A 104,466-nucleotide genomic window follows, 5' to 3' on the forward strand; every position below is an offset into this window, starting at 1 on the left:
ATATATATATATATATATCTCTCTCTCTCTCTCTCAAAGGAATCAGATTTTAGAGTTTGTGGACCTGTGGTCATGAACGTGAAGTGTTGTGTTGTGAGAATATGCAAATACAGAGAGCTTTGTGTCGCTCTTTAAGTCGAGAATCTCTATGATATTTTCATGTACAAATCACAAAAAAAGAAAAGTTCGAGGTGAATCGCATCTGATATTTTTCTTTGCATTGACAGAAGGTGTATTTGACTTCGCTGCCTATAAAGGAATATGTGCTTTATTTGAGACATCACATGTGCCTCTTTAAAAACAATATATATTTTATTTGACAATGCCTTGTCATATACGGTAACAGATGAAAAATGATTGCTTTTTATTTTTATTTTTTACGAATCAATTTTTTCAATGGGATTTACGAACAAACAAGTGACACGGGTTTCATGCTCTTTAGTATCTTGTTGAAATTCGGTGGAGAGAGATTCAAGAGCTACATCTTAGGCACTGAATACTTCAAGCAGGAATGGTTTGAATTTGATGAACCAAAAATATGCTCATCGTTTCATTTCAACGGTAGAAAACAAAAACGACTTTTTGTGTTTCATTTCATTGAACCACGTTATCAAGATTAATCTTTTATTCTTGGGTTTGGTTGGTCCGAGAATTGTTATGTGCACATATATTCAAAGAATTATTCGACTTGAATATACTTTTCATGTTACTTTGTCAAATGATCTGGATAAAAATAAGAGATATCTGTATATTTTGCTCACTTTTTTTGTATGACTTTAGTCCCAACGAAATCTAAATGGCTGATGTTGGAACAATTCCTTCTGAATAATTTGGACATTGTCACTGAATTTTATGTGCCTTATTTTGTTGACCTTGGGAGTCAATTCAGGAGGGGCGTACTCTTAACTTTTGAAAATTATAAATTTCATCATAAATATTTTATAGTTTTTTTTTATAATTTTAACCTAAAATTATTATAAAAAAATTCATATATGATCCTCATGATTTTTTTTTTCAAATTTAACCCGCTCTAGCTACAATTTCTGGCTCCGCTATTGCTCTTCAGACTTGAATTCTTCATTCTGCTCACCACATTTTACTAGGGCTGAAACTGGATTGGTTTGATTTGGTTTTTGTCATTTATATCCGAATCCGAGTTTTCGGTTTTATTGTACTATGTTATCGTAATAAATTGCTTTTCACTGGAAAAAAGGCCTCCCGGACGTAGGGACGACTTGCCAAACTGGATAGCCAATTCGTGTGTTCATTTATTATTCTGCACTTAATCCGTTCTCATTGATATCTCGTAATATTTAGTACCTGTCGTATTAATTGTTGCAACAGTTTCTGAGATAGTTGTACTGATAGCAATCTCTCTCTAATTATAATAATATTTCTGGAAGCTTCATGCTATTTTCAAAAAATTATATCTTTGTTTTAGCAAAGACATGGCCACATATCTCTAACATACTATAAAAGAGCAGATGTTACAATGTTTATAGAGAGCCACGTGGCGTTTTTACTTAATCTTTAACAAGGGCTTTAATAAAAAGGTTTTGTAACGTTTAGATCACTCGTGACATCTACTAAGGGTATGATAATTGTCCTAGTATAGCATAAAATTCTTTGTTGCCAATCGCTGAGATTCTTATCCGTTTGTTTATGGTCATGTGTGGCCTTAGTTCTGATTCAATGTGGGTTTAAATTGTTGTAACGCCCAACGAAATAGCATCTGAGAATTTCAAACAGGCTCATACGACATAGATCATAATGATTATATCATGCAATTATCTTTCATCTACTGATATATTAATTCCATATCGTTCTGCTGATATTTTGTGCATGTGGAGAGTGGAGTCATAATTATAAAATAACACATGGGATAAGTTATCCCATGGGATAACTAGTTGGAGCTCAAAGGCCTTGCCTTGTTGATAAATGTTGATGCACAAGATAAGATATGAAATACATCCCAATCACATATTTGAAAATTATAAATATAAAGTGTAATAATAATTCACAATTTTTTTACACCATTTGATTGGAACTGTGTATAACTCCTCACTCAAAGAAGGTCAATCAATAAGTGCATACTAGGGTCCCATGACTCTCATTCATTTCATATGATGACAGAATAATTAATATTTTGTCTTTTTTATTATAAAGAAAATAATTCAAATATTTGAATGATTACCCTCAATTAAAACTATACAAAAATAGTAAAAATTTAGTTTAGCTCGTAATTATTCTATAACGTGACACATATTATTGTGTTATAGTTGGATTATATATTCTCATAATTATTTAATATAAGAGGTTTAAAAATAAACTTATCCCTGACAAGAGGGTTAACTCAGTTGGTAAACACTAAACACCCGCCCTCAACTGAAGAGAAGGATTTGCTAAAAAAAAAAAAAAAAACTATCCCTAAAAGTATGGTATCTTTGGATATTGGTTATTAAATGATAAACACGAAAAGACTATTGGGAATTTATTTAGATTCTGTGTGTACGCTTTGTGGACTGAAAAAGCCATCAATCTTGCATGTGGTTTTGCCTGCAATCAAGTGCATGCACGATATTGTTGGTGAATCTATCAAAATTATTCGTCGTGACTTTCTTTTGTTTCAAATAATGTGAACCCAAATTTATTTTTAATGATTTAATTTAAAATGGATTGCTTTAAATTTATCACCACACTTTAGGTATTACTTGTGTCTAAAGTTGTCGTTTTATTGAGGAAAGATTGACTCGTAATAATTTTGATAGGGAGTGATTGTCCTTCTGCTGATTTGGTTTTACTATTCTTTGATATATTGTTGTTGTCATTTTTTTTTTTTTTGGTGATTGATTAAATTAAAGTACTAATCAGGCCTATATTCGCAAGATCAAAAGATCGACAGAATTTACTCTTTTGATCATTTTTGGTATCAACAAAAGGTGATTTTAATTCAAACTTTTTACCGAAAATACAATAAGGAGAATATAGCTTTTACCAAAGTTATGGGACTATTCGCTACATTGTATACTCAAATTAACATCATCAATCATACCGAATACACTAGTATGTTTCAAAAATAAAATATTTGGAATATATTTCTTCGTTAATATTTTTTTTTGTAATGATTCATTTAAGGTTTTATCGTCTCACAAAACGTCTACTTCGATGCCTAGTAGATATGCAATGAAATTTACTTAAAAAAGAAAAAGAAAAAAAAAGGATATGCAATGAAATGATGTGATGTAGTGCAAGTTGTTGGGTTTTGTTGAAAGAACAAATTTGTCCCAATATAGGAGCTGACTCTTAGTCTTATGCCCCTTCGTAATCTTGGCTACAACCTTTTAGGTCTTACTTGAAGTTGATTTATCACGTCAAGAGGTTTCTTTTTCCAACAACTCCAATCAACCCAGCCGAAATTGAGTTTGCGCCTTCGTCAACGGTTGGATAAACGCGAAATTTGGACAAAATGTTCGTGACAATATGATGTACTTTTTGAACGGTGGGATTAGATTTTTGAGCTTTTGAAATCTTTCTGTCGGATGAACCGTAGAGCTGCAAATTGTTTGTGCAATTTTATTTCACATTGGGTATTTTGGTTGTTCTTTGGTTGCAAGTTGTTTCAATCTCGAGTGTATAATTTGGTGCTGTTTAGCTATTTGTAGATTTTGAATTAGGGTTTTTGGCTTTATGATAATAGGTATTTGATAATTTTATATTGCATATTTTGTAGTATGTGTTTGGTTAGTTTGTAGTGGATATTTAAATTTGTGGGTACTTTGCATTGGATAATTGTGTATTTGGTTTATTTTGAGTGTTTATTTGGAGATCAATTGGATACTATACATTGGTTGATTAGGTGTTTATTTGATGATTTTACATTGGATGTTTGGTTGCTTTAGAAAATTCACATTGGTCATTTGGGGATCTCGCATTAGTTGCTTGGTTGTTTTTGGAGATTCACATTGGTCGTTTGTTGATCTTGCATTGGTTGTTTGGTTGGTTTTGGAGATTCACATCGGTTGTCTGAGAATTTCGCATTAGTTTTGGAGATTTCCCGCATTAATTGCTTGGAGATTTTGCATTGGTTTTGGAGATTCATATTGGTTGTTGGTGATTTCCCGCATTGATTGCTTGAAAATTTTACATTGGTTTTGGAGATTCATTTGAAGATTTCACAAAGACTCACTCACTCCACTTTGCGCTTCCGTTCATTTTTCATCTTGTTTGACAAACTCTCGATGTTTATCATTGTAGTATCGTGAGTTTGCGGGGGATGTTTGCATAGTTATTATTATTATGATGTAAGAGTAGTTTAGTCTTTCGCAAAGTTATCAAATCTATTAATATTTTTTTTCCAATTTAAATTTAAATTAAAAATTATAGCACCCTACATCTTAATTAGAGGGACATTTTTTTAGGTAGAATTTTATGCCACATTTTAAATTTGTCACTAAATTATTACTGTAATGTAATATGCAATTTTACATATACGTGTGGGCATTAATATAAACAAACCGTAGAAAAGAAATGAAAGCCAATCAATGTAAAAAAAAAAAAAAAAAAAAAAAAAAAAAAAAAACCCTAAGCCAAATTTACCTATACGTACGACTGTGTAAACTCTAAGTGTTGTCTGGTTGTAATTAATTTTTTGTTACATGCGTATTTTTTGTTAAATATCATGAGATCAAAATGAAAGAGAGATTATGAATTCTATGTTATTTTGAGCTCGCATTGAATAAGTTGGGAGGTTTTAAACTAATTAATTCGAAACTCTACCGAAATTTCGGCAGAGTTTCCCCTATTATACTGACAAACCAAAAACCTGCAAAATTATTTAAAAACATACACAAACCATCCAGAACTATCCTATAAATTAGCTCAGCCCTAAACCGAACCTCCGTGGTTCGATCACAACATTTATAAATGAAAAATCGAAATAAACAAAATATCACAAACTATCAAAGCATGTCACAAAACTATTTTTCTTATTTAAATTACAATTTAATTACATGTTAAATCAACTACGCAAACTTATCACAAATTAATTAACTACTTATAAACTAAGCAACATAAATGTAATTATTAAACTAATTACAATTTCTAGGTAATAATTTACTTACAATTAATCTAAATTAATTAAAAGCAAAAAATTTAAAAATGTCACAAACTATATTTCAAAACATGTCAAAAAACAACTAAAACTTAATTTTAACCTAATATAAACTAATCACATTATTAAACTTAATTATCAAAATCAAACTTATTTTAACCATATATCATATTAATACTAACTAATTTACAATCAATTATCAAAATTAATTATCAAATTACTAAACATGTTAAATTAATTATCAAATTAATACTAATTAAGTTACACATTATTATTAACTTACATATTTCACATTAATTAACTAACCTAACATATTATATATATACACTAACCTAACATATTATATATATACACTAACCTAACTAACTAATATATACACTAATATATATATACACTAACCTAACTAACCTAACATATTACTGATATTATAATACTATCAGATGCGACTAGTCGCATCTGATGAGTTATCAGGTGCGACTAGTCGCACCTGATTATAAAAATAAAAAATAAAAATTTCATTCGCCACGTCAGACTAATGAAATAAAAGAGGGGGAGATGAGGCCCGCTCAAAATTTTCAAACTATCTGATGCGACATAGTCGCACCTGAAAATTTCACCATATTTTCAGGTGCGACTAGTCGCATCGGATTGTCAAAATCAAAAGACAATTTGAGCGAATTTTTTCGGCTTCTGAAAGACTATCAGATGCGACTAGTCGCACCTGAAAGTCATTTAGATGCGACTTTTAGGTGCGACTAGTCGCATCGGATAGTCTTGCGCATCAGAAAATCAATTTTGTAGTAGTGATCGGCAACGGAAAAATAATTCACGACCTCATAAACATTGTCAATTCCCTTTGTTTTTTAATATAAGATTATGAACAAATATCAGTAAAGCGGAATTAGTTAGAAACACCAAAATACTTAGCTTGAGTAGAACCAACAAAAAACTGAGCACCGCACTGATAAATCTCACTGATTGTGGTGGTAATATAATACGGCCCAACGTTGAATATCTCCAAAATATTTCCATCTCCGTCGATCTTTATGGCTACGCTTGGCACCAGGGCGGGTTCGCCCGGTTGTCTATTGAAGTTAAAGGTCACCCAAAAATGATCTTCCGAAGGAGTATTTTTAATAATATCAGGTCTTCCGTCAAAGTTGAGCACAACTTGACTCGTCAAAGCTCGATGGCCTCTCAGCCACAGCTTAGTAATTCTTCTTCCGATTCCTTCAGCGACAAGGATGAATGAGCGATTAGAGCTAATTGCCACACCGTTTGCCCCAAAGAGTCCGTGTAGAAGAACTCTCACTTTTCTCGTGTTTGAGTCGTATTTCAACAATCTTCCCGTATTGTCGTTGTTTCTTAATGCTTCCCCGAATTGACTGGAAAAAAATACACTCCATATCAAAAAAATATCGTCGCTAATTATCTTTGCCGCCAAACTTTAGAAGTTTTGGCACCAAATAATTAGCGACGATAAATTCGTCGCTAAAAGGGTGATTAGCGACGATTAAGTCGTCGCTAATACTTCCATAGCTAAATGTCATATTTCTAGTAGTGCATTTCCTCCATTACTAGCCTTAGGCTTGAGAGAAATTTGAAGGAAAATAAGATAATATAATATATTTTTTTAAAAAAAATCCAATCTAGGAAGAAAAATAAAAATACCATGACTTTCACGTGGAAATAAATCATAACATAAATGTACATGTTACTTTCCGTATAAAAAGAGTTTTATAAAAGACTCAATGAAATTTTTTTAATGTGACAAAAATACATAATATAGACTATTAGTTTGTAGTATAATTAATTTTTGGGTTCGCCTCAAGCGAAAAAAATCGCATTAAGTGTAAATAGCCATAAAGTGTTGACTTGTGCAAAAGAGATGGGTAAGTAAATAAATCAAGAGATTGATTACGTAGTAGTCAAGTTACTCTATTGTGAATTTGGAACTAAAATCGGTGAAATAAACATCTCCGGTGAACTGATCAACGCTAACACCATTTGTGAATCGGAAAGGCACTCCCTCGGCTGAGGTTGCAAGCTGCCTTGCAACCTCCGGTTGAGCCAACAACGAGAAACCCTCGATACGCATCTGCGATGAACAATTTATTCTCCGAATCATAGAACTCGATCCCTAATGGCCTCCCACAAATAGGACTTAGATTATTATATCCCTCACACTCTACTTTCGACCTACGAATCACAATTATACAATTAATAAAGATGTAGATTGCAGAGATGTGCAATATTAATATGATGCTTGGTTAATAATTTATTATTTATAAATAAGCTTTAATTATAACTTATTAATATTCATAGAAGTTGTGCTTTAGTAAAAAAATAAAATTTATTAGGTATGTAACTTCATTACTATTTAATAGGGAGAGCTATTCATTCCAAAGATACGACAACAAATCTCATGAAAATATTATTCAGTGACGAATATATAATGAATTTTTTTTAATGACAATCATGATCATAAAAGTGGAATCAAACCTTCTTAATGGATGATGGAAAAAAGTCTACCGACTAGTCATATTTTGAAATAAACCCAATATAAGTTACGTACCTATTAGGTTGCGTGAAAGAAAATTCCTCAAAGCTATTGGAACGGTAATTAAATCTGATAATTGTTCCATCAGAGATGCTCGTATATGGTCCTCTTCCAAAGGCATCGAAGCTGATAGATTCAGGACCGTTTGTATTGTTTGGCTAGTAAAGCTTTCGAAAACTCGATATTTTTAAATGCCCTAAAACAATTGAGGGTAAAGATAGGACAATGATGAAGACCGAAAGCATGGTCACGAATTAGGATATCAATATGATTATTATTTTCTTGGATTGAATCACGACGATGCATGTATTTATAGAAATCTCCAAGCGACTTGACATTCGCTGGGATATCACATTCATGTCACGTATATAACGTAGACTCCATAAATTCAAAATTTTGCCAATTATTGAAAAAATATTGAGTAACGAAAGCTTCTTCTCTTTTCAACCTTTTGAAAGAGTTCATTGTATTAGTTAATAAATATGGAGAAACAGTTATATACTACGCATGAAAATTAGGTCATCATTCATATCGAAATAATTTTCTCAGTCTAGATTTTCTCATGTGTCAAACTCGTTGAAATCTTTGCATGAATGTCAAACTTTTCAAGGATGAATATGTTGGATTCAATAAGAAATAACTTATTTAATTTGTGAAAATAGTAGCCATAAGCTATATATATATATATATATATATATATATATATATATATATATATATATATATATATATATATACTGCTTGCCGCCATTATATTTGCATGGATCATGTTGAAATTATGCAACTGAAAAAAAAAAAAAAATCATAAATCGAATTGGACCATCAAATTTTTAAATCGTTAAATTTTTGTAATATGGTCATATGGAAAAGTCCGATTTCTTTTTTATATCGCGTTAGGTTGCCAGTTCAATTCACGTTTACAGTTTTTGTAATGATTTTGCTCCTACGGAATCGGATAACTGCAATATTTTCCTCCCTTTGTTGTCGTTATAAAGTTTTGGAATCCATGAGAGGGTGTTTCCATTTATTTGATACATTATAATAATTTGAGTATATGTACAAGAAATGTATTAAACTACGCAACATCCTTTTCAAGAAATTCCTTAATCGACACGACAAGTTGAGGGCAACTTCACACCGCCTCAGCATAATCAATTAGCCTCTCTATATATAGAAACCCAATAATCATAATAATAATATAAAAAAAAAAAAAAAAATTATTAGAATAGATTGAGTGGGTGAATAATTAGGGACGGGTCGGCCTTAAAGTTTAAACATTGGGAAGCCTACAGCGAAAGTTTTAAATATGACTTTTTTCATTATAGATAAAAATAAAACACAAAATAAATTTCAAATAATAATAATAATAATAATGATACATAAACCAATAATAAAATAATTTAGCATTCCAAACAAACTTTTTTTTTCTTCTTCTGAATGTCTAAACAAGTATTATTGACAATAACCCAAACTTGCTTGAGGTAGGTGGTAATATCACTTCTCCTCTTGCGGGCAAGACAGGCAGCATTACCCATATTTATTTAATTATGAGGTGTATTTGTGTGATAGCATAATTAATAGATTTGTATATTTGTCCACCCCTATATTTTTATAATTATGCTATTGTATCATTGGCTGATAATGTCTTCTCTGGAAAAATATATATATATATATATATATATATATATATATATATAATTGACAATATACAACAATTATAAGCATTCATTGCCCAAACGTAGTCGTCAAGGGTCAAGTTAAAAGTGGGCCGAGGCTGACGGGGCCGGGCGAGGATAGACATGCCACCAAACGAGCCATTGCTCGAAAAACGGGAAAACGAACATTGACATATGGGCCAATGGACGAGCGTGGACGAGTGCAAACGTGTTCGGATGAGAACTGTTTACTTCGTCTCGATCTTTTTTGTCTAAATCAAGCATCGTTTTTTTCTCTTTCTTATGTTGTTCAATATTTTATTAGACTTTAGGGCTAAAGTCTTTTAATGATTTTTAGGCAAAAGTTTCAACTGCTTTATATTGCAGAGACCCGTAAAATTACGTATATTTTTTACGGTCTTTGTTGGTATTATAATTTAATTCCTGCGATGGGATAAAAAAAAAAATTCTGTACAGGGTGTTCTCGAAAAATACTATTTACGAGTTTATTATTGAATGAGTAAATTAATTTTGTGTCCCGAGAGCATCACCGTAATTTTTTTTTCCCGAAACAATGCCAATTTGAATGAGCGCTAATTTAACACCTTCGTTCCCTCAGAGATCACCTCCTTTTCCATTCTCTACAAACCTCAAAAGGCTCAAATGCATTTTGTGTTCAAAATATACTTTATTGTGATATTCGTCAAATTCACCGTTAAACTCGGATCTATTGCTTCAGAAAAAAAAAAAAAAAAAAAAAGAAGATAAATACTTGAACAAAGTGCAACTCTACTAAATTAGGTCATTATTATTCCTGAGGTTGCTGAAATAAAACCTCTTGCTGAAATGGAATCTCCATTTGAGATGGAACACCTCTGAGAGAGCCAAAGCAAGATCTGTAAATGGAATCTCCATTTGAGATGGAAACACTAACTGTGGAAGATTTTGTACGTTTGCCTCTCAAGATCATGGACGATTTTTGCTGCAGAGACTAGGAAATGAAAAAAAAACACTATGGTCTCGTAAGTTGTATTATCAATTCATTCCTACGATGGACCTGGGGTCATACATTTTTCCCTCTGTGGGGTTCTTGAGAAATGCTATTTTTGAGAAATTATTATTTTTGTCCGGATAGTAACAACGCTGGTTCGATTGAGAGCTAATTTAGCGCTCTATTTCATTCCGAGAGCACTTCCTTTTGTGGTTATAATATACTTTCTTGTGATCTACGGCATGTCGTATTGGCTGTCAAGCTCGGATGTATTGCTTCATAATTTGTGAATTTATCAGGGTTGATGATTAAATAACTACGCTTTTAACTATTTGAAGACAATGAAAATTGAATGTCACGAATCACGACATAAAAAATTGCTCCAAAAGTTGCAGGAGTTACAATGCAGCCTCATATTTAACCTTTAATAAACCGAACACTCTTCAAGTCAGAGTGATTAACAAGATTGTGAGGTTTGTCAAAAGACAAATACTAGACCATTTCAAGAGATAATGGCTTTTAGTGCATCTTTAACAAATGGGTATTTGAAGGAGAAACCCAACTCTTTGGCCTTGGCCGGAATCACCTTTTGTCCTTCAAGAACCTGTTTAACCAAAAAAAAAAAATGGTTGAACCGGTTATCGTTTATCTCAAAAGCCCACCTCAATTCACAAGTAAAATTCCATTTTACAAAAAAAAAAAAAAAAGTTACCACAGCAGCGCCTTCACCGAGAACAGCCTTGATCGCAAAGTCGGGAACGGGAAGCCACGAAGGCCTTCCCATCACGCTCCCGAGGTGATTGCACATCTCAGCCAATCTCACCGGATTCGGTGCCGTCCCGTTTATCACTCCTGACCAACACACACACACAATACTCACTTTCAACCATTGCCTTGTTCTAATTCCAAACAGCATTTCAAGCTCAAGTGAAGTGAAGTTCGTACCCTTATAAGATGGATTGGACAGAGCTTCGTATAACAAGCTCACTATGTCATCGATATGAATCCATGAAAACCTGTAACCAAAAAAAAAAAAAAAAGACTCGGTTTTCTCAGTGGCTTGGAACAATCTAAACCGACGGTAACTAACAAAAGTGGGAATAATACCATTGGTTTCCTGTGCCCAAAGGTCCGCCGGCAAACATCGAGAAGAGAGGGACCATTTTTGCTGCAGAGAGTTTACACTTAATTATGATCGTTGCGTATTATCATCCGTTCGTAAATGGATATGCAATCAAACTCTTCTTTTACTTTTCATGATCTTTTAGAATTCTGTTTTTACGTACCTAAAGCACCACCGTCTTTTCCAAGAACAACGCCGATTCGAATGAGCGCTAACCTAACATCCTTGTTCACTTTCAGAGCACTTCCTTCCCATTCTCTGCAAACCTGAACGAGCTTTCCATGTTTAGTAATATATACACACATATATAGATGTTTATGATACAAATACTAGGTTTTTGTTTACCTCGGCTAAGTAATCGTTTCCCGACGGACTTTGCTCATTGAATACCTGTGTCTCACTAGTGCCTGGTGATTCAATTTCAATAGCGATTAATCACGATAAATTATTATTTTACTCGATATTACTTGAGCGTATGAATTTACTTAGACCGAAATACGGACCGTAGTAACCAACAGCCGTTGCGCTGACCAACACTGCAGGACGAGTTTGTTGCGGCGAACCATTTATCAATTCCACGATCTTCGCAAACAAGTAAATCAATCAATTAGTCAGAGAAACTTTGATTCCCTGTTTTCCCTCGCTTCGTTATTTTAATACTTACTTTTGAAGTCACTCTGATCCTGCTATCCTTGATCTCCTTCTTTATCTACACAACATGTCAAGAGCTTATGAGCCGAAAGCTGATATATTTTTTTTTATTGGTTTTACGATATATTGAAATCCTCTCCTCTCTGCCCATGGTTTTCCAAGTCACGAAACTGCTATCGAACATATCAAAATAGTTTTACCGAACTCATCAGCGAGAGTCGGAAACAAGTTGTAACGAAGATTCGAAACAAAATGACCAAGTTATATTTTAGTTTCCTTCGTGAATTTATATAATTACGATATCATGTCGCACATAGTTAGTAAGACCCTGAAACTACAAGATATTACAAGCTTTCGAGAGGCTTGTTCTAACTAGGCCACATCCCAATTTTTCACTCAATAATTGCCTTTTACTCCCCTTTTTATCCATACTAAGTAATTGCTTGAACTAACTATTCATATCTAACTACGATACTACCCTTAAGGTCCTAAAACTTACCTCGGGAGACCATCTTGTACTAATGGATAATCCGGCCAAATTAACGACGCCGTTTGAGCCTTCAATACAGTCTTTCCACTCTGGTTCTTCTGCGATCCTAATCCCGGGAAAGTCCCTCACTACAAGAACCAAACAAAAAAAAGAGCACAGTGAATATCAATAACATTTACATACTATTTCTACCTTCAAGGATAATCTCGAAGAAGATAGTAAAGGAATTTCTTCTTCTCCCCAAAGTTCTCTTACAGTTGGAATCCCAAACAACTTTTAATTATTTCTATTTTAACCCACTAACTATCAACTAATTATTACAAATCTTATATTATAGAGTTCTTTACCTTCTTACCAGGAAAAATCGACTCGGCTTTAGATCTGGATCGTGTCAATACACGAACACTGTGATTATCTGCACTTACAATGTGGATTCAAGACTTTAACTTATGTGAAGTTGGAAAGAAAAAAATATATAAATAATACAAATGGAAAATCAGGATAAGAACATGAACATGAAAGAACTATGATTTATTCAAATAACTATGCGCATAGATGCATTTATATATAAAAGTCCTTATGAATTAAAATAAGGAGATTATATACCTGCTTGAAGCCTTTGAACCAATCTTTTACCGATGAAACCCGTCGCGCCAGTTATAGATACAATCATTTTATCCTACAACAGCCTGAAAATGATCAGTAAATAAATCCTCGGAGCGACCAAATAATGCTTTGATACCATAAATAGACTTGCATTCGTAGATCCGTAATATTAATGAGAAGAAGATACACTCAAACACGATCTAACTAAAAGGCTAAAATAGAGACACTCAAACTCTTGAGTCTTGACTTTAGAGAGACCTAAATTCCGTGTTTCTTTATTGAGGCTAAAACCACATTCAGGAATTTTTTTTTATTTTTTTTCATCATAATCATGAATTTCTCAAACTTTCTGAGAATGTATATTACATTAAAAAAAATTCATAGGAATTTACATTAGTAGAGCAATTTCTTTTCATTAAAAAAATGTAGAGCAATGCAGCTTGACAATTCAGAAACTTGAATATCAAATATGGGTTTTGAATAACTAACCTTGTTCTGATCATATACACACCAAACTCCGAGCCTTTTAGTCTCAGACCTCTAAACCCCCCCACAAAAGAATAAGAAGAGGATAAAATTGTTAGCCATATAAACCAGAATTCAGTAATAAAAAATTGAAAAATGGAAATTCGGGTACTTTAACCGAAAGGGTTTGTGGGATGGGAAGACTGGTAGAAATGGTGTTAGTCCATGAGAAAGCTGTGACCTTGTGGAGCTCCATTGAAGAAGAAGAAGAAGAAGAAGGAGAAGTTGTGAATACTTTGAGCGGACAAAATAAAAGTGAAATTTGATGTTTGTGTAATGTGTTTGATTTTAGGAGTCATTTCCATCACCCATTTTTCTGTGTTGCTAATTCAACTGGTTTTTCACTATTTACGTCCAACAAAAATAAACCGGACACTACTCAAAATTCTCCAACTCTTTAACTTAAGTTATAAGTAGCGATGGCAATTTGACCCGTTACCTTATTTATTCGGGTCGGGTAATACCCGTTTTTTTTTAGTAAACGGGTAATACCCGTTAAGGTTTTAACGGGTCCGGGTACGGATAACGGAATAATCTTTCTCCGGGACCCGACCCGTTAACTTTTAAATATGTAAAAAGATAATAAAGTTTTATATGTTGCAATGAAGATGACAACGTTACAATGAAGATGACCAAATTTACAATGAAGATGATCAATTCGCAATGAAGACTTCTTTTGTATTTTTTTATTTATTTATTTTGAATTTTAATGTTCTTTATATTGTAGTAGCACTTTGATATTTTTCACATAAATTTTATTATTTTTAAACTTTATATTGTTGATTGATTTTTATTTTATAAACGGGTAACGGGTCCAATATTTTTAACCCGCCGGGTGTATCCCCGTTGCCCGGCCCGTCTCAAAATCCGAGTAAACGGGTCCGAATAACAGGTAAAAAATTATAACGAATACGGATAACGGAATAAGTGTACCCGATTTTACCCGTACCCGTCGCCATCCCCAGTTATAAGCTGTAATAATAATAATAATAATAATAATAATAATTTCTAATATAAAATTGTCCAATAAAATATTCATTACGTAATTTCAATTGATTGGTTATTTAAATAATAATAATATAGATAAGCTTATTGAAAAAATAATCTCTCAACTTTAATTTACTGAATACCATTTTAATCAATTTAATTCGAAAAATTATTTAGAACTTCAGTTTCAAGTTTCTTTCGTCTGATTGTCTTCTTAGATTTGTATGGTGTCAGTCACACAGGGCTCGGTAATTTATGAAAAAGAAAAGAAAATATTCCCAAATTTTAATCAAAATGAGTAGTTTTAAGAAATTATGATAAATAAAACTAGTCATTTGGTCCTTTTTCCCTAATTTGTGATTTTGGGCTTTTTCTGGGCCCAAGAAACCAAACCGATCGATCCAGCCCAGCTTGATTCCTTTTATTTCCTGGGATCGAGTTCCTCGTTCCCAGCTTGAGAAGCAGCAACAATGGCGACTATAATGATGACGACGATGGCGAGGCAGTTCCGGCGAGCTCTGTCCACTGCGTCGGCGGGGGCGGAGGCACGGCCTCCTCAATTTTCGCTGACTTCGGCGCCGGCGCTGTGTGGGAAAGGGGACAAGAGGACGAAGCGGGGAAAGAGGTTCAAAGGATCGTACGGAAACTCAAGGCCTAAGAGAGAGAAGATGATCGAACGCCTCAAAGACAAGCTCGAGGTTCCAAGGTCCACACCATGGCCTCTTCCTTTCAAGCTCATCTAATCTAGGGTTTTCATTTTATTTTACTATTATTTGGAGCCGCTAGGTTTTATCTAGTTTCATTTTTCTTATGGAATGAGCTCTGTATATTAGAAATTTTTACAAACCCTGTGCTTCAGTGTCTCGTCAGTTCTTTATTTCTCTGGGCAAGAATTTGGATGCAGAGCTTTGTTTGGAAGTTCATGAATAACGCATCAACTCTTTTTTTTCGTTGTTTTTTTAATTCAGTTTTGTTATAGGAAAGAATCTGAAGTCGTTCTATAAAGATAAGATTTTGATGTTCAAATCCAAGCCAAGTGTTTATTCACTGATTTAAAAAAAACAAAAAAAAAAAAACCCAACACTAATTAGTGAAAGATTATGGCCTCAAATTTGGTTTGATCATTCAGTTTCAAAGAAGGGAAGTACTGTTTGCTCTGATAACACAAAAACACTGCAACATTTTGATTTTATTTTGCAGATTTGCATTGCAAGGTATTTTGGTCATCGGTGTATTTCGGTTTAATATGATCATTCTGTGTGGGTAAAGATATTAGCTTAGTGTTTGCCATTATAGCTAGAATGGTAATAACAGCAGAGAGAAAAAGTAAAAGAAAGGAAACCGAGTTCAAACAAAACTTTTACTCTCTGTGTCAAAGTCTTGTTGAGCTGCGATTCCCTTATTCTTTCTCAGAACATACTGCGCTGTGAGAGCCAGCGCTAGATCTGCGATTAGGCCTAGCCCGATTACAATATAGACCGTGCCAAAAGCCATAGTAACCACCCCGATCGGAAATATCAGCGGATAATACTTGTCATCTCTTTTCGGCTCGGTCACGAGCCTATAGCCGGTGTAAGAAGCCCAAACTAGCACGGCCATGGTTATCAAGGTCACGAAGATCCGACCAATGATCATTTGGACCGGTCTTGTCTCTCCCCCGGAACGGACGAGACCTATAGGCAACAGAAATACACTTTCACTTCATTGTTGATTAGGACTTGGAGATCTGATTTCATTCTGAATATATGTGTTTTTGCAATACCTGGGTGGACGGTTCGTTTGTCGTGTTCAAGCAATTGCTCGGACACTTTGAGGAACAGGTTCACGAGTATGGGAAAGCCGAGAGCCACAAAGAGGACTCCGAAGAGAATTGTCACCACGCCGATGTGAAATCCCCAAGTTTTGAAGCTGCTTGTTTCGGTCTCCGCTATTTCTGCAACTCCTAGACCGGATCGTACGAGCAAGAACACGAAGAGAACGGCGATGAAAGCGACGAACGCTCGTTCTGGTGTCACACGGAAGATCATTGTCTCGATGGGTTTCTTAGTCTTCGCCGCTGCTTCGTCGTCCATTGTTGAAATTATCGAAAATTGTGTGGGGAATTTTTTATAAGGAATTTCTAGGACAAATCTTGGTCCAAGTTGGTTGAAATGTGTAGTGTTTAGAGAAACTTCGTTATAATAATCAGATTCACAGCCACAGGCTTTGGCAAGGTTTTTGGTATTTGTCTTTCACTCACTCTCTCACTTTCATTGGAGAGTGACATGAACAAATATTGGAAAGGTCATCTTATTATCTATCTTTCTTCGTGACCGATACAGTTTGGAGCCTTGTTTTTCCTGTGCTTCTCTTATCTTTTTCTTGCGAAAGGTCTCCCTCTTGGTGCGTGAGCGTGACTCACTCATATTGGGTTCACAACGACACTTCCTAATTTTGTTTTGTTTTGTTTTGTTTGTGTATCTTTAACCATTTTAGGAAAATTATAATTAAGCTTTTTAAAAAAATATATATATAATCGCTTTCCGCACAGACAAACTGGAAGTGAATGGGCAATTGATATACTTGTGAATAAACTCTCTTTAATATCAATATACAAAATTTATAATCAATATTGTTCAATTATACTACATTCTAATAGCTTGGAAGAGATTTGAGTTGCACTGATATTCAAATGTTTGAGCTTGTTCCATTTAAACATGAAAATATTGTACGTGATAAACCCACAAGTAAATTTGTCACCACGCCAACGGATTATAAAAGGTCGTCGGCGTTTACAAAATTCGAATTAAGAGGTTGCTATTTTAAAAAAAATCGTACGGCAAAGGTTTTTTACATTCACACAAAAGATGGTTTTAAAAAAAAAATATTGAAATTAACACATTGAGACGAACCTGTATGTTTATTTATGATATCTTTTTTCTTCTTTCAGATGCGCTTCTTGAACTAAGCTCATAACACAATTAAAAAAACGACACTTCTTTTGCAAAAGTTCAGCAGTTATTCCACTGACACAGGAAAAAAAAATAAAGAAGCAATTTATTTAAGTTGTAAACAAAAGTAGAGCACAGAACGCTCATGACGAGTTCAAAACATATTTCATACTTTGCTTGTTGGTCGAAGGGGAAGAAAAAAAAAATCAACAGTACCAGAGACACAACAACTGAAATCTCAACAAATCATAAGAATTCAAACGCAGCACAAATCATAAGAATTGAAACATAATGAAGACAGTCCAGCTTAACCTGCATTATTAAAAATCTAAAGATGAGTAATGCTGAAAAGAGAAACTGTAATAGAAACCAGGACTTTATCTATGCATGTAATTTTCTACTTGAACAGAAATTTGGAGATATGTTGGAGCAAATTTTGAGATGGATCTTTTAAGGGACCTTAATAACTCACCTTTATTTATTTCCAATTGAGGCCTTAAAGTCTTCCGTCGTTATCTTCATTGCCGTAGTTGTACACAATCTCAATCTGCATCAAGATAACAAACAATTGATCAGAAACGCTAGCGAAATTAAAGCCCATGAAAGTGCAATATTGAGCTTAATACTTGAGAAACTGTATTAAGTTTCTTTCCCATACAATTAGTTATATCATTTAGCCATTCTCATTTCTTTTAAGGAATGAGAAAAGCGCTGCATAACTAAATACTTCAAGAGGTGCAAATTCACCAGTAGCGACAGTAATAAATAAATAAATAAAAATAAAAACTAAAAATTACCCCAGCAGGTGGAGTTGGGTTTCGAGTAAACTTGCTACCACCAGGAGCCCATGGAACTGTACAAAACAGGTAAATAAAATAAGTTTACATTATTCACAATACAAAATGAGAAATGTATTGTAAATCAACATAGGAATCTAATGGACACTCAGAACGGCGTTACGGCGCTACTCTTTTCTTTCTTTTAATTAATTACACGTTGCTCTCAGCTTGATCGCATATGCAATATTTACGAGATTGTATTGAGGAAGGATGATGAACCAATAACAACGAGCTCTTTTAGCTTTTATCAGAGATTTCTCTCCAAAACGTCTTAATTCAGAAAAAAAAATTCGTTTCTACTAAAAATAAAACGAAGATGGAAGAAATAAACTTGTTCAGAAGACCGAGAATCTTCACGGCATGTCATTGTGGGAGCTATAAACCATGACTTGGCTACAAGTATGGTCTAACTTGCGAAACGAATCAGTTTTATAAGGTCTTTACCGATATAAGGATCAGGGTGCCTCCACTTATTGTAGGCTGCTTCACCATCGGCTATCATTTTGTCGATTGTATCAAGATCTTCCTGTATATTCATTCCACAAACAAATCAAATATAACACATAACCAGATTAACAAAACATTGAAAAATAAATAAATTATATCCCACACAATGAGAAGACTAAATTTATTTCAACAAAAATTCAACATCTGAGGTCGATAATCAAAACATCGGCATTGTTCATTTACACTACCTATCCAATTGTTTCGGATATTAGGTCATATTTTGGGAGTTTATGCAAACTACCACATTGCCAAAAACTAAACAAAGTCTGAAGCTGAATTCTTTCAGACGCCTAGATAGCCAGACAGACTAATTTTGATTGAGAAGCTTGGATCAAAGCATAATCCGAAAACAAACAAGAAGCTTGAATCTGTTTTTGTGCCAGGTTCTTCATGATCTTTTCCCGCACACATTATTCAGGCGGTGAATTACTTGGTAAATTTGGTAAATACCAGTAACTCTTTACAGCAAAAACCTAAAATTATATCAAGTTTTTTTTTTTAAAAAACCTAAGATGTTCAACATCAAATATCATCATAGGAGGTGCCGAAAGATAAAAAAAAAATTAATAAAATAAATAAAACATAGCACAAGAAATCGAACCAGAGAAGTAAATAGATCAGAATAATATGATTGGGAGGCGAAAGAAAAAAAACAACGAACCACATGCGTATTGGCGTTGAATCTCTCGCGAAGGTCTGAAGCCTATAACATACATAAATAAAAAAATTAAAAAGAAAAATTGTTAATAAACACAAATGCGATACCGAGAGAGAGACTGAGATTGAAAAGGAAGAGGAAGAAGAAGATGGTACATCTTTGTAGAAGAGGTGGCGATGGACGGCCCAGTTGAGAGTGTCTTTGAGGGCTCGCCTGTAGAGGATCCGAACCCTCTCCTTCTGCGCTGCTCTTCGCGCCACATACCCCATCGTCGACGCCGCTGAGTTCATCGTGACTTCCCTTCTCTCGCTCTCTCTCCTCTTCAGGTTTCTACTTTGAGACGACGAAACGCTCTCATTTGATTGGAAGGAACTTAAATACGACGTCTCGTTTTCATCATAATAAAACGACATATCATTTACTTTAGAAGCCCAATCATTTTTAATTATTATTTATAGTCTATATAAAAAAAAATATATATTAATGTTTTTCGTTTTGTCGTCGTTTTTTGTTTTTGTTGTTTTCAACGATTTTTGTCGTTTGTCGTATACTCTTGTTCATGTCGTTAATTTGTGTTATGTCTTTTTTTCCTTTTAACTATATGGGAAATGCACTGGATTACCTCATTTTTTTAACGGTAGACATCTATTTCTCACTCTCTTTTTTGTTTCCAAATCCATGCCTCTTTTTTGTGTAAATTTTTATGTAAAAGTGAGATATTTTTAAGAGGAAAAGATGAAAGAGGCATAAAACTCTACCAATCTCAAAGTAGAGGCAATAAATGCTATTTTCTCTAAATGATTTTCACTCTTATTCATGTCATTAATTTTGTGTTTGTTGTCATTTTTTCTTTTAACGATTTATTCGTCATTTGTCTCTTGTTTATGTCGTTAGTTTGTGTCTGTTGTCGGTACTTTAAACGATTTTCGTCGTTCATCGTTTACTCTTGTTTATGTCGTTAGCTTTTGTCTAGTTGTCATTTTTTCTTTTAACGATTTTCGTCGTTTTTCGTTTACTCTTGTTCGTATCGTTAATTTTGGTATGTTGTCGTTTTTTTACCTTATTTCGCTTATGGCCAAAGAAATGCGATCGCTGGGATTTGAACACAACACCTGTTACAGGTTTGAAGTGCATGCCATTATTAGACCACACATCACACTAGTATTTTTCTTGGTTTATTAGATATATTAGATAAAAAGTAAATTTAAAAATGTATAAAATAAATAATAAATAATAAAATTATCTATATACATTGAGAAAAAAAATGTGGCAACCTAATTATCAAATAAATATAATATGTGAGACATTTTTAATTAAACTCAAATCCAAGTCTTCTACTGATTTTGTGATCATTAAAGTTTAGGAATCCGAGATAATTAAAACGAAAAATAAGTATTTTGCCTACTTATTAAAATAATACATACTATGTATAAAATATATAGATATTATAACATTTTACAAGTTTAAAATTAAAAGATATGTGTTGTATATATTTTTAATATATGATGCAACATTATTCTGTACGATTTTCTATCGGTATGGTGGTTTTTCACATGCGCATCTCAGTTACTTTTTTCTACAATTTTTTCGTGCGATTTTTCGTAAATCACAGAGTGCAAAACGACAACGAAAACAGCAATCGAAACCTAGATATCATCGTATACCACGAACCATTGGCTTCTTTATATAAGTTAAAATTAAATAATAAAAATAAACAAAAAAGTGTCTAGTTTTTCTTTTACTTTTTTTTGTATATTAAGACTTAATAAATATATAAACGTAATGAGAAATGAGGTCCGTTAAAAAAAAAATAATAAAAAAAAATAATAAAATAATAATAATAATAATAATTTTGAAGTTGAGGAAAGGAAATTTAAAGCATCTTGATCAAATTGTGATTCATGATGTGATAGAAGCTCGGGACAAACGCAATCATCGATTGTTAATAAAACTTGTTGATTCAATAGATTACAAATACTAAATTATGAGCATCAAAGAATGGATTTCAAATTAAAGGAAAATGTCTATTACAAAATGCGGAAAAAATTGTCTACAACCTATGAACAAAAGTCTTCAAATACCAAGTCCAGAACTCTAAGGGAAAAATTAGAAAAACTAGCACAAATTTACCCCAAAAAAAAACTTCAAATGGCCGAAAGTTCCCAAAACAGCATATTTTAACCCTTCGAATTATGTAGATGTCGTCAAGAGCTTCGATTGGATATAGTATAAGCTTAACTCTAACTTCCGATGTCAATGTTATTGCTTGACAAAGTTGTAACTTGAGACTACGAATGGTATAAGCATATTTTATAAGCGATTGAATTTGAGACTACGAATAATAAAGTAGGATTATTTTTGGTAAAGAAATCACTAGAGACAAGTAGACCACTTTATGGAGATTAACTTTGTATAAATTCTTACAAAATCGTGAGAATGTATGTTCATGGCAAAAATGTACATCAATAATTATGAGTGCTGAGCTTTTATAAGGTGTGAGATACGTTTTCATTTGTACAAAATGGACAAACATGTCAAAAACTGTGTGAGGTAGGAAAGTTGACATATTTTCACGTTATAAGGTTCAAATTGAGTCGAGTTTTCTATTGAAGTCGAATCAATTTCATCGACAATCTTTAGAAAATATGACTTCATGCCATATCATCTTGGCTAAACACTGCAACTATCCTTGGTGACAAACTAGGTCTTAAACATTAAAGTTCATGTGTTCAGGGAATGTACTTTTTATAAGCTAGATCTGATATACAGAATAAAACCTTTGCATAATCTTAGAATCACTACAAATTAAGACAGACCAGATAACAATGAAAAAAAAAAAAAAAAACACACACACACACACGCGTATACAGCACAAGCCAAAGACCCTAACTTGCTGTGACCAAGACTACTAATCAATCAGTTGACACCGGTTAGAGGAAACAAAATAGTAACCATAATAATGAGACATTGAACTCCCTAAACAAAAGTCAAAGTCAAAGTCAAAGTCAAAGTCAAAGTCAAAGTCAAAAGTCAACCCAGGCTAGAGAAGAAGAGAAGAGGCCTTGCTGGTTCTCCAGCCGAAGGAGGAGCGGCGTTTTGGGGCGGGAGCGAAGCTGAGGCCAAACATCTCTCTGAGAGCGCGTCCCTGGTCCGAGAACCGCACGAGCTTCGCGACTATGGCAGCGCTCTCTCTCGCGTGCCTCAGATCGCCCGAGTCGCTCCACAGCCGCTTCGCCAGCTGTAACCTCCGGCGCTTTGAGCCGAGCTCGACCCCCCATTGCTGAAACAGCCTCTTCCTCGCCTCATCCGAAAGCCGCTTCTGCATCAGCTTCCCCAAAACCTCTCTCTCCCGCCTCAGAGCCTTCATGCTGTACATACATTGGAAACTTGAGAGACGATCTCTAGCACAGGCTTTGGCTTCATTGCTATTCAAAGTACTAAACATCTTAGCATTTTTTTTTTTTTTGGGTACCTTGCAGCGACCGTGGGAATACGGCTATCTCCGGTAGCTTGATTACCGCTAGTGTAGGTTTCCTTGAGGAAAGAAAGTCTCCTGAGTTCAACCTCCATGTAGATGGAATCCGACGGGTCGCCTTTGAAGAGCAAGAAGAAGTAAGTTCGGTGGACTAGCGAGACGTGGCAGGTTTGCCAAAGTTCCAGAATCTCCCTCTGCTGTCTCTCGAATTCCATAGGCCAATCCTGAGGAGTTTCCAGAATCGTGTCGATTCCCATCTCTTTCACACTCTTTCTGTACTTCTCGCCATTCGGTCCCGTCTCTTGGACCTAATACACACACACACACACAAAATTAAAATTAGGAGATTAGAAAATATTGTGTAAGATATATAGATAAAAACGGGTTTACGAAATCTTCATACTTTGGCCATTTCTTTCAGTCCTGCGACAAAAGTGTGGAGGCTCGTGACATCCTCTTCCCCGGTCTTGGAGGCACTTCCAAAAGAAGATTCGGAATCATTTCTTGACAACTGCGTTGAATCTAAGTTCAGAGGAGGAAACTTCCTCCCAAATCCCTCTGGTCTTCCGGGAAATCCTTTCTCAAACCCGCTACTCGGGGTTCTCTCAGCTCTATTATCTGGAGAAGACAAGCCAGACATCAGATTGGCTCTGCAACTCCAGCTTCTAGCTAGACTTGAGCTCTTAGAGCCATCTGGGTATGGGCTGGCAAGACAGTCCAGTCTTTGCGCCAACACGTTGTATGCAAATCCATTCGGTGTCTCGTTGCCTGTTCTATCTCTGTTCGTCGAGTTTGCTTGACCAGTAGTAATGTCCATACTCTGAGACAATGCCAAACCTTCACTGACAACGCTTGATAATACAACGTTATCGGAATCATCGTGCCTACTTGATTCTTCCATTTCGATACACTGAACTTCCTTACAGTAGTCATCATCCGTGTCCAGCACCATGTTATCTCGATTCCGGCTAGAACGCGATTCGATGAAGTTCTTGCGGGTTGAACGAGGTGAGGACGTACCGTCGGACAGATAATCATCGTTTGGATTTTCCTGAACCTGGGACACCTCGTCGTTGTCTCTATCGCCATAGTGTGGGTTGTTGTAACTCCTGATACCAATTGAACTAGGATCAACCACACCTGATGATTCCGATAATACTGAACCATCATCTTCCCATGCATTCCCTTTAAGGGATTTCTTCTGATCTTTATCCTAAAATATGACAAGCGTGCATCAAAATTAGTATAAAAAAAATTATGATATTTTACTTGAAGCAAACAATAAGGGTACTAACCCATACTTTTCTTGAAGTTTGATCACTGCCAACCATCTGCAGTAAATCCTGCACTCGCGATTGAGCTAAATCCCTCTGCTTGGTAAGTTCTCGAATTTCCTTTGCCATCTGCGATTTCAGACATAGAGGAATATTTTTACTCTCGAGTATAAAGAAAAAAAGACTACTAACGGTAAAAGAAATAAAATTTGCGGTGATACTCTTCTTAAGCCGACCTTTTCAATCTGAAGATCTTTCTTTCTAAGTAAGGCTGCATAATCAGGAGCTGCAGAGACAGGTACAGGTGTTCTCAGTTCACTTTCCAGTCTAGCCAGCTCTTTTTGCAAATGCTTAACCAATGCCTTGTCAGACATGACTACATTGACCTGTGCTTTTGTCGTCACTTCTTTCGCACAACATGCAAACAGAAGAGTGTTTCTAGTTTGCTCAACATGGGTTCTTGCAGGGCTCAAAGTGCAAACGATGGCAGTTCTAGCATTTCCACCCAGTGAAGGCTGTAGAATTCGTGTCAGCTTGGAATCTCTGTAATTGATATGTCCGTGTCTTCCTTTACTGCATTACATCGGATAGTAGCAGAATATCAGTGAAGCTCAAGTCCTTGTATGATAATTTGGCAAAGGAGGTCAGTTAGTTCAAGAAAAAGGGTTTACCTTAGTTTGCGAATAACTGTCCCCAGAGTTAGTAGACTACGGTTTATGTGGCACCCCTCTTTTAGCCTTGTGCCAGCTGATAATGCTTGAGACGCGCGTTCACTTCCAGCTAAATCGATAAAACTCTGTAATACGGATACATAATATCAGTTATTATTAAAACTCTGAATCTGTTGAGCATAAGTATAATGCAGAAAATAACGTTCATCTTTACCACACTAGCTGCAAGTGTAGTTGAATTATCCTTGCCCAAGAATTCACGAGCAGAACTTTCAATCGACTGCAGTGAGATAATTTCAAGAGTTAGATGAAAAAAGTCGCTACAACTGTCTGCAGATAAGTATGGAGTGAAGACCATACCAATCTAATAATTTGATGTGATCTTGAGCTTTTCTCGTTCAATGAGGTCTCTCCAATCTGTCGTTGAGCTGGAATAGTACACATAATTTAGTAAAACAAACACAGCGGATAATGTAAAAGAGCAATAATTTCCAAAACTGCCTAACCTTCACAAATTGAAAGAAGCTCTGCTAAATGATTCCAGTCTCTGAGAGTTTCCTCCGTGAGTTTCTCCACAATAGTACCCCTCTGATGATAAGAAACAAAAAAATATGCTTGATTTAATCATAAAGATCTCTCACAAACTCAATCTAAAATACAAGTATGGACAGAGAGACCACCCACATCTGGATCATCGAGCAGCCTAAGAGGAGTATTATCTGTGCCAAGAAGGTCTCTGACAACTTCATTATATATCTCAATAGCCGAGAACTTGACAACAAATGCTCTCTCTTCGTGCTGTAACATTTCAATAATAATAATAGCCACGCAGTTTATGAGAAGGAAAGTTGAAACACCTATCACAGAGACATGATTAATATAAAAATTCAAATCCAACATGAGAGATGACTTCTTACCTTATGAACGTAGTCAAATATCTCTGCCGCTGTATACTCGGTTATACCATTCATGGTATATGTTTTACCACTGCTCGTTTGTCCATATGCAAAAATACTCGCTGGAAAATGATAAAGTTGTCACGAAAGCTCATATATGGGTGTTACTATGTAACCACGGAAGAAGAAAAAGAAGAAACAAGCAATAACCATAATATCATCATCATACTTACAATTGATACCATTAACAACTGAGAGAGCGATTTCTCTAGCTCCTTCTTCGTACACTTGTCGCGTAGAGCAGTCACCTCGAAATACTTTATCTATAGAACGCCAGTTTATATATTATTATCAGTATACTATATGTAAACATGCAAACAATACAACTGCAAATAGAAACCAGTTTAGATGTTTTGCGAACACTAGCTAGAATTACAGAAAATATTTGCAGTCACATTAATTGCAAATAAGGTATTCTAAAAGAAACCAGAGTCGCCTTTAGGAATTTCATTTTTTTCATTTCAGAGTATCAAGAAGATTTCCAGATATTACCAATAATACCATTACTTACCAAAACTGTAAGCACTTGGAAACGTAGAACCCTCTCTGAGGGTATTTCTGTACAGGATGGTGGTATCGTTAATGCATTCCCAGTCAGAGACTTCGTTCGAAGCGAATTCTTTCTCACTCAAAGGTCTCAATCTCACCAACACGAGAATCTTCTCCGTGGTCGCTCCTAGTCCTTGCATCTTCTCCCACTTCACAAGCTCTTCGCCGCTAATCGCTCCCATTATCGACCTCTATCCAAGTATGAAATGAATATATACTCACGGTTACTCTTGAAGATCTAATTCAGGACCGTTGAACTTGCCAAAATGAATCAAAGACATTCACTAGCATGGATGATCTGCAACAAGAGACAAATCATGGAAATTAGGCAAGGAGGCCAGAAAAAAGAAAGTGTTAATTAACGGGTCAAATCAGTAACAACAGGCTAACCACATACTTAATCTAACAACTTCCCACCCAACCTTTCCTTTTCAAAAAGACATTCCATAAATCAGCTATTCATACAAAAGCTCAAATCATTTTTGGGTATTGTTTCCTCTCCAACCACCGCCCAAAAAGATATTAATAACCTTAAAAAAATATTACTAATAATTATAACATAAGTACACGTTTGTTATAAATTTACAATTAAATGATTCAGCACTTAGCCTTAGAAACCAAGCGTCATAATATATAATTTGAAGGAAGAAAAAAAAAATTAAAAAAAAAATCTCTTTCTGCTTTTGCTTCAACTGTTACCAATTTCATCATCAGATCAGGAACAGAAAATTTCCTTAGTGGTCACCCACTACCATGCTTGACGACGAAGTAATAGAATATCATTTATTCAACAGCAAAAACATATTTTGGAGCTTTTCGGTGTGATAATCGGTCCCAACCTACTCTACCATCGCTATCTTCTCAACTCATCTTCACTCTCACACAAGAACACACATACATTATCTTCTATTTCTATTAAATAAAAACTCAGAGTCGAAACACAAAAATTACCAGCTAATCGTTTGTCATTTTCGCTGAAACCGCTATAGATGTAAGACATATTTGCAATGTATAAAAAAAAAAAAAAAAAGGGAACCCACCAGGAATTTCTTCCCAAAACGGCGTCGCTTAAACGGCGAGTCTGTCTGAAACTTTTAACTCACCTTTCTTCTTCTTCTTCTTCTTCTTCTTCTTCTTCTTCTTCTTCAGCTCTGTGCCCTGAAACGTCAAAAAAAAAGAGACATATATAGAGCTATTTTTATTAACACTTCAGATATTAAATTCAACAGCGATTCTCACGCATTTGAACGTTGCTGCTCAATGAAGGAAAAAAAAACGATTTCTCAACGGGTAATTACTCATAAAGAAACCTAGATTTTTCACAGAGAAAACGAAACACATTTATCACAGACTAATGCACATTAAATCACTTTTGATTCTTAACAAATTTCAAACAATGTACTTCATTTCAAAACTTAATTAGCTATAGTTTACTGTCACTGACAAGAAACCCTAAATAGAAACAGTAAACCATAGCTTACGAGAGAAGCAAACGAAATCCTTTAAAGCTAAAATAAAAATTAATGAAAAAAAAGGAAGAGAGAGCTTCGATGAAACAGTGAAACTCACAGACGAGACTCTCTTTCTTACCTCTCTCCAAAAAAAAAAAAAAAATTCCTCTCTTTCTCTCTCTAACGGGACGTGGAAGGAGAAGAACCAGACCAAAGAGGTCCTTTGCAAATCTGGTGGCGTCAAAATGTCGTCGAAGTTTCCGAAGAAGAAGAAGGTGAAAAACTGTATATGTGAGGTTACGATTTTACCCTCGCTTCTGTACGGAAACCCGGGACTAAGTCACGTGGAAAAAGGGCAAATAATAAATTTGGATCAGACGTGGGATACTCGATTAGGCCGCGTGGAGGTTGTGCACCTGTCGGGTAGTTCGAGAGGTTATAGCCGTTGGATTGCCGAAACGACCGTCGGATTGGACGATTAGATTAGGATCGAACGGCCCAGAGTCTGAACGTGTCTGGTTAGGTGTAGGACTTTTACCGTGGACTGCGGTCCAAGTATTAAATATACATTATTATTATTATAATGGTATTTATAATTTTCATATTAGATAATAACGATTTTTTTAATTATTTTTGTATATATGTATGCATTTGTATTTTTCTTTTTTTTTGTTTCAATACTTGCATTGCGTTGCATGTGATTCATTTCACGAATGATCATGAGAGTATCATAGATTCGTAGATAGATTAATAAGTAATATATATTACACGTAGTCAAATACACAAAATTGGAAAGGTTCTTCTTCTCTTCTATTTATTTAATTATATTTTTGTTGCAAACCACACTCTGATTAATCAAAGACAAAGGATGAGCCTTTTATAAAAAAAAAAATGTGTTTTAGATCTTCAATATACGACAAATTTCCACCCCAAAGATTTAGTTTAGGTGACAAAACCTCTTGTCTTGTGAACAAAAATGATGCGAGATGACGATGGTTCAATCTAAAAAAATGCGATATTGACGTTTGAATGATATATTTTGCATTTAAATATTTAATGCAATTGATTATATGATATATGATGTAAAATTGAATTATTAAAAAAATAAAAATAAAAAAATTTCAAGTATAAGTCAATCGTGGCATCTTGCCATAAAAATTTAAGAAGAATAAAAAAAACAATCCCATGTTTGATAATTCAATTTGTTTACCAAATAATATGTTTTTCTTTTTCATTCTTAGGAATAATACTCCGTTATTGAGCGAGCGAGTGAAAGTGGAGCATGTAAAGCAAAAAAGTAAAATAAATAAATAAAGTAAGAACTACAGGTCTTTAGTCTGTTTGTGCTTGGCAGCCTTAGAGTTTAGTCTTTTACTATAACGATTATGGTTTATTTATTTTTATGAGACTAGTCCTTTTTAATATTGAAGAAGTTGAACTTTTGTTTTAAAATTAGTTCATTAGATCCAATAAAGAAAATTAATTCAATGTCAATACATTATTGAATTTATAATAAGATCAACTCTAACTCGCATCATTTTGATGTTGGGATTTGGTGTTTTGGTTTCGGATATTGCTCTAACTCAAACCCACACAATTTTTTTATTTTTATTGTATAAAAATTACATAATTTGAAATTTTGTTTAAATTGTATTAAAAGTTTAAATTACATAATTAAAAGTTTTTTTAATAGTTAAAAATACTAACATGACAATTATCATTTATACATTATCAATTTTATCCATAATTATTCTAACGGTGTATGCTCTATAGCCAACGTTTAACAATTTTATTTTTAAAATCGCTAATTTAATTTGATAGCGATGCTTTAAAAAAGATGGCTTTCATATCCCATAATTTAAGAGTTATTTGCTATTTATTTCTCTTATTGGCTGTTCACATTCGGTTTCTAACGAGGCTCGGTCCTCATATCAAGTTTTTAGCAGAGACCTCATCTATGGATTGTTGTGGTGCAGTGCACTGATTTTATTTTCTCTGGTCGTGTTTTTTATTGATGACATCATCACATTTGGTCTCATGTGCGATCATAAAGTATGGTCCTAGATGAAGCACGTGAGATATTAAATTTTAATTGGACACGATATATATGCAAAACAAAATCTGATCTAGCACTAAAATTTATACATGTAAACCTACAAAATCTAAACTAACAAATTGATTCAAGGTTAAATCGAGTTTTAATTATAAGACCATTTACGGATTAAATTGTGTTTGTGCTATATTATATGGAATTTTCACTTCCGTTAAATTGTTTGATTAGATTTGGTAATTGCAAAATTACAAAAATTGACTTTTGAGTTTTGACAAGGTTTTGGACAAAAATAATCTTATTTTTATTTTAAATAATGAGTAGTCACCATAATACGTATTGGATTTTATTGTAACTCATGAGATATAAAATTTAAAAAATATATTTAAAGGGCAAACTCCAGAATCAATTGTTGTTACCCTTAAACACTATCAGCTAAAATTCAAGTCTAACCAATTGCCTAATATTAATATTTTAGTGGGTTATAACTTATTATATTATGTTATATAAAGTTAAGAATAAAATCCTTAATATAATTAATTTATTATTTTATTAGAGAACTGTTACTAAGTATATTAATATAGTTAGACTAAAATGACATCCTCTAATAATTTTGCATAAAATTATTATTGTGTGTCAAAAACAAAAGTACTAATCATGACCCCACAAAATCATGCCCAAAGGCCCCAAAGTACTTTAGGTATAGAGCTGATATAAAAGTCAAGTTTATCTCACTAGCTCAGTTCTTATTATTTGTGCGTTCCACGCATTTAAAACAAAAATTAAAATAAAAAAGAAAACACTTCCAAGAATAATTACTCTAGTAGTCAAGTGCAAGTAAAGTTGATAATGAAACTAAATTATTTGTATCTTTTTTAAGGTACACGAAAATTAATTTTATTGCTGCAATGAGATGCTGAAATAATATAGAGTTTAATTAAGTAACCAGCAGGGCAGCAAGTACATCTTAATTAGAAAAGCTCAAAATTTAATTTATGATCCATTTTCTCGTCAGTTACCTTATTTAACAATTCTCGTCAATTTCAATTAAGATGTATGAATTTATCTCCGTTGCAAATTTTTGTATCCATTTTTCATCAATATCATCGATAATACTATTATCAATAATACAATTCGTTCTAAAAAAAGGCGTATTTTAAAGTTACCTATTTTAATTTATATTCACACTCAATGATTATTCCTTAAAAGAAAAAAATACAACGTTAACACTACACTTGATAATGAAACTAAATTATTTGTATCTTTTTTAAGGTACACGAAAATTAATTTTATTGCTGCAATGAGATGCTGAAATAATATAGAGTTTAATTAAGTAACCAGCAGGGCAGCAAGTACATCTTAATTAGAAAAGCTCAAAATTTAATTTATGATCCATTTTCTCGTCAGTTACCTTATTTAACAATTCTCGTCAATTTCAATTAAGATGTATGAATTTATCTCCGTTGCAAATTTTTGTATCCATTTTTCATCAATATCATCGATAATACTATTATCAATAATACAATTCGTTCTAAAAAAAGGCGTATTTTAAAGTTACCTATTTTAATTTATATTCACACTCAATGATTATTCCTTAAAAGAAAAAAATACAACGTTAACACTACACAATGTATATTCATTTTATCATAGTGATTGATCTTTTCGTACTCATGCGTGGTTTAATTGTTCATTATTAAAAAAAAAATTGAAAACTTTAATACCGATAATTAATCAAATTTAAAGTTAATGAGAGTTCTGCGCATTTTTAACAAAGTTTGATAGCGATGAGTGAGAGCTTTAAAGTTTTATAAATAAACAATATCTATTATTTGTCTAAAAAATATATTGTTAGTTTGAGCAAAAGCCCTATTAATTTAAAGCGAAATTTACCCCAAACCATATAAACATATCTTCATCTTATATTAAATATTATTTCATTATCATACATCAGTAAAAAAAAATTATATTAGTCTCCTAAAAAAAGTTATATATATATATATATATGAAATACAAACAAAAGCTGTCAAAAGGAAATGAACGCATGAAAAATCATAAAAAGAAGAGAATCGATTCCAATAGAAAGCAAAAGGAAAGAATGCCAGAATAAAGAAGATCAATAAAAATTAAAAAGCAGTTGAGTTCTCTAGCTTCGGTTCTATTAAATAACTAACTAAATAATCACATTATTCTTAAAAAAAAAAAAAAAACATTGAGAATTACTTGCAAAATGTCGAGTATGCCGTCAATGTTACTATAATGTTTGATTCTCGCTCCTTTAAATTGCCAAAATTATAAATTAAAATACGTACCAAACATAAGCGAGTAATTGTAATTTATATAATATATGGTCCACACACGCATATCCGGGAAATCTAAACTTTCTTCAGATTGATTAATGTCATATGTATTTTTGTCAAATATAAATGTCCTCACAACTCAAATTCTTATTACAAAAATCGACAAACAAAAATAATTATTCAACATAATATTAAAAGAACTTATAGCTCCCATATTACTTAAAGATAAACGTGAACAAGGCAACAAGCTTATCCTCGTCTGATCTTTGGAAACCCAAATGTCTCAGTTAATTAATGGTCTATTAATAAGAATTTCAGATAGATTATCCTTTCAAGCGACGAATTTCAAGCTTTTTGTTTGAAGTCTTTGTTTTTATTTAAAGCACACGTGTACTTAATGATTCTAGCAAACCTGATTAAACCAATTTCAATAAAATAAAATTGCATCGTTTGGCATAGCTTTGTTTTTAAAAAAAATATTTTTAGGTTTAGTTTTTGAAAAAAAACTGTTTTTTTTTTTAAACCAACAGGTGTTTGGTAAACTGTTTATAAAAGTTTTTTTTTACCGACAGGTGTTTGGTAAACTGTTTATAAAACAGTTGTTGCTGGTAACAAAAACTGATTTAGCGTTTGGTAAAATAAATATATTATAGTAAAAAGACTAAAATAAACATGTTCTTAAAAACACTTTTTCCAAAAGTTTCATCCTTGTTTTTCCTTAATCTCAACAAAACGCAGTTAATATATTTAATGACCTTTTAACGTTAGAAAGAGATAAAAGTGATTTAATAATAAAAAAAAAAAAAGATAAGTAACTTATAATCTACAAAATTGCATTAAACATTTCAAAGACATTAAATAAAATAAAAATATAGTAACCAAAAAATAACATCACGATTAAACTTGGTTCTATGGGAAAGAGTGAAGTATGAACTAGTTTGGGATTTGATAAGAAAAAAAGTTTTCAACCACCTTCTCTCTCCCCTTTCCGAAACTAGGGTTTTAGAAACCCTTTCTCTTCTCAGCCGCCGCCCACTCCCCCCAGACAACGGCCATCGCCCTCGTTTAACGGCGGCAAGGCTAAGTCTTGGGGGGAGGCATGTTTAATCTCTAGCCGATTTGCTACATCTTTTCTTTTCTTTTGTTTTTTCTGCTTTCCTTCCCCACGCCCCGGTCTGCAAATCCGGCGGGGTCCTTCTCCGGCGGTTTACCTAAACTCCGAGTTGTGCCGTCTCTTCCCTTGGACGTTCGGTTTTTTGCTGTTGGTGTTGGTCTTTTCAGGTGGCGTGGTGCAGCTCGATGTCGCCCCAGCCTCAGGCGACCCTCGACGCTCCCTCAGACCCGGCCATCCCCGATCTATCACTCATCACCGACGTGGCTGCTAATCTCTGACGCTCCTCGATGAAGCGCTCCGTCAAAGCCCATCCTCGGTCTTGGCTTCAGTCCTCACAGGGTGATACCTTTTCAGATCGACGCCCCTCGTCGATCCCGGTCTTAACATCTTTATCCGGTGAGGTCGAACAAAGTCTAGATGAGCGCTACTTTTCTCTCATGTGGCCCGGCCTCGCGTCGTCGACACTGTTTTGGTTGGAGAGTGGTAGTTGTGGCTCGTCGACGTTCGCGACGCGGCCGTGCTCGCTGCAGATCTTGGGTGCGGGTGTTCGCCTTGTTTTAGTTTGCTTCAGTTTTAGTTTTTTAGTTTGTTCTTTTGATGTTGGCATGGACCTATCATTTTCTTGCTTTGCTTTGTTTTGTGTTGGACTCGGATTAGCCGTAGTTCTCTCTCCCGTAGTGGATTTCCTGTTAGGTTTTTATCTATGCAGGTTGAAGAGCCACCCTATTCGTGGTTATCGGACCAAGTTTGGTTGGATTTTTCCATCACCATTCTTTGGGTTTTTTAACGAGCCTCTTGTGTGATCTATTGGTGCTTGTAATTCTTCCCGTTGTCGGAAGTTTGCACATATCGTGCTTTTACCGGAAGTTAGTGTTAGATTCACATCGACTTAGGTCTTGGTAATCCATGTACTAAGGTGTTATTCTCCTGTATTGATGGAGTTTTTTTACCTAATTTTAATGGAAATTCCGTACTATTAAAAAAAAAACAAACTTGGTTCTATGGAATATCATGAAAATTTATTATGACTTTATAGAATCTTGGGATCAATCAAAACAAAATGTTCCGTTCTGAACACGGAATTCTAGCTAAATCGGAATAGAACACTCCAATAGATTAGTTCCAATTCTATTCATGAAGAAAAAGAACATAATAAAAATTAAAACTATAATATACTCTGATACTCATATAAAAAATTAAAATATATTTTTCCAAATTGAATATCTATTTCGAGAACAATAATGCATCAAAATTCCGGTAATGTTATTCTGGTATTTTCACAACGAATGTCTGAAGGCCCAGGTTTATTGGATGTTGATATTTTGTTTAAATTGGATTCGACTTTCGAGTGGGTAATTAGACGTACTAATCCGATTATTAGTTATCCAATCTATCACTAGTATGTGTACTTTTTTTAGTTGATATGGTAGAGTAGTTGGTCACGTGCCGCGATCGGTGGCATGATTTTCGGCTCCAAATGAAGTGGATTATTTAGCTAGACTCTAAATTGATCGAACCATATGAGAAACATAAATTAGAGAAAAAGTCTTTTGCTTTTTAGAAATTGCACGCGTGCCATGATTATTGACTCTGTTTGGCTTAATTTTGCTTAAAAAGCATATTAATGTTTGATAAATTATTCTAAAATAGTTGTAGTTATTAGCCAAAACATATTTAGTGTTTGATAAAATATATATTAATATTTGTAAGTAACAATTATTTATATAAAATATAATCAATAATAATAAGATATTTTTCAATATATAAAAAATATAATAAAGTCGATGTCTATATATTGTAAAAAATAACTTATAATTTTTTGTCATATAAAAAAAAGAAAAATTATTTGATAAAATAATATAAAAATAATTAGAATTAAAAATTAAAATAATAGAATAAATGAATTAGGAAATAAGGTAAAAGTCAAAACCAAAAACTACGTACAAAAATTTCAAAATATAAATTTTAGATTTTTAGTTAAAATATTCAAAAATATTTTTTAATTTTTGTTTTTTTTGTTTTTACCAAACACTTCAATATAATTCAACTTTTAGAAAAAGCTAAAAACAGGCTTAATAAACTATGTCAAACACAAGCAACACAATCATTATATGAGATCATGATGAATAAGACTGTCACACTTCCATTAGGTCTTTTAATAAATCAAAGCAATATATAATAACCATGGCTCACTATTTTTATTTTTATTTTTTGCTTAAATAATCATGTCTCACTGAAGTTTTAATATTTATTTGGCTTCACTTGCCAAGTTATCGAATAATTCGAATATTTATTTAAAAAATCAATCAAATGTATATTAGATATATATTCAATATAAATATTGACTTCAATTACCACGTCATCAAAATAAATAATTTTTCATTATTAATTAATTTTTTACTAAAATATAATTTGTAAGTTTCATGGTTATAATTATTACGACTAGTTTAATATAGCTTTATTGATTAGTTAATTAAATAAGCTTCTAGAAGTCTTGTAAGGGTAAAATGATTATCCTTGTTTTCAGAATTTCTATAAAATGGTTCTCACTCATTTTATAACTCAGATAAAAACTGTGAGATTAGACAATACACCAGAATTGTCCTTCCATTAATTTTTCCAATCTAAAGGCATTAGTTTCACTTACTCATGTGTTGAAACTTTGAAACAAAATTCCTTAGTCGAGTGAAAGCATCAACACATCCTTAACGTTGCACAAGCTCTTCTTTTCGAGACCAGTGTACCACTCAGGTGTTGGGGAGATTGTGTCCCACGACAATTTATTTAATTAATCGAACACCATCTCCAATTTTGCAAAATAAAACCCCTTTTGAGCTATCATAACCTCATCTCCGTGTTTTTGGATGTCTTTGTTGTGCTTCTACTCTTCATAATCACAAGACCAAATTCAATCCTAGATCTAGAGCATGTGTTTTTATGGACTATCCCGGTGCGTACAAAGGGTACAAACTTCTTGACATTGAATGTCATTCCATTCATATCACACGTAATGTTGTTTTTCATGAGAGTATTTTTTTGGCAATAACATTTCTATTTTTTTTTTTAATATTATTGTTGTTTATGTTTGTAATTGGTTTGATGTTGTGTTCATTGTATCGAATTTAAACTATATATTTAAATGAGATCGAGTGTTTTTTGGGCTTATTGATTTAATGGTTGGGTGACATAATCATGATAAATTTTCGAGTTTTTATATGGGAAAACTAAAAAAACTAATATCCTTAATTTATTAAATGTTATATAATTAATTTGAGGTTAATTTATGTTAATCGCGTTTTTGGATTAACACTAAGAACCGTGCGTGGTTCGATCTAGGGCCGGACCCTATGACCGCACGTAAGTTGAGTTTGGTGAAGTTCTTTTCTTCTCGTCGTGTTTGTGTTATTCGGATCTTCGGGTTTCCGAGTCCTTGAGTTTTCGGATCTTGGGATCTTTCGTGTTCTTCGTTGAGTTCTTGAGTCTTTGCTTCTTTGAGTCTTCAACCCTTTGAATCTTCCATGTTTTCATGTTTCTCACGTGTTCGTGTTCATCGTGTTCTTCGGATCTTCGAGTGTCCGAGTCTTCGGATCTTCGATTATTCGGGTCTTTGGATCTTCCACGTTCTTCGTCGGATCTTCGAATCCTTGCACATTCACCTAACCATGAGAAAATGCGAATCTAGATGGACGTGAGGGTTTTCCCTCGGCTCGCGCTCCGACGCTCAACATTAGTCGTGTTGTATTGTGTTTTTGGTGAACGATTTGTACTCGTCTCTATGTTTTCTAGAGAGAGAAAGAGTTGTAGTGTGATTTTTGTAGAGTTTTGACAAGTTGAGAAAAACTTACCTTGTGTTGTGAATGGATGAGGTATTTATAGGAGCCAAGAGGTTTGGTGGAGATGGCCGGGTGGTCTTGGCCGAGTGGAGACGATCGGGTGAAGACGACCGAGTGGTCTTGGCCGAGTGAACACGACCGACTGAAAACGATCGGGTGGTCTTGGCTGAGTGAAACGACCGGGTGGTCTTTGGCCAAGTGAAGATGATCGGGTGATATTGGCCGAGTGAAGATGACCGGGTGGTCTTGGCCGAGTGAAGATGACTGGGTGAACTTGGCGGGGTGGTCTTCTTTTTTGGCCGACCGGGTGGTCTTCTTTTTTGGCCGACCGGGTGGTCATTTTCTTTGGCTGACCGGGTGGTCATTTTTGTGGCTTTGTCTTGAAGATTTTTCAAGAAGTCTAATTTGAAAACATTCTTTGAGAGTCTCTTTTGAAAGACATTTTATGAGTGTTGACTCGGAGCTTGACGCGTGAATTTACTCGTGGGCTTGAGCCTTGTGTATGAGCTTGATATGTCGTTTTTTTGCTCTCGGGGTGTTATTTACACCATGTGAAAAATAACGGCATAACAATTTATATTATTTGACTTAGCTAATTTTTGCCAATTTGTTAAAAATACATTAATGGCTAGTTGGCTAGAGGACAGTTATTAATTTATTTTTTTGTTAAACTAAATGTTAATGCGATTTCTCGGATAACATTTACGGGACACGTGTCGGGGTGCGAGCTTGCGACGTGTCTCGATATTTTGTTGTCAGGGTCACGTTTCCTCGGCTCTCAAGAGGATTTGTGTTTTTTGAGGAGCGAGTAGGGTGAATGGGGGGTGTGACCGTGCTCTTCGTGAGCTGCCTACGTACCCGCTTTGCGGGATCAGGTCATGACGTAGTTCAGGGCGAGTGTGTTTGCTATGTGAGTGGATTCTTGGATTTTTGTTTTTCTTCCTCCCGTCGAGAGGTGGCTCTCGGTCTTTGTTTATGATCCGGGATAATTTTGAAGTTGGGAGAGTATTTGGCTGAGAGAATGACTTGAGAGTCGAGAGAGGATTTTGAGTCGAGAGAATGACTTGAGAGTCGAGAGAGGATTTTGAGTCGAGAGAGGATTTTGAGTCGAGAGAATGACTTGAGAGTGAATTGAGTTTTGAGTTGAGAATGAATGAACTATTTATAGGAAAAAAATCGGTGTTTGGCGCTTGTCGCTTGTCGCTTGTCGCTCGTCGCTTGTCGCTTGCGCTTGGCGCTTGTCGCTTGGCGCTTGGCGCTTGGCGCTTGTCGCTTGGCGCTTGGCGCTTGCTCTTGGTGCTTGTCGCTTGCGCTTGGTGCTTGTCGCTTGCGCTTGGTGCTTGTCGCTTGGCACTTGGCGCTTGCTCTTGGCGCTTGGCGCTTGCTCTTGGTGCTTGCGCTTGGCGCTTGTCGCTTGGCGCTTGGCGCTTGGCGCTTGCTCTTGGTGCTTGCGCTTGGCGCTTGTCACTTGCGCTTGGCGCTTGATTTTAGTCATGCGTATTTTTAGCATTTGACTAAATTGTCCTTTTATATTGTAACGTCGTTTTTGCAATTGAGGCGTCGTTTTTACCATAAGAAAAAGACGGCCTAACACTAAAAATTCTAAAAAATAAAAGACATATTATTCTTTATTTTTTTTTCTCACATTCTTTCCAGAGTTCCCGACGACGTAAAAACAAAATGAATTTTCATTTTGATACGTGCCTAAAAGCATGATATCGAAAATACACAGAAAATACATAAATACAAGTTTGTTTTGATATTCATTCTCCTTTTTTTACATTACATATTTGACTTTATATAGTCAATTATTGGAATATTTTAGTCGTAACACATTTCCTCCCAATCAAACACATCATTATAGCAGAAAGCACGAGTGGCAGTGTAAACGACAGAGCGTATGAAATGAAACGACAATAAGTGTCACTCTGTGACTGCGATGGGAATTGAGGATTTTGGACAGATTTGACATTTTTTTTAAGCTTTTATGCCACAACTTGATTGCTAACAAACTTATTCTCCAATTTAATTATAAAATTACATGTAAATGGGGTATTAATAAGAATAAAGCGTAAAGGCCTCTCTCTATAAATTAATTCCATTTAAGGGAATTGACCGTGACGAAGCTCCAATCTTACAGACTTTATTTTTATAATTATTAATAAAATAAACCTCTCTTTCAGTCTTTCTCTCTCTCTCTTCTGAATTGGACTTGTGACTGAGATCGAAAAGAGTTTGGAATTGAATGAGACAATACAACGAAGAAGAAGACGAAGAATGCGAACGCTCTGTGATGTCTGCGAGAGCGCCGCCGCGATCATCTTCTGCTCCGCCGACGAGGCCGCTCTTTGCCTCTCCTGCGACCACAAGGTCTCTCTCTCTCTCTCTCTGATTCTATTTCGTCCACTGTATATGTATGAGGACGATTTTGACTAATTTCAAAGTTTAGATTTTTTTTGGCCATAAATTAGGGAATTTATTTATTTACTGTGTGGTGTGTGATTTTTCTCTAGTTGGCAAAGTGTAAACTGTAATTTTTTTGTTTTTTGTTTTTGTCATTATAGAACTCCAATTATTTCATTTCACCACATATATACAATCACGCAATTGCAAATGTTACATAAGAAGCAGGTTTGTGATAAATAATTATTTGGTGCTGTTAAAACGAATGATTTGCAGTGAATTAACCTTTCTTTGGATTGCTTTCCATTCACCTCGTCAGCTCAAAATGCTAAATTTTCTTAACCATACCTAACATGAATTATTATTATTATTTTAATTGTTTTTTCATTTGCAATTCCAAATCTGTTGAAATTTTGACTTAAAGCACTGCTTGGTGGGGAAGGGATACATAATAGGGAACGGGATTGAAAAATAAAATGTGGTAACTTACTTACTTGTGAAAAATCCATATAACTGTTGTATGAGATCACATCTTAAAGATTTGAAGCTTATTATGGTAAACCAATATCTGCGTTCAATTTTTTGTTGGAATATGCGTAGGTTCACATGTGCAACAAACTCGCCAATAGGCACGTCCGGGTCGGGCTAGCCAACCCCAGCGACGTTCCTCGCTGCGACATTTGCGAAAACGGGCCCGGTATTTTATTTTTTTTAACCATGTTGTCCGACATTATCAACCTTGAGACTACTTTTTTTTTTATATATTTTTTTTATTATGGTATTTGTAGCCTTCTTTTACTGCGAAGTTGACGGTACTTCTCTCTGCCTGCAATGCGATATGATCATACACGTCGGTGGAAAAAGGACTCATAAGAGATATCTGGTTTTGAGGCAGAGAATTGAGGTCTATATAATGATTGATTAATTGTGAATTAATGAGCTCTTTTATTATAGCTTGATCTTGAGTCGTGTGTTCTGCTTTGCATCTGAAGTTTCTGTCGGATAAACCCGGTCATTCAGAGGATCTAGGGCTTCAAGCTCAAGTCCAAGCCCCCGATCCGAACGAAGCTCGAAGAGAGCAAATTGAACCCCCTAACAAGCTTAATCAGCAGAACGGAAGACTCTCTTCTGTGGTTCAAGCGCTGGGAAATAATGTCGGTGGCGGTGAGGATAATGTGGACAATAATATGTACATTGATCTCAATAATAGACCGCGCCGTGCTCACAGTGCAACTTCGAGTAATCAGGTAGATTTTTAGCAAGTTAACTGAAAGAAGGACTTCAGATATTTCTTGTTGCTCAAGTTACTAATTTTCATGCTTCAGGAACAAGGCAGAGATGTTCTCAGCGGCGGGAATCAGGAATCTGTGAGCGTAGTGCCCGTTGCCTTCTTTGAAAGAGACCCAGAAAAGTGACTGAAGTAACACTTTTTACGTCCTTCGCGCTTGTAAAAGTGTGGTTAGTTTCACAGTGATGAGTACATGTGGATTGTTATTTCGAAGTGATTTAATGTGGATCTAATATGTAAGTGTGTCGGGCCTTGTTAACAAATAAAATTAGTATAGGTATTTGAGGAATCAAAGATTTCACTATAGATCTTGATAAACTTTTGTTCAAAATCAAGTGGAGTAGTAGAGTTAAAGATTAGATGTGAACTTGGCTAGTTATTGAAACCTGCGTTTTAGGGGCAGAACCAAATTGTTTAAGGCACATAGTTTTCTTTAAACTTGTTAAATTCGAAGCCTAAACCCCAGGGCATTTGTTTCCGTAAATTACTGAGAATCTAAAATTGCTCAAGTTGTTTCCTGGTTTGAATTAGGTTTGTCGTTTGCAATGTTAAAGCAGGTTAATTTGTTGAAGATAGTTTCCCTCTGATTGAATACGCAGATAGACGGCAAACAGAAGAGCTGTGTAGGTTATTTTCTGTTTTCTGAAGTGTACAACTATTCAGAGTTGATCTAGGTAAAGTATTTATAAGAAGTCAGAGAGGAAAAACCTACCCATACAAGAGAGGGAAAAAAAGAAACCATTTTCCAGGCTCTATGAAAGTGGAAAAGATAACAATTACAAGGATTGTGACACTGTAATGTCGTTCAGTTTTAGCCTAGTTTTGCTCATTACCAATAAGAACTGTTTTCTCACTAACTAATCACACTTCAGGTTGTGATGTGTGTTTTGTATGTGGCTTTCCGTTTCTCTATCATTATTTTAGGATGGGCAGTTCTCTCTCTCTCTCTCTCTCTCTCTCTCTCTCTCTATATATATATATATATATATATATATATATATATATATATATATATATATATATATATATATAGCATCAAGCTGGTGCAAAAGTACTTGATAGGAAAAGTATTTCTGCATTTAGATTATAGATGAGGGTCATATCTTGGACAAGACCATCTACAACTAAAGCAAGCAAAATCAGTTTTGAACTACCTTTATTTTATTTTATTCTAAGATGACGATAATTCTGAGGACCACTCGTTGGCATGGCGTACAAATGGAGGTAAATCATGATAAAGTAAAAGATAACAAGCGCTTTGTGTTTTAAAGGCCTAGAATTGTGCATGTGTTACAGATTCATATGATATTGTAGATATACTGATATGATATGACGGCATTGTAGATATTGAGTTATCATGATTTATGTGGCACTAAATTATTTTCATTTTTTCAACCCTCAAAACATGATGTAAATTGTGAAGCATGGCCAGAAGAACAAAAATGCAAAAACTCAAGCACCGAGAAGGAGTTTGATTCATTGGTACAAAACAACACACTATAACTAAACTCATCAGCAACAAGTTTATTAAGCTGCTAAAGAAGAAGAAAAAAAAATTAACAGAACAAAAATAGTCTTTCATGGGATATAACCAAGAAAAAAAATAGCATTACAAGATTTCAGTCCATTCGATTCCATTAGTGTTTCTTGTTTTGTTTTTGTTTCCCTCTCGTTGAGTAATTTCGATCTACATAGAGCTTGGACAGTAGAGCAACAAAGTGCTTAGTAAACGTAGCCCTTGACGAACATTCCTTTCTTGGCCTCATCGGATTCTCCCTCGCCGGTGTACTTTCCGAGCTGAGCGAGCGAGTTGGCTTTGGCACGGATCATGAGCGCCTCCTGGGCCGCGGCCACGTTCTCGGGCCTGCCTCCCCATGTCTTCAAACATGTGTTCTGCAGCGCTCTCGCGTACGAGAACGACACGTGCCACGGGTTCGGCGCCTGGTTCATCGCGTTCAAGTTCAGGGTCGCCTCGACCTCAGATTGACCGCCAGACAAAAACTGCTCAAATAACGACACAAATCACCACAAAGTTTCACGGCACTAAAAATTTACCGAAGAAAACAAGTCTTGCTAGGTAGTGTTATGTTTTGAGATGGAACGTCATGACACTGAACAACAAGTTCAAATTGTTCATATTTGAGCATGATCTATAAAAGAACGGCAAACATGAAAGGGATTGGCGGATAGAGAGAGAAATTTTAGGATGACTTGCCATGATTCCGGGGACGGCCGGTGGGATTCTCCGGCGGAGGAGCTTGAGGGTGTAGTCGGCGACTTGTTCGGGGGTGGCCCTGTCCTTGCACTCGGCTCCGGGGGTGACCATGCTCGGCTTGAGGAGGATGCCCTCGAAGAAGACGTTGTTCTGAGCGAGGTAGAAGAACACCTCGGCCCACACCGCCTGAGCGACCTCAAAAGTCCTGTCGATCCCGTGCTCGCCGTCCAACATGATCTCCGGCTCCACAATCGGGACCAACCCGTTGTCCTAAGAACAAAACACAAGTTGTAGCATAAGTTACACACAAACATACATTCAAGCTAAATTTGCGTGCTTGGTTTTAGTCTTTACTTGAGAGATGGCGGCGTAGCGGGCGAGACCCCAGGCAGCTTCTTTCACCGCGAGAGCCGAAGGGCCGTTGGGAATGCTCACAACGGTACGCCTGTTTTCAACATCATGTCAAACCTTTTTTTTTTCCTTGATGTGTAAAATCTTATATATGTATATATAAAAAAAAAAGTTTACCATTTGGCGAAACGAGCTCCTTGTTGATAGTAAGCAGCGGAGCGAGAGGAGAGGCCGTCGAGACCTTGGCACCAAGACTCGTCGTTGGAACCAGCTAGGGGAACCAAACCCTACCAAAGCGCGTCACGAGTCAGTACATACCAAACTAAAAAGGTTCTATCTTTTGTGTCTTATATACCTTGTCGACTTTGATGCCGGGGACGATGTTCTGTTCCTTGAGGACGTCGACAATCTTCTTGCCATCAACGGTGGACTGGTACAGAGTTTCCTCGAAGAGGATGGCGCCGGAGATGTACTGGCCGAGCTCGGGGGCCGAGACCAAGAGGGTACGGTAGGCTTGGCGGTTGGCCTCGGTGTTCTCTAGCCCGATCGAAGCCAAACGCTTTCCACACGTTGCATTTGACTCGTCCATCGCCAAAATCCCGCGCCCCGGCGAGGCGACGGTTTTCTGTTGAACAAAAAAAAAAGAGATTGCTTTTAAAGCAAGTTTCTTTCTTTCTTTCTTTTTTAGACACGTGAAACTATCTCCCTGAAAGCGAAATTAGAGCCTATAGCCAAAAGGGTACGTGAGAAAACTAGAAAATTATGAAACATGAAAGAAAAAAATATGTGCTTTTAAACTATGCTTATTTTCTTCTTTCTATACACATTAAATTAAACCATGTCAGTGAAAGCTAACTTAGGGGCTTGAGCCAAAAGGGTACATGAGAAAACATGTAAACTATGTAAATGATGAAACATGAAGAGCGAAATTATGTGCTTTTGAAGTATGTTTCTTTTCTTCTTTCTATAGACCTGAAACGTGTCACTGAAAGCTAGAAAACATGAAGATAAGAAGAATTTAAATCTATGCTCGTAAAGTAAGTTTCTCTCCTTTCTACACGCATCAAGCAATGTCACTCAAAAACAAAATAAAAAACTTAGACGCTTAAACCAAAATGGGTACGTGAGAAAACATGAAACATATTAACATAACATACGGTTAAAGAAAGTTTCTTCCTTTTACTCTCTGTAGACATGAAATTATCTCACTCGAGTCAAATTCAAAGCCCAACGTCAAAAGGGTACGTGAGAAAACATGAATTCATAATACACTCTTAAGTCTTAAGAAAGTTTCTTCATTTCCTCTCAGTAGACATGAAACTATGTCACTCGAGGCAATTTCAGAGCCCAAGGCCAAAAGGGTTACTTGAGAAACAAGCATATTCATGGAGTTTGAGACGTACCGCGGTCTTGACGAGCTCGTCGTTGTAGGAGCCAGCGCGGACGGAGAGGGCTGCCGGAGCGGCGGGGTGGCACCGGACGGCGGCGGAGGCCGGCCGGAGAGTCTGGCCCTTGACCCACTCAGACTTGTCAAGCACCGGAGCTGACTTGAGGAGAGAAGCTGATGCTGAGGCCATGATTGATATGAGTCCTCTCTTTTTTTCTCTGCTTTCTTGCTTATCTTATCTCTCTCTCCTCTCTTCTTGACAAGCCTTATTTTTTTCTTCTTCTCTTAGAGCCTCTTTTTTCTTACCACAAGTGTAGCTCTACATCACTCTTGTGTTTTTATACTTGTTTGTTGCCTAGTGGTGGTTTGTTTCGTAAAGAGGATGGCTAATGTGAGGCTGCCCTGAGATGGCCACTCCTCTTATGACAAGTGGACGATAACTTTGCTGACTTGGTGCCTCTGTATATATGTGTGATGAACGGAGTATTTTTTTTTTTTTTTAAATATAATTTAAATTTTCATAGAATCGGGAAAATAAGAAAACTTTTTATTTATTTTGGTGCCCTCGAGTAAGTGACAATTCTGTCGCTCTTGGGCTGGCCATATGAGATGAGAGTCCAAACAAAAAGAGGTGTTTAGGGAGATTCCCTGTGGAGAGGAAAAAAAAAATGTGAGGCTATGAATAATCGCTCTTAGTCTTAGTGATAAATGGTTATGGTTTAATCATGAAATTTTGGTCATTCTCGCCAACGATTGACGATGTCCCACGTCGGCTATGGTCCACGTCACTGGGAAAGCATGACACGTCATAATGTGGGACCAATAAGTCAATGAACAGCGCTGAATAGCAAGTTGCATGGTCGTTTTTCTTTCAGTTCCAACTTGTGGTTTCTATTCAAATCTTGCTTTGTGTAGTTTCGTTCAAGTAGAGTTCATACTTCATATTAGCTTCCAAATCCCAGTCCTTTCTTTTTTTTTCCTTTTTTTGAAGGTATTATGAGGCTCAGAAGAACCAAAAATTATATACACACATCAAAACAGTGGACAGAAAGTAATCAAAAGTTAACATTGATTCAGCCTTCCAAAACATTATGAAGATTGTATAGCAGAAAGGACTTGAAAACCAGTAATAATTAAATGTCTGAAACTGTAATCGGTCAAAATCAGAAAATAAAGGAGTTATTAACACCCAACAGATGTGATAATGTACTCGTTAGATTTAATTTATTTCGGGTTTTTCTTTTTTCTATTTTCGAATACCTAAAGACTAGAATCGGATGAGCTCAAAGAGATCTTAGAGACTCGATCGATCACATCATCAATTGACACCGATCCCAGATCTTCCCTTGCCACCGACGCATCGCCTGCAAGGACGTTCTTCAACTGAACGCCGAGCTCGTTCTCCTCTGCCGGGATGTTCAAATCCCAGACCCTGAAGATCTCGTCACCATTCGGAGGCTCTGTCACATCCACCGCCGATTCCGGATCGCTTCTCAACGAAGCAACAGTCTCGGCCTCCGGCTCCGACTCCTCGCTGTAGCTCGGAAGAAACGGATTTCGATGGAAAGACAGTGGTCTCTGATCGTTCACTTCTTCCTCGTCTGGACTGAGATTCAACGGAGTTTTCGAAGGAGTGTCTTCAGACGCGGCATCCAGTTTCCTGAGCTGGTTTGGTTCTTCTACAACCATCTCCTCGGCTTCATTTTCTTCGTGAAATCCGGTCTCGGAGCTCATAGCGTTCGACAACGTGGCTTTCATCGAGTCCCACTTAGTTGCGGAGATTTCGGGTTCCTTGATGAGGCAAGAATCTATCCAAGCGACGTCTTCCGGGGAAAGATCTTCTCCTGATTTGTCGTCATGGACTTGGGAATCGGAAGAGAAAGCCGGCGGTGAAGATGCAGAGTTTACTGAGCTCACTTCATATTCCATAGCCATGATTACGCCTGCAAAACGACGATCAGACAATGAGTGTTTGTGAAACAGAAAAATGATATGGACCTGAATGAAGAAAAATCCACAACCTTTTTCTCATTCCTCTGATGAATATACTCAAACATGGTTTCTCAAGTTAAATCCGTAAGACAAATGTACATCTTGGCTAATAAAGGAACAGAAATCATTTGAAAACATCTTAGTGAAACGTAGTCAAAATAAAAGTAACTTTATTATGTTTAAAATATAATAATATAAAAATTGTTACCAAAACTTGTTGTGGTCAAAGAAGAAGTACACCAGAGGCTAAAGTAATCTGTAAGAAATCAGTTTTTGTGGCATGCTTAAAACAACTACACTGAGGGTCACTGACATCAAAATGCAAAAAAGGTATGAATTTTGAATGGGGAAGCACAGAAAGAACTTATCAGACTTTTTCAGTGCAAGTCTATTTCTTTCTTCTTCTAACAAGACATTCTCTGAGTGGCAAGTAATATTTCATAAAAATAACGTGGGACATTAAGATTGAAAGTTCAGCTGTATTTCTTTTCAATCATTTTTATCCTACTTCAACTGTCTAATTAGACTCGCCGAAGTTCAATACTTGGAAGAAAAAAAAAACGCTAAAAAGATAAAGTTCTAACATTTAGTTTGAAATATTGAACACTAATTATGTGACTAAGTGTCTCCGTGGATACACTATTACATCGAACATTGGCTTTTAACTCGTGCATAAACAATTTGGATCCTTGAGCAAAAAAAAAAAAAAAAATTATGAAAGTATGTTTCGAATCACATGGAAGTTTTTTTTACAATATTAATAATAATATTTAGAATTACATATTCATAAAAAAATAAAAATAAAAAAGTAAAGAGTTGAAAGAAAGTACAAATAGAAACTCTACCTTCGATCGTTTTGGGGGAAATTGAAAACCCTAATCAGAGAGAGAGAAAGAGAGTCACAGAACCAACAGGTGTACGAGAGCCATGTGATTTGAGTAAAAGGTAAAGCTATACTGTACCGTTAAAAAGGAAAGTAAAACAAATAATATATAGGTAAAAATATCGAAAACGCTGGGAAAGGAAATCGAAGTCAATATTTTTTTTACTTAATTCTTTTTTTCCAAGGTCAATAAAGAATAAGTAAGCGAATTTCAGAATAATCTAACAATTTTGAACTAAAAAAAAAAGTAGAATAGCTAAAATTTCACTGTCAAAACAAAAATTGGCGTCAAGATTAAAAAAATTTAACGATTATTATAAACAATGAAAAAAAAAATAATCCTAAGATCAATTTTTTTTTAATTTGATTATTTCACATTTTAATTATTATATTAATTCTAAATAAACTTTAACTATTTTGTAAATTTATTACTATTTACAGATTATTGAAAGAGAGAATAAAAAATACCCTAAAAAATAAGATAACCACATCATAAGTCCAGTACATGGAAGAAAAACACGAAGAAAAAAAAACGAAAAAAAAAAAAAAAGCAGTCGTAGTTCAAGTTTTATGACCACGCCGTATTTCGGGTATGCATATTTAGAGTCCCCAAAATTAGAGCCAAAAGAAAAGGCCCCAAAAACATAATTACAAGTCCAAAAATCCATTTATGGAAAGTCCTATATTCTAAGAAACGATTCTCAAAAATCTAGAAAGTAAACTACTTTGGGTATCAACAATCTAGGAGAAAATCCTAATTTCAAATCAGAAAATTAACAACAAACTAAAAATCCCAAATTTTGGCTTAGAGGCAAAACAAATCATGAAAAATCAATAAATACGCAGAACTTAAATTGAACACTTTAATAATTGATAGATATGTACAGATTAATTTTATTATATAATAGAGATCGATCGGATCCAAAAATAAATAAATAAAGACACGCCTCGTAAATGGATTTTTCATTTGCTATAAACCGATACAAAATAAACCACCACAACTATATACACAGCACGATAATACAAATTCCTCACACCTGGAACGAATAGCACGAACCAAAAAGCACATAAAGACGGCCAAAAAAAATTAAATAAATAAAAAATAAAGAGCATTTAAGTTGAACCAGTTAAACTTCAATTCAATGTTTAACAAACTGAAACAGAGCTTAATAAGGACAAAAAAAAGGACAATTAAAAACTGTACCTTCGTTTTTGAGCAATCGAAAACCCTAACAACAGAGAGAGAGAGAGAGTGAGAGAGAGATAAGGAGAGACTTTGCTCGTCCGCGATTCGTGTAAAGCCGTTTATTTATAGCTCGTATTGCAAATAATAATCATATTGATAAATAAATCAATAAAATAAAATTAGAATTAAAACAAATCAAAAGCGTCGCGCCGATTGGACAGCGAGAACCAGAAGAGCAAATCAAAACACACACACACACACACCAAGTGTTCGCCAAAACGACCAAACGAACTCGGATTCGCAGAGCTCAAATCAACCGAGCTCGCTCTTCAGGTCTCGCCAATACACACACATACATACACACATATATATAAGAAGAGAGGCGAGATTTACATATACGAATACAGGGCGAGAAGGACAGAAGATTCCGGCGATTGGATCGGAGAAAAGTCGTACCGAGAGCGTCTCCGATTCAGTTGATGCAAGGCGGGATCCGATTGATTGATTGATTGAAGAATGGGAGAATCGAAGAAGAAAAAGGAAATGGGTGGTCATTCGTTCAGATCCCGACCTGCACCAAGCGAATTAGAGTCGGCCGGTAAAAATCACATCGTCGCACACACAAAACGCGTAACACGTCTCTCTCTCTCTCTCTCTCTCACCCTTCAACGCACCCTTTATTCCCTCTTTTTTTCTTCTTTTGCTTTTAAGCCCAATCTGTACCCAGCCCATTAAAGGGGCCCATTATAATCTTGGGTTTTATTTCGATCCGCTAATTGAGCCAGCAGTTTGAAACTGCGTACAAGTATTACAAACTAATCACAAGAATAACTACTCTAATTTTTTGCACAAATTACTTTTTTGGAGTTACAAATGATCATTTTTATATAATTTTGGTTTAATGGCGGTAAAAATACTCAATGTTTACCAAAATGATACTTGCAAACTTTTTTTAACGATTTTATTTAGTGTTTTCTGTTGTATTAATTGTTTATTTGTCTTTATTTGTGTCAGTAAATTTGTTTCAGACGTCGGTGGAGTCGAGTCGGTTTCGTTCGCGGTGGCGAGGGTAAAACCGTAAAAGACGAGCAGAATCAACAGCATGGTCAAATCTCAAATTTTGTGTATGGATTTTGATGATGACTTTTTTTTTTCTCTTTTATTTCGCATTGAATGCAGTTGCAGTGTATATGTGGATATAATTTCCATGTTCCGCGCGAAATCTGGTTGATTTCAAATGTACTTTCTTATTTAATTCAATATCTCGTCTATTTAATGGATGGTATATAATAGTCTAATCAGGCCGATTAATATGATTTATTGGCGATTCCACAAAATAAATCAGACAATAACTAATTTTTCAAAATTAAATTTCTGATTGGGTACTCTACCACTTTGTCCAAATATTACTTTTATAATAAATTTAGTTTAAAACTATTTTTTTTAAATAATAAGTTATTTTTAGAATTTTCTAAACAGATATCAATATTATATAGTATGGTTATCTACTCAATAAAATTTTAAAAAAATCCGTATATGGAATCACTTGAAGCATTTTGCAAGAGCAGAAATATCCGCTACAATAAGACTAGTTTTTGTGTTAGAACAGTTCTTTGTCATGACGAAATTCACCACCACTTCACAACTATATTCTTTGGCGAAGCTAGGAATGATCGGGCACAATTTTTTTTTTTATAACAAAATTAAAGATACAAAATATATAATAAAATTATCCAATTCAATAAAAATATTACAAATTTTCACGACTAGTTCTCAATTTATGAAAATGTTGCATACTAACTTCATTATCAATGCAATCAAAAATTTATTTCTCAGTATATATATCTAAGCTTTCGTTCAACCACTGATCTCAAATACGATTGCACAACTTGGTCTTTACGAGATGCATTCCAAAAAAACAGTCGTTCGACGCTAGCAGTAGCAACAAGCAAAATCAATGCCAATGTCAATAATCGGTAGACTAAATTATATACCTTATCTCTTCCCATTTCAACCATTTTTTTTTGTTGCAAGATGAATAATCCCCTTAAAATCTGAAAACTATAGACTTGAGTACATATCAACAATAATGTTTTCAAGTTGATCATCAAGTGCCATTAGTTCAATTGCAGAAAAATCCTTGTCGCAAAAGACATCGAGCGGAATAAATAGACGACCCTAAGCGAACACAATACTCGGTTTTGTCTTTATTAGATTGGTTTTTGAAAAATGTCGCAATATGTTGCTTCAGATTCATCAAAGCCATACACTTATCCCAAGCATAGTTGTGAACACTATCAGGGCCACCGACATGAACTTTCAACCTCTTTTTATTCTTTTTTCAATTTGAATATCTTTTTTCCGACAAAAGAATCACCGCTCTACTTGATCCCCATTATTTTCCTTATAAAGATAACACATGAACAAAAGAGTGCATCTTTTGCTATGCTATACTCTAACCAAGTAGAATACTCTTGAAATCTTCATGGGTTGAATTTTCTAGCTTTCGTTCCAAAAAAAAGTTTTTTGAAAAATCATGATTGTGTTATTGACAAGGACCTTTTAGCATATATTTTTTACGCACATCATCTTGATCATTAACACGATAATTCATAATTGAAATCTTTAGTTCCGGATCGATAGAGAGCTCTTCTAAGTTGACCTCCAATTTTTTACTTCTTCACTTCTCAATTTGTATTGCACCAAAATTATCATAAACTATTAGATATGTCCTCTTTACGCAAAATGACCATGATTTCCGCTACCAACAGTTTCAATTCAATCGCAAAATCACGTTGACTATGTGCCTGAAATTTTCTATTTGTCTGTCAAGTTATCTAGAAGATTATAGTTCCACCATTTCAACGGGCCAAAGGATGTGAATAGAGTTGGATACATGATTTTTAATATTTCAATTAAGTGTTGCTATAAATCATTACGAAATCATATCATACATTGTTAAACATAAAATATAGAATAATCCTCATATTATGAAAGAGTAATTGGTGTGTGTGTCACACAATCTTATCATCTCCCATGTCCCATCCGTACAGAATCGTCGACATTTTTTATGCATGTAAAAAACCAGTGCACCAACCAATTGGCGTGGTGGTCTCACATTTTAAATTGAAACTTTAATTCTTCATTTTATTTTCCTTCAACTGTTTGATGGAACTCTAAAAGTAGTTTACATCTCAACCATCAATAAAAGGTCCCAAACCATTTAGTCCACACATAGACACGGGGAACAAATATCACTCGAGATTTGTTTTTTTTTTTTTTTTTTTTTTTTTTAAACTTGAAAATATATCACTCTAGATTCTGGACAGCAATCACAGCATGGCCTGTTTAGTACTATTATTTTTCCCAAAAGGAAAAATTAAACATCATGGTACGGTACGGATGGTAATATGGTGGTACACTATCTTACGAGATCTACCATAATTAATATATATATATATATATATATATATATATATATATTACACATTATACATACATACATACAAAAAGGATCTCGAAACTACTATCCATATGATCTTCTGACCATTAATCATACAAGAGTGTTCAATCTTTAAATTGATGATTTTGGCCTATTATATTTTACTTTCGTCAAAGATCTTTCTTATAGAATAACAATAATGGATGCTCTTTTGCATCGTTGAACTCTTTTGAATATAAATAAATAAAGAAATTATGAAACGTTGTTAAAAAATAATACTGTATTTCAGTCATGTCTACCAGCAGCACGAAACACCACGTAAGAAACGATTACAAAGGTTTTCAATATCGATAAAACTTACAAGGATATTTTTTTTGAAGTTCAACCATAATAAAATACTTAGTTTAGGTGATAATGGAAACATGCACTCTGAAATTTAAAGGATAAAAGTATACCAAAAATGAAAAAAAAGAGGACTCCGTGCCACTGAGCAATCACGGATTAGGATCTTCTTTAGCAAAGAAGTCACAAGTCTTTGTGAGTCAATACCCTCAAAATGTAACACTAAAAAAGAAAAAGAAAAAAGAGCCTCTTCCTTCTTGAGTCCCACCAAGACGAGAGACGTTTTCATGTGTGATATTTTTTTTTTCACCACACATACTTTCAATTAATTATTTGAAGCTATTACTATAATTTTGGCTACATAAAAAAATTTTAGCCCTATAAAATGCTTTTTGTTCACCATTTTCCTCTTTAAGGATTTGGATTGGAGGAAAAATAAGCGAGAACCCCTACGAACGGCGCGTTTATGTAGGTCGTTGGCTCCGACTTCCTAAAATCAGCACGATCGTCCTCATACACGTCACTTTCGCCGGGACCCCCAACCACGGCCCCGACCAACACATTAGGGTTAGGATTAGACGTATTGAAGTACGGCGTGCCTCCCCCGCACGGGATTGGATTCGGATGGTCCTTGATCGAGGGCAACGAGGATCCACGGTGGTGGATCCTCTTGGGGTACGAGTCCCCGTACCCGACCATGTAGGACATCCCCATCGGATTGTCGCCCAAAATGTAGTCGACCTGCTTCTTCGCCTGTTTTCTGAGCCAGTTGGGACTGGCTTCGACGTTCCCGCATTTTAGGGTTTGTGACGTGCTCTCCAAGTAATTGGCGTAGACGAGCATGAGGAAGGATATCGTGGTTGAGTGTTGCAAGTTGCTTCCTCCGGGGCGGTAGATTAGGCCTCCCGGGGTGTATTCGATGTGGGAGGACGAGGATTCGGGGACCAAAGTGCACATGAAGCTATCCGCGGAGGACTTGTAGGATTGAAGAGAGTAAGTTTTACCTTCCAAGACTTCCTATAACATCAATAACGGCTAAATATGTTATAGATGTCAAAATACAAGCACTTAAATTTTCTAGGTAAAATATTAGTACACATGTCTACTCTTTTATAGGTGTTTAATTTATCTGTCATATTTGTTTATTAGTCTCATATTTTATAGGGAATAACACATTTATACCCTGTGTTTTAGTGAAATGTCGAGTTTAACCCTCAGTTTTCAAAAATGTCGAGTTCATACCATCTGTTTAACTTAAATGACGAAATTATACCCTCTGTTTAACTAAAATGACGAAATTATACCCTGAAATGAATAACAGCGTCACAAATCTCCCTTTCATTGATATTAACTCTTATATAAGAAAAACCAAATCAAATATAAATCAGTGCCCTAACTTCCAAATTCTCAATAAAACAGAGGGTATAATTTCGTGACACTGTTGTCTATTTCAGAGTATAATTTCGTCATTTTAGTTAAACAGAGGGTATGAACTCGATATTTTTGAAAACCGAAGGTTAAACTCGACATTTCACTAAAACACAAGATATAAATGTGTTATTTTCCCTATTTTATATAAGCATTCAAATTGGAAGAAAGCTAAACTTGAATGTGGGGACTTCTTTTAGGGAAGAAAATAAAAAAGGGGAAGGAAAACCTAATGAAAATACATAAAAAAAAAAAAAAAAACTTATTAATTAGTTTATGATTTGGAAAAACAACTATGAAACTTGTATAAAAAAAATAGGACTCATAATTAAACATGGAGCCATAAAAATATGTATAATAATTTCGGATGGCCAACATGAATCCTTTCACGTATATATCAACATTTGTATGGTCTCAAAACAAACGAAATAGCTTCTTCCTGTGCATTTACCCTAGCTAACGATTGACTAAAATACATGGAAATATAACAGTGATTTCAATTTTAATAATAAAAAAGAAGGTTGATGAATAAGTATATAACTAACCTTAGAGACAAGGACATTAAGGCCAGCATGTTTATTGTCCCACCCAAATTCATTGATATTTTCCTCAGCGCCAAGAGTTTTTCCATTGTTTTGAATATAATCCAAAAATGCACCACCTTGCGTCGCTCTCCTCAGCCATGCTGCCCCCCATAATAACTCATCCTGTCCATTTTTTTATTTACAACATTTATGAAATTAAGTAAACGAATAAAAATATCATAGCAATATAACTAACCTACATGACCAATTTAATTAATTGTTTATACCACATATTAGTCAATTTATTTTTTCAATGACTTAGCAAGTTAAATAAAAAAAAAAATTAGTTGTTTATTTCGTTCTACCTCTACTAATATTTTTTATGTATACATCTTCTTAGATAAGGTTTGCCTTAAGAATTTAGAAGTCCCAAGAAAAGTATAAAATTTAAGGCTCTACAGAAAAAAAAAATATGATGCAGTTGAATTGATAGAGTTAGATTTAATTTTTTAAATGTAATAATTAAGGAATTAAGTTAATTAATATATATTGATATACATCTTGAGAAAAAGTTAGTGTAGCAACTTTGGGCCTGAGAAGTCTAAACTTGCACCTGACCCACATATAGAGTCAGGGAAGGGCCTCAATAGATAGCATATGATCCGTGAACATATTTAATATTTCTATTAAATTTTAAATAATTAGTTAAATAACTTATTGCCACAACTTATGAAACATTCAATATATTTTCAGTTACAAAATAATAAATCTAGATGCAACCAGTCCATGAACTATTACGAGAGGCATTTTATTCCTGTAATAGTTATTAGAGTAAAATTATTATTAAACTATTGATTTTGTAGCATTATAGTATTTTCATTTATTAATTTTTTTTATGAAATTCAAAGCTATCATATTCATACATATGTTCTAGCTTATTTAGCTGTTTAATTCCATTAAAAAAAATAAAGAAAATTTGTTTAACAAGAATTAAAACGAGCACAAAACTAATAATTTATAAATCAATAATAAGTTAATTAAAAGATAATGACTTGCCTGATAACCATCGAAATCACAGTAGAAAGGACAAACGCCACTCCTAATATTGGCGTTGTCGCTGTAAGCTCCTCTGTATGTGTCGGCGTACTCGAAGGCTTTAACGGCGTTTCTCAAGAGCGCGTCAGCGTACGCGCCGTCGTAGGCCCTGAACGCCATCGACGCCGCCGCAAGCGCCGCCGCGGTCTCTCCGGCGACTTCCGACGCGGGGCTCGGCGCGTCGACGGCGTACACCGTCCGGGCTGTGTCCATGTCCTCCGGCCTCTCCCAGCAGTTGTGGTCTATTATTGGGTCTCCCACCTTAATTTATTATTAAACGCATGTTACAAAAAATATATATAAGTAAATGACTAAAATACCCTTACGCCACTTGAAAAGATGATTATTATTTATTACAAATATACCCTTTAAAAGATTACATATAGGAAAAATGGTATCAAATAGTTATTTGAAACTAATTAATTAGCAAAAGAGCAAATGTTTCAAATTTTCAGTAAAATAACTAAAGTTAAATTGTCAAATATTTTTTTAACATCAAGATTAATTTTTTTGACAATTATTATAAATAATTTATAAGTTTCAAAAATATTAATCCTAAAATTAATTTTGTTTTTAAAATCTGATTATTACACATTTTGACTATTTTTCTAATTTTAATCAAATATTAACTATTTTGTAAATTCTTAACTTAAAATCGGCTATTTAGCTTACACTTGTTTATAGATGGATTTGTTAAAGGATACAAGCTTAAAATATTGATGACTAAAATACCCTATGAAAATTCAAGATTTTCCAATCTTTTTTGGATGACGTATGCAAATGGCAACGAGAGTGGATTGCTTAAAATGACCCAAAAAAATGACTACGATGTCCTTTGAGAAATGGACCACAAACTATATAGTTGAGACTTGACTTGATTGAGTTTTTTTTTTCGTTTATAGACTTTTCTTTTGTAAGTTTTCAGAAGTGACCTATTACAAACTCTCATAGACTACTAATCTAGAATGAGACTGTAGAGAATTATAGCCCAATAATTTGATAAATGAAACCCAATGAAGTAGTTTTACTTTTACTTTGACCATCTATCTACTATATAGTAATAGTAGCAGTTATTTTTAGGTTTTTTTAGCATGTGACCATGATTCAATGAATGAATAATAGACATAAAGCTTCGTTAAGAATGGAAAGCTTTGATAATTTTTTTTTTTTTTTTTTTAAATAAGTCTATACGTTTTCAACCTAATAAGGTCAATCATAATTAGTGATGAAAATAAATGCCACAAAACGTGACAAACTGATAACCAAACCCTTGAGAATCTGATCAACTTTGGAAACGGATGAGAGTTGTGAATGACAAAAAACATGGGCTGATTCTCACTTCTCGAAGCTCTTGGCATTTTCATGCATGCATTTAGTGAATTAAATATATATATATACACCACGTAAAAGGAGTTTATAGTTCCAAAAGAAAACAAAATCAAGTGTTTAGTAAATAAAATACAGTATAAAAAGAAACAGTCTTTTGATATTCGGATAAAGCTTGTGAAGAAGACAAACACTTGTTCACAGATAGCCACATTTCACAATCCCATGACTCCACCAAAATTTCACGGGTTTGGTTCAACTAAAACAAAATAATAAATAAAAAAAACATCTCTTTCTCTCACCCACTCATGCCACCTTGTACAATTCAACATTTATAAAATTTTCTACCACAACAAACAGAAATTAATAATAAAAAAATGTAATAACAATAGCAAAAGAATGGCGCTAATTAATGGATGAGTGGACAAACGAAAAATGGTTGGTTTGTTTTTTATTTATTTATTTTTATTTCTTTCAATTTTGACAACAACAAAAGAAAATGCATTTAATAATCAGTAATTAGTCAAAAGAGTTTAACTTTTTTTTTTACCTGCACAAAAATTCGGTTGGGCAGCTGAGAGACAGTCTTGAGCAGGTAATCCGTGGCCCACCGGACCGCCACGAGGGCGTTCCCGCGCTCATCGGACGGCATAGAATCCCCGAACTCGATGACGCTCCACGATAGCATCGTGGTCGTGAACGCCATCGGAAACCCGAACTTAACGTTGTCTCCGGCGTCGTAATACCCGCCCGTGAGGTCCACGTTGTAGGTCCACCCGTCCCCGAGCCCCGAGTGGTCCCGCCACGTCATCCTCTGGAATCGAGGCAGATACCCCGAGCGCTGTCCCTCGAAAAACAGTATCGCTTTGGACAGCGCGTCGGGGTAATTATGATGTCTGACGTCACTGGTGTCTGATTTTGCTCGGAGAGTTAGGATTGAGACAGTGATGACGATGATGATGAGGAGAGAATTGAAAGGCTTTTTGAGAGCCATTGTTGGAGAATAATGGGAGTGAGAAGAGAAGTGAAGTGAGTGCAATTGGTATTTGGGGTTTTTGGGAATCTATATATATGGAGTAGAGGTTATATTTATAGGCATATATATATGTATATGCGCCGACAGAGTGAAGGGTTAAACTCTTCAAGGAGAAGCAGTGTCAGGGAAATCACATGGGGTTTGCCAAAGGAAAAAAAGTGAGTGTTGTGCAATGCAAATATGTGAGTGAAGAGAAATTTTTTCTACCATGAAGAAGAGAAGAGAAAGGGTTTTGTTTTGTGGGTCTTCTCTTCTTCTTTTGTGGGTCCAGTATGTTGTTTATGGGAAGGTGATTCGAGTGGTGTTTTGTTTTTGGGTAATAGTTTTTTTTTTTTTTTTTTTTAGACAAAGAGGGAGATGAGAATGTATTAAATGGCGTTATATTACTTTTAATTGTGATAGGAATTTGACAGTTTATGAGAGTTGTCAATTTGTAATTACCATTTAGTACTTTCTTTTTAACGTTACAGCCAGCTAGTCGTCGTCATCTAGTTATAATTACACAAAAAACTAGTGCATAGAGAAGTTTACCATTTCTCAACTTTAAGGCCTCGCCTTGAATATAAAATACTTAGACAATACACTGTAGCTAATAAAATTATGATTTTAAAAAAATAAATCAGAGGCAAAAAAAATTTGTTTGTTACTACAAATACAACGAATTGTATGCGTATGCATGTACACGTGGTAAAACAAATTGTGTTTGTTATATAATTCATTTGAGTATTAAAATTTTAGGCAACTGAAAATTAATTAATTGTTTTTAGACAATTAAAAAACAGTTAAAACGGGTAATATTGGAAGAAGAAAAAAATTATATATATATATATACATATTTCTTGGACCGTTGGATAAAAAAATCTTCAAAAATTTCCATGCTCAAATAGAACGGAATGTTCCAACAATATGTTCATATTAATAGTGAGTTTCAACAATAATTCATATGATGACACTTCTTGAATATGAGGATATGAGGAAGCATAAGAGACTTTAAAGTTTGTGTTTTGGGTGTGCCAATACATATATATGTATGTAACTTAGGAAAATGCCTTGTTATGAAATGTATCTTAATTGGCTGTATCGACGGCCATTAGTCAGTCCTTTCCTTATATGTTTGAAGTAGAGTATGGTAAAGATATACAGGACGTTGAATTAGCATTAAAACCCGCGATTCAATGTGACTCCATTCAATACACTAGAGAATGAATGATATAAAAAAAAATAATATATTAAAACTTCGTGACTTGAATTTTTGCACAGAAAAATTAGGAAGTTTTATAGGCCCAGAGAGGGATTCCAAACTTCTGAGGAAAAGGCTAAATGGTTTATTTTTGACACTTTACGCAGAAACTGAGACTGACTAAGACTGTAAGAGTAGGCAGAGATTCTTTCTCTCTCGACCCAAGGCAACCACAAAGGCGGTTCTGTCTCTTCAGTCTTTTTTCACAAATACCCTTTCATTTTATTTATTCTCGCTTAATCTAAAAAAAATATAGAAATAGTTGTCATTTAATGATACTGTAAATCCGAATCACCGCATCAACTAATTTGTTTTGTTCCATGTCCATGCGCTCAATCTATCTAATACTAATCTCTTTACTTGAGATTTTTTTTTTCTTAGAACGGAATAGTACGTTTTGTTTTATATTTCAAACTCGAACATTTTAGTTCCCAGACATTAGTAGAACAAAATTAATGTTCGATGCGCAATGTTTCAGGTCTTTTCGAGAAATGGAGAACATTTAAAATAATTTATATTTACATACACATGCGACCAGTGGAAAAGACAAGAGTTCGAACTCAGGGAGAAGGGCGTATTTATAAAATATAAACAATAAAAAAAAAACTTGGGGTATGTTTAAAAACTTTATTTTCCAGGCGGGTAAATATGAGTAATTATATCAATTCGAACTATAAATAAAAATAGTAAATAATAAAAGTAAAAATGTAAATTTCAAATGTTATGTTGCACCTTTAGAGCATCTTTAATGGTTTGTAGCTTAACAATTGTGAAGACTTGCTAGCAATTAGCAAAAGTTGTAAACTAGTTGCTTACCATTGTTTTGCACTTTATCTACTAGCTTAACTAAGCTACTAGCTTAGCAAAAAAATGGACCAATTTTTTAATTTTTATTTATTTAATAAGTGGGAATTGAATAGAATATAATAATAAAATATTAATTATTGACATGTGGGATAAAGTTAAGCTAAGATAGTGATTTAGCTTACCAATAGAGAACAAATTTGCTTAAATTAGTTGTAGCTTAAATTGCTTATGTGGCAAGTTAAGCAAATATGATATTTGTTTTGCTTACCATTAAAGATGCTCTTAGTCTTCACGTTCCTTCGCATGCCCATGAGGATATATGACCTCTTTCAATTATTTATTTTTATTTAAATTCAATTTGAATTGTGTTTTTTTACGTATTATTCCCTCTCGCTTTTTTTTTAAAAATTTAGCCCCCTTGACAAACTACTCTCCGTCACTTCATTCTTGTTGTACAAGTCGTATATATACGGCACTTTGTTCTTTGTTGTTAACTTAAACCGAAAGTATTTATCCCAAAGCTTTATTGGTACTACTACTAATTGGTAATTGCTAAGTGAAACCTCGTCTTCACTCAAAGAAGATTAGAATCTCTTTTTCTTAGATACTATGAAATCTATAGAAATATTTGCATTCCCTTTATTCGTTAAAACAATTAATTAATTGGTCAATTAGGAAAATAACCAATTTAAACGTTTGATATTGCTAAATAGCTAACGTTTGGTAAATTTTAGATAAATAATAATTTTCATGTATTTATCAACGTAAATCTTAGATAAATAATTACCTCATATATTAGACCGCGTCATTATTTACGATTATTTATTTAAGATTTATTAAAAGTTGGCTATTTAGCAATGTCAAACGTTTAAATTGTAATTTTTTCTAATTTCTGTTAATTATAATATTTGCTATATATTGTGGCCCAAAAGAAGAAGAATAATGAGAATTGCAGTAGTTGTTTCCTTAAAACAAAACAGGTTTATAAAAGTGGGATTAGGGATTGCAAATGAGAAGGTCTTTTTTATTTTATTTTTTATTTTTTTGGTGAAGAATAAAGAGAGTAGTAGAACAGAACGTTTCAGTGGCTCTGTGGAGATTCTGTGCCGCCAAGTTGCATAAGCAAGTGACAGTTATTCTCCCAAGATAATTTCGATAAAAAAAAAAAATTTCTCCCCAGATATTTTTCTTACCTCTAAGAATAATAATGTAACTTGTATATATTATTGCGGCAAAGCTTAATATGCATTGTGAATGACCAACAACTTAGTATGGCCTTATGGGTAATACTTAGTTACTTTTTTTTATTTGTTATTGTATGTTTAAAATATGCTTGATATCAATTTATAATATTATTTAGAGTGAAATTACAAATTTATTTTTGAAGTATTTTGAAAAATTATAAAATTTGTTTCAAAGTTTTTAAAAATGAATTAATAAATATACAAAAAAAGCTAAAATTTTCAAACACATTTTTTGTTATGATATATGTTTATATTAAATTAAAGGAGAGTTAGACATATAGCACATTTAAACTCCTACTCTTTTTACGTTAAAATTATACTTGAAGTTTCTAAAATTTAAGAACATAATAAAAACTCAAGACGCTGTGCGCTGTATCATGGAGACGTATGCACAAGTTAGGTTATTTTTTTATTATTTAAATAATATTATAATTAAAAATAATCATTTAGTTATTTCATGTAGTTTTTTTTTAATTAATTTAAAATTTCGGACAATGTGAATTCTGAGAACTAGTTTGCCAGGAACCGGCCAAACAGTGCAGAACCGGCGGGAATGTTAACAAAATGTTTACACATTATGTAAGAATGAAAATGTTTACTAGTAATTTAATCATATTTATTTTTTATAACGTTTGAATAATTATGTAGGCAATTACTATGTATACTTTAGCTGGCAAGCATGTGCAATTTTACATCGAATGATTGCAATCGATTTTATGCCATCAAATTTTTTATTTAATATATGTAAATAAATAACCTTCAACAAAAGTAGAAGAAATCCATAAATGAAAATTTAGTTTACGTGCATCTTTATCACCAACACATCAAAAATTGGATTTAATATATGTGCATGTAAACAAACAATATACGTATGTAGCACCAAGCCACCGATCACACGCTAATGTACCGTCATTATACTTAATATATTATAATAATAATAATAATATAAACATGCCCAAACGTGACATGAGAATATATATATATATATATATATATATATATATATATATATATATATATAAAATTTATCTGCAAAACAAATAATATTTTCGTGATGATGAAATTTAAGCTTTTGCAGCTTTTGTTACGCAACTGTATATTTGGCCTTGCCCAACTGCTTTAGCAACGGCATTTACGTGACTGACGATAAGATAATTCCTTTTTCTCTCTTTTTTGGGTGCTTTTAAATTTTAATTGGCTTCAACTTGATATTTTGGACAAACCTTTTCAGATGATTAGGAACAATTTCAGTAGAATCTTTTTATTAAACTTGGCGGCCAGTCTTTATAAAAGATCATAGTTGGACTTGGGTCTCATGACTATGCCTTTGTCACAAGTTGTTAATAACTCATTTCATTAACAATACTAATAATAAGAATATAGCTACACCGAATATCAAGCAAAAATAACCAGAAATAATTTTTAAGTGATTTTAAACGTAGAGATTGAACTCTAAACTTCTCGTGTAAAGTCACTTCCCATGGAAGAAGTATTGATGCTCTTTTGCTATTGAGTCATAATAAAGTTAAAATATCAAATCTAAATGTCCTTTCTAAAATATTAATAGTACATGCCTTAAAAAAAAAAAAATCTTAATAGTACGAAATGTAAAATTAATTAATATACTGCATTTAATATTTTAGCATCAATGACCAAATAATTTACTTGCGACTGTATAGAGCTCTCGGAAAATATTTATTCTTCACATCTCTAGCATTATTCTTCTCAACGAATTTTGTACTCAATATGAAGCTTATCTAAGTTAATAATTAAATTAATACGTGTCAAAAATAGAAATAAAAGCAAATACGTGTTATTTTATAAAATACATGTAGGCTCATTATTTTTAAATTAAAACTTCTCGCTCACTCAATTTTCTTTCCCTTTCACATGATATCACCGAGTACATGACGAGAATCCATGCCCGACCTCACTCTGCTGCCACCGCACGTCGTCGCACGGCATGCCACCATTCGCACGACTTTCATTTCATAATTCTCGCCATTTAACGTATTTCAAGCTCACCGACTTGATTTGTGTTATAAGGTTATTTATGATTAATTTTTAATGTCGATTTGTAGATATATATGTAGTTCGATTTGATTTTTTTAGTCGAAGTTGTATGGCCCGATTTCTTGCCGACTGCAGTTGACCACAAACCAAACCGAGGGCATGACCAATTTTTTAAAGTGTGTACCAATTTTTATAAAATTTGTAAAAACAATATTAAATCTTAGTGTGATATATATAAGGATATAACAATAAACTGGATTTAAAAATAACTATTTACAGTTGAAAAAATACTATCCTTATACGGGATTTAAAAAAATCTACTATTTTAAAAAGAAAAAAACTACATCAAAATAACTATTCAAATTTTAAAGATATAACCTAATTTATACATATGTCTCACATGACTTCTTCGCTTTGTCTTAATTAAATTTCTGCTATTTTTATAGTACTGCAAAGGGATTAGTGCTGTAAATTAGAGTTCTTTGTTTTGGGCTCGTTGTACAATGGCCCATATAATAGCCCAAGTCATTGCGGTGTAAAACCCGCCTTTGCCATCACCGTAATAACTGATTTCTATTAGTGGCTCGCCTGTACTTTCTTCTTCTTCTTCTTTCATTCTCTCTATCTCGTCGTAAAATCTATCGACGCGAAATCTCAGGTTCGTACTTATCCTCGTCTTTTTCTCTCATTTCGCTTCCCATTACTTTCCTATGCTTCCAATTGTTAGGCTTAGGGTTCTATTTCGCGCGATTCGAATATAATTATCGGATTCATATATTGTTTTCTGTATTTACCACAATGGGGTTTTATTCTATTTTTTGGTTGTAGGCTGGTTTTAGACTCCGAAATATCGATTTTACATTAGGAAGACGTGTTTGAATACGAGTCTTTATGTGCTTTATCTCGATTTATTTGATTTTGTTTATCCCTAATTCTAGCCAATTCTGTTTCAATATCACCCGCATTTACTATAGCTTCATCGCTAGAACAATATAATTTCATGTAAATTCGGAATGTGTTTCGTTAGAAGCAAATGGTTTAGGCCGAGGGAAACATGCTTAGAAGAACATGAGAAAAGGAAATCGATGGGATTGAAATGGTTAAAATGATTAAGGATTCATACTTTGGGAGTTTGAATGTGTTGCCAAGATTGTATCGTACAATTCACAGTGAACCACGATTATAGTTCAGATGTGTATAAGGAATGTTATTTGGCCGTTCACCTTGAGCCCTCTCAAGGCTGATCTTAGATTTAAGTTATGACTAAGTTATCCTTAGATTTTTTACTTGTTAAAATTACTGTTCTAATATTGCTCTCTGCCCAAATTTGTTCATTGCACGTGTGTCGCGCGAGAGAGACTATTGGAAAATAATGACATTGGAAAGACGATTCAGGCCTATGTGGGGAAACCCACGTTGTGCCTTTGTCCTACATATTGTGTGAACATTACTACTTTTCTTTTATTTCTTTCTCAAACTTACTATTTTCATTATTTACTCATTCTGTGTGCCAAACACTCATGTAATCTTGGGGTCGTACCTGTAGTGTTGATTCTTTGTCAGAGATGCTTGATGTCCTTGTGAAGGATGTGTTTGAAGGAACTGGTAATTGAAAATTTGGGTGGTGAGAACAGTGGTGTGGCTTGTAAATCAGATGGATTCGGTGTTGAAAAACTTTCGTTTTGTTTTTGTGGGGGCATGGTGTTTCTGTTGTGGATGGAAAGTGAGGGGATTTGGAATACGGAATATGGTTTAATGATGGATGTGATCTCGGGTGTGTTGTTGTAATGCCGGTATAGTTGTGATTTGGACAGGAAGGAAGTTGTTGGTTGGGGTGGTTGTGTTGGTGTTGAAGAAGGGTTAGTTGTTTGACGATGAGTTCCGACAGCCAAAGCCGAAGCCGGAGCCGGAGCCGAAGCCCTTTGGATCGTAAGATCCGCTCGGATCGGTTCTCATACCGTGATTCACCGTACCGAAGAGAGTCGCGACGGGGTTTCAGGTTTTCTGTCTAATCCTTTCTCTTTTTTTTGTTATCGTGAATGTATTGCTTTGACGGTTTTGCATTTGTTTTGTGCCATAGCTGGGAAGATTGCATTTGGGACCTTCTTAAGTGCCTTTTTATATCACAAATGAGATGACATCATTTAGTCAACAAAACAAAGAAATTGACATATTTTGTTGCTCTCAACATCTTTTTTTTTTTTCAGCGGTCGTGATGGTCTGTGCAAGAACTGCAAACGCCCTGGCCATTTTGCGAGAGAATGCCCAAACGTGGCAGTTTGTCACAACTGCGATCTTCCCGGGTAAACGAAATCCTCTCCCCTTCCTCCCTCGTACTGTAACCTTGCAACGGTCGTTTAAAGTGGTCTTTATAGCTAGAAATAAGAGGGATTAGGACAGAAATGGGTAAAAAGAGGAAAAGCCGGAGATAAAAAAAAATGACTTCGTAAAAAAAAAAAAAAAATTGGAAGCAGGCACATGGCAGCGGAATGTACGACGAAGGCGGTGTGCTGGAACTGCAGGGAGGCGGGGCACATGGCGAACGAGTGCCCGAACGAGGGGGTGTGCCACACGTGCGGCAAGACGGGGCACCGGGCCCGCGACTGCTCGGCTCCGGCGATGCCAGCTGGCGACACGAGGCTGTGCAACAACTGCTACAAGCACGGCCACATAGCGGTGGACTGCACCAACGACAAGGCCTGCAACAACTGCAGGAAGACGGGTCACCTCGCCCGAGACTGCCCCAACGACCCCGTCTGCAACACCTGCAACGTCTCCGGCCACCTCGCCCGCAACTGCCCCAAGGGAGGAGACCGAGACCACCACCGCCCCCGCTCCGGCGGGCTCGCCGGATTTCGCGGCGGCGCCGCCCACGGTGGCTCCGGCGGAGGGTTCAACAACAGAGACGTTGTGTGTAGGAACTGCCAGCAGCTGGGTCATATGAGCCGGGATTGCGTGGGTCCGTTGATGACCTGTCACAACTGTGGGGGACGGGGACACTTTGCCTACGAGTGCCCTTCTGGGCGCTTCATGGACCAACGCTATTCCAGGAGGTTTTGACGATATAAAAATAGTAGATGTACGTGTCGCTCGGTGTTGTTTGATTGATTGATTACATGGGTGGGGATTATTTTACGAGTGTTTTTTTTTTTTTTTTTTTAATGAATTTGAACTCGAATGATGATATGCACGTATGTGGATTCGGTTTAGGATGTTTTGTTTCGTGTCATGTTTTTGGCGTTATTTGTGTTTGTTGTGCTTGGGACAAAAAAATGTTGGTTATAAATAGAGAATGCATCGAGTTCGATTAGTTGGTGCGACAATTTTTCTGACCTTTAAGGGTGGAAGAGACGTTGAATCGAGAGAGCTTTCGTAAACATGCATTTGTAGGATTATGCCTTGGAAATTTAAAAGTTCGTGTTTGTGGTTAACTTCTGGCAATGAAAGATTCTGTGCTCTCTTTTAGTATATCTTATCATGGGAAGAGAAGTTGATTACCTATTTTGAATGGGTTTTACCCATTTGAGAGTCCGAATTAAGTGTTAACTTTGGTGTCCTTAAAAGTTATATTCTATGGGCAAAACCGTTTGGGTATGGGCAATCTGCTTGAACTATAGAGATTTGTGAAAGTTGGCGTTGGGGTCAAACTCACCTGATAGGTCAAATTTAAATGTTATAATTATTCCTTTGTCAACATAGGTAATTAGTATTTTTAGTTGAATAAATCTTGTAAGAACACGAGGATGAGAGCAATGGTTAATTTTTTTTTTCTTCTGGTTAACTGGGGGTTAACATAGAAATTGAGGGAAGAAACGGAGAGAACTTGTACAAGAATAATGTTGAGGAAACTGGAATTCAATTTGTTTTGTTTCTTCGCAAAATAATTTTAGAAGTTTCCTTGGTAAGAAGATAATTCATTGATTCTGAAATAAAATACGGTAAAAAATCAGCATTATGCATTCATCTTTGCCACTTTAGCAAGCAATGTCAATGTCATGCTTTGATAATTTTGGTAGATATTCTAAAGTAGAACGACTAAAGTGAAATGTTTGCAAAAACTAGGGGCGTAATAATTTTATATAATTTTGGTAACCAGTTTTTATTGGTAAGTGACAGGGATAAAGAAATAATAAGTATAGCGATGAAAAAGTTGGAAAAAATTGTTCACTAATAATTATACAGAATTCTGAATTGTTATTTATTTTTATTTTATTTTTTTAACGGTAAGTAACCAGAAATAGAAAAATGAGACTATAGAAGACCTTCATTTTGGTACATATTAGATAAAAGCATCCATTACAGTAGTTATTTAAGTGAAAAATATAAAACATTGAAGAGTTTTCTGATATACATTTGACAGAAAACTCTCATTAGAAGAACATCTTGTTTATAATGATGAGAGTTTTCTCATTATAAGAATATCTCGTTTCTTTCCGTATTGTCGTCTACTAATTTAACTCGTGGGGTATTCCAAAAATAATTTCAAACATGAGATATTTTTGAAAATTTCAAGTCAATTTGAGATAGTTACGGAACTTCCCCAGTTTTTGTTTTTTTTATGGTATGAGTCGGTATAATAGATACGGTCCATTTTTTCATAGCCCAAGGAGCACAAACAGAGAAACGCCACGCTAACATAGTTTTGGGCATTTTCGTCATTCCATTCCTCGCCCAGCCAAAAACCCCTTCTCGCAATCTCGCACTGTCTCATTCCGTTTCCCTCTCTCTTTCTGTGCGTTCCAGAAATTTCAGTACAACAACAATAAAGAAACGACACCGAAATCGAGCAATACGCTGGAGCCCAAAACCCTAGCCCCTGAATTTCTAGGGTTTCTAATCCCCAATTCGATTTCGCGTCGTTGTCGTCCCTCTTGAGAAATGGACGGAGAAGAAAACCAGACTTCGAAGGTGAGCGTGAGCGAACCTGGAATCGAGGTCGGAAACAAAGAATCGGTCGCCGGAGCGGACGAGGAAGTTCGAGTGGCAGAGTTTCAATGCCAACCCGAACCTGAACCGCGGGCGGAGCCATTTGACGAGCGACTCGGCGGCGAACCGCCGGGAGAATTGGCCGGTACTGTCGGCTCCGACGTGCCTGTAGGAGATGAGACAGATTTGAAAGAGGATGCGAAGGATGATGATGTTGAAGATAACGGAGTGGAAATTGAAGTCGCGGAAGAGAAGGATTCGGAAAAGGAAGTTCGAGAGGATGATAAAAATTCCGAGGAATCGACGGTGGATGTTATTGAAACGGTAGATGCGTCGGAGATGGTAGAGCCGTCGGAAACGGTGCCGGAGAAGGTCAGATGTGATGACGTCACAGAGCCGGCGGCGACGCCAGAGAGAAGCAATTTAGCCGACGTGGCGGCGGAAGAAAGCAAATCGACTCTCGGCGAAGACGATTCTGCTGACGTGACGGCGGCGGCTGTGAGAAGCGATTCAGCTGACGTGGCGTCGGAAGAAAACAAGCTGATACCTGATGAGGAAGAAGAGTTTGAGATAAATCACGGTTTAGTGGATGGCGGTTTGGGCGATGGAGCATCGGAGATGGCTGAGGCTGCTCCGGCGAAGCCTGGTCTGAATGACGTGGCGGCAGAAGAGTCTGGGATGGTACCGGAAGATGGCGGATCCGATGAGGTGGCGGTGATGTCGAGGGAAGAGTTCAAGAAGGTACCGGAAGACAACGGTGTCGCTGAGGTGGCGGCGGCAGAAGTAGAGTCCGAGATGGCACCGGAAGATGGCGGTTCAGTTGATGTAGCGGCGGAGGAAGAGTCTGAGATGGTAACTGGAGATGGCGGTTTCTCTGACCACACGGCAGAGGAAGAGACCGAGATCGTTCCTGAAAATGATGACGTGGAGAAGGCCTCAGAAGAGACCGAGATCGCGCCGGCGAATGAAGGTGGTTTTGCTGACGTGGCTGCAGAGGAGAGCGAGGAGGACAAAGCCGAGTCCGCTGACTTGGCGACTGAAATGGAGGTCGGAGAAGGCGGTTTGGATGATGACCCGCCGACCGAAACGGCTGTGGAAGAGACCGCCCTTGCTGACGTGGCGGAGGAAACGGCCCCGGAGGTGGAAAATGATGATGAGGAAGAAGTGAAGGATGTCGTGGCCGCAGAAGAAGAGGAGGAAGAGTCGCCGGAGGAGGAGGAAGAAGAGGAAGAGGGTGTGAAGGAAGATGAAGAGACTGAGGCAGTGGATGCGATGGATGAGGACAGAGACGAGGCTGAAGCCATGGAAGTTGCAGAGGAAGAAGAAGAAGAGGTGGCGACGAGCCGCGGGAAGAGGAAGAGAGGGAAGAACGCCAAGGCTCCGGCGAGAGCCTCGTCGCGGAAGAAGACTGAAGAGGACGTCTGCTTCATTTGCTTCGACGGCGGCGAGCTCGTCCTCTGCGATCGAAGGTGGTCCAATCGTAATTTCTTCACGCCATTTCGTTTCAAGTGTCTCCAGTGATTTTGAGTCAGGGATTTAACTTTTGTAGCTATTTTGTTTTCTTTTTCTCAGGGGATGCCCTAAGGCCTACCACCCCACGTGCGTTAATCGGGATGATGCGTTCTTTCAATCCAAGGGCCGTTGGAATTGTGGTAAGCTTACGAGTTTTTCATGTAGACCAAAGTACTGAAACGATCTAAGGGCCATTGGAATTGTTGTATAAGCTCGCGTTCTGTATGCTTGCTTATTAATTTAGGACGTTTGTTAGATTTATGGACGTTTGTTCGTCACGTGTGTGTATGTATGTATAGGTTGGCACTTGTGTAGTAACTGTGGGAAGAATGCATATTACATGTGTTACACGTGTACCTTCTCGCTGTGTAAGGCGTGCGTTAAAGGCGGGACGATATTGTGTGTTCGAGGAAACAAAGGATTTTGCGAGACGTGCATGAAAACTGTCAAGCTGATTGAGAAGAATGAGGGAAACGCAAATGTGAGTTAATGCCTTTCACTCCTTGTTTAATTGTACTCTTATTTTGATTATTTATTAATAGTGCAATTTCCAGTGGAATGGATTTGTATTCGCCTTTGCTTATACAACATTTCCAAAACTATGGACAAGAATCCACGAGTTGGTGTTCCGTCAGTTTATATCTAGTCATTATCGTCAGTTTTAACCCCTTGTTGAGTATATTATTTCAACACTAAGGTTAATACATTTATTTGAACAGATCCTTTTGTGATTTTGAAGTTTGTGTTCATCTCTGTCTGCGCTTTGAAGTTATAAATTCAGGCCTACTTCACTTTTCCCATTGATTTACTGCATCGCAGTCTAGTTCATTTTTTTTTTTTTTTTTGACAAACGCAGTCTAGTTAATTTATTTTATTGATTATTTTGCAGGACAATGTGAATTTTGACGACAAGAGTAGCTGGGAATATCTCTTCAAAGATTACTATACGGACTTGAAAGAGAAGCTATCCTTGAAACAAAGTGAGATTGCTGATGCCAAAAATCCGTGGAAAGGATCCGATTCACACACGAATAAGCAGGAATCAGCTGACGAAGCTTTCGACCCAAGCAACGCTGGTGGCTCAGATACAGATGGCTCATCGGGTAACTTGGGATCTAGCAACAGTAAAAGAAGGAAGCCTAAGAAACGCGCAAAGGCCCGTCCCAAAGACAAAGAATCGCGAAGAAAAGCCACTAAGTTTGAGGGGATATCAGTTGACGATGGTAGCGATTGGGCGTCAAAAGAGCTGTTGGAGTTTGTTATGCATATGAGAGACGGCGATGCCTCGGTCCTGTCTCAGTTCGATGTACAAGCTCTTTTGTTGGAGTACATAAAGAGAAACAAACTCCGCGATCCTCGCAGGAAGAGCCAGATAATTTGTGACCCGAGGCTACAGAACATTTTTGGAAAACCGCGGGTCGGGCATTTCGAAATGTTGAAGTTGCTCGAGTCCCATTTTCTCATAAAAGAGGACTCCCACGTGGAAAATCTTCAGGGAAATGCCGTCGATACAGAAACTAGCCATTTGGAGGCCGATGGGAACTCTGATACGCCCGGAAAGTCGAGTAAAGAGAGGAAACGTAAAAGTCGCCGTAAGGGTGACGCGAAAGGGCCTCAATATAATCTCGATGATTATGCCGCCATTGATACCCACAATATTAATTTAATTTACTTGAGACGTAACTTGGTTGAGGATCTGATTGACGATGCTGAAAATTTTCAAAATCAAGCTGTTGGGTCATTTGTGAGGATAAGAATTGCCGGTAATAATCAAAAGCAGGACTTGTATCGGCTGGTCCCAGTTGTAGGTAAAGTAAAAAAGAAAATAAGGTTTACTCTCTCCTATTTTCACTACAGCTATTACGAGCTAAATCTTAAATGGCCTAATTTTTTATATATAATTTGAACAGGTACATCCAAAGCTGCTGAACCATATAAAGTAGGCAAGAAAACAACGGATACATGTCTAGAAATATTAAACTTAAACAAGACTGAGACTGTGGCAATGGATCTCATCTCAAATCAAGAGTTCACTGAGGTAATATATCTTCCCAACCTTTTTACTTAATGCTATAAAGTCTATCGGGTCTTAAACATGAATGTTTATTTTTCAAATGACATTGGTTTTACTAGAATAAGATACCTGAGTTCCTACAACCGCATTGAAGTTTGTCGCCTTAAATTCTTATTTTGTTGCTTTTTTCAAAGAGTATAGATAGTAAGTAGGACAGGTCAGTGAATTACTGTCTGTGCATGTATCCTTTAATTTTAATCGAGATTCCTCTTCTTCTTCTTCTTCTTCTTCTTTTTTTTTTTTTTTTTTTTTTTTTTTTGTTGTTAAACAAATATCATTAAAAAATTACACACACAAAAAGAGACATATATTATATCTAAGAAATTCCGAACGTTGGTACAGGTTAGGATTATGGAGTGTAACGTCTATTCCGTCCTTTGTTTATAATTTTTATCTTTATCTTTTTACTGCTGTAAGATAACAAAATATTTTCCTCTTATTGTCAGGAGGAGTGCAAGAGATTGCGTCAGAGCATAAAATGTGGACTTATTAACCGGCTGAGAGTGGTAGCTATATTGTCTTCAATTATTTCCATTTTCTTTTTTTATTGTAACCCAAGACTCTTCTGAAAGAATTGTAACCTTCTCTACAGGGTGATGTTCAAGAAAAAGCGATAGCTCTTCAAGCTGCCAGGGTCAAAGATGTAAGATCCTTTTTTTAAAAATATTATTGTAATTATTTGTCTCTTGTATCTTAATAACAACAACAAAAAAGCATAAAATTTATTTGAGGATTCCTTAACAGTTAACAGTAATAATGACTCTATCTTTAGTGTATATAATAAGAATAGTGTCTGATCATCAAAAAAAAAAAAAGATTAAGATCCCATTGTCCTCAAAGTTTCTAACTTTTATGGTTAGCTTTCTGCGTGAAGTGAACTTATTCTATATTTCCTCTGTTTTTCTCGCTGGCTTTACTTTTGGACATCAGGGTTTTGTGTATTAATGTTTTGATGATTATAATAATTTATTTATTGATCTCATGCAGTGGCTGGAGTCTGAAATTGTGCGGTTTAGCCATCTTCGTGATCGGGCTAGTGATCTCGGAAAGAAGAAGGAATATCCTTTTTGTTGTTTATTTTAAAATTGTTCTAGGTAGTAGCTTATTACCTGCTGGGTCTTAATGGCATGCAAAATCTTCAAAAATACATACAATTGGATTATTATTACCGCATATATCTAACGTGACAGCTAAACCCGGACCCCATGAGAAGTAGTATTGTAGAACTTGTGCATCTAGACATATTTGTGCAGTCCTTGACTGAACTTCACACTCAGAGAATGTGTTGAAAAATTGCAACTTCTGAAGTCCCAAGAGGAACGCCAACGCAGATTAGAAGAAATTCCAGAAATTCATACGGACCCAAAGATGGATCCAAGTTTCGAGTCCGAAGAAGAGGAAGCAGATGATAAAAAACGAGGTCTGTTTGTTTTACTTTCTCCTCCACATAATTTATTTGCTAACCAACTTAAGTAACTACCCATGGTTGAGAAAAGAAAAACTACACACAACCCTTATGATCATACGATACATGTTTACGCAGAAAGCTTCGCAAAGTCGAGAAGCTCTAGCTTTGGCAGGAGAGGAAGAGAGCCAATTTCTCCCCGGAAAGGCGGATCTAGTGAGGCTTGGAGTGGGAACAGGAGTTATTCCAATTCCACCACAAGTCCGGAACGAAGCAGGAACATGAATTATATCAATTCCAGCAGAAGTCCGGAACGAAGCAGGAATATGAATTATTCCAATTCCAACAGGAGTCCGGAACGAAGCAGGAACATGAATTATTCCCATTCCAGCACAAGTCCGGAACTGAGCAGGAACGTGAGCTATTCCAATTCCAGCCCAAGTCCCGAACTAAGCAGGAACTTTTCTGGTAGAGGGTTCTCTGCAAAAGTGAAGGAAAATACCGGAGCTGGTGAGATAGCAAACGATCTGTGGAACAACGGAAGAGACAGAGAGTTGCAACAATCGAATAATTGGGACAAACAAACAGGTTCAAGGAGCGCTCGGTCTGAATCATCTCACTTAGAAAACAAGGCTGTCTCGACGGGAGTTTCCGAACCGGCTCCTAAAATCAACGAATCTGAGAAAGTCTGGAACTACAAGGACCCGTCTGGAAAAACCCAGGGACCGTTTTCCATTGTGCAGCTACGAAAATGGAACGCCACCGGTTATTTCCCGGCGAATCTCACGATTTGGAAACAAACCGAGAACCCAGACGAGGACTCGCTAGCTTTGACGGACGTGTTAGATGGAAAAATCCAGAAAGACAAGCCTCAGTCTCAGTTATCACAGAACATAGCACACCCATCGCCGCTGCAGTCGAACAAGCTTCAAGCCGGGGCAGAAAGCTGGAGATCTCAAAACGAAACCGGTTCTTTCACAGGGAAGGTGGCGATAACTCCTCCGAAGCCGGTCGAGATCCCGAAGCATTCTTCTTCCGAAAAATGGGCCTCCTCGACGAATCTCCCGTCTCCCACCCCGTCTCAGACTCAGAACCCCGCGGGCCCACCCAAGGCCCAACAACCCCGCGAGAGCAGATGGTCGGCCAATCCCGAGCCGAACTCGGCCCCGGTTCTGAACCACGACATTCAGAGCGTGGTGTCGAATCTGCAGAGCCTGGTTCAGTCGGTGGCGAGCCATCTCCCTCCAGCTGAGACTCAAGGGTGGGTCAAACCGGAGATGATGGTGTCGACCCCGACCCCCGCCGGCGAATCCCAGCACCACCAGCCATGGAGAGTCGCCTCCGCTCCGCCTCCGGCGGCCCAGAACGTCGAACAACCGAACAACGCCCTCCACTGGAACGACGCCCCTCAGGGCGGGAATAATTTTCCGGCAACGGCAGTGGCGGCTCCGTCATCCGAACCTTGGAGACCGACCGCTCCTCCGCCCCAGAACCCCGGGTGGGGCCCAGCCCCCGTGCCCTCGAACCAGAACATGGGGTGGGGTCCGCCACCGCAGAACCCGAACGCGAACTGGGGAGTCCCCCCCGGAAACTCGGGGTGGGGTCCGCCTCCGGGCCCGAACCCGGCGCCGGCGCCCGGCCCGGGGTGGGGCCCGCCGCCGGCCATGAATACGGCGGGCCAGGGGTGGGGGCCGCCGGGGAACGGGAACCCGGCAGGCGGATGGGGACCGGAGAGGAGCCACGGCTCGGACAGGTTCGGGAGCAATCAAGATTCCGGCTATGGCGGTGGAAATCAGTGGAACAACAGACCGCCATTCGGTGGCGGCGGCGGTGGCGGTGGCGGTGGCGGGTCGAGGCCTCCGTTCAGAGGGCAGAGAGTGTGTAAGTTTCACGAGAGTGGGCATTGCAAGAAAGGAGCTTCTTGTGACTATCTCCACACTTGATGAGAGAAACCAAAGGGAGTTCCTTCTAATTTTATAGATTATGATGTTGATGCTGAGTCTAACACACCACCACCCTCTGAATTTTGTTGAATGTATAGTTTTCTAAATTTCAAAGTTTTTTTTTTTTTTTTTTTTTTTCAAGGTTATAGAACTGTGCAGTGTAGCAGCTCGCCAATTTTTAGTTATATTTTAGTGTATTTGGTTTACAATTTGAAGATGAAATATTAGATGTTAATTTATCTCGACTGTGAAATGGATTTGTTATTTGATCTTTAGAAAGGCCAAGGTTAGCCAGCTACCAAAAATAATCAATAAAATTGAGTTTCAACTTTCAACTATAATTGTTTTGAATTCCGTTTTGTTAACATTTTTCTCTCTCTTGCTGATTAATGAAAGAGAAATTTCATTAATTGGGCTTAATAAGCATTAAATATCAAGATTAGACCATAATGTTTAAAAGTATCTAAATATGGATTTTTGGACACATTTTGTACCAAAATACCCCTGATTCAAAAAACTCATATTTTTTTTCTCATTTTCAAATCATTTTCATCACAATTCTTTTCATCTTCGAATTGGTTGCGCTAGGATCGTACATTATAATGTGTATGAATTTTATCGTACATTATAATGTACGATGTCGTACGATGCGATACGATACATTATAATGTACGATAAAATTCATACACATTATAATGTACGATATCGTACGATGCTGTACGATGTCGTACGATGAGATACGATGCCGTACGATGTCGTACGATGAGATACGATGCCGTACGATGAGCTCGACCAATTCGAAAATGAAAAGAATTGTGATGAAAATGAGAGGAAAAATATGAGTTTTTTTAATCAATGATATTTTGGTCCAAAAGTCCATATTTAGATATTTTTAAACATTAGGATCTAATCTTGATATTTAATGGCTTATTAAGCCCAATTAATGAAATTTCTCAAATGAAAAGCCTTTTTTGTGCATTGTGCTGTCCCTAAACAAGGTTTTTTTTTTTTTTTTTTTATAGTCGTATTTTTTTTTTTCGTTTAATATTAAACTATTTAGTGAAGTCTTATCAAATCGCGTAAGGAACTTGAAACATATTTATCAAATACAATAATTTATAAATTTGATATTAAAGTTAATTAGCTATGTTCTAACTCTAAAAACAATGAATTAATGTATATTAGTTATAAATTTTAAGAAGATAATTTAATTACGTTTTTTTATTGTGTTTTAAGTTGTTACTTCACGTGAGTTTCAGATTTAAAAATATATCTATATTTTTACGAATGATTAAAATACTGAGAACTATTGTGACCAAGACATTAGTTTGAAACTCTTCATTACTTCATTTTCTATTTGAGAAAAAAAAGGCTTTCGAACTTATCCCACTATTGGTATAAACATAAAATAAATTAGTAATTAGGCCAATAGTCAATAGCACACTCTTTTTTTAAAAATAGTCAAAATTTGATTTTATGAAATTAGCTCACGGCCTGCAGTAAATTTATCAACTAAATAGTATATTAAATTTACTTTTTAATTAATTTATTTATTGCGGATCTGATGAACTATTTTTTTCATAAAATGAAACTTTGGCTAAAATTTAAAAAAAAAAACCATGGGATTGGCTAGTTGCAACATTTTTTTTTTTCTAAAATAAACATACATACTACTATATGTAAACTTGTATAAATGACAGTAAAGTCAATATCTTTTTCGGTAAATTAGAGTTCGTGAAAATTGGCTCAAAAGGCATTTAAAAGTGACTTAATTGTCTAGCCCCTTGAGTGATTAGAGGGGTTTGTTTTTCTTTACTTATAATCATTTATAAGCTTGGTTTAGAGTTGTTTATTCGATGTGGGGTTTTTTGAAAGTTGTATAAATGTCTGATTTTGATTATATTGCATCCCACATTCACGCATGTAAAGAAAATTTTGCTTTTGATTGTATTGCAAGTTATATACACGCATGTACTTTTTGCTGTATGTATGATGTACAATATTATTCGTTTGGTTTGATGGTCATGATTTGGTTTCTTTCTTTTATTCTTTAATATGTTTTTATTTTTTATTTATTTTGTTTGTTAATCAACTTTCAACATTAATAAAAAATTAATAATTGACAAATTTAGTAATTGTAAACTCTTAAATTTATCATTTAATTATTTAACAGTATGTAAATATAATATATTAAATATTAATATTTTTTTTGTTTATCTTAATAGTATTATTAATAATACGTCTTTGTACTTATTTTGTTCATTGGAAATCATTCGATAAATTCGGTATTCACCGATTTACTCTTTCAATAACGTGAAATTCATCGGTACAGTTTACTTTTTTCTTTATGAGATACCCCGATAAACTTTTGGTATATCCTGGTATATACCCATAAATCTGAGTTCCGATGCGACATCGGTAACAATATTTCAATCTTTGGTATAAACGCTCAGTAGATTCAATATCGTTTCCAATTATTTTTCTATGTCGCTTCCCTTTTATTATGCATATGTATAAATGACATTAAATTCAATTTCGTATCCGATTCTTTTTTATGTCATTTATTTTTTAATATGTATATGTAAAAAAAAAAAACAGTAAAGCCAATGTCGTTTGCCATTCTATTTTGTGTCGTTTTTTCTTTTATAATGTACATATAAGAATGAGAAGTTTGGTTGTCTATGTGTCCATCAAAGTGAAATTTGATAAATAAAGTAAAAGGAAGATTTCTACATTATTGTGTGTTAATGCATTCAAATGTCATAATACCTTGTCGGTTTTGAATGGTTCTTAGGTGTAACCGCTCAGACCCTAAGGTTATAAAAGGAGACATTTGCTCTCATTCGAAACTCAACTGAGAAACACATATTCTCTCTTCTTATTTCTTTATCTCCGAAATTATTTGTTTTCTATTGTAGTGCGGTGGTTGGTTCTGTTACAGGTTTAGTTCACCGGATAAGTTATGTTGGTGCAAAACTCTTTTCATTCCGTCGTTGTATCTTGTGAGTTAAATTGCTCGTCGATTCCGAGACCTATGAGAATAATGTTCTTCCTGTCTTGTCTTGTCTTGTCTTCATCTTTTCCGTTTATAATATTGTTGTTGTCTTTTATTTATTTTATTTCTTCTACTATCAAGTTTATCTTTTTATTCCCAAAAATAAATATTATTTACATAACATTTCTATTAGAAGGGTATTTTTTTTTTTTTTAATTTTACATATATTTCAAATTGCCGACATGTACCAAAGAGAATTTATACAGAAAACAAAATTTTCCATGAGATTTCACGCTCGACTAATCTTCCAGATATCTCTCTCCCGCTTGGTCTCCGTCGCCGACCATCGCTCTTCGTCTAGGCTTCTCTCTCCGCCGTGAGTCACCGCGCCGTCTACGTGTCTGCGTCTCTGATTCTGGATCATAGCCCAAAAACCCTACTCTTTCTAGTACTGGCATTTTTGAATAATCGATTTCTTATATATTCTTCTTCTCGGCATCTCTCTCACGCTCTGAACTCGACGAAGCTCTCAAGTCCCTGACGAAACCAGGTATTTTTTATTATTTGTTTTATTGATTTCCAGAATTTCGGTTTGTTGTTTACTTCCACTACATTAGGATTAATACTCGTCTTTATTTTATGTTCGTGTTTTTAAGCCCTTTGAATTCATTATGCTTTCTCTTATCTGTCATTCATATGAAAATTGAAAACATTATACAAATAGGATAAATGGAAAAGCAAATTGAAAGCTCCAGAATTAAAGTGAATAGCCGCCGTAGAGGCGAAACAGATCAATTTCAAGAAATTTTGAAGACTAACAGCCTCGAAGATCTGAGCTGGCTTTGTTCCTTGTCTGAATCCGAGCTTGTAAGTACTTCACAGATTTTGTTGTTTTTGTATGCTTAGTGATGAATAACATTAATAATTTGGTGCAGGATATGATTATCAGCTTGAAAATGCTGGCAGTCCAACACCCGAAAATGATTAAACATGAAAAGTATGCTCAAAAGTTCGATTTGAAGCTGCTTCGGGCTCTTGGTATGTCATTCTAAAGCAAGAACATGATGAATGGAATGATATTGATAATTGTCAAGAAATAGTCCTTTTTATAGGATCCGTGAATATCATGAACACAAGTAGAGTCTTACTAAGACAGTAAATTACTAATTGTGCCCTAATTCGGGGTCTTAAAGTTGATCCGAATTGTCAAGAAATAGTTTTGACGCTTTCATCGATCTCCCTAACTTTGCTTATTAGGACCCATGAATGTTATGAAGACAAAGTAGATATTGATCTGTACAGCTGGACTACGTATTAAATTATGAAACTGATTGGTAATCAAATTCTCTCGTAAGCCTAGAGACGATTGGGCGCTAGTTGAGAGTCTTAAAATTACTTTGAAAGTGTTGAATGTAGGTTGTGTTTCTTTTTATTATGAATATCCTAAAATTACACTTGCATTGTAATCTCACTTGCATTGCATTGCATTTTTTTTTTTATTGAACAGCGTTCGTTCTAATGAAAGACAACAAAGAGAAACTAGACGTGCTTGAGTCTCGATCGTGTATTGATTCGTGTAATCTATTAAAAGTTGATAATGAAAAGCTTTTGGAGGAGGAAGAGATCAAAGAATGTTTAGGTGTTGCTAACTCAAGAAAGCGACGATTACAAAGGTCAGTTAAATTCTCTTGATTCCATGTTGTTAATTATACTTCTCTGGCTCATGATATCGATTTGTGCCATGTAAACAGGAAAACATAGATGGAGAGATATTGCTGAGTTTTTTTTAGTATTTTTTGCCATGAGAGCTGGTACTGCAAAAAACGGTGCTTCTTGCGATTATCTCTACACTTGGGAAAGGACGTTTCTTAACATACCACCCTTTAATTTTGTTGAATGTATTGTTGCTTTTTTAAAAGTTTAAACGGGTATTATTTTTATAGGTTATAGAACTGTGCAGGGTTGCACCAATTTTGATGAATGTTTATGATGAAATATCAGCTGATAATTTATATCTACTGTAGTGATTAATGAATAGCCCTTCCTGTGCAAACTTTCAATATATTCCAACCGTTAATAAGTCACCAAGATCATACTAGAGTTCCAGGTTCAAAAACATTTCTATGTTTGTCGAGTTCGAATTACAGTGAAAATAAATTATTATATTTATAAAAAAAAAAAACAAAAAAAAACAGCAAGATAGTTAGATTACAGTATATTTTATCATTTTCCTAATATTCCCCCCTCACTTGGAAAACTATCAAGAAATTTATCAAATTAAACACGAGGTTGTATTATTTATATATAGATGAGTTTGACGGTCCTATTTGAATCGCCTGAAACGTAGAATTGGCTTAATTTTTAAGAGAAAAGCGACAATGATCAGCAAAAACGACAAAAAAAAATTCCAGAACTGTGAAAATCAAAAACAAAAATAAACGACGATAAAACGAAAACCATGCCGCGTGTCCCAACAACGATTTTTTTAGACGAAAACATACGACATTAGTAGTTGGCACATTTTAGAAAACAAAATATGGGCAAAATCTCTCTCTCTCTCTGAGTTAGGTAAAGTCTCGGAATGAAAATCAGTATTACTTGAAGAGAGAAAACCGCAAAGCGAAGACAGAACAGAAACGCCATGGAAAACGAAGGAATCGAAAGTCAGAAGCTTGAAAACCCGAATAACATTAACAAGGAGAACAAGAATCGTGCGGTGACAGAATTGAGTGGAAAATCATGCAAAGGATGTCTCTATTACTCTTCCATTCAGAAATCCAAATCCAAAACCCCCACTTGTGTTGGACTCTCGAGAACACTACACCAAGGTAAACTCTCTCGTGTCTTCAATTTTCAATTTGTATTTCTGGTCTTCACGATAATCGCTGCTTTTGTGTTTGTGATTATTGGGGCGAAAAAGTGGTCGCTTCAATTTGCTCGTTCTTGTATCCGAAACTGATTGGGAAAATGTTTAATTGGATGACTCTTCCCACCCAATATGTCTTCTTAGATCTTCATGAAATAAAAGTTAATCACAAGTTCAATCCCGAAACTAATAGATTTTTTAAAGCAAATAAAAAATAAATAAATAAATAAAAAAACTCATCTCCATCGGATCAAAGCCTCCGTCAATTTTTTGGGTATTACCTCGAATCAGTAGGATTCTGGAAGAGTTAGGCCGTCCCAAAATCTGTCAAAAAAGGAGTTCTTAGAGGCGCCGAATAAGAAGAAGAATGTGGCTTTTTCCGGTGCTGAAGAATTTCGGTTAAGTCGATGATCGTATACTCAGGATATTCCCATCTTCGTGGTTATTTTGAAAGCCAATTTTTCCCAATAAAAAGATTTTTTGGGTAGCTCCTTGGTAACAAAGGTTTAGTAGAGAATAATATGATCATGATAGTTGGGCACGAGAGAGACAAGAGCGACGAAGAAAAATCCTAGTCGGAGAGCACGGACCTCTCGAATGTCCGATATCGACCATTTATCGTATTTCGTTTCGTTTATATTTAAATTAAATTAAAAAATACCGGTTTGTATCACAGATCTCATACGAGACTGGCCGAGTTCTATCTGGATTGTATTCATCTTCGGCCTAGCTGAAGCTTTCTTTCCCCTGCTTTTTTTTATTATTCTGTTTTAGTTTCTTCAGAAATAATTTAATTTCAATGCAAATAAGAGATTTGGGTTAAACAAGGTCACCGAAGTTTGTTTTCTTTGTTAATATGGTCCATTAGTTAAATAGCCACATTTGCAGTATGACATTGCTAAATAGCCAACGTACGTAAATCTTAGGTAAATAGTCACTTTCATATATTTACAGACTTAAATTTTAAATAAATAGCCACTTACATTTATTAGGCCATGTCATCTTTATGACTATTTACCTAAGATTTATGAAACGTTGGCTATATAGCGATGCCAAATATTTTAGTTGGCCATTTACCTAATTTTTTTTTGTTAATAATGGTCAGAAAGTAAAGTGGCTCTTTTGTTTCACTATGCGTTACGACACTGGACTAGACTTCATGATGTTATGAAATATTCTTCAAACGGACTATAAATGGTTTTTTTCAGTACCAGGGTACATTGTAGGAGAAACCGAGTTGGAAGCTTCTAAAGAGGGTCGAAGCCTCTCGGATTTCAGGTATGCTTGCTTGGGTTACTCGGTGTTCTTGGATAAAAAAGGTTTGTCTCCGAACGATCCGCGGAGCAAGCAAGCAGAACTCCCATTCTGCGTCGGACTCGAGGTAAAACCATCTCAAAAGTTTTCATTTATGGTCTAATTGAAGTTGAAAGTTCAAAGTTTTTGCCTTTTACAAGTTTTCATCTTCATAGTATTTTGTTTTTTGTGGAATGTTGAGACCATTCTGTCGGTCTTATGCTCTTTAAAATGAGTGTAAACGTTGGACATTTGACTGTATGATAAGCTGTCAGTCCCGTTTTAATAAACTGCGCAAATACAGCAAATGTTTGGAGCAAAATGATCGGAAACTGTTGATTTTGTAGCATCCTAGTCCTTTATGTATAAAAATTTAATTGACGAAATACAACAATAAACAGCTTAAAACATATTTACAAACTTCAAAATTATTCTGATTGTAAAAACACTAAATAATACTTGATCAATCTTGAATATTTGGACTAAGTTTTAAGCTCTTTTGGTTTTGAATTTTATCAAAATAATTTTTTGTTTTATATATATTTAGTATTATGAAAAAGACTAAAATGTTGCATAAGTAATAGCTTGAGGACCACTTTGCTCCAAAAATTAATTTATGGACCAAAATACCACTCAGGTAATAGTTCAGATACTCTCTGAAGTTGCTAAAAAAATCTTAATAAATAAAATGAATAGACAATTTCCACTCGCATAACCTAACTCTTGTTCATTAGGTATTGCTGGACAAAAGGGCCGAGAGTCAGACTCAGTCAGCTGCTCATGCTCAGAAAACTGAAGGTAGACAGCTTTTTTAATTTCCTCTTTTATTCTTGGAAAATGTCTAATTTTCTTCAAAGCTAAATTTCATGGATGCGGTGTTTTGAGTTGAAAAATGAACTGGTTAAGTGGCTAAAACTTTCCTCAAAAAAAAAAAAAAAAAAAAAAAAAAGTGGCTAAAACTCTAATAATACCAATACCACACCAGAGCCCGTTTACCTTTTTTTTTTTTGTCTGTGGCAAGAAATTTGGAAAAATATGACCAGTAACACGTAAAATTTTGTTTCTATCCCATTAGTGTCGAAACATTCGAAAACTATATGATCATTTGAGCCTTGTCGCCCCATACTGCTGGATACATTTTTCATTGCACGCACTTGGACGCTTTTTTCTTCTTTTTTTTGTCGTTTGGAGTATTTTGGTCCAACAAGTCATATTTTTTAAAATTACAACACTTTTAGAAACCAAATTTGATGTGTTATTATTTGTATCTTATCAATATCCCCTAATAAACCGCTGAGATCTCGATTCTCTCTGTTTTTACCTCCCTCTAGAAAATTATCGGCCTGGTTCGATTCCTCAGCCTCGAATCCACAAACCAGCTCATTCTCCAGGAGAGGAATACCTGAACAGGCAAGTGATTTATATCATCAAGTTCATCAATTAAATTCTCAAGTCTGGATGAGCCTAATAGTAATGACCGGTATTATGGGGTTAGGTTTAAGAGAAACGCAGTTTTGGTAGCATCGGGTGTGGCTAGGAATGTGAACAGGGTTTGCAATCACGTAAAAGCGAGTTTGGATGACATTCTTTATCCTTATCGGAGACGACCCAAGTAAGAAAGCTCCGATCGCAGTTATGTCTGAAGAAAAGAAGAGAAAAGAAGAGAAGAGAAGAGAAGTGAAAGCCTGGTGGCAAAGTTTAGATGGCAATATGTTTTATTTTTTTTCTTATTCCAGTTTAATTTAGAAACTGCTGTCTAATCTCTCTTCTTGTATCAAAGCATCAATAATGGTTTCTCCGCGGTGTTGAGCCTCCGCTGGATTTTGTAAGAACGTGTATTATTACATGGTCTCATCGTGTAATTTTACCCTACATATTTATTTGTCAATATTGGAATTCCTTTTATATTAATTTATAATATTCTTTCTGCTGCCTGATGAAGCAATGTCAAAGAGCACCAATGCCATGTTCTTTTGTTTCAGTGAGGGGATTAGAACACTATAAATAAACCACTTTGATTGAACGAACAAGAGCATTGAAGTTCTATATGAAATTATGTTTGATTAAAAAAAATCTATATTTATTTTTACTAGTTTATTAACTTGAAATACCATTTTGACCTTACTTTATTTTATCACTAACTCCGTCTCTCTTTTTCAGTAATGATTATTTTGTAATATCATATGTGAATTGGAAAAACTATAATTAAAAAAAAAAAAGCAAATATATTCTCTTCAAAGTTTTATGCAAAGACACGTAAGCCATATACAAACCGACTTTCGTTGCAATTGCAAAATCCTAATATGCTATTAAATTTTGCTCTACAGTCCTAATATCTCCAACAAAACAGATGCAAAACAAACTATACAAATTACAACAAAGGAAATAATAAATTTAACTATCACGAAAGTCACATATTCATAAATAAAATAAATATATTAAAATATATTACTGGTAAAATTGGTATTATTATATGATCACAAATAAATGCAAACACAAAAAAAAATTATTCAGATGATTTTTATATTATATATATGATATACATTTATGGTTAGAGTTGTCATATTTGGAGACGAAGGGTTTTTTTTTTTTGTATTTGAAAGACGCAGATGAAGTTTGAAATGAAAATCAATTTAACCACAAATGTTTTCCACCAATACACACAATATTTTTTAAATGATTTTTTTTTCTTCAAATTAATATATGCTTTTAGTCATTACGTTTAGTGCTAATATATACTTTGTAAATTAACTTAAAATAGTTAAAATTATTAGCTTAATTATTTAGCAAGTAAACACCTCTTTTCAACTTAAGTATACATAAATTATTTTATACAATGATAATCCGCGGCAACGCGCCGGCAACTCTGTCGTTGATCCTAGAAAATATAATAAAACGAGCGTTTATTAAAACATAATAAAAAATAAAATTAAAAATTAAACGAGCGTTTTGATATCAGTATCAGTTTTGGTAAGAGAAAGAAAAAGAAAGACGACCAGTGCGAGTATTTCTTGCCCAAAACGAAAAGTTGCAAAATCAATCGCCACGACGAGAACCAAAAAACCCTTGCTCCTATGGCGGTTTGTAAGCGCTTTGCATACTTTGGCACTAATTCTATATCCCGAAGTTTCTTCTCCGGTTCGGAGCTCGGCTATGGAGTTTCTCATTTCAGTTGCAGAAGAGCAATTTCCGATTTCACGAAACCCAGTGGAAAGCGTGCTTTTCTCGTCGATACTCTAGCGCTGGTAATTACTCCATTCATTTCTTTCTGAAACTGCGTATTTTTTACAAATATGATCATTTATTTTGCTAACTACATAAGTTTTTCCGAAATGATCAGTGATTAGGACAGTGAATTATAGAAGTTTTGCCGAATATCAGTGATTAGGACAGTTGATAAAGTTATTTTATAGAATTTCATATTTAATGCTATGAATCGAACGTACGCTTGTTGAATAGAGAAAAATCGCAGCGTTTAAAGATTTCTCTCGTGGAGAAATTCAGGTTTAATCAGGAATTGCCAGTGTTGATATATATGTAAAATAAAGGTAAATTCAAGCTAATCTACTCATGGACATGTGATTGTGAATTTAGGTTAGGGGTTTGGAGGCGAAGGGTGTTCCTTCCAAACAAGCGGAAGCGATTACGGCTGCGATCACCGAGGTTTTGAATGATAGCTTGGAGAATGTTGCTCACTCTTTTGTTTCTAAAGCCGAAATGGAGAAGGTAAGTTTGAAGTATTTTTTATTGAGTTTTTCGAGTTCCGGATGGTTCAGCCTGATCTTTTTTTCTGTTGTTTTTTAAAATCTAAAGCTAATGATTTTCGATGTTTTCAGTCTGAGATGATGCAGGAATCAAATTTGTCCAAGTTCAAATCTGAAGTACAAGGTTCCCAGGTAAGAACACTTGTGTTTGTCTTTAATTTCTTCGTTGACTTAGAATATGAAGATCGGGAGGCTATTTCTTTAAATATTATAAATCACTAGACCTACCTGTAGAAATCTCTATGAGCTGAAGTGAATTGGGTTATGGTTTTGTTAAAGATATATGGTGTTGAGCACATAATTTTGATACGGTGAATTTTGGCTTCTGTGATGATTTTCTCACTTGGAGCTAGATATAGTTTAGTTTTCCAGGGAATGTTGACAAGAGTACTTTTTTCCCTTGAAATTTGTGCTTGTGTTCGAATGAAACGCTGAACAAGAAACTCTTTTTGTGTCGGTACGCCACTTTCTAGTAGAAAATTATAGGGCGAGTCAATTTGAGAGTGGACACGTGTTTGTGAATGAAAGCTTCTTGAACATACAATATGGAAGTATTAAAGAAAGAAAGAAATAAACAGTCAATATGGATAACAGGAGATAGCTTCTACTGCATCTTCAGGTTTCTTGTAAATTTTTCTTGCTGAATAAGGTAATTAGATACTCTGACACATGATTTTTTATTTTTATTTTGGGGTATAGTTTTGCACTATCTGATATTTCCCTGTGCAAGCAAGTAGATATAGCTCTTATTATTTTCGGAAATTAAAGGATATATATTGCATATGTTAAAGATACATCGACGGAATTTTGCTTGAAACAATTGTTATTGAGACTTGTATGGATCCATTGTCAAAATCCTTTAGGAACCAGTTGGATTATTAATAGATTCGTCTCTGATTAGTGTTTCTCAACGGCTTTCCAAACTTGAACCGAAACTCCAAGTAGCTTACTTGCTTTATAAAAATCTCTCGTACGACTGTTTTTTAAAATATATTTTTATTTGATGAATCATACCTCAATTAGGAGCATCATTTTTCTATGTTACAACGTGAGACTGAAAAGCTGCGCACCGATATAGAGAAGATGCGAAGTGAACTTAGGTATATCTCGTACACCCAATTCCACTTGCCATTTTGAGCTTTGTTGTTACTGAAAGGATTTTGATTTCGTTAAACAGATACGAGATTGACAAGGTTACTGCAGGTCAACGGCTAGACCTTAATCTCGAAAGAGGGTCAGAATCACTGAACCTCAATAAAAAATTTAAAAAGTTATTATTTATTTCTGTCTGATACTGGATATCCATAATTTGCTATTGATGTTGAATTTGATCAGGCGAATACGCGACGAGCTCGCGAACCAGAATGCCGAAACAAATAACCTCACAAACAAACTCGATCGAGTATGGACAGAATCTTTTTGGTTGGATTATCGTTATGTTTACACTATTTTGTTTCACCCTAATTTTTTTTTTTTTTTTTTTTTTTTTTTGGTCTGGGATGATGATCTTTACAGGAAATCCATGGATTGAGAGCTCAAGTGGAAGCCGCAAAATATGATGTGATCAAGTACTGCATAGGTACCCTCGTCTCCATATCTGCAGTCGGTCTCGCTATCATTCGGATTCTTTTGTAGTTCATACTTTCGCTTCATAGGTACATTAAAAAAAAAGAGAAAAACTTGGACGTCATTCTTTTCATGGTGATTTTGATGCCATAAAATTTACAAAAACAAAAAACAAAAAAACAATGTCCTTGATAGCTAAGGAACGCCACAATTCTTTGTAACACTAGTTATTTGCTTACACGTCTTGGATATTCCTGCATATTTTTTAGAGGCAAAGCAGTATTTTACCCTGAAGAAAAAAAAAATAGTAAAATAAATCAGTGCTGTATTCTTTTAACTATGTTCGTGGAGGGATTAGTTATCTTATTTTTTTATCTAAAGGATTATTTACCTACCTACCTAGCTAAAGTCAAAAGGCCATGGCTTTTTAATTATTATTTCTTAAACCCTTATCCGTGGATTCTATGATTTTAAAGATCTAACCTAATTTTATTTTATTAGGGAAATAACTCATCAGGCCGAAGTTAATTAAATTAACTAATTAAATTAACTGTTCAATTAATTAAATTAACTCAACATATAATTTAATTAACTTCGGTCTAGTGAGTTATTTTCTTAATAAAATGAAACTTGTGCTATTTTTTAAAAGGATGGTGGACTATTAAAGTTACTGGTTTAATTGTCCCTTTTTATAATATCGCTTTCGAAATGCAAAAAAAATCACATGTATACACTCTAAATGTGGTAATTGAATTTTAGTTGCGTTGTGTGGTGTTGATTTTTTAGACGTTATTTAATTGTTTATTATTTATTTTTCAGTTAAAATTGATGTTCTTAATTTAGAGTTTAGAGAAATGTGTACGAAGTTGTATACTTTTATCGTTTCATATTTCGTGTCTGGTTATATTTTTTTTTTTCTGCATCAAAGAAATTTCATTCAAGAAAAATGCTACTAATGAGCAAGATACTACGAATCAGAAAATCACAAACATTAAACTAACTAGTCAAACCAAAGGTGTCGCATGAGAATCTATGAGACAACCATACAGGACCAGGCCATTATAGGATTTGCCGAAGCATTTTCTATTCTCTCAAACGAAGATAAACTCCTACATAACCAAGGATGTTGCTCACCCGAGCAACAAACAACCAAAGACCTTCCAACCTCCCATTGGAGAACCACCTCCTCAAGCTCCACCCCCGTAAATTAAGCAACCCTTCGCGGCGGGAGCTTGAAATCATGAGGTCGGCGAACAACTCACTATCTCCTCTTCGACTTAAGTGCGCCTGAAGTTGCAAATGAACTTCGATTGAAAAAATGCACAATAGCGAAAAAAACGACACGACTGACTAGCTAAAACCAAAATACACAAATCAAGAACTTCTATAAAAATATGACCAAATTAAAAAAAAAAAAAAAAAAAAAAAAAAACCCACACTAGTAAAAAGACTCTGATTTTAATGACCCCTTCAATCACCAATCTCACTCTAACGATGTCCCCCACTTCTCTCGCAAAACCGATTAGAACAAAATTTATGTATTTGGGGGTCGGAATAAGGAAAAGAAAATGGCCCTCGAAAATTTGCTAAGAGGCGGGGCTTGAGAGACCAATGTCATTGGCTGAGATAAATTGAATATGAGGCTAGTAGTACTATTAGACTTGGTACAGTAGTAAACTAGTAATCTAATATGTTTGAATTTTGTGCTTTCAGAATATTCATGGTAAATTGGTGTAAGTTCAAGAATAGTAAAAATTTGAAATTTCAACTTTGACATGACTACCCCATACAGTATATATATAATAAAATAAAATAAAAGTAGTTACTTTCAATTTGATCATTAACGGTAAGTTGGTAACACGTGAAAATGGGGAGGCTTTAATATTTAGATTATTGATAATCAGCATCAAATAAAAAGAAAAGTTGTGGGTCCCAAAAAATAAACAGTTGCTTATAATTATAGGCCACATAAGCGCTGAAATGCGTTGTTGGCACTGACGTTTAGCATTAGTGTAATATTTAAGGATAATTTAAAGTAAAAATAGAATTTCGACTCTAAACCATGGTTTGAAATTCCGGGGAAACCGGACGGAAACCAGTCTGGAAACCGTTTTTTTCAAAGTCCCGGCACCGGTATGTACAAAACCATTCACTTTCCGTTTTTTTCTTGGATTCCGGGGAAACCGTCCACTTTCCGACAATCTTTAGGCAATTTTTACGCATACCGACGGAAACTTACCGGTAAGTGGTAAAATACCGACAATTCTTAAAATCTGATGATATTTAGTGTTCTTTACGAAATTTATCGTTAGTTTTTTATGATTTAGTTCAAATTATTTCTTTTATGTTGAATTTGAACTATGGTATTTAGTGGATTGTGTTGAACTTTATAATTTTGGTTTTTACTATTGAACTTTATCATTTTGGTTTGTACTATTGAACTTTGTGTTTGTAATTTGGTAATGTATTGAAATATTGTACACTATTTTTAATTTTATGAATTTTATCATACGTACTATGTATGTTTTTTGTATATTTTTTTCTGGATTCCTCTCGGTAAATACGGTATTTGACGGTATTCCTCAACGGTAACGGTAAGTTCAACGGTACCAGTTTCCTTTTTTTCCTGCTTTCCCCGGTATTCATTTACGGTACCGACGGTTACCAATAAATTTTGAACCTCAGAACGGTAACGGTATTTAAATCTTTGCTTTAAACATCAGTAACGGAAAGAGAAACAACTTTTAGTGTTCGTTCCAAACTTCCAATAAATGAAAAGGAATATTATTTATCATGTGCTGTGGTGGAAATCCAACTAGATGCAACCGAACAAAAGTGAATATGCCATACCATACATACAAAGCAAACCATGATATAGTAAGATAGATATATGACTATTATTTGAAACATTATCAGATCAAATCAAGATTCACACTTGTAATTGTCGATAATGTCAACATAATGACGCAATAAAACATAAAGCTTCGAGGGACACTAAAAGGGTCCATCGTCCTCTTTCGGCCACGCTAGGAAGGGCTAAGCCATTTCATTAGTGTTTTTTTTTTTTTTTTTTTTTTTGTGTGTTCTTTATACACGAATTGAACATAATTTATTGTTAGGGATCAATAACACTCGATATCATATCACATGATTATAAAGTTGTAAAAAAAATCATATGCACTAGACCAATTTACTTTTACTTTTACTTTTAACTTTCTTTTCTTTCTTTTTTTCTAATAGAGTCCTTGTCTTTATCCCCGTATCATAATTTAAATTTTAAATACGATAGGAAGAGAAGATATCCAAACACAAAACAAAGTGGTCGATTCTTATATTACGTAAATTATAGTACAGTACTGTTCTTTTTATTAGTGATGAACATATTTCAGATACCAACATTTCAACGTGCTCATGCAAGATGATGATGATGATTATCATTATTATTAATATTATTTGTAAATTTCTAATTTAGTTATAAAAGAATAAGTTCGAAAAAAAATATTATATGAATGTGAATTGGTTGAAAATAAAAACTTAAAAAATCTAACATAGCACCATTAATTTGAAAATTCGTCAAGAAAATAACACAAAATTTTATTTTAAGCATGTCTATAACAATTTTATGAATAAGAAAATACATAGTATTAAGAGCATGAAACAAACCGTCATACTATCATAAAATATTCAATTCTATGATTCTATTTGGAAAATTAACAATAATAATACAAATTATTTGTCACTTACTAAAAATAAACCAAAACTCAAATATTAACAAATCTAATACTAAATCGGTCACGAACTGAGTTGATTTTCTGACATATTGATCACGAAATATCTATATGTGTCAATACTTGAATTTTGGTTTTTTTTTTTTTTAGTAAGTGTCAAGTAAATAGTATTATTACTGTCAATTTCTAATTCTATTTCTATCATCTTAAAAATTAGTTATACAAATATTTTTTTAAAAATAGTTACTGTTATGTTATTTTGCAGTGCTTTCCGAGTCCAATGCTTCTGAAATTCTCGCCAAGTCAGTCAAAAACGTAAAACAAAAACTATTGAATGTGAAAGGTTCGTTGAAGCTCCACAACTGTTGACCTTGACTTTTCATCACAGCAGTCATGGCGGCAGACAAAATTGGCACGTGATAAAGACGTGCCAACTAATCTGGGCCCCATTTTGTATGGGCCAACTCAAATTATTGATATACGGCCCATTACTGGGCAGCCTCGCCTTGATTCGTGGGTTTTTTTTTAGTACTATTATAATAGCCACCCATTTTTTTTTTTTTTTTTTAACTATAAATTGTAAAATAAGTTTTGATCGTTTACTTTTTATAGAAACTAACGCCTAAGATATGACCTATCTTAGGTTACCTAACTTTTTCTTTAATTTGAAGAAAAATGAAAAATAATTTAGGCATTTCTATTCTACGTTTAGCTAACGGTGTAAAGAACTTTTCAACTACTTATGAGTCTATGACATCCAAATCCCGTATTGCAATAAAATCCAACCAAACCAAAAACCATATGAAAAAGTAGATGAGAACTATTTAATCAATAAGATAAGGTTTTTAACGTATTGCATTAAAACAGTAGATTTACATTTACGCCACTTTTTAACTTTAATATATACTAGAGAAAACCCGATTTGAAATAAACTGTAATTTTTTTTGTTGAAATTTTGAAAGAATAAAAATTATTAAAAACACATACCTAATGAAACAAGCTACATGAGATTATTTAGCGTACTCTTATTCAAGTAGATTCGGTGCCGACAGAAATACTAATATAAGTGCTTCACAAATCGTTTTGTGTTTATTTTAAAATATATATTAGAGAACAAAGATTGCTTAATCTTGTGTATCAGTGAATGTATCACTATCTATACATCTATAAATCACTCTTTTGAAAAATCAAATGAAATAAAAACGTCTTTTTCTTTAATTTAAATTCAAAACACTTGTCTTTCTTTTGTGCTCTGTTGACTTAACGCTCGCTGGATTTAGGTGATATAATATATAGTGATGATAATACACAACAGCCTTCGCTATTATATTACATAAATATATTACAAAAACTAAAATGAAAATGTTATGAGGTCATAGATATTTTCAACATTTGTAATCTGCAAAAAATCAAAACGGTCAAAAACTAAATATCTAGATACCCTCATTCCCCTAATTAAGCCAGCAACAAAACAAATTGCTACAAAAAACACATTTTAAAAAAAAAAATTCTACCACTGATTAAGCACCTAAATAAGCAACAAGTTACCTAAATCTAAACCATAAAAATAAAAATACTAAATTAACCGGGTCAAAATTGAACCGTTTACTTTTAGCAAAAAAATTCTGGAAAGAAAAAAAAAAGAGTAAAGTAGCCTAAAAAAACCTAAATAAGCATTTATTTCAGAAACTAGATATGATATGGTTGAACCCGGATTCGGATCCGGATCCGGGTCCGAGAACTTCTTTCTTCTTCCTCATCTCAACCACTTTCCTATGGCTGTTGGAATGAACTTCGCTGGAGAAAGTCGGACTACAAGCCGGCCTGTACTCCGGGAAGAGCCGACCGGACTTGAACCTCACACCGCAAGCGTTGCAGAGCGTCTTCGCTCCCAGCGGACCGGTCCTCCACTGCGGAGTCTTCTGAACCTGGCAGTGGCTACACCGCCTCTGGAACATCGGACCGGCCTGAATCGTCGCCGGAGACTTTCTCCTCGCCTTCTTCCTCTCCGGCGGCGGGGCCGCGAACAGGAGACTCGGCGAGAATCCGAATCCTAAAGACGACGGAGAAGAGGAAGACGAGGATGACGACGACGACTCGCTGAGTGGACTCAGTGGCGAGGGACGAGTCGTCCCCGGTCTGGACCGCTTCGTCCTAGGCTTCACCGGAATTGATGAGTAGGATGGCGCGAAAACCGGCTTGGACCGGACCGGAACCGGTTCGACCCGGTTCGGTGCTCGGATCTGGTTGTTGATTGAGTTGTAGAGAGGGAATTCAGAGAATGAGTCGTCTACGAAATGTGAAACCCATTCTAATCCTGCTATATCATCGTCCTGAAAAATAAATAACAAAAATATTTAAAATTAAAATTACAGAATTTCGCTGATATAAATTTTTGCACAATCAAATCATATTCAATAATTTTCCCGGCGGAAAAAACAAAAATAAAGATATTTGAAGATAGGTTTATATGTTCAGCAGTAAATAGGTTTTTAATTTATTTTTTCCCCTTAAAAAAAGGTTTTTAAATGTATAAAAAGAGAAGAAAAATGAATTGTTCTTACGGGAACAGCGAGTTCGCTGGCGAGTTCGGAGAAGGGACCAGAGAGGTTTGAATTTTCGTGGTCAAAGGAGAGAGAACACTTTTCTTCTCCTTCGTCTTCTTTTTCTTCATCTTCTCGCTTCTCTTCGAATTCAACGTTTTGGAGGTCGAGAAACTCGTCGACGAGCGAGTCTTCGCTGGAGACGCACGATACGGCGGTGTGAGTCGCCGTATTGTAGAAAATCTCATCCACGAACTCGTTCTGAGCCAACTCGCCGCATAAACTCGGCCTCAAAGCCTTGGCTTCCATGCACTCCATATTTCAAAACTCAAAAAAAGGAAAGGAAAAAAAAAAAGCTTCCTCTCTTTCAGTCACAAGGCTCGTTTTATTTGTTACAAATAAATTAAAATCAGGCTATATATGTGTGTGTTATACAAATAATTTTACTAATTTTGTATTTAAATAAAGAAGAGGAAGTTGTTTTTTGGGTTAATAATAGAGAAACAAGGGAAAAAGAGGAAGAAGAAGAAGAAGAAGAAGATGATGGGTCAGAGTTGGTTGGTTGAAGCACAGAAATGAATGCTGGTTTGTGGGCGAAACTAGTGCTTTAAGGGCTTTTTATATTTCGTTATTATTTTTTTCAAATTTACTAATTTTATTTTATTTTGGGTGAAAAATGATACGTTAAGAGGATTTTATTTTACAAACATATAGATATATTTGTTTATTTATTCCCATGCCATGCATGCGTGTGAGGGTGACACGTGAGTTTAGGCTGACTTTTCTGGGTCTGACTGGGCTGGGCAAAGCCAGGTTTGGCTTCAGCCTAAAACATCCACACAATTACAAACCAACTTTCGTTGATTTTTATGCAATTTCATATCTCGTGCCTGCCATGATTGGTGCCTAGTGGTTCGCTCATTTTTTTTTTCTTTTTCTTTTTCTATTTTTTCCTGGAAATTATGCTAATTTTTGTAAGAAAATGATTTTTTGAGGGATTTTTTTAAATAAATTATTACGCATGTGATATATCTTCTTCTTATTTTTATTTGAAAGGGAAAAAAAGAAACTAAAGGGAACAAATTTTCTGAATTTTCCTCTGTTATTGTATTTTTCTATATATGTGGTAAATAATAAATAAACATGTGAGCCACTTTAAACCAATTTATTGCATCCGGATTTTATATTATACAAATTCGACGCGTTGTTAAATTAATGAAGGAAATCTTATAGGATGGTAAGATTTCTCTTTATTTTAGGAGGTTTCATATTCTTCTGGAAAACATGATTTTTTTTTCAACAAAAATAAAACGATAAGATAATTGATTATCTCTAGGAGTCATACACATTGTCTACGCGTGTATAGTAAAATATAATTATTGATTTTTGTAAAAAAAAAAATATAATATATATATAATCAATAAAAAAGGAACTAAATATCTGCATATTTATTGCTCACTGTATGACTAATATTGTTGGTAAACTGCGGATATATGTAATTTTGGACGTTACTTCCTATTTATAAAATAATTAGAAGTGTGCAAAAATAGCTGAAGAACTGGTATTCTCTTTTTTTTTTTTGTCTCGTTTGGTGTCCCTCCAATTAAAATAAGTCATTTTATAATTTTATTTAATTATTAGTATATATTTACTTAAAAATAAATTAAATTAATTAAATTAATTTATTTTAAGAAAAGACATGACTTCCAATTATTTATGTTCGTTTTTATTATTATTGTTAATTATGCGTTGTTGAATTTAATTTATAATCTAAGGCGTCGCGTCACTTAACGATTTTTTTTTTTATTTACTTAATAATCGTTTGATTTAATCATAACTCAAATATTCGGTCATAAAATTAAAAAATAAAATAAATAAAAAAAAATAAAAAAAAAAATTGTTTCGTTGGAAATCCAGCCCTTAACGACAACAACAATATCTGTGTTGTACATGGTTAATTTTTCAGTTCGCAAATAAAAAATATATAACAATAGTGGTGATGATGTTTTAATGTCCGTCCCTAACAATATTGATTTTGATACATAAAAAAGGTATAGTGGTATTATCAGTACAAAGGCTTAAAATACAGTCGGTGTGTCTCGATATTGAGTTGGAATTCACTTTGTGACGTTTGCAAAAAGACTCCATATGCTTTTTTTAGTAAAATTTTTGAAGATCAAAATGTGTCACGCAATTATATATCTATTTTTTTACTGTAAAATTAAAAAACAAACAAAAAAAAGTGAGTTTTGATGTTATTTTATATGTATATTTGTTCTTTTGGTGTAAACTCTGAATAAATCTTTGGTATATATAAAACAATAACACTTTTTTTTACGTATATTTATATATTTCATTGTTTATATCGCTGTATGATAATCTGATCTGATGTATATTAAATGTTAGGTATAAATTTTAAAATTTATTTGTTTTTATGCAACTAAGAATGTCATATAAACTCATAGTTTTTTTTTCAAATTTGGTAACTGTTTCATCTTTCGAAATTCAAGTTTATAGTCTTTCTTTGCGTAATTTATTGTCTTCCCATGTGAAGTTATGAATGTTTTGTCATAGCATTAGTACACTATTGCTACTTCTAATAAACGTAATTGCTCCATAGATCAATCATATATGAAACTGTAAAGTAATATATTCCTGTATTGAATTCATGAACTCTTACGATTTGTAAGTCTTGAATAACGAAAGGGATTCTTATTTGTACAAATAGTATCTCTCATAGGCTCAAACGGAGGATCTGAGGCATGAAGAAATTGAAGATTGAACGATACTTCTTTCTTTATCTTTCCAACAAATTGAGTTGTTCGGGTAGAGTTTCCAGACAACTTCTCAATTAAAGAAGCAGAGGCTATTGATCTATGTCTCAGCTTATTGTGAACCTTAAATGTGAGGTTATCTATCCACTTGGTGGAGTCAGATACAAAAACACATAGTTCACGTTTTGAAATTCACTCTTCATTAATTAACGAATTTTGGTCTATTTTGTCTGAAATATCTAGTTTATTACCCCCTTTTCTAGGAGTTTAGTGTCGAACATCTATTGGTAAGCTAATATGACTAACCATGGCTTGACAGTTTTCGCTATTTTCAAGACAATAAACTCATTTGGTCGGAGGAAATTCCTCTTTCGATAGAGCATGTAATCACCACCATTCAACATCATTTTTAATTACATATTCTATATTTCAAAATATATATATATATATGGTTAATTTTGCCATTTATATAGCTAATAAGTATTTTTCAATTTTAAAATATTTTTATTTGAAAACAATATATATATTAATAAACTCATCAATATATATATATATTTTCAAAGTTAAGAATCATTGATGGTAAATATGTATTATCTGAATATTAATAAATATTATTATAAATTATAATGTTTTATATAATATTTGTTGGTTAAATTAGTATTGATGTTCCAAATAACTAAAAATTGCATGACAGTAGCATGTAGCATTTAGTATCCCTAATTTAATGTTATATTAGGGCAATTTTTTTTTTCAAGATAGGAATGGAACCCATAAATTGGAAATAGACTTTAAAATTTAAATTAGTAAAGTAGAAGTGGTCACCACTAAGTTACCACATTTAGTCGTATTTTAATCTTGATTTTCATTATGATGACAACGAAAATAACCCACTGCTATTTTTACACGTCTGTGAAAGGAAGTAAGTCACAGCCCCTTCTTAGCTAACCATATTCTGGATTTCAGTGTCGGTGAAATTGAATAAATGACTATATTGCCTGTAAAGTCACAGTTGGGTGTGAATTTGGCGCTAAGACTATTCAAAATATATAGAAATACAAAAAAAAATGATCTATTTACCATTATGGACATTGGACAGATATTTATTTGTTCTTTTGGCTTTCTTTACTTATCCGCGTTAATCAAGCTGGTTTTATTCTTGTCTTTGCGCTTTCTAAATTCAAATTGAGATAACAAAGGCCACGCTTCATGAAGCGTCTGAAAAAACGCGCCACATAAATATCGCATCATATTAGCTAGTTTGAAGGTCGTGGGTAGTTACACGAACAAAAAAGCGCGTGTTTTAAACCAAATTGGGGACAAATAATGGCTTCCATTGATCATCCACTACACATTGAAAGCTAGAAACTCGAAACTTTCAAAACGCGTACGTTTTCTTAACCAAAATAAATATTTATAAAAAAGGCAATATTTTTTTTTGTCACATAAATTATGCTTTTATTGTACTAATCTTTTTGGTGAAATCAGAGTAACGTGATACTTTACCATGATTGTGTTGTCATTAACAAGCGAACCGAAACAATAATTAATTTTTTATTTTTCAATCATGTGTTTAGATTTTTATAATTTTATATATTAAATCGTTATTTTCCCACCAGAACTCGATTCAATTTCAAACAACTCTGTGTCATGGGATTGTCCACCAGTCTATATGACTGGCTTTATAACTATTTGATGATGGTGATCAATTAACTATATTTATATTGAGCTGTATTTGATCTATATATATAAAGTAGAAAGAAAGAAAAAAACAAAGAACACGCTTCTTATCTTAATTTTTGCATCAGTTCTTGTCGAAAATGATATTTCATACGTTCATTTATGTTTATTTAATAACAAATTTGATTATATGTATGAAAAATAACTGATTAAGTATGCATATATTGGCGACAAAAACTGGGATGCTTTTTTTTTTTTTTTAATTCCTTAAATAGTGGAGACATTGTTCTAACTCCAAGCGGAGAAGACTTATTGCTATAAACTTTGACGAAACGACTCATTCTTAAAAAAAAAAAAAAACTTAAACGATATGCACATAATTAGCCTACAAGCTTCTAGACAGAATATTACTATGCACTGAGGCTTTGTTTGCAATGAAATAATGGAAAGCGATGGATTATAAATTGTTAAATACTTAATTGGTATAATATAAATAACATTATAATTCATCATTTTTGTAGGAAATCGCATCCAAAAATTAAGTCTGACGATCTTACTTCCAGCTCACGCAACCAATCAATTCAAAAATAAAAGAGAAATAAAAGGAACGAAGAACACCGAGAATTGTTGACGAGGTTCGGCGTTAACGAGCCTAATCCCCGCGAACTCCTCTAGAACAAGGAAGTTCGATTTGCACTGAAGAATCAATGGAACTCTACGCTGGTTCACGCTTCTGAGACAAACTCCTCAGCTCGCGATGAAGAAAACAGTTCCTACGAGAATAACCTAGAGAACAATCCTCTCACACTCGCACAATCTTTTCTTCTTTCTCTCGCAAACAATCTCTCAAAGTTTTTCTCAGTTTTCAGTAACAGAAAATAAAGCGATACAAACAGAGTAAACGTTCGAACTAATATACACAATACGAAAGCTTCTCAGCCGTTGGTCTCTAACCGCTTCACAGGATTGCGCCACGTCATAAGTAGCTTGTGTGTATGATGTTGTTGATGCAGCTGATCCTTACAATCTCCACCTCAGCTGGATCCAGCAACTTCTTCTCCTCAGTGCAAACCGTACATGCCCATTACAGGCATTCCTTCTAGATTCATCGTTCGATTTCCAGCTTGTCTTCAAGCTGACTCCACCCTCAAAAGCTTAAGACAATGTCTAAACTTTCCAAGGGTAACCACCTTAGTGCCACAATCAGTTGGATTGTCATCAGTACCAACCTTTGCAATGTTTATCTCGCCATCAGATATCTTGTCACGAATGAAGTGATACTTGATATCCACGTGTTTAGTCCTGTCGTGGAACACAGGATTCTTGCAAAGATGAATGGCACTTTGGCTGTCAGAAAACACTGTCACAGTGCCTTCAAACACCTTTAACTCCTTTAGCATTCCCTGTAGCCAAATGCCTTCTTTGACAGCCTCAGTGGCCGCCACATATTCAGCTTCAGCAGTGGAGAGAGTGACCACAGGTTGGAGTTGAGACTTCCAGCTGATGCAGTTTCCACACAACAAGAAGAAGTAAGCAGTAGTGGACTTACGACTGTCAACATCACCAGCAAAGTCTGAGTCCACATAGCCCTCAACCTCAACCTTGTTTCCAGTTTTCTTGTACACCAGACCAATATCTGAGGTTCCTGATAAGTATCTCAAGAGCCACTTCATAGCTAGCCAATGTTCCTTGCCTGGATTTGACATGTACCTGCTTAGAGTACTGATAGCCTGAGCCAGATCAGGACGCGTGCAGATCATAGAGTACATGATAGATCCCACAGCACTGGAATAAGGAACATTCTTCATATACTCAAAATCAGCTCTGGTCTGTGGACTTTGAGTATGTGAGAGCTTGAAGTGTGAGCCAAGGGGTTGCTTGACAACCTTTGAGTCAGTCATAGAAAATTTCCTGATAACCTTTTCTATGTAGTCTTGCTGAGAAAGGACTAAAGACTCTGAACTTCTTTGTCTTGAGATGCTGATACCAAGGATTTTTCTAGCTCCACCTAAATCCTTCATATCAAACTCTGAACTGAGCAGCTTTTTGAGGTCTTCAACACACTCCAGTGACTTGCTGATCAGTAGCATGTCATCTACATACAGCAGTAGAAACACACCTTCAAGAACCTTTTGACCCTTGTAGTACAAGCAAGAGTCATAAGAGCTTCTACTGAACCCTTGACTGATCATGAAGCAGTCAAATCTCTTGTACCATTGGCGTGGAGACTGCTTCAAGCCATATAGAGCTTTCTTCAACAGACAAACCATGTTCTGATCTTGATGAACTTCAAAGCCTTCAGGTTGCTCCATGAATATAGTCTCCTCCAAATCACCATGAAGGAATGCTGTCTTGACGTCCATCTGATGCATCTCCAAGTCGAACTGTGCCACTAGAGCCAACATAATTCTGATGGTCTTGTACTTGACCACAGGGGAAAAAATTTCATTGTAGTCAATACCCTCCACCTGAGTGAAACCTTTAGCTACCAGCCGAGCCTTGAACCTCAGAGGCTCAGATTCACTAGATCCTTCCTTGAGCTTGTATAGCCATCTGCAAGCTACAGGTTTCTGATCTCTAGGCCTTTTGACTATAATCCAAGTCTGATTCTTGTACAGAGAGTTCATCTCCTCTTGCATAGCCTTGATCCATTCTTGTGAATCTGAACAAGAAACAGCTTCCATGTAATTCATAGGCTCCTTCATTGTGACTTCAATAGCTGATGTGAAAGCATAAGCAAGCAGTTCTGAATAGGCTGTGAAGCCATATCTCTGAGTAGGTTTTGTGACTCTCTTGCTTCTATCTCTCACAAGTTGGTAGTCAGACACATCCATAGGTTCTGATCCTTGAGATTCACATGCTTGACCTTCACTTTGATGTACTGGCTCAGGGATGTGAGAATCATGCTGTGAACCTTGAGGTCTCTCTGATGCAGAGTTGCTGGTATTATCCTCCAGCTCCACCTGATCCTGACCATCATCATTGAGTGCTGTCTGATCAGTGGTTACACTGTCATGTGCAAGCTCAATGACAGTTTCCAAAGTCCCTGCAGGGTTAGTACTTTGAGAGGCTTGACCTGCAGAGGAGTTAGTGCCATTGTAACAGGGAAAATCATTTTCATTAAACACAACATCACGGCTATTGATGGTCTTAAAGCCAGGTCCCTCTCTAACCCACAATCTATAACCTTTGGTGCCCTGAGGATACCCTAGAAAAATGCACTTCAAGGTTCTAGGTTCAAGCTTACCTACACTTTGGTGAGCATAAGCAGAACAGCCAAAGGTTCTAAGGTTGCTAAGATCTGGTGGAGCCTTAGACCAAACCTCTTCTGGAGTCTTAAACTGGAGAGCACTAGAGGGACTTCTATTCACAAGGTAAGAGGCAGTGACCATGGCTTCTCCCCAAAAGGTTTTAGGTAAACCTGAACTAAACAACATACACCTAGCCTTGTTTAGTAAGGTTCTATTCATGCGCTCAGCAACACCATTTTGCTGTGGGGTTAACCTAACAGTCTTATGTCTCTGGATACCTAACTTGGCACAATGACTCCTAAACTCCTCATTACAAAACTCTAACCCATTGTCAGTCCTAAGGGTCTTAATCTTTCTGTCAGTCAGGTTTTCAACTAAGGTTTGCCACTCCTTAAACTTCTCTAGGGCCTGGCTTTTGTTTTTTATCAGAAAAACCCAAACCTTTCTTGAATAATCATCAACAATAGACAGGAAATAGAGGTTACCTCCATGGGTTGGCAGCTTGGCAGGGCCCCAAAGATCTGAATGAACATACTCTAGGATGTGCTGAGTGTGATGCTTGCCAACATTGAACTTCAGTCGATGCTGCTTTCCCATGATGCAGTGCTCACAGAAGTCGACTTTGCTGATCTTGTCCTTTCCAAGAAGCTTCTGATCACTCATGATTTGCAGGCCTCTCTCACTGATGTGGCCCAGTCTGCAGTGCCACAGCTTGGCTTTCTGGTCTTCAGTGGATGTTACCACAGCAGAGTGACCAGCAAGAGTCTCTCCCTGAAGGTAGTACAATCCAGCAATTTTCTTGCCTTTCAAGGCAACCAGGGAGCCTTTGCTGATCTTCATCACACCATTTGCAGTCTTGTTGGTGTAGCCTAGGTCATCAAGGACACCTAGAGATATCAAGTTCCTTGACAGCTTGGGAACAAGCCTTACATCCCTTAGAGTCCTGGTAACCCCATCATGCATCTTAAAGCACACTGAGCCAATGCCTGAGACCAAACAGGTCTCATTGTTTCCCATTACAACCTTACCACCATCCACTTCCTTGAAGTCTCTAAGCCAGTGTTGATTGTTAGTCATGTGATAGGTGCACCCAGAGTCCAAGATCCATTCAGAGAGGTTTTCACTGTCGGCCACAGTGAGGACTTCACCACTGTCATAGCCGTCTCCAATGTTAGCCGAATCTTGAGTCTCTTGGCCACCTGTGGTAGGTTTTGAGGAGGAGTCTTTGTTCTTCTTGATCCAGGAGTAGCACTCTTTCTTTATGTGGCCCAGCTTGCCACAGTGATAACACTTTCTTTGTGCATCAGAATTGGGAGCAGGGGTGTTGGATCTTGCACGGTTCTTTCCTTTCCCTTTTCCTTTGTTTGAGCCATTTGACCTTTCTTGAGTTCTTCCTCTGGCCAGGTGATTTTCACCTCCACTGTTCTTCTTATCAGTCTTGATTTCCAATTCCCTGGACTTTAGTGCAGAGATAACTTCGTCCAGGGTTATGGAGGTCCTGCCATACTTGATGGCTGATTTGACCTCTCTATAAGCATCTGGAAGAGAGTTGAGGATGATGATTGCCTTGTTTTCATCACTAAGGTCTTCTTTCTCACCCGAGTTAGCCAACTCTATGTTCATCTTGAGAAACTCATCTAAATTCTGTTCTAAACTTTTCTCAGTTTCCATTCTGAAACCAAAGAGCCTTTCCTTGAGAAAAATCTTATTAGACAGAGATTTAGACTGAAACATCTCATCCAGCTTCTTCCAAATCTTGGCAGGGGTGTCTTCACTATCCACTAGACGGATAACTGAGTCAGAGAGGTGAAATATGATGGTACCTGTGGCGGTTTCCAACATCTCGCTTCGCTGATCTTCTGGAAGGTCTTGTGGCCAAGAAATTGGATCTTGGATCACCCTCAGGAGTTTCTGCTGTGCGAGGAGCGCCGAGATCTTCCTGCGCCATATTCGGAAGTCACCAGTTCCATCGAACTTGTCGATGTCGATTCTCATCTCTGAGAATGAGTGCCAATCTTGAACGATCGGCGAGGGGTTCTGAATTGCAGTTTGTTGCGCCTGTGTTGAATCTTGATTGGGTTGAACAGGAAGCACAATTCCAGAGTCCGAGTCTGGTGATGAGTCTTGCGCCTCCAGGATTGCCGATGAAGATTCTTCGACAAGAACGATGAAGTATGATCGTGAAACCCTTGACTAAGCCTCGCTCTGATACCACTGTAGGAAATCGCATCCAAAAATTAAGTCTGACGATCTTACTTCCAGCTCACGCAACCAATCAATTCAAAAATAAAAGAGAAATAAAAGGAACGAAGAACACCGAGAATTGTTGACGAGGTTCGGCGTTAACGAGCCTAATCCCCGCGAACTCCTCTAGAACAAGGAAGTTCGATTTGCACTGAAGAATCAATGGAACTCTACGCTGGTTCACGCTTCTGAGACAAACTCCTCAGCTCGCGATGAAGAAAACAGTTCCTACGAGAATAACCTAGAGAACAATCCTCTCACACTCGCACAATCTTTTCTTCTTTCTCTCGCAAACAATCTCTCAAAGTTTTTCTCAGTTTTCAGTAACAGAAAATAAAGCGATACAAACAGAGTAAACGTTCGAACTAATATACACAATACGAAAGCTTCTCAGCCGTTGG

The 104,466-nt window shown here is 35.4% G+C and overlaps 15 protein-coding genes across 26 annotated transcripts; 7 read left to right on the forward strand and 8 right to left on the reverse strand.

The window, feature by feature from the left end:
- Positions 1 to 10,658: 10,658 nt before the first annotated feature.
- On the reverse strand, positions 10,659 to 14,075 carry SULA (NAD(P)-binding Rossmann-fold superfamily protein). The gene is made up of 13 exons (XM_089622602.1): positions 13,824 to 14,075; positions 13,676 to 13,726; positions 13,187 to 13,259; positions 12,936 to 12,995; positions 12,590 to 12,708; positions 12,104 to 12,148; positions 11,943 to 12,021; positions 11,785 to 11,846; positions 11,603 to 11,705; positions 11,424 to 11,484; positions 11,262 to 11,332; positions 11,029 to 11,168; positions 10,659 to 10,920 (listed from the first exon to the last, which is right to left on the reverse strand). Exons 1-13 carry the CDS (start codon positions 13,905 to 13,907, stop codon positions 10,819 to 10,821), a joined length of 1,050 nt encoding a protein of 349 aa, XP_089478728.1. The 5' UTR covers positions 13,908 to 14,075; the 3' UTR covers positions 10,659 to 10,818.
- A 1,053-nt stretch (positions 14,076 to 15,128) lies between these two features.
- On the forward strand, positions 15,129 to 15,724 carry LOC149387274 (30S ribosomal protein S31). Its single transcript, XM_089622604.1, has one exon. It carries the CDS (start codon positions 15,169 to 15,171, stop codon positions 15,439 to 15,441), a length of 273 nt encoding a protein of 90 aa, XP_089478730.1. The 5' UTR covers positions 15,129 to 15,168; the 3' UTR covers positions 15,442 to 15,724.
- Positions 15,725 to 16,045: 321 nt separating this feature from the next.
- Positions 16,046 to 16,770, reverse strand: LOC149387275 (uncharacterized). Its single transcript, XM_089622117.1, has 2 exons — positions 16,461 to 16,770; positions 16,046 to 16,371 (listed from the first exon to the last, which is right to left on the reverse strand). Exons 1-2 carry the CDS (start codon positions 16,768 to 16,770, stop codon positions 16,046 to 16,048), a joined length of 636 nt encoding a protein of 211 aa, XP_089478243.1.
- A 943-nt stretch (positions 16,771 to 17,713) lies between these two features.
- CIB22 (LYR family of Fe/S cluster biogenesis protein) lies at positions 17,714 to 19,996 on the reverse strand. Its single transcript, XM_089622603.1, has 6 exons — positions 19,788 to 19,996; positions 19,636 to 19,677; positions 18,912 to 18,993; positions 18,426 to 18,481; positions 18,101 to 18,175; positions 17,714 to 17,940 (listed from the first exon to the last, which is right to left on the reverse strand). The coding sequence occupies exons 1-5, from the start codon at positions 19,920 to 19,922 to the stop codon at positions 18,125 to 18,127; spliced, it is 366 nt and encodes a 121-aa protein (XP_089478729.1). The 5' UTR covers positions 19,923 to 19,996; the 3' UTR covers positions 17,714 to 17,940; positions 18,101 to 18,124.
- A 2,637-nt stretch (positions 19,997 to 22,633) lies between these two features.
- On the reverse strand, positions 22,634 to 28,278 carry LOC149387277 (ATP binding microtubule motor family protein). 2 transcript variants are annotated; one of them, XM_089622020.1, is made up of 15 exons: positions 28,148 to 28,278; positions 27,598 to 27,715; positions 26,520 to 26,855; positions 26,182 to 26,271; positions 25,970 to 26,070; positions 25,737 to 25,850; positions 25,559 to 25,640; positions 25,413 to 25,480; positions 25,267 to 25,332; positions 25,053 to 25,177; positions 24,618 to 24,954; positions 24,409 to 24,510; positions 23,511 to 24,320; positions 23,105 to 23,415; positions 22,634 to 23,000 (listed from the first exon to the last, which is right to left on the reverse strand). In XM_089622020.1, exons 3-15 carry the CDS (start codon positions 26,737 to 26,739, stop codon positions 22,673 to 22,675), a joined length of 2,754 nt encoding a protein of 917 aa, XP_089478146.1. In that variant the 5' UTR covers positions 26,740 to 26,855; positions 27,598 to 27,715; positions 28,148 to 28,278; the 3' UTR covers positions 22,634 to 22,672. The 2 variants fall into 2 exon arrangements, with proteins under 2 accessions (XP_089478146.1, XP_089478145.1); XM_089622019.1 differs by having other exon boundaries at positions 24,403 to 24,510.
- An 11,113-nt stretch (positions 28,279 to 39,391) lies between these two features.
- LOC149387278 (B-box zinc finger protein 18-like) lies at positions 39,392 to 41,896 on the forward strand. Of its 4 annotated transcripts, none has more exons than XM_089624805.1 (6): positions 39,392 to 39,672; positions 40,306 to 40,402; positions 40,494 to 40,609; positions 40,698 to 40,952; positions 41,031 to 41,163; positions 41,548 to 41,896. In XM_089624805.1, exons 1-5 carry the CDS (start codon positions 39,580 to 39,582, stop codon positions 41,118 to 41,120), a joined length of 651 nt encoding a protein of 216 aa, XP_089480931.1. In that variant the 5' UTR covers positions 39,392 to 39,579; the 3' UTR covers positions 41,121 to 41,163; positions 41,548 to 41,896. The 4 variants fall into 4 exon arrangements, with proteins under 4 accessions (XP_089480931.1, XP_089480930.1, XP_089480932.1 ...); XM_089624804.1 differs by having other exon boundaries at positions 41,551 to 41,895; XM_089624806.1 differs by having other exon boundaries at positions 41,593 to 41,894.
- Positions 41,897 to 42,436: 540 nt separating this feature from the next.
- FBA1 (fructose-bisphosphate aldolase 1) lies at positions 42,437 to 45,286 on the reverse strand. Its single transcript, XM_089623724.1, has 6 exons — positions 44,963 to 45,286; positions 43,915 to 44,184; positions 43,737 to 43,846; positions 43,563 to 43,653; positions 43,209 to 43,478; positions 42,437 to 42,994 (listed from the first exon to the last, which is right to left on the reverse strand). Exons 1-6 carry the CDS (start codon positions 45,134 to 45,136, stop codon positions 42,716 to 42,718), a joined length of 1,194 nt encoding a protein of 397 aa, XP_089479850.1. The 5' UTR covers positions 45,137 to 45,286; the 3' UTR covers positions 42,437 to 42,715.
- A 701-nt stretch (positions 45,287 to 45,987) lies between these two features.
- Positions 45,988 to 49,671, reverse strand: LOC149387280 (uncharacterized). 5 transcript variants are annotated; one of them, XM_089623726.1, is made up of 3 exons: positions 49,401 to 49,671; positions 47,784 to 47,813; positions 45,988 to 46,889 (listed from the first exon to the last, which is right to left on the reverse strand). In XM_089623726.1, exon 3 carries the CDS (start codon positions 46,879 to 46,881, stop codon positions 46,207 to 46,209), a length of 675 nt encoding a protein of 224 aa, XP_089479852.1. In that variant the 5' UTR covers positions 46,882 to 46,889; positions 47,784 to 47,813; positions 49,401 to 49,671; the 3' UTR covers positions 45,988 to 46,206. The 5 variants fall into 5 exon arrangements, with proteins under 5 accessions (XP_089479852.1, XP_089479855.1, XP_089479851.1 ...); XM_089623729.1 differs by lacking the exon at positions 47,784 to 47,813 and having other exon boundaries at positions 49,464 to 49,671; XM_089623725.1 differs by lacking the exon at positions 47,784 to 47,813.
- Positions 49,672 to 53,022: 3,351 nt separating this feature from the next.
- Positions 53,023 to 58,402, reverse strand: LOC149387281 (endoglucanase 24-like). Its single transcript, XM_089623144.1, has 4 exons — positions 57,715 to 58,402; positions 55,800 to 56,099; positions 54,765 to 54,926; positions 53,023 to 53,808 (listed from the first exon to the last, which is right to left on the reverse strand). Exons 1-4 carry the CDS (start codon positions 58,156 to 58,158, stop codon positions 53,203 to 53,205), a joined length of 1,512 nt encoding a protein of 503 aa, XP_089479270.1. The 5' UTR covers positions 58,159 to 58,402; the 3' UTR covers positions 53,023 to 53,202.
- Positions 58,403 to 64,065: 5,663 nt separating this feature from the next.
- On the forward strand, positions 64,066 to 66,814 carry LOC149387282 (zinc knuckle (CCHC-type) family protein). 2 transcript variants are annotated; one of them, XM_089624337.1, is made up of 4 exons: positions 64,066 to 64,162; positions 65,319 to 65,503; positions 65,712 to 65,807; positions 65,979 to 66,814. In XM_089624337.1, exons 2-4 carry the CDS (start codon positions 65,379 to 65,381, stop codon positions 66,562 to 66,564), a joined length of 807 nt encoding a protein of 268 aa, XP_089480463.1. In that variant the 5' UTR covers positions 64,066 to 64,162; positions 65,319 to 65,378; the 3' UTR covers positions 66,565 to 66,814. The 2 variants fall into 2 exon arrangements, with proteins under 2 accessions (XP_089480463.1, XP_089480462.1); XM_089624336.1 differs by having other exon boundaries at positions 64,092 to 64,162; positions 65,051 to 65,503.
- A 1,369-nt stretch (positions 66,815 to 68,183) lies between these two features.
- Positions 68,184 to 75,603, forward strand: NERD (GW repeat- and PHD finger-containing protein NERD). The gene is made up of 10 exons (XM_089623976.1): positions 68,184 to 69,899; positions 70,003 to 70,082; positions 70,242 to 70,423; positions 70,832 to 71,750; positions 71,853 to 71,980; positions 72,463 to 72,522; positions 72,609 to 72,659; positions 73,004 to 73,074; positions 73,288 to 73,436; positions 73,560 to 75,603. Exons 1-10 carry the CDS (start codon positions 68,383 to 68,385, stop codon positions 75,362 to 75,364), a joined length of 4,962 nt encoding a protein of 1,653 aa, XP_089480102.1. The 5' UTR covers positions 68,184 to 68,382; the 3' UTR covers positions 75,365 to 75,603.
- A 3,011-nt stretch (positions 75,604 to 78,614) lies between these two features.
- LOC149387284 (uncharacterized) lies at positions 78,615 to 80,419 on the forward strand. 2 transcript variants are annotated; one of them, XM_089623832.1, is made up of 5 exons: positions 78,615 to 78,909; positions 79,084 to 79,226; positions 79,295 to 79,397; positions 79,867 to 80,032; positions 80,111 to 80,419. In XM_089623832.1, exons 2-5 carry the CDS (start codon positions 79,089 to 79,091, stop codon positions 80,118 to 80,120), a joined length of 417 nt encoding a protein of 138 aa, XP_089479958.1. In that variant the 5' UTR covers positions 78,615 to 78,909; positions 79,084 to 79,088; the 3' UTR covers positions 80,121 to 80,419. The 2 variants fall into 2 exon arrangements, with proteins under 2 accessions (XP_089479958.1, XP_089479959.1); XM_089623833.1 differs by having other exon boundaries at positions 79,089 to 79,226.
- A 451-nt stretch (positions 80,420 to 80,870) lies between these two features.
- LOC149387285 (altered inheritance of mitochondria protein) lies at positions 80,871 to 84,429 on the forward strand. 2 transcript variants are annotated; one of them, XM_089623978.1, is made up of 5 exons: positions 80,871 to 81,187; positions 82,440 to 82,606; positions 83,253 to 83,316; positions 83,850 to 83,928; positions 84,014 to 84,429. In XM_089623978.1, exons 1-5 carry the CDS (start codon positions 81,001 to 81,003, stop codon positions 84,132 to 84,134), a joined length of 618 nt encoding a protein of 205 aa, XP_089480104.1. In that variant the 5' UTR covers positions 80,871 to 81,000; the 3' UTR covers positions 84,135 to 84,429. The 2 variants fall into 2 exon arrangements, with proteins under 2 accessions (XP_089480104.1, XP_089480103.1); XM_089623977.1 differs by having other exon boundaries at positions 80,873 to 81,187; positions 82,434 to 82,606.
- Positions 84,430 to 84,748: 319 nt separating this feature from the next.
- LOC149387286 (protein FMP32, mitochondrial-like) lies at positions 84,749 to 88,277 on the forward strand. Its single transcript, XM_089624719.1, has 8 exons — positions 84,749 to 84,774; positions 85,478 to 85,763; positions 86,113 to 86,244; positions 86,355 to 86,414; positions 87,306 to 87,382; positions 87,460 to 87,516; positions 87,618 to 87,684; positions 87,798 to 88,277. Exons 2-8 carry the CDS (start codon positions 85,593 to 85,595, stop codon positions 87,915 to 87,917), a joined length of 684 nt encoding a protein of 227 aa, XP_089480845.1. The 5' UTR covers positions 84,749 to 84,774; positions 85,478 to 85,592; the 3' UTR covers positions 87,918 to 88,277.
- A 4,595-nt stretch (positions 88,278 to 92,872) lies between these two features.
- LOC149387287 (GATA transcription factor 7-like) lies at positions 92,873 to 94,718 on the reverse strand. The gene is made up of 2 exons (XM_089623678.1): positions 94,141 to 94,718; positions 92,873 to 93,909 (listed from the first exon to the last, which is right to left on the reverse strand). The coding sequence occupies exons 1-2, from the start codon at positions 94,435 to 94,437 to the stop codon at positions 93,259 to 93,261; spliced, it is 948 nt and encodes a 315-aa protein (XP_089479804.1). The 5' UTR covers positions 94,438 to 94,718; the 3' UTR covers positions 92,873 to 93,258.
- Positions 94,719 to 104,466: the final 9,748 nt, after the last annotated feature.

The sequence above is a fragment of the Urtica dioica genome, chromosome 8, assembly GCF_054948205.1.
Source record: "Urtica dioica subsp. dioica isolate 48M chromosome 8, U.dioica_male_clone48M_v1_H2, whole genome shotgun sequence".
Classification (NCBI taxonomy): Eukaryota; Viridiplantae; Streptophyta; class Magnoliopsida; order Rosales; family Urticaceae; genus Urtica; species Urtica dioica.

Bases quoted from the DNA above. Each gene is read 5' to 3' on its own strand.
- LOC149387287 (XM_089623678.1), bottom strand. From the start codon at position 94,437: ATGGAGTGCATGGAAGCCAAGGCTTTGAGGCCGAGTTTATGCGGCGAG. The intron at 93,910-94,140 runs GTAAGAACAATT...TTTATTTTTCAG, and splicing joins CCAGCGAACTCGCTGTTCCC to GACGATGATATAGCAGGATT.
- LOC149387280 (XM_089623729.1), bottom strand. From the start codon at position 46,881: ATGGCTATGGAATATGAAGTGAGCTCAGTAAACTCTGCATCTTCACCG.
- NERD (XM_089623976.1), top strand. From the start codon at position 68,383: ATGGACGGAGAAGAAAACCAGACTTCGAAGGTGAGCGTGAGCGAACCT. The intron at 70,083-70,241 runs GTAAGCTTACGA...ATGTATGTATAG, and splicing joins CAAGGGCCGTTGGAATTGTG to GTTGGCACTTGTGTAGTAAC. The intron at 73,075-73,287 runs ATATCCTTTTTG...ACTGAACTTCAC, and splicing joins GATCTCGGAAAGAAGAAGGA to ACTCAGAGAATGTGTTGAAA.
- CIB22 (XM_089622603.1), bottom strand. From the start codon at position 19,922: ATGAACTCAGCGGCGTCGACGATGGGGTATGTGGCGCGAAGAGCAGCG. The intron at 18,482-18,911 runs GTAAAGACCTTA...TGTTTTGTACAG, and splicing joins GCACCCTGATCCTTATATCG to TTCCATGGGCTCCTGGTGGT. The intron at 18,176-18,425 runs GTAATTTTTAGT...ATCTTGATGCAG, and splicing joins ACCCAACTCCACCTGCTGGG to ATTGAGATTGTGTACAACTA.
- LOC149387285 (XM_089623977.1), top strand. From the start codon at position 81,001: ATGGAAAACGAAGGAATCGAAAGTCAGAAGCTTGAAAACCCGAATAAC. The intron at 83,317-83,849 runs GTAGACAGCTTT...ACCTCCCTCTAG, and splicing joins TCATGCTCAGAAAACTGAAG to AAAATTATCGGCCTGGTTCG. The intron at 83,929-84,013 runs GCAAGTGATTTA...TTATGGGGTTAG, and splicing joins GGAGAGGAATACCTGAACAG to GTTTAAGAGAAACGCAGTTT.
- LOC149387282 (XM_089624337.1), top strand. From the start codon at position 65,379: ATGAGTTCCGACAGCCAAAGCCGAAGCCGGAGCCGGAGCCGAAGCCCT. The intron at 65,504-65,711 runs GTTTTCTGTCTA...TTTTTTTTTCAG, and splicing joins GAGTCGCGACGGGGTTTCAG to CGGTCGTGATGGTCTGTGCA. The intron at 65,808-65,978 runs GTAAACGAAATC...AATTGGAAGCAG, and splicing joins CACAACTGCGATCTTCCCGG to GCACATGGCAGCGGAATGTA.
- LOC149387286 (XM_089624719.1), top strand. From the start codon at position 85,593: ATGGCGGTTTGTAAGCGCTTTGCATACTTTGGCACTAATTCTATATCC. The intron at 85,764-86,112 runs GTAATTACTCCA...TTGTGAATTTAG, and splicing joins TCGTCGATACTCTAGCGCTG to GTTAGGGGTTTGGAGGCGAA. The intron at 87,685-87,797 runs GTATGGACAGAA...TGATCTTTACAG, and splicing joins TCACAAACAAACTCGATCGA to GAAATCCATGGATTGAGAGC.
- LOC149387277 (XM_089622019.1), bottom strand. From the start codon at position 26,739: ATGGGAGCGATTAGCGGCGAAGAGCTTGTGAAGTGGGAGAAGATGCAA. The intron at 24,955-25,052 runs GTAAACCCTTTT...GATGTAATGCAG, and splicing joins ACAGTTATTCGCAAACTAAG to TAAAGGAAGACACGGACATA. The intron at 24,511-24,617 runs GTCGGCTTAAGA...CTGAAATCGCAG, and splicing joins AAGATCTTCAGATTGAAAAG to ATGGCAAAGGAAATTCGAGA.
- LOC149387278 (XM_089624805.1), top strand. From the start codon at position 39,580: ATGCGAACGCTCTGTGATGTCTGCGAGAGCGCCGCCGCGATCATCTTC. The intron at 40,403-40,493 runs GTATTTTATTTT...TGGTATTTGTAG, and splicing joins CATTTGCGAAAACGGGCCCG to CCTTCTTTTACTGCGAAGTT. The intron at 40,610-40,697 runs GTCTATATAATG...TTGCATCTGAAG, and splicing joins TTTTGAGGCAGAGAATTGAG to TTTCTGTCGGATAAACCCGG.
- LOC149387281 (XM_089623144.1), bottom strand. From the start codon at position 58,158: ATGGCTCTCAAAAAGCCTTTCAATTCTCTCCTCATCATCATCGTCATC. The intron at 56,100-57,714 runs GTAAAAAAAAAA...TAATAAATTAAG, and splicing joins CCAACCGAATTTTTGTGCAG to GTGGGAGACCCAATAATAGA. The intron at 54,927-55,799 runs GCAAGTCATTAT...AAAAATGGACAG, and splicing joins GTGATTTCGATGGTTATCAG to GATGAGTTATTATGGGGGGC.
- LOC149387284 (XM_089623832.1), top strand. From the start codon at position 79,089: ATGGAAAAGCAAATTGAAAGCTCCAGAATTAAAGTGAATAGCCGCCGT. The intron at 79,227-79,294 runs GTAAGTACTTCA...AATTTGGTGCAG, and splicing joins CCTTGTCTGAATCCGAGCTT to GATATGATTATCAGCTTGAA. The intron at 79,398-79,866 runs GTATGTCATTCT...TTTATTGAACAG, and splicing joins GAAGCTGCTTCGGGCTCTTG to CGTTCGTTCTAATGAAAGAC.
- FBA1 (XM_089623724.1), bottom strand. From the start codon at position 45,136: ATGGCCTCAGCATCAGCTTCTCTCCTCAAGTCAGCTCCGGTGCTTGAC. The intron at 44,185-44,962 runs GTACGTCTCAAA...TTTGTTCAACAG, and splicing joins ACGAGCTCGTCAAGACCGCG to AAAACCGTCGCCTCGCCGGG. The intron at 43,847-43,914 runs GTATATAAGACA...GCGCTTTGGTAG, and splicing joins CCGGCATCAAAGTCGACAAG to GGTTTGGTTCCCCTAGCTGG.
- LOC149387274 (XM_089622604.1), top strand. From the start codon at position 15,169: ATGGCGACTATAATGATGACGACGATGGCGAGGCAGTTCCGGCGAGCT.
- SULA (XM_089622602.1), bottom strand. From the start codon at position 13,907: ATGGAGCTCCACAAGGTCACAGCTTTCTCATGGACTAACACCATTTCT. The intron at 11,706-11,784 runs GTAAACAAAAAC...AAGCTCGTTCAG, and splicing joins GAAACGATTACTTAGCCGAG to GTTTGCAGAGAATGGGAAGG. The intron at 10,921-11,028 runs GTAACTTTTTTT...TTGGTTAAACAG, and splicing joins TCGGTGAAGGCGCTGCTGTG to GTTCTTGAAGGACAAAAGGT.
- LOC149387275 (XM_089622117.1), bottom strand. From the start codon at position 16,770: ATGGACGACGAAGCAGCGGCGAAGACTAAGAAACCCATCGAGACAATG. The intron at 16,372-16,460 runs GTATTGCAAAAA...TGTTGCCTATAG, and splicing joins CAAACGAACCGTCCACCCAG to GTCTCGTCCGTTCCGGGGGA.